This window comes from Castor canadensis, chromosome 2 (assembly GCF_047511655.1).
Source record: "Castor canadensis chromosome 2, mCasCan1.hap1v2, whole genome shotgun sequence".
Lineage (NCBI taxonomy): Eukaryota > Metazoa > Chordata > Mammalia > Rodentia > Castoridae > Castor > Castor canadensis.
The window spans coordinates 140,713,763-140,857,941 of record NC_133387.1 but is presented as its reverse complement, the minus strand read 5'-3'; the positions used below and the strand labels follow the sequence as shown (position 1 = coordinate 140,857,941).

Sequence of the window (144,179 nt, the reverse complement as noted above, 5' to 3'; positions counted from 1 at the left end):
TTTTTATTTTGTTCTCAAAAAATAGAAGATAAAACTGAATCAAACTCTGTGACATCCTGGACCCCTAACCCATGGAAAGCATCCTTATGCCACACTTCACTAAAGAAAGCAGCATGCTATTTCTCCCTGCTGGCTGGCTCCAAAGATGCTTGCATGAATCTGTAGAATGAACAGGTGAGCAGCACAAACCACATGCAACTTCCCTACCCATCCCCTGGGAACATAATCCAGCACAGCCCCAGGACAGACTGAATCTTCCCCAACAACAACACTGAAAATCACAAACAGCAAATTCTAATCTAACACCAACAGTGGAGGTGGGTTGAACACTGACCCTCCCCAGAATAATGGAGGTGGGTCAAGGAGCTGACTCTCAGTGCCAAACTCTCAGTGAATGAACATGGAAAAAGCAACAAAAGCTGAGAGCAGGGGTGGGGTGATATGCCAACCTCCCAGAGTAGCAGAACTAGCAACAAGAAGAGGTTGGGTGAATCACAAAGGCTGAGATCGGGGTGGAGCAACAAGCCAACCTCCCAAAGTGGGGCAGGTGGTGGATCCTGGACCTGGTCTTGTGGGACAGAGGGCAGTATTCAAAACTGAACTGCTCCACCTTGCTAGGCAAACAGAGTTGTAGCTATAGGGCAATGCAGCTGCTGCCTAGTGAAAACAAAGACAGCTCTGACCACCTTGCATGAGCTGGCAGTGAGTCACCTCAGCTACCAATTGCAATTTGCCCTGTGGATGGAAGGAATCAAACACTACTTACAAGCCAGTCACCTAATGAGACCACATCAGAGCTTCTGCTTGCATGCCAATACCAGGATTGGATGCCAAAGGAATAATTCCAGAACTTTTACCAAACAGACTGAACTTTTAGTTGTTATGGTACCTGGTTTTTTTCTGTGTTATTAATTTTACCATCAGTATTTTTCTATCCCTATTCTTACCCCCTTCACTTTCCCTCTTTTTCTTGTGCTACAATCCATTGTTCTCCCTCCCAACTACTCTTTCTGCCCCTTCTCATCCACTCTTTCCCCATCTTCACCTCTCCCTCCTATACTTCCCCAACTTGTTACCACACTACCCCTCCCTTCTATACATTCACCACCCACTGACTAGACTACTATACCAACTATACATACCCCCAGTCCTTAGTAATCCCTGACATAAGCACCTTACACTACAACAACAGAAATACACCCAAGCACACAAAAGGGCCACAAAACCCAGCAGCACCCATACCTCTTTCCCCACCAACCTCCCCTTTTCCACCCCTGCCCTTTTAGTGCCAATCTTACCAATTACCTAACTTTCTTTATCTACGCTAATAAAAATTACCCCCCCAACTCTCACTGTTTATAGATATTATCACCAAGGGGTTTTCTATGTAATTTGTAAACAACTGGTCTGACACTGAAACTGTGAATTTGTTATTGCTAAATTACACCTCCAGGCCAGGAACAAAAAGAGCACATCAACTTACCTAACAACCAAGTCAGTCACAACATAAAAATTAAATCAATGGAAAGAAAACAGGCAATTAAAACCACCAACTAGCCTATCAAGAACATAGTTGCACAGCACCAAGTGGAGCAGTGGGAAGAAAAAGAAGAGATGGAAACTATACTCCTCAAAAAAATAATTCAATAAGGATTCAAAAGGAAATGAAGAAAATAGATACCCAGCTCTGACCCCAACAAAACAATGATAAATGTCACTAAGGAGCCCAGTGAGGCCAACAAAAAAATCCCTCAAAGAGGAAATCTTGGAAGAAATCACAGAGACACTCATGGATAAGATTATATTAGATATGGTTAACCAGAATGTACAAGATACACTTAAGAAATTTCAAGACACCAAAAATAAAGACCGTGATAAGACACAGAAAAAAATAAAAGAACTCAGAGAGGATTTCAACAAACACCAAAGTGAAACAAAGGCTACAATTTTAAAAAGACATATATGAATTAAATAAGGCAACACAAAATATAAGAGGAGTTGAACAGAGATATGGAAAACCTCAGGAAAAAAGAACCAAACAGAAATCCTGGAAATAAAAAGTTCGTTTAGTCAAACAAAAAATGCAGTAGGAGACCACTATAGCAGACTAGATCAAGTGGAAGATAGAATCTCAGAGTTTGAAGATAAAATAGAAATTACAAGAAAAAAAACCAGAAGAATTCTTAGCCAAACAACTCAAGAGTTGTGAAATGAATATGCAAAACTCAGGGACTCTATCAAAAGACCAAACCTGAGAATCATGGGCATTGAAGAAGGACAAGAGGTACAAGCCAAAGGAATATGTAGATCCACGATGGTAACCAGAGGAAGGAAACAGACAGCATGAGACCCATAAATCAAAAATCTTGCTGAGATCCTGGAGCCACACTTGGCAGGAAAGAAAAAAAAACACCAAGAATAAGCAAAACTCCAATACCCCAAACCCCTAGCCTGCAGAAGCTTCTCCATGCCACGTTACACTGAAAAACCAGGAGGGCTCCCACACCACCAGATGCTGGCTCCAAATCTGCTTGGGAGACACAGACCAACAGGTGAGCAATAAAGTGGCACACAGTACTCCCACAGCCACCTCCGGGATAAACCAGCATAGCCCCGTGGAGAGACTGACCCCTGCAATGCAAAAAAAAAAATACTGAAACAATAAACAAGTAACTGAAAAGTACATGCAACAGAGGGGGCGGGGTGCTATGAGTGCACCGAAGAAGGAGGGAGGATCAAGAAGCTGCTCTCCAGTGTGATCTTTTAGTAAACGAAGTCTGCAAAAGTAGCCAGCAGGCAGTAGGCAGCAGATTAACCACTTCCTGAAATAGGGCAGATAGTGGTTCACAAAGCTGTCTCCTGATCCAACCACCTGGCAAGACAACAACAGAGCTACTGCTTAAATACCAACACTAGGACCAGAACTACCAAGACTGAAACTTCATTGTTCCTGAGCCTGGGATTTTTTTTCTTTTTTTTTTCTTTTTTCTCTTTCTCTCCAAGTGCTTCTTTACCTCACTGTTTGTTAGTACACCATCTCTCCCTGTGGATTTCTTTGGTTCTCCATTTTCTTCTTTTCTTTCTTTTTCTTCTTACTCTTTCTTTCTTGATCTCACTATTTTTACTATTGTAAGTTAGCTAATAATAAATTACACACAGAACAGGGAGAGAAACAGTACCAAGTGAAATGATGGGAACATGGAAAAGGGATGGAAACCATTCTCCCCCACCCCCCAAAATAAATTGGTACAGGACTCAGAGGGAAATGAAGAAAATGGATACCCAGTTCCAGACCCCAACTAAACAAACAAACTATCCCAAGGAACACAATGAAGCCCACAAGAACATCCTCAAAGAAGAAATCACTGAGAATTTCATGGAAATGTTACTAGGCAAGGTCAACCAAAACGTTCAGGAGGCACTCAAGGAATTCTAAAACAATAAAAATAAAGAATATGACAAGACACAAAAACAAATAATTGAACTCATAGGAGTCCTAAATAAATACCAAAGGGAAAAAGAGAACACCATAAATAGAGAAATAAGTGAATTCAGGATGAAAATTGACAACATTAAAGAGTAAGTGGCCCATGATATGGAAAACCTCAGAAAAAAATGAAACAGAAATACAAAACACAAGGGAAGGCCTTTCCAGAAGGCTAGAACAAGCAGAAGACAGAATCTCAGAACTTGAAAATAAAATGGAAATTAAAGGAAAAACTGAAGAACTATTACTCAAATGATTCAAAACCTGTGAAAGGAATATGTAAGAACTCACTGACTCCATCAAAAGACCAAACCAGAGAATCATTAGCATTGAAGTAGAAGAGGTGCAAGCAAAAGGAATTCGTAATATATTCAACAAAATAATGACAGAAAATTTCCCAAATCTGGAGAAAACTATGTCCATTCAGGTATAGGAAGCTTCCAGGACACCAAACAGACTTGACCAAAACAGAACTACCCCACAACATATTATCATTAAAACAAGCACAGAGAATAGAGAAAGAGTATTGAAGGCTGTAAGAGAGAAAAAACAAATAGCATAAACAGGTAAACCCATCAAAATCACAGCAAATTTCTCAACGAAAACATTAAAAGCAAGAAGAGCATGGAGTGAGGTATTCTGGGCACTGAATGAAAATAACTTCAACCCTAGAATGCTCTACCCAGCAAAACTATCATTCAAAATACATGGAGCAATAAAAACCTTCCATTATAAGCAGAAACTAAAACAATATATAACGACCAAGCCACTACTACAACAGATTCTTCAAAGAATCCTGCATGCTGAAAATGAAAGCATACAAAACCATGAAAGGACAGGCAGTACCAAACCACAGGAGAAGAAAAGGCAAGAGAGTAGAGAGTAACATTGATTTAGCTGCACATAATCAAACCCTTAAACAACAAAAACAACTAAATGACAGGAATCACCACATATCTATCAATACTAACACTGAATGTTAATGGACATAATTCTCCCATCAAAATACACCATTTCACAAGCTGGATTAAAAAGGAAGATCCAACAATCTGTTGCTTGCAGGAGACCCATCACACTGACAGAAATAAGCATAGGCTTAGGGTGAAAAGCTGGAAGAATATTTACCAAGCCAGTCCCCCCACCAAAACAAGCAGGAGTGGCATACTTATCTTGGACAAAGTAGACTTCAAACCTACATTGATCAAATGAGATAGAGGAGGACATTCCATAAAATGCAATAATAAAAGGGGAAATAGACCAAAAGGAAATATTGATTATCAACCTATATGCACCCAACGTCAATGCACCCAATTTCATCAAACATACTCTGAAAGACCTGAAAACATATATAGACTCCAACAAAATTGTAGTGGGAGACTTTAATACCCCCTATCACCAATCGATAGGTCATCCAAACAAAAAAATCAATAAAGAAATCCTAGATCTAAATCACAATATAGATCAAATGGGCCCAGCTAATTTCTACAGAATATTTCATCCAACTTCTGCACAATATATATTCTTCTCAGAAGCCCATGGAACCTTCTCTATAATTGATCATATCTTAGGGAACAAAGCAAACTTCAGCAAATATAAAAATATAGAAATAATCCCATGCATTCTATCTGATCACAATGCAACTTAACTACAAAAACAACAGTAAAAAACATGCAAAAAATTGGAAGCTGAACACCACATTGCTCAATGATCAATGGGTCATTGATGAAAAAAAAGAGGAAATTAAAAGGTTCATGGAAGTTAATGAAAAATGAAAACACAACCTACCAGAAACTATGGGATACACCAAAGGCAGTCCTGAGAGGAAAATTGATAGCCAAGAGTGCATATATTAAAAGGACAGAAAGATCTCAAATCAATCACCTAATGCTACATCTCAAACTCCTAGAAAAACAAGAACAAGCAAATCCCAAAACAAACAGAAGGAGAAAAATAATAAAAATAAAAGCTGAAATCAATGAAATAGAAAAAAAACATACAAAGAATCAATGAAACAAAAAGATGGTCCTTTAAAAAATTAACAAGATTGACAGACCCTTGGATAACCTGACTAAAATGAGGAAAGAAAAAAACCAAATCAGTTAAACCGAAATGAAAAGGGGAGATAACAACAAACACCATGGAAATCCAGGAAATCATCAGAGACTACTTTGAGAATCTATATTCTAATAAATTTGAAAATCTTGAAGAAAAGGACAGATGTCTAGATACTTATAACCATCCAAAATTGAAACAAGAGGACATTAATCACCTGAATAGATCTATAACACAAAATGAAACCAAAGCAGCAATAGTCTCCCAAAAAAGAATGTCCAGGATTTGATGGATTCTGTGCTGAATTCTATCAGACCTTTAAAGAAGAACTAATACCAAACTACCTTAAACTATTCCACAAAATGTAAAGGGAAGGAAAACTCTCTAACTAATTTCATAAAGCCATTATGACAATCATCCCAAAACGAGTCAAAGACACTTCCAAAAAGGAGAACTATAGGCCAATCTCCTTAATGAAAATCGATGCAAAAATCCTCAATAAAATAATGGCAATCCGAATCCAACAACATACCAAAAAGATCATTCACAATGACCAATTGGCTTCATCCCAGCAATGCAGTGGTGGTTCAACATACATAAATCTATAAATGTAATACAGCACGTTAAGAGAAGCAAAGACAAAAACCACTTGATCATCTCAACAGATGCAGAAAAAGTCTTTGATAAGATCCAACACCACTTCATGATAAAAGCTCTAAGAAAACTAGGAATAGAAGGAAAGTACCTCAACAGTATAAAAGCTATATATGACAAACCTACAGCCAAAATCATACTTAATGGTGAAAACCTGAAACCATTTCCCCTAAAATCAGGAATGAGACAAGAGTGCCCATTATCCCCACTCCAATTCAACATAGTCCTGGAATTCCTAGCCATAGCAATAGGCAAGAAGAAGAAATAAAAGGAATACAAATAGGTAAAGAAACTGTCAAAATATTCCTATTTGCAGATGACATGATCCTGTATCTCAAAGAGCCAAAAAACTCTAGCCAAAAACTCCTAATACCATAAACAGGTACAGCAAGGTGGCAGGATACAAAATCAACTTACAAAAATCATTAACTTTTATATACATCAACAATGAACATATTGAGAAAGAATATATGCAAACAATTCCATTTACAATACTCACAAAAAAAACCAAATACCTAGGAGTAAACTTAACAAAGGATGTGAATGACCTCTACAAGGAGAACTAGAAATGACTGAAGAAAGAGATAAAGGAAGACTACAGAAGGTGGAGAGTTCCATGCTCATGGATTGGTAGAATCAACATAGTAAAAATGGTTATACTACCAAAAGCAATCTACATGTTTAATGAAATTCCCATCAAAATCCCAATGACTTTCATCACAGAAATTGAAAAATCTTCCCTAAAATTCATTTGGAAACAAAACAGACTGTGAATAGCCAAGACAACACTCAACAAAAACAGCAATGCTGGAGGTATCACAATACCCAACTTCAGACTATATTACAAAGCAATAGCAATAAAAACAGTATGGTACTGGCACAAAAACAGACATGAAGAGCAGTGGAACAGAATAGAGGATCCGGATATGAAGCCACACTACTACCCCACCTTATTTTTGACAAATGTGCTAAAAATATATGATGGAGAAAAGACAGCCTCTTCAACAATGTTGTTGGGAAAAGAGGTTATCCATCTGCAAAAAACTGAAACTAGATCCATGTCTATCATCCTGTACTAGTGACAACTCAAAATGGATCAAGGACCTTAATATCAGACCCCAAATTCTAAAATTGGTACAGGAAAGAGCAGGAAACACTCTGGAAGTAATAGGTATTTACAAGGGCTTCCTCAATAGAACCCTAGCAGCTCAGCAACTAAAAGAAAGTATAGACAAATGGGACTTCATAAAACTAAAAAGCCTCTTCACAACAAAAGAAATGGTCTCTAACTGAAAAGAACACCCACAGAGTGGGAAAAATATTTGCCAGCTATACATCAGACAAAGGACTGATAACCAGAATATACAGGGAACTTAAAAAACTAAACTCTCCCAAAATCAATGAACCAATAAAGAAATAGACAACTGAACTAAACAGAACTTTCTCAAAAGAAGAAATTCAAATGGCCAAAAACACATGAAAAGATGCTCACCATCTCTAGCCATAAAGAAAATGCAAATCAAAACCACACTAAGATTCCACCTCACTGCTGTTAGACTAGCCATCATTAAAAACACCACTAACAACAGGTGTTGGCAAGGATGTGGGGAAAAAGGAATGCTTTTTTGCATTTTGAGGGAATGCAAACTGGTGCAACCACTCTGGAAAAAAATATGGAGGTTTCTTAAAAATCTAAACATAGATCTGCCATGTGATCCAACAATCCCACTCCTGGGAATATACCCAAAGGAATGTGACTAGGTTACTCCAGAGGTATTCCACACCCATGTTTATTGCAGTGCTATTCACAATAGCCAAGTTATGGAAACAGCCAAGATGCTCCACTACTGACAAATGGATTAAGAAAACACAATGGAATTCTACTCAGCCATGAAGAAAAATGGATGAAAATGGAGAACATCATTCTCAGCAAGGTTAGCCAGACTCAGAAGACCAAAAGTCATATGTTCTCCCTTGTACACAGACTTTAGATCTAGGGCAAATACAGCAATGTGGTTGGACTTGGATCACATGGTAAGGAGAGAGCAACACACAGTAGATATGGGGATAGGTAAGAGACCCAAAACATGAGAGTATTTGATGTCCTCAATACAGAGGAACTAATTCAGAAACTAATTCAGAGGTCAATATGAGAAGGGGATCAGGAACTAGTGAAAAGGTCAGTTAGACGTGAATTAACTTGGGATATAACACATTTGTACATGGAAGCAATGCTAGGAGTCTGTCTGTATAACTATCCTTATCTCAACTAGAAAAAATGCTTTGTCTTTCTTATTATTACTTATGTCTTCTCTTCAACAAAATTATATATAAGGTGAGAACAGATTCTGCCTGGAAGCAAGGAGTCTGTCTGTATAACTATCCTTATCTCAACTAGAAAAAATGCTTTGTCTTTCTTATTATTACTTATGTCTTCTCTTCAACAAAATTATATATAAGGTCAGAACAGATTCTGCCTGGAAGAGAGGGAGGGGGTAGGGGGTAGGGAGTAGAAATGGCCCAATGTATGCACATATGAATAAACGAATTAAAAAGTAAATAAAGGAATATGTAATATATTCAATAAAATAATAACAGAAAATTCCCCAAATCTCAAGAAAGTTTTCCTCATAAAGGTATAGGAAACCTCCAGGACACCAAACAGACATGACCAAAATAGAACCTCTTCACAACATATTGTCATTAAAACAACAAGCACAAAGAAAAGAGAAAGAATACTGAAGGCTGTAAGAAAGAAAAAACAACATAGAAAGGTAAACCCATCAAAATAACAGCAGATTTCTCAACATAAGCCTTAAAAGCAAGAAGGGCATGGAGTGAGGTATTTTGGGCACTGAATGAAAATAATCTCAGCCCCAGGACACTCTACCCAGCAAAACTATCATTGAAAATTGATGGTGCAATAAAAATCTTCCATGATAAACAGAAACTAAAACAATATATGACCATCAAGTAACCACTACAGAAAATTCTACAATGAATTCTACAATGAAAGCAAACAAAACCATGAGAGGACAGGAAGCATTAAACTGAAGAAGAAGGAAAGACAAGTAATCAGAGAGTAACATTGATTTGGCTGGACACAATCAAATGCTTAAACAACAAAAACAACTAAATGGCAGTAATTACCACATATCTATTATAATTAACACTGAATGTCAATGGGGACGACTCCCTCATCAAAAGACACCATTTGGCAAACTTGATTAAAAGGGAATATCTGACAATCTGTTGTTTACAAGAGATTCACCTTATGAACAGAAATAAACACTGGTTTAGGGTGAAAGGCTGGAAGAATATTTATCAATCTAATGCCCCCCCAAAAAAAAACAGGCAGGGGTACCAATACTTGTATCAGACAAAGTAGACTTCAAACTTTCATTATTGAAATAAGACAAAGAAGGACAACTCATACTAATAAAAGGTGCAATGCATCAAAAGGAAATAACAATTATCAACCTATATGCACCCAATGTCAGTGCACCCAATTTCATGAAACATACACGAAGGGACTTAAAAGCACATACAGACTCTAAAACAGTAGTGCTGGGAGACTTTAATACCCATCTATCACTAATAGACAGGTCATCCAAACAAAAAATCAATAAAGAAATCCTAGAATGAAATGACATCATAAACCAAATGGACGTAACTGATGTCTACAGAATATTTCATCCAACAACAAGCACAATATATGTTCTATTCAGCAGCCCATGGAACTTTCTCCAAAATAGATCATATCTTAGGGCACAAAGCAAGAATAAGCAAATACAAGAAAACAGAAATAACCCACTGCATTCTATCTGATCACAATGCAATAAAACTAGAACTCAACAACAAAAGCAAAAGGAAAAAATACACAAATAATTGGAGACTGAATAACAAATTACGCAGTGATCAATGGGACATAGAAGAAATAAGGGGGGTGGGTTCCAAGATGGTGGCTAGAGGGAGGAAGCAGAAAGTGTGCATCCACTGAGAAGAGGCAAAACATTGACCCCTCCACACATCCAACCGGCGCAGAGTGTAAATGGAGAAACCATTTAACATGAAATCCAGGCCGCCAGTTGCCTGTGCCCAAATGGCTTAGGAAGATGTGGACAAGATGAGCTTAGCAGTACCGAGATATTTCCACAGACAACCCTGGGCCAGATCAGCATAGCCCCCTGGACAGACTGACCCCGACCCTGGGAAAAAAGAGAAACTGAGTAATAAGCAATAAGGACAATAAAGACATGTTGCAAAGAGGGTAGGGTGCACTGAGCACCAAAGAAGGGGGAAGAGAATCCTTCCTGTAACTGTAAATAAACAAGCCGGGCCTGGCCGGAGAGGCTCCGGTGGGAGTGGGGGCATGCGCCCAGCAACCAGGAGCAGGAAAGCTTGTGAGAGTGGTGGAGGGAGGAAAACTCCACAGGAGAGGGGGGAAGACCCACCTCCCATGTGAACTGTAAACAAACATGGCATCTGGCAGGAGCAGCAGCACCGCCCAGTAATCAGGAGCAGAAAAACTTGTAAAAGTGGCAGTGGGAGGAAAACTCCACAGGAGAGGGGGGAAGACCCACTTCCCACATGAACTGTAAATAAACATGCAGGTCAGAGAAAGAGGGTGCAGTGTCACCTCCCCCAGTGTGCTTGGAAAGGGGAAAGCTGTGGTAGAGGCTCACACACAGAAGAACTATGAATAAATAAAGCCTGTGGGGCCAGGTGAGATCTGCATAAATAACACCTCCAGCAACAGCAGGCCAACAGCAGCGGACAGGCAAGCCACAGCCACAGATACCACTCACAGAACTGTCTCCAGACTCTTTTTTTTTCTCTCTCCCTACCTTTGATGAGAAAACAACCAAACTACACCTGCATGCTGAAAAACCTACTGAAACTGTATTGCATTTTAACTTGGGACACGTTGTAAGTTCTTTTGTTTGTTTGTTTGTTTGTTTTGTGCAGTTTTGTTCTACTTTATGCATACCATTTGATGACACAACTACAGAACAACATCTGAGGCACCACATCCAGGATTGGAGATGGAGACAGACACCAAAATTATTAAGACTGAAACGTCATTGCATTTGAACTTGGAGATTTTTGATTATTTTTTTAATTTTCTACTTTTCATTTTGTTTTATTTTATTTATATATATATATATATCTTTCATTTACTTATTTTTTATTTTTTTTCTTATCTTTATTCTTTTTATTTTTGATTTTAAATACTCTCTCTGTCTCGCTAATGCCTGTTCACCTTACTGTCGATTAGTACACCAATGCTCCCTGCTTATACCTCTAAAACTCTTTTCTTTGATTCCTTATTTTCTTTTTTCCTACTTGTCTATTTATTTGTTTTTCCCTTTTTCTTTAACTTCTTGCTTTCCATCTCCTCTCACCCTTCCATTCTAAATATTACCATTGTTATTATTACAAGCTAGAAAATACTTAATTGCACACAGTACAGGGACAGGAACAACAATGAGAACAATCATGGGAAGACAGAAAAAACAGGGAAACCAGTTTCCCCACAGCAAAAAATTAGTACAGGAACCAGAGGGAAATGAAGAAAACAAATACTCAGATCCAGACTCCAAAAAAATGAAGATAAACTATGCCAAAGAACCCAATGAAGCCCACAAGAATAACTTAAAAGAAGACATACTACAAGTATTCAATGAGAATGTTATAGAGATGATACTGGATATGGTCAACCAAAATGTACAGGAGACACTCAAGAAATTCCAAGGCAACAAAAATAGAGAATTTAAAAAAGCAAAAGAAGAAATAAAGGAAACCATAGAAGCACTGTATAAACACCAAAGTGAAACAGAGAACATGATTAATAAACAGATAAATAAACTCAGGACAAAAATAGACAACATTAAAGAGGAAACCACCCAGGATATGGAAAACCTCAGAAAAAAGAATGAAACAGAACTGCAAAACAAAATGGAAGGCCAATCCAGCAGAATAGAACAAACAGAAGACAGAATCTCAGAACTTAAAGATGAAATGGTAATTAAAGGAAAAACCAAAGAACTATTAAATAAACAACTCAAGACCTGTGAAAAGAACATGCAAGAACTCACTGACTCCATCAAAAGACCAAACTTGGGAATCATGGGCATCAAAGAAAGAGAACAGGTGCAAGCAAAGCGAATGCGTAATATATTCAACAATAATTATAACAGAAAATTTCCCAAATCTAGAGAAAGATATTCCCATACAGATGCAAGAGGCCTCCAGGACACCAAACAGACCAGAACAAAATAGAACTACCCCACGACATATCATCATTAAAACAACAAGTTCAAAAACTAGGGAAAGAATATTAAAGGCTGTAAGAGAGAAAAAACAAGTAACATACAAAGGTAAACCCATCAAAGTCACAGCAGACTTCTCAACAGAAACATTAAAAGCAAGAAGAGCTTTGGAGGAGATCTTCCAGGCACTGAATGAAAATAACTTCAACCCCAGGATACTCTACCCAGCAAAACTATCATTCAAAATAGATGGAGCAATAAAAGTCTTCCGTGATAAGCAGAAACTAAAACAATATGTGACAACAAAGCCACCACTACAAAAGATTCTGCAAGGGATCCTGCACACAGAAAGTGACACCCAACTTAACCATGAAAAGGCAGGCAGCACCAAACCACAGGAAAAGAAAAAGCAAGACAGTAGAGAGTAAACTCAACTTAGGTACACACAATCAAACGTTCAAACAACTAAGACAACTAAATGACAGGAATCACCACATACATATCAGTACTAATGCTTAATGTTAATGGAATTAATTCACCCATCAAAGGCACCGCTTGATGAAATGGATTAAAAAGGAAGATCCAACAATTTGTTGCTTACAGGGGACACATCTCACTGACAGAAATAAACATAGGCTTAGGATGAAAGGCTGGAATATTTACCAAGTCAATGGCCACTGAAAACAAGCAGGAGTAGCAATACTTATCTCTGACAAAGTAGACTTCAAACCTACATTGATCAAATGAGATAAAGAAGGACATTCCATACTAATAAAAAGGGAAATAGACCAAAAGGAAATAAAAATCATCAATCTGTATGCACCCAATGTCAACGCACCCAATTTCATTAAACATACCCTGAAAGACCTAAAAGTATATATAAACAACAACACAGTGCTTGTAGGAGACTTTAACACCCCGTTATCATCAATAGATAGGTCATCCAAACAAAAAATCAATAAAGACATCCAAGATCTAAAATATGCAATAGATCAAATGGACCTAGTTGATGTCTACAGAACATTTCATCCAAACTCTACACAACATACACTCTTCTCAGCAGCCCATGGAACCTTCTCCAAAATAGATCATATCCTAGGGCACAAAAAGTCTCAACAAATATAAGAAAATAGAAATTATACCATGCATACTATCTGATCACAATGCACTATAAGTAGAGCTCAACAACAAAAGTAAAGACAAAAAACATGCAAACAGCTGGAAATTAAATAACTCATTACTTAATGAAGAATGGATCATCGATGAAATAGAAGAGGAAATTAAAAAATTCCTGGAAGTGAATGAAAATGAAAACACAACATACCAGAACCTATGGGACACAGCTAAGGCAGTCCTGAGAGGAAAGTTTATAGCCATGAGTGCATATATTAAAAAGACTGAAAGATCCCAAATCAATGACCTAATGATACATCTCAAACTCCTAGAAAAACAAGAACAAGCAAATCCCAAAACAAATAGAAGGAGACAAATAATAAAAATAAGAGCTGAAATCAATGAAATAGAAACCAAAAAAACAATACAAAGAATTAATGAAACAAAAAGTTGGTTCTTTGAAAAAATAAACAAGATCGATAGACCTCTGGCAAACCTGACTAAAATGAGGAGAGAAAAAACCCAAATTAGTAGAATCAGGAATGCAAAAGGGGAGATAACAACAAACACCATGGAAGTCCAGGAAATCATCAGAGACTACTTTGAGAACCTATATTTAAATAAATTTGAAAATCTAAAGGAAATGGACAGATTTCTAGATACATATGATCATCCAAAACTGAACCAAAAGGAAATTATTCACCTGAATAGACCTATAACACAAAATGAAATTGAAGCAGCAATCAAGAGTCTCCTCAAAAAGAAAAGTCCAGGACGTCATGGATTCTCTGCTGAATTCTATCAGACCTTTAAAGAAGAACTGATACCAACCCTCCTTAAACTGTTCCACGAAATAGAAAGGGAAGGAAAACTGCCAAACACATTTTATGAAGCCGGTATTACACTTATCACAAAACCAGGCAAAGATACCTTCAAAAAGGAGAACTATAGGCCAATCTCCTTAATGCAAATTGATGCAAAAATCCTCAACAAAATAATGGCAAACCAAGTTCAACAACACATCAAAAAGACTATTCACCACGACCAAGTAGGCTTCATCCCAGGGATGCAGGGGTGGTTCAACATATGAAAATCAATAAATGTAATAAACCACATTAACAGAAGCAAACACAAAAACCACATGATTAACTCAAGAGATGCAGAAAAAACCTTTGATAAATCTAACACCATTTCATGATAAAAGCTCTAAGAAAACTAGGAATAGAAGGAAAGTACCTCAACATTATAAAAGCTATATATGACAAACCTACAGCCAGCATTATACTTAATGCACAAAAACTGAAACCATTCTCTCTAAAATCAGGAATGAGACAAGGATGCCCACTCTCTCCACTCCTATTCAACATAGTACTGGAATTCCTAGCCAGAGCAATTAGGCAAGAAGAAGGAATAAAAGGAATACAAATAGGTAAAGAAACTGTCAAAATATCCCTATTTGCAGATGACATGATCCTATAACTTAAAGACCCAAAAAACTCTACTCAGAAGCTCCTAGACACCATCAATAGCTACAGCAAGATAGCAGGATATAAAATCAACATAGAAAAATCATTAGCATTTCTATACACTAACAATGAGCAAGTTGAAAAAGAATGTATGAAAACAATTCCATTTACAATAGCCTCAAAAAAAATCAAATACCTAGGTGTAAACCTAACAAAAGATGTGAAAGACCTCTACAAGGAAAACTATACACTTCTGAAGAAAGAGATTGAGGAAGACTATAGAAAGTGGAGAGAGCTCCCATGCTCATGGATTGGAATAATCAACATAGTAAAAATGTCTATACTCCCAAAAGTAATCTACATGTTTAAAGCAATTCCCATCAAAATTCCAATGACATTCATTAAAGAGATTGAAAAATCTCCTGTTAAATTTATATGGAAACACAAGAGGCCATGAATAGCCATGGCAATGCTCAGTCAAAAGAACAATGCTGGAGGTATCACCTTACTTGACTTCAAACTATATTACAAAGCATAACAATAAAAGCAGCATGGTACTGCCACAAAAACAGACATGAAGACCAGTGGAAGAGAATGGAGGACCCAGATATGAAGCCACACAACTATAACCAACTTGTCTTTGACAAAGGAGCTAAAAATATACAACGGAGAAATAGCAGCCTCTTCAACAAAAACTGCTGGGAAAACTGCTTAGCAGTCTGCAAAAAACTGAAATTACATCCATGTATATCACCCTATACCATTATTAACTCAAAATGGATCAAGGATCTTAATATCAGACCACAAACTCTAAAGTTGATACAAGAAAGAGTAGGAAATACTCTGGAGTTAGTAGGTATAGGTAAGAACTTTCTCAACGAAACCCCAGCAGCACAGCAACTAAGAGATAGCATAGATAAATGGGACCTCATAAAGCTAAAAAGCTTCTGTTCATCAAAAGAAATGGTCTCTAAAATGAAAAGAACACCCACAGAGTGGGAGAAAATATTTGCCAACTATACATCAGACCAAGGAATGATAACTGGAATATTATAGGGAACCTAAAAAACTAAATTCTCCCAAAACTAATGAACCAATAAAGAAATGGGCAAGTGAACTAAACAGAACTTTCTCAAAAGAAGAAATTCAAATGGCCAAAAAACACATGAAAAAATGCTCACCATCTCTAGCAATAAAGGAAATGCAAATTAAAACCACACTAAGATTCCACCTCACCCCTGTTAGAATAGCCATCATTAGCAACACCACAAACAACAGGTGTTGGCGAGGATGTGGGGAAAAAAGAACCCTCTTACACTGTTGGTGGGAATGTAAACTAGTACAACCATTCTGGAAAAAAAATTTGGAGGCTAGTTAAAAAGCTAAACATTGATCTACCATTTGATCCAGCAATACCACTCTTGGGGATATACCCAAAAGACTGTGACACAGGTTACTCCAGAGGCACTTGACACCCATGTTTACTGTGGCACTATTCACAACAGCCAAGTTATGGAAACAGCCAAGATGCCCCACCACTGACGAATGGATTAAAAAATGTGGTATCTATACACAATGGAATTTTATGCACCCATGAAGAAGAACGAAATGTTATCATTCGCTGGTAAATGGATGGAATTGGAGAACATCATTCTGAGTGAGGTTAGCCTGGCCCAAAAGACCAAAAATTGTATGTTCTCCCTCATATGTGGACATTAGATCAAGGGCAAACACAACAATGGGTTTGGACTTTGAGCACATGATAAAAGCTTTAGAACACAAGGGAGGGGTGCGGATAGGTAGGACACCTAAAAAATTAGTTAGCATTTTTTGCCCTTAACGCAGAGAAACTAAAGCAGATACCTTAAAAGCAATTGAGGCCAATAGGAAAAGGGGACCAGGAACCAGAGAAAAGGTGAGATCAAAAAGAATTAACCTAGAAGGTAACACACACACACAGGAAATTAATGAGAGTCAACTCACTGTATAGCTGTCCATATCTCAACCAGCAAAAATCCTTGTTCCTTCCTATTATTGCTTATACACTCTTTATCACAAAATTAGAAATAAGGGCAAAATAGCTTCTGCTTGATATTGAGGGGGTGGGGGGGAAGAGGGAGGGGGCGGAGTGGGTGGTAAGGGAGGGGGTGGGGGCAGAGGGGAGAATTGACCCAAGCCTTGTATGCACATATGAATAATAAAAGAAAAAGAATGAGATAAAGAAGGACATTCCTTACTAATAAAAGGGGAAATAGACCAAAAGGAAATAATAATCATCAACCTGTATGCACCCAATGTCAACGCACCCAATTTCATCAAACATACCCTAAAGACCTAAAAGCATATATTAATGCCAACACAGTGGTTGTGGGAGACTTTAACACCTCATTATCATCAATAGATAGGTCATGCAAACAAAAAAATCAATAAAGAAATCCAAGATCTAAAATATACAATAGATCAAATGGACTTACTTGATGTCTACAGAACATTTCATCCAACTTCTACACAATATACATTCTTCTCAGCAGCTCATGGAGCCTTCTCCAAAATAGATCATACCCTAGGGCACAAAGCCAGCCTCAGCAAATATAAAAAATAGAAATTATACCATGCATACTATCTGATCACAATACAGTAAAAGTAGAACTCAACAACAAAAGTAAAGACAAAAAACATGCAAACAGCTGGAAACTAAATAACTAATTACTTAATGAACAATGGATCATTAATGAAATAAAACAGGAAATTAAAAAGTTCCTAGAACTCAATGAAAATGAAAACGCAACCTACCAGAACCTATGGACACAGTTAAGGCAGTCCTGAGAGGAAAGTTTATAGACATGAGTGCATATAATAAAAAGACTGAAAGATCCCAAATCAATGACCTACTGATACATCTCAAACTCCTAGAAAAACAAGAACAAGCAAATCCCAAAACAAATAGAAGGAGACAAATAATAAAAATAAGAGCTGAAATCAAAAAAATAGAAACCAAAAAACCCATACAAAGAATTAATGAAACAAAAAGTTGGTTCTTTGAAAAAATAAACAAGATCGATAGACCCCTGGCAAACCTGACTAAAATGAGGAGAGAAAAAACCCAATTTAGAAGAATCAGGAATGCAAAAGGGGAGATAACAACAAACACCATGGAGGTCTAGGAAATCATCAGAGACTACTTTGAGAACCTATATTCAAATAAACTTGAAAATCTTAAAGAAATGGACAGATTTCTAGATACATATGATCATCCAAAACTGAACCAAGAGGAAATTAATCACCTGAATAGATCTATAACAGAAAATGAAAGTGAAGCAGCAACCAAGAGTCTCCCCCAAAGAAAAGTCCAGGACCTGATGGATTCTCTGCTGAATTCTATCAGACCTTTAAAGAAGATCTGATACCAACCCTCCTTAAACTGTTCCATGAAATAGAAAGGGAAGGAAAACTGCCAAACACATTTTATGAAGCCAGTATTACACTGATCCCAAAACCAGGCAAAGACACCTACAAAAAGGAGAACTATAGGACAATCTCCTTAATGAACATTGATGCGAAAATCCTCAACAAAATAATGGCAAACCGAATTCAACAACACATCAAAAAGATTATTCACCATGACCAAGAAGGCTTCATCCCAGGGATGCAGGGGTGGTTCAACATATGAAAATCAATAAATGTAGTAAACCACATTAACAGAAGCAAACACAAAAACCACTTGATCATCTCAATAGATGCAGAAAAAGCCTTTGATAAGATCCAACATCATTTCATGATAAAAGCTCTAAGAAAACTAGGAATAGAAGGAAAGTACCTCAACATTATAAAAGCTATATATGACAAACCTACAGCCAGCATTATACTTAATGGAGAAAAACTGAAACCATTCCCTCTAAAATCAGGAACCAGACAAGGATGCCCACTATCTCCAAACCTATTCAACATAGTACTGGAATTCTTAGCCAGAGCAATCAGGCAAGAAGAAGGAATAAAAGGGATACAAATAGGTAAAGAAACTGTCAAAATATCCCTATTTGCAGATGACATGCAAACCTTAAAGACCCAAAAAGCTCTACTCAGAAGCTTCTAGACATCATCAATAGCTACAGCAAGGTAGCAGGATATAAAATCAACATAGAAAAATCATTAGCATTTCTATACACTAACAATGAGCAAATTGAAAAAGAATGTATGAAAACAAATTCCATTTACAATAGCCTCAAAAAAAATCAAATACCTAGGTGTAAACCTAACAAAAGATGTGAAAGACCTCTACAAGGAAAACTATAAACTTCTGAAGAAAGACATTGAGGAAGATTATAGAATGTGGAGAGATCTCCCATGTTCTTGGATTGGAATAATCAACATAGTAAAAATGTCAATACTCCCAAAAGTAATCTACATGTTTAATGCAATTCCCATCAAAATTCCAATGACATTCATTAAAGAGATTGAAAAGTCTACCGGGAAATTTATGTGGAAACCCAAGAGGCCACGAATAACCAAGGCAATACTCAGTCAAAAGAACAATGCTGGAGGTATCACGATACCTGACTTCAAACTATATTACAAAGCAATAACAATAAAAGCAGCATGGTACTTCCACAAAAACAGACATGAAGACCAGTGGAACAGAATAGAGGATCCAGATATGAAGCCACACAACTATAACCAACTTGTCTTTGACAAAGGAGCTAAAAACATACAATGGAGAAATAGCAGCCACTTCAACAAAAACTGCTGGGAAAACTGCTTAGCAGTCCGCAAAAAACTGAAACTACATCCATGTATATCACCTTATACCAACATTAACTCAAAATGGATCAAGGATCTTAATATCAGGCCACAAACTCTAAAGTTGATACAGGAAAGAGTAGGAAATACTCTGGAGTTAGTAGGTATAGGTAAGAACTTTCTCAACGAAACCCCAGCAGCACAACAACTAAGAGATAGCATAGATAAATGGGACTTCATAAAACTAAACAGCTTCTGTTCATCAAAAGAAATGGTCCCTAAACTGAAGAGAACACCCACAGAGTGGGAGAAAATATTTGCCAGGTACACATCAGACAAAGGACTGATAACCAGAATATACAGGGAACTTAAAAAACTAAATTCTCCCAAAACTAATGAACCAATAAAGAAATGGGCAAGTGAACTAAACAGAACTTTCTCAAAAGAAGAAATTCAAATGGCCAAAAAACGCATGAGAAAATGATCGCCATCCCTAACAATGAAAGAAATGCAAATTAAAACCACACTAAGATTCCACCTCACCCCTGTTAGAATAGCCATCATTAGCAACACCACCAACAACAGGTGTTGGCGAGGATGCGGGGAAAAAGGAACCCTCTTACACTGTTGGTGGGAATGTAAACTAGTACAACCATTCTGGAAAAAAAAATTTGGAAGCTACTTAAAAACCTAAACATTGATCTACCATATGATCCTGCAGTACCACTCTTGGAGATATATCCAAAAGAATGTGACTCAGGTTACTCCAGAGGCACGTGCACACCCATGTTATTGCAGCACTATTCACAACAGCCAAGTTATGGAAACAGCCAAGATGCCCCAGCACTGACGAATGGATTAAGAAAATGTGGTATCTATACACAGTGGAATTTTATGCAGCCATGAAGAAGAACAAAATGTTATCATTTGCTGGTTAATGGATAGAATTGGAGAACATCATTCTGAGTGAGGTTAGCCTGGCCCAAAAGACCAAAAATCGTATGTTCTCCCTCATATGTGGACATTAGATCAAGGGCAAACACAACAAGGGGATTGGACTATGAGCACATGATAAAAGCTTTAGCACACAGGGAGGGGTGAGGATAGGTAATACACCTAAAAAACTAGCTAGCATTTGTTGCCCTTAATGCAGAGAAACTAAAGCAGATACCTTAAAGCAACTGAGGCCAATAGGAAAAGGGGACCAGGAACTAGAGAAAAGGTTAGATCAAAAAGAATTAACCTAGAAGGTAACACCCACACACAGGAAATCAATGTGAGTCAATGCCCTGTATAGCTATCCTTATCTCAACCAGCAAAAACCCTTGTTCCTTCCTATTATTGCTTATAATCTCTCTACAACAAAATTAGAGATAAGGGCAAAATAGTTTCTGCGGGGTATTGAGGGGGGGAGCGGGAGGGGGTGGAGTGGGTGGTAAGGGAGGGGGTGGGGGCAAGGGGGAGAAATGAACCAAGCCTTGTATGCACATATGAATAATAAAAGAAAAATGAAAAAAAAAAAAAACCACACTAGGATTCCACCTCATATCTGTTAGAATTGCTCCCATCAAGAACACCAATAACAACAAATGTTGTTTATAAGGATGCAGGGAAAAAAGAACCCTCATACACTGCTGGTGGGAATGTAAGCTTGTACAATCACTTTGGAAAACAATATGGAGGCTTCTTAAAAAACTAAACATAGATCTGCCATATGATCCAGCAATGCCACTCCTAGGAATATACCCAAAGGAATGCAACTCAGGTTATTCCAAAGACATCTGCACACCCATGTTTATTGCAGCACTATTCACAATATCCTAGCTATGGAAACAGTCAAGATGTCTCACTATCAATGAATGGTTTAAGAAAATGTAGTATTTATTCACAATGGAATTTTATTCAGCCACAAAGAAGAATGAAATTTTGCAATTCGCAAGTAGATGGATGGAACTGGAGCACATCATTTTAAGTGAAGTTAGTCAAGCTCAGAAGACAAAAAATCTCATGTTCTCCCTCAGGTGCAGGTTATAGACCTAAAACAAATAAAGTAATATTATTGGACATGGGTCACACACTAAGGGGAAGAATGTGCACAGGAGGAATAGGGAATGGGAAGGAAATCTAAAACTTGAATGTGATTGAGGTACTTCACTATATAGGAGTGAATATAATAATCTTAAACTGGCAGAGGCTACTATGGGATGTAGTGAAAAGGTCTGGTAGAGATAAACCAGTGTGGATTATAATACACACGTGCATGGAAGCAATGCTAGGACTCTCTCTGTATAGCTATCTTTATCTCAAACTACCAAAAACATGCTAGGTTTTTCTTATTATTTCTATGTTTTCTCTTCAACAAAATCAGAGAAGAAGAGGGAGGAAAGGTTCTATCCAGAAGTGGGGTGAGGGGGGTGGCCCAAATAAAGTATACACATGTAAGTAAATGTAAAAACAATAAAATAATTTTTTAAGTTCATTTGGAAGCACAAAAGACCAAGAATAGCCAATGCAATACTGAGCAAAAAGGGGAACGCTGAAGATAGCAAAATACTCAACTTCAAACTATGCTACAGAGTCATAGCAACACAACAGCATATTTCTGGCACAAAAACAGACATGAAGACCAATGGATTAGAATATAAGACCCAGACATAAACCAATGCAGCTACATCTACCTGATTTTTGACAAAGGCACCAAAAAAATGTGATGAAGAAAAGACAGCCTCTTCGACAAATATTGCTGGGGAAACTGGATATCTGCCTGTGGAAAACTGAAACTAGATCCATGTCTTACATCCTGTATAAGTATCAAATCTGAACCTTTGAAGCTAGTGTAGGAAAGAACAGGGACTATATTGGAATTAATAGGCATAGGCAATGACTTCCTAAATAGAATTCAAGTGGCTCAGCAACTAAGAGAAAGCAATGACAAATGAGACTACATGAAACTAAAAAGCTTCTGTACAACAAAAGAAATGGTCACTAGATTGAAGAGGCTGCCCACAGAATGGGAGAAAATCTTTGCCAGCTATACCTCTGAGAAGGAGTTAATAACAAGAATATATGGGGAGTTCAAAAAAACTAAACTCCCAAAAAATCAAGATCCAATGAAGAAATGGATAAATGAATGAAACAGAGCTTTTTCAAAGGAAGAACTCCAAACAGCTAAAAAAAACATGAAGAAATGCTCAACATCCCTAGCCATAAAGGAAATACAAATCAAAACCACATTAAGATTCCACTTCACTCCTGATAGAATGGCTATCATCAAGAACACAAACAACAAAAGATGTTGGTGAGGATGTGGGGAAATAGGAACCCTCATACACTGCTAGTGGGATGTAAATTTGTAGAACCAGTATGGAAAACAATTTTTTGAGGCTCCTCAAAAAATTAAAAACAGAACTGCCATATGATCCAGCAATACCACTCCTAGTGATATACCCAAATGAATGTAAGTCAGGTTACAATAAAGACACATGCACACCCATGCTTATTGCAGCACTACTCCTAATAACTAAGTTCTGGAAACAGCCAACATGCACCACCACTAATGAATGGATTAAGAAAATGTGGTATTTATATACAATGGAATTTTACTCAGTTACAAAGAAGAATGAAATTTTGTCATTTTCAGGTAAATGGATGAAACTGGAGAAAATCATTTTAGGTGAATTTAGCCAGGTTCAGTAGGCCAAAAGTCACATATTTTCTCTCATACATGGAATATAGACTCAATACAAATACATCAATATTAGGAAAAACATGTCACACTAAGGGGAGGTCACATACAAAAGGTTTAAAGAGGGTAAAAGAAGGTTAAAAGGTGAATATGATTGAGGTACTCTCCACAAGAATGAACAAGGAATTGTTACACCTGCTGAAATCACCATAAGAAGGGGACTAAGGTAGAAAGAAGAAAAATAGAGGAGATGAACAAATTTGGGTTATAATACAGATAAATGGACATGTCACAAGGAAACACCCTGGGTAGCTATCTTAAAGAAACAAAAATGTCATTTTTCTCTTTTACAAAATTCAAAAATAGGAGGGCAGAACAGGTCCTTCCTGGGGTGGGATGGTACTAGTGGGATAGGAGAGGAGGTAGGAAAAGGGCATGGGAAGGTGAATATAGTACAAATACTGTGTACACATGTATATAAATGACAAAAATGACACCTGTTGAAACTGTACCAAGAATGGGGAGAGGAGGAGATAAGGAGAAGGGCAGAGGAGATGAATTCAACTATGATATATTTGATATATTATAAGAAATTTTATTCTACTCTGTAGTATAGTACAGTCATAGTATAATATAAAAGCATATATAGAAGCATAATATATAATATAGTAGTATATTATAGAAGTCAGGAATTGTCATACCTCCAGCATTGGACTTTTTGCTCAGAATTACTTTGGCTATTCTACGTGTTTTGTGTTTCCATACGAATTTTACGGTTCATTTTTCTATCTCTGTGAAGAATGTCATTGGGATATTTTCATAAATTTTGGGTTATATATTCATTATATTCATTATACAGGGCAGATTCATAGTGACAATTCCCATTAGACTTATATTCTACATTATGTACATTGCCTCCATCATCTCTCCCCCCACCCTGCCTCCTCCCCACCCCACTTAAAGCAATTGCAAGAGGTTATTTAATTCTATTTCATATAGGTATTTGAAGTCCATCAACTGCATTCTGTCACCTTAATCTCCTTCCTTCACCCTCCTACTAATACCCCCACCACACACACACACACACACACAGTGCCTATTTTTCAGTCCTGATTTCCGTTAATATTTATGTTGACATTCAAAGGGGTGTCTCAATGTATGCCCTCTGTGGGTGTGACTTACTTTGGTCTGTTCAATCCCTTCAATTGCTCTCCCTTACTTCTTTACCTCCCTCTCCCTGTTTTTCAACATCTTTCAATACACATCCTTATATCCTCTACCTTTACATCTTCTGGTATGCGATATTACTAATGCCCTGTCATTCTCTTTTCCTTTCCCTCTTTCCCCAAGTTCCATGGAGTAGTTCCACTCTTACAAACATGTTCTACATCTGTGTTTGTATATGATCATGCTTGTTTTGGTACATATATTTATCTTTGGATCTATCTTCCTCATATGAGGGAAATCATGTGTCTTTTGTGTTTCTGATCCTGGCTCACTTCACTTAGCATGATGTTCTCCAATTGCATCCATTTACCTTCAAATACCATGTCATTATTCCTTGAAGCTGAGTAATACTCCATTGTGTATATGTATCATAATTTCATGATCCATTCACCAGTTGCAGGGTTTCTGGGTGGTTTCCAGAGCTTGACTATTGTGGATAGTGTTGCAAAGAACATCAGTGTTCAGGTGTCTCTACTGTATCCTGTCTTAGGTTCTTTTGGGTAGATGCTCAGGAATGGTATCAATGGGCCATATGGCAGTTCTAGCTCTAGCTTTTTGAGGAATCTCCATACTGCTTTCCATATGGGTTGTAGTAACTTGCATTCCTCCCAGCAGTGTATGGGTTCCTGTTTTGACACATCCTCAACAGCATTTGTTGTTGTTGTTGCCTTTGATTGTGGCATTCTAACTGCAGTGAGATAAAATCTAAGTGCTGTTTTGATTTTCATCTCTTTTATAACCAGCAAGGTTGAATACTTCTTCCTGTATTTACTGGCCATTTGTACCTCTTCCTTTGAGAATTCTCTGTTTAACTCATGTGCACGTTTCTTGATTGAGTTGTTCATTCTTTGAAGGCTGAGTTTTTTGAGTTCCCTGTAGATTCTGGATATTAGTCTCTTATCAGGTGGGTAGCTGGCAAAATTTTTCTCCCATTCTGTGGGCTATCTCTTGAGTCTAGTGACTGTTTCCTTTGCTGTGCAGAAGCTCTTTAGTTTGATGCAGTCCCATTTGTTTATTCTTTCTCTCACATGCTGAGCCTTTTGAGTTCTGTTGAGAAAGTTGTGCCCTAAACCTATCTGTTCCAGTGTATTTTTTACGGCTTTTTGGAGTTGTTTCTGGGTTTCAGGCCTTATATCAAGGTCCTTGATACACTTTGAGTTGATTTTGTTACAGGGTGAAAGACAGGGATCTAGTTTCAATCTTCTACATGTGAATATCCAGTTTTCCCAGCAGCATTTGTTGAAGAGGCTGTCTTTTCTCCATTATGTAATCGGGCTCCTCTGTCAAAGATCAGTTAGCTGTAGGTATGTGGGTTTATGTCTGTGTCTTCTATTCTGATCCATTGGTCTTTATCTGTTTATGTGCCAATACCATGCTGTTTTTATTATTATGGTTCTGTAGTATAGTTTGAAGTCGGGTATTGTGATGCTTCCAGCATTGGACTTTTTGCTCAGAATTGTTTTGGCTGTTTGAGGTCTTTTGTGTTTCCATATGCATTTCAAGATTGACATTTCTATTTCTGTGCAGAATGTCATTGGAATTTTGATAGGGATTTCACTAAATGTGTAGATTACTTTTGGTAGTATGGCCATTTTCATAATGTTGATTCTACCAATCCAAGAGCATGGAAGGTCTTTCAATCTTCTGATGCCTTCTTTGATTTCTCTCTTCAGTGGTTTATAGTTCTCATTAAAAAGGTCTTTGATTTCTTTCATTAAATTTATTCCAAGGTACTTTATTGTATTATTGTAAATTGGGTTTTTTCCCCAGATTCTATTCTCAGTTTGTTTGTTGTTGGTACATAGGAAGGCTACTGACTTCTGTATGTTAATTTTGTATCCTGCTACTTTACCAAAAAAAATATGATTTCTAGTAGTTTTTTGGTAGTGTTTATAGGGTCTCTTAGGTATAGGATCATGTCATCTGCAAACAGGGATAGTTTGACTTCTTCCTTCCCTATTTGAATTCTTTTTATTTTTTGTTCATGTCATATTGCTATGACTAGTAATTCCAAAATATATGGAATAGGAGTGGGGAAAGCAGACAGCCCTGTCTCATAACTGACTTTAATGGGAATGATTTCAGTTGTTCTCCATTTAGTATGATGCTAGCTCTAAGTTTGTCATATAGCCTTTACTATGTTAAGGAACATTCCTTCTTTTCCTAGTTTCTTCAGAGAAAGACGTTGAATTTTTTCAAAAGTAAAAATTAGTAATTTTTACACCTGGTTACAACCTGAAAAATGTCTGGAACTGATGAAATTTGGGTTTGGAGGATGAGGACTTTTGCCTGCTTTTTCATCCCCCAGCAAGGATGAAGCAAGGGCCTTTGCCTTCCCTGTCACCTATTTCTCTTGGCAAACAGGTGAAGCCAGCATCAGGATTCAGGTATCTACCTGCAACCCAGGATCCAGAACAGTGGTTCTCATGCTGGCTGCATATTAGAATCACCTAAAAGCCCAAGTCTGGGCATTGAGATCAGAGCCTGTGCATGGGACAGAGACTTTATTGGTTGTTTAAGCTGCCAGGAGATTCCTATGGGCAGCAGAGCTTGGAGACCTCAGGCCTAGGGAGAAGAGAGGAAGAAGAAGGTTCTAGAGCAAGAGGGCCTTTACCCAAGGTTAAGGGAAACAGCTAAGCAGGGTTGGAGTGGATTTGTCTGACTGCATTGTCCTTGAGCCTAGTCAAGTTTTGTGGTATATGACTAAAGTTGTAAAGTATGATGATGGATTTAAAGAAGGAATATCAGGCAGAAATCCCTCCTGGACTGGAAATACTTAGACATGATATACTCAGGTGACCAGATAGATTGCCTGAAGTGGGATCATTGTCACAGTCAGGGTGGCGTCTGACCACTCTGCCTGTCTTCATTAGGACCTAAGACAACCTCAGCCATTGATTCACACAAAGGCATGGACACAACCTGCCCACAATCCCTCAGCTCTCCCAGTTCTTTGCTTATCCTGTCCTCTCAGCCTTTCACTTGGTGGAGTTTTGTGTTCTCCTTAATTGCCTCAGAGCTGCTCCATTTTGTTGTTAAAGGCTGAGCTTCCCTTACAAACAGGACATGTTTGTCCCCATCTCCCTTCCTTGCCTGCTCTTCAAGTCCCTTCCAGCACTACCTGTACCTCTTGAAAAGGCTTCATTGGACCTCAGAGAGCTTTTTATTTTGATTTGAATAGTTTGACAGATTTCTTTGGAAAAGTTCAAGATCTGTAGTCATTATAAGTGTGTAGAGATTAAAGTCCAACTTTTGGAACAACTCAGTCCCACAGTGGTAGGGACTGCAGAAGTTGAGGGGAGGAAATCAGGCAGGAGTGCAGCTGGCCACCACCTGGACAACATGGAGATACCATTGTCCCTCTGGTCATCTGAATATAAGGAATGCACACTCTCCCAGGCAGCTAACCTCTAGCTGAGGCTTCAACTATACTGTGCTTAGCACTGTGTGTCCACTATATGTGTACACATACATGTTTGTAAGAAGAAAGAAGAAGAAAAAAAGAAGAGGAGGAGAAAGGGGGAGGGAAGAAAGGAAGAGAGAGGAGAGGAGGGAGAAGGAGGAGAGGAGGGAGAGGGAGGAGGAGTAGGGGAGGGGTAAAAGGAGAGAAAAAAGGAGAGGAGAGGGAGGAGAGAGGAGAGGGAGGAGGAGAGGAGAGGGAGGAGGAGAGAAGGGAGGAAGGGGAATTCCTTAAAAGGGAATTAGCAAGCCAGGAGCCCATGGCTCACTCCTTTAATCCTAGTTACTTGGGAGGCTGAGATAGGGAGTATCATGGTTTGAGGTCAGTCCATAACAACAGTTAGCAAGATCTCATTTCAATCAATAGAATGACATGGTGGCATATGCCAATCATCCCAGCAATAAGTGTACAATCGAAAGAGCACAGTTCAGGCTGGCCAAAGAAAAAAGTGAGAAACTGCCTCCAAATTAACCAAAGCACAAAGTGCTGGAGGTGTGGCTCAAGCAGTAGAACACCTGCCTTGCAAGCATGAAGCCCTGAGTTCTAACCCAGTACCACCAAAATTTATAAACAAAGGTAATTAGCAACTCACATGATAATAAGAGTTAAATATGCAAGTCTATTAGCAATTAATATACACATTAGTGTTATATTTATGTAATAAGTATATAATATACTCATTGTTATATTTATATTTAATTATGTAAATTTATAAGTGAATTATTCAATTATTCTTTCAACAAATTTAAAAATTTTTTATATACTAACAAAGACATGATCCTAAGTTTTAGTAATCATAATAATGGCTCTCCATTCATTCATTAAATGTTTACTGAGAACTTACCATGAACCCCAGGTACAGTTCTAGACTCAGAACACAGTGGTATTGTATTTTGAAATACAATCAGCCAAAGACCCTGACCTTCATGGCGCAAGATATTGTTAGGATACTGACAATGAAGAAGTAGAATATATAGTACAGTCATAAACCACTTACCAATGGGGATATGTTCTAAGAAATGCATTGCTAGGTGATTCTGTCATCTTGCAAACATCAATTTTGTGTGTACTCAGACTGAGATGGTTATGATGTCACTAGGTGATAGCATTTTATGTGACCACAGTCATATATATAGGCAGTCATTGACTGAAACATTATACAGTATACTTTTCCGAAGGATGACCAATTTCCTGTTTGTCTGAGACTGGGGGGGGGGGTTCAAAGATATGGGGTTTTCAGTGCTAAAACTGGGACAAGCCTGAGCAAACAAGTACTGTCAGGTAGATATGTTTTCTAATAGTAGGGAAGGAAATGAGAGGAGACACTGGACTTGCCTAGTGGACATCTGGGTGGGATGGTGGGTAGCGGGAACTGAGCCTTGAGCTCTTCCACTGTCAAGTGGTCAGAAACTACTAGCAAAGGAGACTGAGAAGGGACACATTTACGTATCAACAAGAGTTTTTAAATATTTGTCGTCAACTCTTTCATTAAGTGCCTCCACCACATTCTCGCTCTTTTGGATGTCAAATCTGACCACAGCTGTGTGAGTCATTTAAACTCCAAACTCAGGCATTTCCTCTTTACATCCTAAGAGCTTAGTTCTTGGTTATGTTTCATTTTGAACAGACAATAGGATTGCTTATCCTCTTTGGAGACGTCTTGACTTTAGTCATGTTCAAGAAAGAATGACCCCAGTGACCAGACACTTTGCACTGCCCACTGTCCCTTCTGAATGTGGGGACTCAGTTGGTGCCTCCTCCAAGCTGAGAAATTCTATTTCCTCCATAGCAGGACATTTCTCTCAGCCAGCTTGGCTGTAGGGCCCACTTGGTCTGTCTCACAGCCAAAAGCAGTGTGAGCTGGAAGCCTGTAGCTCTTCCCCAACATTCTCTTCTTCACTTTCCCAATTTACTCTGCTTAGATAAATCCAGTGTTACTTTGATAAGTGGTCTTCTTTACAATTACTCTTCTGTGGCAACACTTTCCTACCTCATCATTTTTGTCATTTGCCTTGTCTGAATCTCAGCCTGAAAATAACTGACTTGTTGGCTCCCCCTAGAGGACACATGGACATTTAAGTTAATTATCATTTAAGTAGGTTTTTGGTTTTTGTTGTTGTTGTTTTTTTTTAAGTTTGGAGTTTCTTCCTCTCTTTACAAATTGATTAGCATCTTCTGGGAACAGATCAGTAGACTAATGCAGAGTACAACAGCTGTAGGAGACAATGCAGAGACATAGTGTTCTGCTTATCCTCTGAGTATTTAAAAATTTCAGATCAACTTTGTGAACAAAGAATACAAAAATTACTTTCTTCTTTCATTGTAGAATGACATATGAGAAGGTAAGAAAGGCTAAGGTTTTCAAATATTTTGATTAGTAAGAATTTCAGGACCATATTTGAACTGTCAGATTAATTTTCTGGAATACAAATTTTAAAATTTGGACTTTTGGTTTAGTTTTTGTTGCAAGGCAGTGGAAAACCTGCCCAAAGATAGAGTTATTTGAAGACTATCTGGAGTCAAGTTAAGAGGGTATTTGATTTGATAATGTTTTGATTTTTTTTAATTTTTATCGTATTCATATGTTCATACATGGTTTGGGTCATTTCTCCCCCCTTGCTCCCACCCCCCTCTCTTACCCCCCCTCACTCCCTCCCTTACCCTCCCTTGCCCATCACTACCAGGCAGAAACTACTCTGCCCTTATCTCTAATTTTGTTGAAGAGAGAGTATAAGCAACAATAGGAAGGACCAAGGGTTTTTGCTGGTTGAGATAAGGATAGCTATACAGGGCATTGACTCACATTGATTTCCTGTGCGTGGGTGTTACCTTCTAGGTTAATTCTTCTTGAACTAACCTTTTCTCTAGTTCCTGGTCCCCTTTTCCTATTGGCCTCAGTTGCTTTTAAGGTATCTGCTTTAGTTTCTCTGCATTGAGGGCAACAAATGCTATCTAGTTTTTTGCGTATCTTGCCTATCTCCATACATTCCTTGTGTGTTCTCGCTTTATCATGTGATCAAAGTCCAATTTCCTTGTTGTGTTACCCTTGATCTAATGTCCGCATATGAGGGAGAACATATGATATTTGGTCTTTTGGGCCAGGCTAACCTCACTCAGAATGATGTTCTCCAATTCCATCCATTTACCTGTGAATGATAACAATTCATTCTTCTTCATGACTGCATAAAATTCCATTTGTATAAACATCATATTTTCTTAATCCATTCATCAGTAGTGGAGCATCTTGGTTGATTCCATAACTTGGCTATTGTCAATAGTGCTGCAATAAACATGGGTGTGCAGGTGCCTCTGGAGTAACCTGAGTCACATTCTTTTGGATATATCTCCAAGAGTGGTACTGCAGGATCATATGGTAGATCAATGTTTAGATTTTTAAGTAGCTTCCAAATTTTTTTTCAGAGTGGTTGTACTAGTTTACATTCTCACCAGCAGTGTAAGAGGGTTCCTTTTTCCCTGCATCCTCGCCAACACCTGTTGCTAGTGGTGTTGCTAATGATGGCTATTCTAACAGGGGTGAGGTGGAACCTTAGTGTGGTTTTAATTTGCATTTCCTTTATTACTACAGATGGTGAGCATTTTTTCATGTGTTTTATGGCCACTTGAATTTCTTATTTTGAGAAGTTCTGTTTAGTTCATAGCCCATTTCCTTATTGGTTCATTAATTTTGGGAGAATTTAGTTTTTTGAGTTCCCTATATATTCTGGTTATCAGTCCTTTGTCTGATGTGTAGCTGGCAAATATTTTCTTCCACTCTGTGGGTGTTCTCTTCAGTTTAGAGACCATTTCTTTTGTTGAGCAGAAGTTTTTAGTTTTATTAAGTCCCATTTATCTATGCTGTCTCTTAGTTGCTGTGCTGTTGGGGTTCCATTGAGAAAGTTCTTGCCTATATCTATTAACTCCTGACTACTTCCTACTCTTTCCTGTACCAACTTTAGAGTTTGGGGTCTGATATTAAGGTCCTTGAGCCATTTTGAGTTAATACTGCTATAGGGTGATAAACATGGACCGAGTTTCAGTTTTTTGCAGACTGCTAACCAGTTTTCCCAGCAGTTTCTGTTGAAGATGCTGTCTTTTCTCCATCATATATTTTTAGCGCTTTTGTCAAAGACAAGTTGGTTATAGTTGTATGACTTCAAATCTGAGTCCTCTATTCTGTTCCACTGGTCTTCATGTCTGTTTTATTCTGCCAGTACCATGCTGTTTTTATTGATATTGCTTTGTAATATAGTTTGAAGTCGGGTATCGTGATACCTCCAGCGTTGTTCTTTTTACTGAGTAGTACCTTAGCTATTCGTGGCCTCTTGTGTTTCCATATTAATTTAATGGTAGATTTTTCAATCTCTTTAATGAATGTCATTGGGAATTGCATGAAACATATAGATTACTTTTGGGAGTATAGACATTTTTACTATGTTGATTCTACCAATCCATGAGCATGGGAGATCTCTCCACTTTCTTTAGTCTTCCTCAATCTCTTTCTTCAGAAGTTTATACTTTTCCTTGTAGAGGTCATTCACATCCTTTGTTAAGTTTACACCTAGGTATTTGATTTTTCTTTGAGGATATTGTAAATGGAATTGTTTTCATATATTCTTTTTCAGTTTGTTCATTATTAGTGTATAGAAATGCTAATGATTTGATTTTTCTGTGTTGATTTTATATCCTGGTACCTTGCTATAGCTATGGATGGTGTCTAGCAGCTTTTGAGTAGAGTTTTTTGGGTCAAGGTATAGCACCATATCATCTGCAAATAGGGATATTTTGACAGTTTCTTTACCTATTTGTATTCCTTTTATTCCTTCTTCTTGCCTAATTGCTCTGGCTAGGAATTCCAATACCATGTTGAATAGGAGTAGAGATAGTGGGCATCCTTGTCTGGTTCCTGATTTTAGAGGGAATGGTTTCAGTTTTTTGCCATTAAGTATAATGCTGGCTGTAGGTCTGTCATGTATAGCTTTTATGATGTGTAGGTACTTTCCTTCTATTCCTAGTTTTCTTAGAGCTTTTATCATGAAATGGTGTTGGATCTTATCAAAGGCCTTTTCTGCATCTATTGAGATGGTCAAGTGGTTTTTGTCTTTGCTTCTGTTGACGTGGTTTATTACATTTATTGATTTTCATATGATAAACCACCCCTGCATTCCTGGGATGAAACCTACTTGGGCATGGTGAATGATCTTTTTGATGTGTTGTTGAATTTGGTTTGCCATTATTTCATTGAGGATTTTTGCATCAATGTTCATTAAGGAGATTGGCCTACAGTTCTTTTTGGAAGTGTCTTTGCCTGGTTTTGAATTAAGTGTAATACTGGCTTCATAAAATGTGTTAGGCAGTTTTCCTTCCCTTTCTATTCCATGGAACAGTTTAAGGAGGGTTGGTATCAGTTCTTCATTAAACATCTGATAGAATTCAGCAGAGAATCCAACGGGTCCTGGACTTTTCCTGGGGAGGCTCTTGATTGCTGCTTCAATTTCATTTTGTGTTATAGGTCTATTGAGGTGATTAATTTCCTCTTGGTTCAGTTTTGGATGATCATATGTATCTAGAAATCTGCCATTTCTTTAAAATTTTTGAATTTATTTGAATATAGGTACTCAAAGTAGTCTCTGATGATTTCCTGGACTTCCATGGTGTTTGTTGTTATCTCCCCTTTTGCATTCCTGATTCTATTGATTTGAGTTTTTTCTCTCCTCATTTTAGTCAGGTTTGCCAGGGGTCTGTCAATCTTGTTTATTTTTTCAAAGAACCAACTTTTTGTTTCATTAATTCTTTGTATTTTTTTTTTGGTTTCTATTTCATTGATTTCAGCTCTTATTTTTATATTTCTCTCCTTCTATTTGTTTTGGGATTTGCTTGTTCTTGTTTTCTAGGAGTTTGAGATGTAGCATTAGGTCATTGATTTGAGATCTTTCAGTCTTTTTAATATATGCAGTCATGGCTATAAACTTTCCTCTCAGGACTGCCTTTGCTGTGTCCCATAGGTTCCTGTAGGTTGTGTTTTCATTTTCATTGACTTTCAGGAACTTTTAAATTTCCTTTTCTATTTCATCAATGACCCATTGTTCATTAAGCAATGAGTTATTCAGTTTCCAGCTGTTTGCATGTTTTTTGTCTTTATTTTTGTCATTAAGTTCTAGTTTTATTGCATTGTGATCAGATAGAATGCATGGTATAATTTCTATTTTCTTATATTTGCTGAGGCTTGCTTTGTGCCCTAGAATATGATCTATTTTCGAGAAGGTTCCATGAGCTGCTGAGAAGAATGTATGTTGTGCAGAAGTTGGATGAGATATTCTGTAGACATCAAGTAGGTCCATTTGACCTATGCTATAGTTTACATCTAGGATTTCTTTATTGATTTTTTGTTTGGATGACCTATCTATTGATGATAATGAGGTATTAAAGTCTCCCACAACCACTGTGTTGGAGTTAATATATGCTTTTAGGTCTTCAGGGTACATTTTATGAAATTGGGTGCATTGACATTGGGTGTATATAGGTTGATAATTGTTCTTTCCTTTTGGTCTATTTCCCCTTTTATTAGTATGGAATGTCCTTCTTTATCTCATTTGATCAATGTAGGTTTGAAGTCTACTTTGTCAGAGATAAGTATTGTTACTCCTGCCTGTTTTCGGGGGCCATGGGCTTGGTAAATATTCTTCCAGCCTTTCATCCTAAGCCTATGCTTATTAGGTAAGTGAGATGGGTCTCTGTAAGCAACAAATTGTTGGATCTTCCTTTTTAATCCAGTTTGTCAAACTGTGCCTTTTGATGGGGGAATTAAGTCCATTAACATTGTGTTAGTACTGATAGGTATGTGGTGATTCCTGTCATTTAGTTGTCTTAGTTGTTTGAAGGTTTGATTGTGTGTACCTCAGTTGAGGTTACTCTCTACTTTCTTGCTTTTTCTTTTCCTGTAGTTTGGTGCTGCCTGTCCTTTCATGGTTATGTTGGGTTTCACTTTCTGTGTGCAGAATCCCTTGAAGAATCTTTTGTAGTGGTGGCTTTGCAGTCACATATTGTTTTAGTTTCTGCTTATCATGGAAGACTTTTTTTTGCTCCATCTATTTTGAATGATAGTTTTGCTTGGTAGAGTATCCTAGGGTTGAAGTTATTTTCATTCAGTTCCCGGAAGATCTCACCCCAAGCTCTTCTTGCTTTTAATGCTTTGTTGAGAAGTCTGCTGTGACTTTGATGGGTTTACCTTTGTATGTTATTTGTTTTTTCTCTCTTACAGCCTTCAATATTCTTTCTCGAGTCTCTGTATTTGTTGTTTTAATAAGATGCTGTGGGGTAGTTCTATTTTGATCTGGTCTGTTTGGTGTTCTGGCAGCCTCTTGAATCTGTATGGGTATAGATTTCTCTAGATTTGGGAAATTTTCTGTAATTATTTTGTTGAATATATTACGCATTCCCTTTGCTTGCACCTCTTCTCCTTCTTCAATGCCCATAATTCTCAGGTTTGGTCTTTTTATGGAGTCAGTCAGTTCTTGCATTTTCTTTTCACAGATCTTGAGTTGTTTAATTAATAGTTCTTCAGTTTTTCCTTTAATTACCATTTCATCTTCAAGTTCTGATGTTCTGTCTTCTGCTTGTTCTATTCTGCTGGATTGGCCTTCCATTTTGTTTTGCATTTCTGTTTCGTTCTTTTTTCTGAGGTTTTCCATATCCTGAGTTTCTTCCTCTTTAATGTTGTCTATTTTTGTCCTGAGTTCATTTATCTCTTTATTAATTGTGCTCTTTGTTTCACTTTGTTGTTTATACATTGCTTCTATGGTTTCTTTTATTTCTTCTTGTACTTTCTCAAATTCTCTATTTTTGTTGTCTTGGAATTTCTTGAGTGTCTCCTATAGATTTTGGTTGACCATATCCAGTATCATCTCTATAAAATTCTCATTGATTACTTGGAGGATTTCACCTTTCAGATTATTCTTGTGGCCTCATTGGGTTCTTTGGCATAGTTTATCATCATTTTCTTGGAGTCTGGATCTGAGTATCTGTTTTCTTCATTTCCCTCTGGTTCCTGTACTAATTTTTTGTTGTGGGGAAACTGGTTTTCCTGTTTTTTCTGTCTTCTCATCATTGCCCTTGGTGTTACTGTCCCTGTATTGTGTGCAATTAACTATTTTCTAGCTTGTAATAAGAACAATGGTGATTTTTAGAATGGAAGGGTGTAAGGAGAGGGAAAGCAAAGAAGGTAAAGAAAAAGGAAAAGACAAGTTAACAAAAGTTTTAAAAAAACAAAAGAAACAAAAAAAACCATGTCAAAGATATATACAGGGAAAGATAGTGTACTAATCAACAGTAAGCTAAACAGGCATTATACAGACAGAAAGAGTAAAAAATAAATAAAATAAAAATTTTTAAAAATTTGCAAGTTCAAATGCAATAAAGTTTCAGTCTTAATAATTTTGGTGTTAGTCCCTCAGCCTCCAATTCTGGAGATGGTGTCTTAGAAGTAGTTCTGTCATTGTCTCATCAAAAGGGAAAAAACCAAACAAGCAAAAAAACCAAAACACAACAAAGTGTCCCAAGTTCAGATGCAATACAGTTTCAGTAAGTTTTTCAGCATGCAGGTGTAGTTAGGTTGTTGTCTCATCAAAGGATTAGGAAAAAAAAAAGAGTCTGGAGACGACTTTGTGAATGTTTATCTGAGGCTGCAGCTCACTTGCCCACTACTGTCAGCCAGCTGTTGCTGCAGGCTTTATTGATTGCACATCTCAGGAGTGAGCTTAACACTCACCTAGCACTACAGGCTTTGTTTACTTAGAGTTCTCCTGGGTGTTACCGCCACTGTTACAAGCTTTCCCCTTTCCAAGCAAACTGGGGGAGGTGGCGCTACACCCGCATTCTCTGACCAGTGTGTTTATTTACAGTTCACATGGGAAGTGACACTTCCCCCTCTCCTGTGGAGTTTTCCTCCCACCACCACTTTTACAGGCTTTCCCACTCCTGGCTGCTGGTTGGGTGCCGCTGCTCTACCTTCTCTGGCCAGCTTGTTTATTTACAGTTTGGTGAGGGATTGCCACCCCCCCCCCCCGCTTCTTTGGCACTCAGGGCACCCCACCCTCTTTGCTACATGTCTTTTTTATTGTTATTGTTTATTGTTCAGTTTGGTTTTTTCTTTTTTCCCTGGGTGGGGGTCGGTCTGTCCAGGGGTCTATGCTGAGCTGGCCCAGGGTTGTCTGTGGGAGTACTGCATGCCACGTAGCTCATCTGGTGGTCTGCTTTTCCCAAGCTGGTTAGGTGCTGGTGTCTGGCGGCCTGAGAGCCCTTCTGGTTTCTCCATTTAACATGGAGTGGAGATGCTATGCGTGGACTGGGGATGTGGTGGTGTTGGAGTTTTACCTCTTCTTGGTGGTTTTTCCTGCAAGGTGCTCTCCAGCGTCTCTCCAAGGTTTTACTTTAGGAACATGCTTTCTGCTTCCTCCCGCTAGTTGCCATCTTGCAGAAGTCAAACCTGGCTGGATCTAGACACTACAGGGAGTGCTAGTGACTCATTTTCTTCATTGCATGTGGGGCCTGCTTGTGTCTTGTTCTCATGGTGTCTGTATTCCCCCGCCCTCAGTTGCCCTGCTTCAGGTGTACTGATGTTTGATGTTATAGGTGTTCTGATATTTTGTTAATGCTGACATTTCCGTTCCATTTTTTTCAGTACTGTAGGCTGAGATAGGCACAGCTCCCACCATGAAACAGGGAAAGGCAGAACAGCTGTGTCTCCTCGAGTTCTGATTTTTTAAATAGGGGTTTTCTGAAATAACTGTCAAGTAAGTAATTTATATACTAATAACCTACCTGTTTTCCTTTCCTAGCACTGTTCCTCCTTCATGGGCTTTCTTTCAAAGGTTAAATAGGACTCTGCATCACATCACAATGTGAGAGCTTATCTTTCGTGGAGCCCACAGTCTAATCTACTCATCTAGAGCTGAACGCTTTGACCCCAGTGTCTTATGGGACCGTATTTTGATGGGCGTTAACAGAACAACCTCAATAAGGCAAAGCCATCCTCTTAAGAGCCAAGTGTCAACTTTGACAGCAAGGAGCAGGTGTTGAGACAGCCTCTCCAACCCAGCTTGAGAATCAGTTGTATGCAGTACAGTAACCAGCCACTCCCAACATTGAGGGTTATGTGTTTGGAAAGCCTCTATGTTAGGAGAATTTGCCCTTGAGAAACAAAATTTCAGTGGAGAAATGGGGAGGGATAAACAAATTGGCAGTGGATACACCAAAATTTGTACAAATACTAAGTTGACCAAAATTAAAAAGTCACATCAACAACTAAAATAAAGATAATAAATGCCAATACCATTTTACACATCTTGAATTTGCACTATTGAGCATGGTACAAATTGCACTGTCTAATGACTCTCCACATAATGCATCACAGGAGAACTCCATGACCCTGGAGACCTTACAAGTCATGATAGATGCAGAGACCAGAAATAACTTCTTATACCACCACAATGGGCCTTCCAGGCCAGCCCATGTGGACTCTGACCAAGCTCAGAGCTAAAAATGCCCAAGAAGATGTATCAATGACACTCCACTGGAGACCTGAGGATGGGTGGTACTAGGTAGAAAATGCTGGTTCTAAACTAACAAAGCAAGACTTCAGTAAGTTCAGTAGCTCCCAATTCTATGGTCACTTTGTTTTCCCTTTTTTCAGTGGGACTACAATTTGAACTCAGAGATTTACACTTTCAAATCAGGCACTCTGCTGCTTGAGCCACACCTACAATTCATTTTGGTCTAGTTATTTTTGGAGATACAAGTCTCATGAACTATTTGGTCAGGATGGCCTCAAACTATGATCCTCCCAGTCTCAGTTTTCCAAGTGGCTAGCATTACAGGTGTGAGCCTCTGAAGCCCAGCATCTGGCTCATTATTGCAGGGAGTGGCACTGTTGGGAAGGGATGAATGGCACCTGGGATGCTGAGGGCTCTCATGACTGGTGGTGTGGAGGATTCTACTTCATGATAACTTTGCACCTCTGACTCCAAAGGTAGGTAAAATGTTGGTGGCTGGGCTTAGTGAAGAAAGAGAAATAGGAATGATGTGTGTTTTCTACCTTTGTGATGCTGAAACAATGATTAAGTAGGTAGAAATGATTCAGTTGTAAAGGATGTTCTCCTGGTAACAGATGTGCTTATTCAACCTGAATAACAGAAATCATGCATTTTGATCAACATCATTTGCTGAGAGCCATCTCACACTCAAAATGCATCACTGTGACTTTCTCAATGGTGGATCAACACTAAGGTGTGCTTTCTTTTCAGGTCAAGTATGCTCCACGTAATGAAGCACACAAGTACATCTCCCAATTCAGCAGCAAACTTGGCTTGCAGTGTATTGGTATGCATGAGAAAGGCATCACATTTAACAATAATCCAGACTTCTGGAAAGAAGTTTGGACTTTCTTTATGAAAGGTAAGCAGGAACATAGCTACATTCTTCTCTTTGGTCTATGGAAACCAAATTTTAAGTTGTGCTGATTTACAATTGAAACAATGATGAAGACTAACATTTTTATACCTTTCAATATATCAGACATTGTTCTAAGCACTTGATATTTTAACTCCACAGCAACTTCATGTGGTGAATACACTTATCACCTGCATTTTACAGTGAGAAAATGAAGATGTAAAAAGGTCAAGTAACATGCCCCAGGTTCCAACATTAGTAAGTGGTAGCCTTAGGATACAAACCCAGAGCCTACATTTGTAGCTGTCACACATCTTTTTCCTACTGTTGATTCATGAAGCAATGTCATGAACATGAGAAGAAGATGCACCTGTATACTCAGGGTCATCTCAACTATGAATTTCATGTGTCAGGGATATGTTTGATTTAAACATGACCAAACAATACACTTGCTGAATCACCACATGCTTTAAGAGAAAACAATTTATGAATGAAATTAGAGAATTTTAGGATACTGAGGGATCATATATTTATCTCTTCCAGGTTCTGAGTTTTAGAGTTGAGGAAATCAGTCCTAGAGAGGTTATGATTTTCACCCAAATGGCACAGCAAGTAATGGTTGAGCAGAGACCCAATTCTGGGTGTCCGTATCCAGTGGGTCCCCACTGTGCTATGTCATGCAAAAGCAAAGCTATTGAGGAATACACATAAAGAAAGATAATTGTGCCTGGGCAGTGATGGTGTCTGGAGCTAGGTGAGCTTTCGGTCTAACCCTGTACAACCTCTGTAGCCAACCCAGGCAGGCGCTCTACCACAGAAGTCACTGCACCAGCCCCGCAGCCAACATAGATGCCCTCCTGTGTGGCTGCTCAGACGGGGAGAAGCCAGACCTCTGCCTGTGCCTACCCAGGATTGAGCCCACCCTGCCAACAGAGCTTCCTACAACAAAGACCCAGCAGCAATTGGTTGTAGGCTCCAGTGTATTCCTTCCCTATGGCTGCTGTAACATTGTCACAAACTAAGCAATTAAAATGGCACATTTATTATCTTACAGTTCTGGAGGTCAAAAGTCTGACACAGGTCCTAATGCACCACCATGCAGGTGTTGACGAAGCTGCCTCTGGAGGCTCTAGGGGAGAACATTTGTCCTTGCCTTTCCAGGTTCTAGGGCCACCATTATTCCTTGGCTGGTGGCAGGAGTCCAGGCCTTTTCACCTAACATCCTCTGACACACCTTTTGTCATCATGTCTTTCCCTGACTTTGAATGCAGCTGGGAAATTTTTTCACTTTAAGGGACTCGTGTTGTTGCAGGAATCTCAAGCTGAAATATGGGACACTGAGACATTTAAACTGGAAGCAACATTTTATTGTACTGACACAGACTCAGTGGACTCATGTCCAAAGGCTGAGCCCTGAGAACAAAGGGGTCTCACCTTACATACCCTTGCAAGCAGGTAATGATATGTGACTTTCTACCTCTAGTGCTACATGACCTTTTACATGTTTAGAATTTTTAAGTTTTATCTGCTATACAATTCCTTCCTCTCTACTACTTTATCAGAACACAGGCCTGTCTGTTTCTTCTCTGGTCCTCCTCCTCCCTGCTATATCATTCCCCCTTTGTTGCTTGGACCCACCTAAGGTCAAAGAGCATCATCTTGATCTAAGGGTTTGTATTTCCATAGCATTATTACATGTGTGGCCATTTTCCTTTCTATAATGGCCTCCATAACTATCCTGATAGACCACAATACAAGGACAATCAAGCAGGGTAATAGTAAACATGCTCCCAGGACAAGACCTATCACTCCTATAAGGGTTTTGAAACCACCCAAGGCAAATAACCATCCTCCAAACAGGTCACTGGGAGTCCAGCCTCTCCAAGTCTGGACGGGACATGGGCAAGCTTTCTCATTCAGTCTGTGATTTTTTTTTCTATGACTTTTCCTTCATCATCAATCTGTAAGCAGCAGTTGCTTGGGTAAAACATTCCACAAACTCCTCCTTCAGCAAGCAAATAGTCTAAGGCCAAGCAGTTTTGATAGAGGCACTGTGCATCTTAGTGCTCTGTTTTGCCAGCCAATCAAGGGCCCTTGTGGTTTTATTAGTTATAATTTCAACAACAGCCTGGAGCCTTATGATGCAGTTGAGCATATATATTAAGATGCAATGCCACAGGACCCGTCTTCTGCCCAAGTGGCAGGACCATATACTGGATGATTCACTCAGGAGGCCAGTCATCATCTTTCCAATTGCCAATTTGTAAGGTGCCCTGTTTTTGTTTACTTAATCTTTCTTTACATATGGGGACTCCCATTTTTTCACCTTGCCTAAGGGGAAGCAAGAAAAAGATGGTCTGATTGAGCCTAGCATGCAAGACCCAAACCAGCTATTAGGTTGCACCGTATAAGCTTGCTTCCCACAGATCCAATATAGCTCCCTGGGTGCCCATCAATCTATGCTGGCAGTAAGATTGTTCCAAGTTTTCTGGAGATTAGAGAAGTTAGCCAGAGGGTGGGGGTGAGGTTCGGTATGGCTTGGGGCTCCCCACCATTGAGTCCCTTGGGCAGTGTCATTGTAAAACTTTTGCCCTAAACCTAAACCGGGGTGGAGAATTGGCCTTCTGGGCAGGAGATACAGTAATTCCTAATGATGGAAGTCTTTAGGAGCCAGACACCTTTTCTGTGTTTTGGGAAAGCGGTCTCATTAAAAGGCTCCTGTGGGTCCAGCTCCCTTGCTTCCCAAGGCCAATGTTCTCCCTCCACAAGCATAGCACAAAGTGACACTTATTGTCTGGACTATAGACTCAGCTAATGAGAGAAACAAGTTTTTGGCTTTGGCAGAGATGGGAAATTCATTCCTCATTTCCTCATAAAAGGAATGAAAAATGTGGTATGAGAAACTCTCATGGGTAATTGTGATGAGCCTGAAGTGTAGCAAAGTACCGGGATCCTCACCCTTTCCATTAATTAAAATGCCAGTTAACCTTCCAGTCTCCCAGCTGGGTTCACTGACATTGAAAATCATAAAATTTGCAGGGTTACAAAGTGCAGTCAGGTGTTTCCCCTCTCTGCAGAATGGCAGTGGTCCCCTTCTTTTGCCATGTTGCCCATAACACCCAGCCCCAATAAGGGCAGTAGAGCCCTTCAAAGGCTCACAACAACTGACGTGTGGGTTATTTTTTGAACACACATACTTTTCTTTCAGCCTACAGGCCCTCTCCCAGGCTAAGCCTCCACAGTAGCCCCAAATAGCAGCATTTTTTTATTTTGCAGCATACACATCAAAATATATGGACACAGGTTTGTTAAGGTTGCCAACCCTAATCCAGTTGATGAGGCTTTCAGCACTGTGAAAGCTTCAGACTTCTAGCCATTGCTATCAAGGGCAGTAAGTATGGTTGAAGCAAATATGCTGACTACCATGGGAACACACTGAATAGGAGGTATGGTTATGGGTGCATGACCCGATGACAGAGCTTGCACAGGAATAGTAAATATGGAAAAGGAAAGCTCTAGTGACAACACTTCCTGCCCAAGTAGTATGCATACATAGTCACAGGATGAGGGCTCCAGGGCCATGAAGGGAACCAGATCAGTAACAATAAATAGTAGTTATACATCCTGCCCAAAAGATACAGAAGACAGCTAATAAAAACTTTTCACCATGAGTCCAATCAGCAGGGGCAGTAGTTTCTGCCAAACCTATGGCAAAGACTAGGGTGAGAACTACAGCAACAGATACAGACAAGGGGTGACAATGCATTACAGTGAAATAACTGGTAAGGAAAACAGTCCCTTGGTCCCACTGGAGAGTCAACTCCTCAAGTTTCTTCTGTGCATAGACTACTCAGCTTCTACAGTGACTAGAACAGGGCTGCCATCCTGTCATTCGTGGTCTCCCAAGAAGTGTAGTTCTGTCAAGGAAGTGCACTGACATTCTAGAGAGTGATCTTACATGGTGAAGCTGGATCAGGGATGCACTCTCACTCGAGAAAAGCTGGCTTGACTCGGCTGTGATGGATCCAAAGTGCAGTCTCTGCTACTTGGACTGCAGTAGGAGTAGACAAAATAACAACAAAAGGGTGTCTCCAATGAGGCTTTAGTGGTTGGACATTCCATTCCTTTACCCAGACAGCATCACTTGGCCTGTAAGGGTGCATGGGAGTTGCCAGGCTGACAGGGAGTCTCTCCTGGATCCAGTCATTGATTTTTTGACAGAGTCAACCTGAGGGCCTGCATCTGCTGCCTCAAGATGAGGTCACCTATTTCCTTAAGGTCCCCCCTTATGCCTTTGATTAAGAAGAATGTGCATCCATAAAAGACTTCAAAGGGTGAGATGAGAGCCCTGTATGCTTTGTAGGGATAGACCTAACCCTTAGTAATACTATGGGTAATAATTGATTCCACTGCAGATGGCTCTCTTGACACAGTTTTCCTAACTGTTCATCTGCTTCACCTTTCCTGAACTCTGGGGTTGGTAGGCTGTATGCAACTTCCAGGTGATCCCTAAACCCTTACCCATAAGCTGTACCACCTCTACCACAAAGGCTGGCCCATTGTCCGACCCAATAGATACAGGTATTCCAAACTGAGGGATGCTTTCCTTTAATAGACATCTGGCCACCTCTTGGGCCTTTTCAATCGTGTGGGATCCACCCATCCTGAGAAGGTACAAACAAACACCAACAGATATTTGCATCCTTGAGCTAGTGACATTTCAGTGAAGTCCACAATCAAGTTTTCAAAAGGTTTTCCACCAACACTATGGGCACAAGGGGCACACTCTTGACCCTTGTCTGGGACTATATTTAGCACAGAAAGCACATCTCTCACGTGCTATCTTACTAATGCTGGGGAGCCTGGGAACATAAAAATGCTGGGCCAGGGTGGTCTCAAGGGCTGTTTGTCCTGAATGAGTTCCTTTGTGGAACTGCTTGACAAACATAGGAGCCAGCAACTCGGGTATGGCAATATGGCCATCAGCAAATTTCCACCACCTGTTTGGGAGAAAATTTCCCTCCTCAGACTTAAACCAGGCCTGTTTTTGTGTCATGAACCATGAGTCCTATTCAGCTAAGGGGCATGGGAACATGGCAGCTGGCAGAACAGTTGGGGCTGGCCCCCTTGTGAGGGCCACTTGTTTGGCCTCTTTGTCAGCTTTTCAGTTTCCCCAGGTGATTCTTGCATCCCCCTTCTGGTGCCCATGACAGTGTATAACCACCTCCTGTTTAGGGGCCCACACAGTGTCTAGCAGTTGGGGATTTCCTGCCCATACTTGGTATTTTTTCCTCCCAAGTTAACGAGTCCCCTCTCTTTATATAAGGCCCCATGGACATGAATGGTTTTGAAGGCATATTTAGAGTTAGTATAAATGTCTACTCATACTCTTGGAGCAAGCTGGAGTGCCCATGTGAGGGCGACAAGTTAAGCCTTTTGTGCAGAAATCCCAACTGGCAGCGGGTGAGCCTCAATAACTGCATCCAAAGTCATTACCACATAACTGGCAAAATGTGCGCTGTCCTGGACAAAGCTGCTGCCATCTGTGAAATATTCAACGTCCAGATTGCCAGTCAGCTGATTGGTTAGATAGGGCTGGCTCAAGAAAATCTCATCCATAACCTCTAAGTCATGCTCTTAGGGGCTGGAATCAGTTGGCAATAGAGTGGCCAGGTTGAGTGTCTTAACAACCTGCAGCTGGATGTGTGGATTTTCATGTAGCATACTCTGGTATTTGAACACCCAAGAAGTAGTCAGCAGATAATTTCCCTTATATTCCATAAGTGTCAGGATGGAGTGGGGAACCTGGACAGTGAGTTCTTGCCCTAGGGTGAGCTTGTCTGCTTCTGTCACCAGAAGCACGCAGACATGGTGACCACCCTCAGGAAATGGCATCAGGTTGTTTTGACAAGTAAGCCACCAGATGATGCTAGGAGCCCAGTATTTGAGTCAGGACCCCAATAACTGTTCCCTTTCACTCATGGACATACAAGATAAAGGGCTTCATCACATTCGGCAGACCTAGAGCAGGGACATTGGTGAATGCCTTCTTGATTTCTTTAAAGGCTTTCTCTTGTTCTCTCCCCCATACTAAAGGCTCTCATTCTCCCCACTTTGTGGATTCATAGAGGGTTTGGCCAAGAGGGAGTAGTTAGAGATCCAGATTCAACATAAACCTGCAGCTTCCAAAAACTCTAATTTGCCAGAAGGTTTTAGGGGCTGGGATGGAACATACAGCCTGTTTCCTTTCAGGGACAAGCCTGCATTGATCCTGGGACAGGTGAAAGCTGAGGTATTTGACAGAGTTTTGACAAATCTGGACCTTTTTCCTAAAGACTTTGCATCCTGCCTCCCATAAAAGAAAAAGGAGAAGGTGTGTCCCTTCCATACAGTCCTCCCGAGTTGGTCCAGCCAGCAGGAGGTCATCTATATAGTAGAGGCATGTGCAGCTGTGCTGGTCGGCTAAGGCTTTCAGGTTGGATGCTAAGGAAGTTCCAAAAATAGTGGGCGATTTTTTGAAACCTTGTGGCAACCAAGTCCAGGTTAGCTGTCTCTTCTCCCCATTGTTGGGATTTTCCCATTGGAAGGCAAAAATGGGCTGACTCTGTGGGGCCAGGCAGATGCAGAAGAATGCATCTTTAAGATCTAGGCAGGTTGGCTTGTGGAATGGCTCAAGTGGTGGAAGATCTAGGCAGGTAAAAAACTTTGCCTCAGCTGGGACAAGGCCTAAAAGCATGTATGGATTTGGGATTATGAAGTACAAAGTGACAGTTGCTGAATTTACTGCCCATTGATCCTGAACTGGCCTGAAATCCTCAGCCCCTGGTTTCTGGACTGGTAATAAGGGGGTGTTCCAAGATGACTGAAAAGGCCAGAGGATCCCATATTTTAAGAGTCTGTCAAAGTGTTTTTGAATTCTGATCTGGACCTTGCAAGGCATGAAGTACACTTTCTGGTTTATGGGGATGACTCCAGCTTTAATTCCACCATTACTGGGGACACATTTTGGGCCAGACCTGGGGGATATATCTTCAGCCTATACACTAGGAATCTTGAAGGGAAGTTTAGGAATTTCAGTAGGCCTCCTCTCAGGGGCATAGAGCCTCCATTCCTCTTCTTGTGCAACTGTGAGATTAGAGTCCTTGCCTCAGGTCCTCTCAACTTTAATACTGCTGTGTCATCCAAATCAAAAGTTATCTGCTGTGCCTTCAGTTTGCATAACAAGTCCCTGCCATCAGGCCCACAGGACAATCAGGGAAACAGAGGAATTCATGCCTTACTTCCTGATTCCCAAGATTTCATTGTCTAGCAATTAAGAAGGGGTGGCAGACTTGGACCCCTGTAACCTCTATAATAGTTGTATGCTTATTGGAAAGAGGGCCCATTGATTGGGTCACAACTGAGTGTTTAGCACGTGCATCCACCTTGAAATCAATGGGATGGCCCCCTATTTTCATTCGGACCATAGGCTCCTGGGAGCCTAGCAGAATGGAGCCCAGTCTGTCTTAATCCTCCTCATAGCCTTCCAGGCCTGCCAGATCGACAATTTTCCCCCCAGAGGCTGGCTCCCCTGCAGGCAGACTGATATTTTCCTTCAAAAATTTGGCCTCTGCCTCTGATCTGGGGGGCCTTTTGGGAGTCCCTGACCTGTTGGGGACATTTATTCTTCCAGTGCCCTTCCTGACAACAGTAGGCATATTGATTTTGCCCCAGTTCCTCCCTAGTGCAGAGGTGCCTTGGAGGCATCTGCTGCTGTCCTCGAGGATTGCCTCTGCCTCTGCCTGGATTGTCTCGCTGAGGCCCATAAGACTGTCCAGCAAGGGCTACTGCAAGAAGGTCCACTTTCCTTTTCATTTTCCCGTCAGCCTCCTGCCTAGCTTCCCGATCTTGTGTAACAAAAACCTTTGTTGCCACCTCCAGAAGCTAGCTTGTGTTCATTCCAGTGAATCCATCCAATTTCTGCAATTTTCACCCTATGTCCCCCTGAGCCTGACCAACAAAAGCGGCATGAATCATCTGCTGGTTTTCAGTGGCTTCTGGGTCAAATGGGGTGTACAAACGGAAAGCCTCACATAAGCACTCATAGAACTGGCTGGGATTCTCATCTGGCCCTTGGAAGGTTTCTGATTATTTTTTTTTATTCATATGTGCATACAAGGCTTGGTTCATTTCTTCCCCCTGCCCCCACCCCCTCCCTTACCACCCACTCCGCCCCCTCCCTCTCCCCCCACTCAATACCCAGCAGAAACTATTTTGCCCTTATTTCTAATTTTGTTGTAGAGAGAGTATAAGCAATAATAGGAAGGAACAAGGGGTTTTGCTGGTTGAGATAAGGATAGCTATACAGGGCATTGACTCACATTGATTTCCTGTGCGTGGGTGTTACCTTCTAGATTAATTCTTTTTGATCTAACCTTTTCTCTAGTACCTGTTCCCCTTTTCCTATTGGCCTCAGTTGCTTTTAAGGTATCTGCTTTAGTTTCTCTGCGTTAAGGGCAACAAATGCTAGCTAGTTTTTTAGGTGTCTTACCTATCCTCACTCCTCCCTGTGTGCTCTTGCTTTTATCATGTGCTCAAAGTCCAAACCCATTGTTGTGTTTGCCCTTGATCTAATGTCCACATATGAGGGAGAACATACGATTTTTGGTCTTTTGGACCAGGCTAACCTCACTCAGAATGATGTTCTCCAATTCCATCCATTTACCAGCGAATGATAACATTTCATTCTTCTTCATGGCTGCATAAAATTCCATTGTGTATAGATACCACATTTTCTTAATCCATTCGTCAGTGCTGGGGCATCTTGGCTGTTTCCATAACTTGGCTATTGTGAATAGTGCCGCAATAAACATGGGTGTGCACGTGCCTCTGGAGTAACAGTCCTTTGGGTATATCCCCAAGAGTGGTATTGCTGGATCAAATGGTAGATTGATGTCCAGCTTTTTAAGTAGCCTCCAAATTTTTTTCCAGAGTGGTTGTACTAGTCTACATTCCCACCAACAGTGTAAGAGGGTTCCTTTTTCCCCCCCGCATCCTCGCCAACACCTGTTGTTGGTGGTGTTGCTGATGATGGCTATTCTAACAGGGGTGAGGTGGAATCTTAGCGTGGTTTTAATTTGCATTTCCTTTATTGCTAGAGATGGTGAGCATTTTTTCATGTGTTTTCTGGCCATTTGAATTTCTTCTTTTGAGAAAGTTCTGTTTAGTTCACTTGCCCATTTCTTTATTGGTTCATTAGTTTTGGGAGAATTTAGTTTTTTAAGTTCCCTGTATATTCTGGTTATCAGTCCTTTGTCTGATGTATAGTTGGCAAATATTTTCTCCCACTCTGTGGGTGTTCTCTTCAGTTTAGAGACCATTTCTTTTGATGAACAGAAGCTTTTTAGTTTTATGAGATCCCATTTATCTATGCTATCTCTTAGTTGCTGTGCTGCTGGGGTTTCATTGAGAAAGTTCTTACCTATACCTACTAACTCCAGAGTATTTCCTACTCTTTCTTGTATCAGCTTAAGAGTTTGGGGTCTGATATTAAGATCCTTGATCCATTTTGAGTTAATCTTGGTATAGGGTGATATACATGGATCAAGTTTCAGTTTTTTGCAGACTGCTAACCAGTTTTCCCAGCAGTTTTTGTTGAAGAGGCTGCTATTTCTCCATCGTATATTTTTAGCTCCTTTGTCAAAGATAAGTTGTGTGGCTTCATATCTGGGTCCTCTATTCTGTTCCACTGGTCTTCATGTCTGTTTTTGTGCCAGTACCATGCTGTTTTTATTGTTATTGCTTTGTAATATAGTTTGAAGTCAGGTATTGTGATACCTCCTGCGTTGTTCTTTTGACTGAGTATTGCCTTGGCTATTCGTGGCCTCTTGTGTTTCCACATAAATTTAACAGTAGATTTTTCAATCTCTTTAATGAATGTCATTGGAATTTTGATGGGAATTAAGCAAAGAGAAAAACCACTTGATCATCTCAATAGATGCAGAAAAAGCCTTTGATAAGATCCAACATCATTTCATGATAAAAGCTCTAAGAAAACTAGGAATAGAAGGAAAGTTCCTCAACATTATAAAAGCTATATATGACAAACCTACAGCCAGCATTATACTTAATGGAGAAAAACTAAAACCATTCCCTCTAAAATCAGGAACCAGACAAGGATGCCCGCTATCTCCACTCCTATTCAACATAGTACTGGAAGTCCTAGCCAGAGCAATTAGGCAAGAAGAAGGAATAAAAGGAATACAAATAGGTAAAGAAACTGTCAAAATATCCCTATTTGCAGACGACATGATCCTATACCTTAAAGACCCAAAAAACTCTACTCAGAAGCTTCTAGACATCATCAATACCTATAGCAAGGTAGCAGGATATAAAATCAACATAGAAAAATCATTAGCATTTCTATACACTAACAATGAGCAAACTGAAAAAGAATGTATGAAAACAATTCCGTTTACAATAGCCTCAAAAAAAATCAAATACCTAGGTGTAAACCTAACAAAAGATGTGAAAGACCTCTACAAGGAAAACTATACACTTCTGAAGAAAGAGATTGAGGAAGACTATAGAAAGTGGAGAGATCGCTCATGCTCATGGATTGGTAGAATCAACATAGTAAAAATGTCGATACTCCCAAAAGGCTTCTGATTTTTTGCTCATATTCATGGCTTTTTTTTCCCTCCTTCCTTCATGCTTCCCAATAATGCCTTCTGATACCGTTCAAGTCTTTGGTAATCTTAGCTATTATCGGGGTCCCAATGGGGGTCTTCTTCAGGGAACTGGGCCTGACCATATATTTGAGCATTTGGAGTGCCCTCAGGGGCATGATGTTCTAACCACTTTTGAGCTGCCATCGTTACACAGCTTCACTCTTCAGTATTGAATAGAGTCAGGAGAAGCAGTTCACAGTCTGTCCAGGTGGGTTTGTGAGTCTGGATGATAGACTGCATCAAATCAATCAGAGCCTGAGGCCTTTCCATGAAGGAGGGGGTATGGGTTTTCCAGTTGAGGAGGTTTGTGGTGGTAAAGGGCTGATAGACAAGTACCCATCCTCATCCTCATAGGCCTTCTGGGTCATAATACAGAGGGTTCTCGGCTTTCCTCAGAGGCATCTGCAGGGCAAGTGGGAATCCGAGGAGAGGAGGGGCCCTGGTGGAGACTGGTCAGATGTTCCCAATTGAGTGAGGGATGTGGGGTGAGCACTGGTGGACTTGGAGTGGGTATAGAGTCCACAGAACTCAGGGAAGTCAGGGGAGTTGAGGCCCCAGTGCCTCCAAACCAGATTTTACAGGTGTGACTGTCCTGTCCCTTGAGTTTCCACATCCAGTGTCAGAGGTGGGGGTGCAGAACTGGGCACTGGTGACAGAGGCGGATAGAGTGGCACATAGGGTGGTGGTATGTCCTCAGGCTCCTCAGCTAGTATAGGCTCCTTTGCTTTTTCTCTACACTTGGAAGCTGCGGCCACCCTAGCTACCATAATTCCACAGACCTCTTCCAGACAAGGCCTTAGCCATGTGGGCCAGCTAAAGACAGCATCCTGCCAGCAATCAGGATGTCCAGGCCTCCCTACAATTACTCTATAAACTTCATTAACCACAGTTTTACCTAGTGACCCTTCCAGGGGCCACCCTACACCAAAAGCAAGCCAATCCACTTCACAAAGGGCCTTAAACTTGTTAGGAGTTAACTTAACTCGATAGTCCCCATTAAATCCCTTTTTAAAGTTTTTAAACATACACTCCAAGGAGGTGTTTTTACTCTGATTTTCATCCATTTCCTCCTATTACCAGATGGCAACAGACACAGAGGAGTAAGGATCTTGAAAGAGCACTTACTTCATAAGTCTCCAGCCACTCCCCTCACAGGGATTTAGGCATCCATATAAACCCCAGACCAGAGGCCCTGTCAGGGCTCACCCTTGACCATATAAATTCACCACAGACCTACAGATCAGGACTTCTCACTCACTCTGCAGCTGAGTTGCATCTCAGGCTCACACTTTCATACACTTTCACACAGCATAGTACATCCATGCCACTCCCTGAACCTGAGAGACATGGTTTCACCCCAAAAGGTGGTTACTAGTGGTCTCTGGGAGATGACCAGTCTCCCCTTCTGCCTCCTGCACAGGCCTGAATTAGAACCCAGGTTTTTACCAGTCTGACAGGTGGTGCTCCCCCTACCCCACTGGTTCCTGTGCCTCACCCAGTTTTGTTGTGCATCCGAGGCCTTCACTTGCAGGGAGGAAGATTCCCTTCTCCAGATCAAGCTGTCTATTGGCACCTGGTAGGATCTTCCCCCAGCAGTCCGGGGGATTCACCCTGGTGACAAGGAAGGTGACAAATCACCCTCTCCGCAATCCCAGCAAATGAGCCCCCAAGAAATGTTGCAGGAATCTCAACCTCAGATACAGGACACTGAGGCAGTTTAACAGGAAGCAATGTTTTACTGTGCCAGCACAAACTCAGAAGACTCATGTCCAAAGGCTGAGCCCCAAGAACGAAGGGTTCTCACCTTACATACCCTTGCAAGCAGGTTACAGAAGCAAAAAGCAAGGTCTAACCCATATATGGTTACATGCAATTCTACAGGGTATTTCACCCGATTGATATGCGACCTCTAGTGCTACATGACTTTCTACATGTTTAGAATTTTTAAGTTTTATCTCTCTGCTATGCCATCCATCCCTCTATACTACCTTATCAGAACACAGGCCTGTCTTTCTTCTCTGGTCCTTGTCCTCCCTGCTACAATGTGATTATTTTGGATCCACCACAATAATCCACAATGATCTCTCCAGGTTCTTCACTTGAACCACATCTGCCAACTCCTTTTTTTGCCATGTAACATATTAATGAATTCTGGGGTGTAGGACATAGACAATTTTGGAGAGTGACTTTTATGCCTACCATTCATATTGGGGCAGATCAACCTCCTTGTGCTTTATAAAACTGCAGAATGGATTAATGAACAAAGTACAGAACTTGGAATACAGGTTGGAAGTTTAAAATCCCAGTGTTGCCATAACTAGCTATAGGACCTTTTGCAAGTCACTTAGCCTCTATGCAATTCATTCTCTTATCCACAGAACTTGATAATATTATAGAACTTGTACTCCAAGGCTATTGAGAAGAACAAATGAAATAATGGTGTAAGATCCCATAGAAATATAAATTGCATTTTACTTTGGCATTTGACCAAGGTTTGTTAGGAATATGTTCACTGGCATTTTGGTATGTAGGAATAATTAACTTTCACATACCAATATCTTCTACCCTAGGCTAGGGATATAGTTTAGTGGTAGATAACTTACCTAGCATGCACAAGGCCCTGGCTTCAGTCTCCTGCACCAAAAAACAAACAAAATGATGGGAAGACCCACTCTTTCAATATCCTCTACTATGACATGCACAAGTAATAAAATCTCTAAACAATTTGTGAACAAGCTACTGTCTTCATCATTGAACTAGGTGTCAAGCCTACAATGTCAAATAGGCATGGTCCCTGCCCTTGAGAATCAGGTGATGCAGTGACTGAGCAAGGTGGGAAGTGGCAGGCCAGCACCTCACCAAATACTGCCTAGGTGACAATGGTAATGGGAGAGGAATGCATAGAGCTGTGGAGCACAGACACATCAGCCATGTCAAGTCACCAAGGGGTCAGAGAGACTTTTCAGAGTAGTGGATGCTTATTATGAGTTTTGAAAGAAGTTTAAAAAAAACCCAATGAAGAAAGTGTGATAAACACAGACTCCATGGGAGTAAAGATTAGGATATTCAAGCAGAGCAGATAGATCAACATGTCATATTCAGGGACCAGTTAGTTGTCCCTGGTGCCCAGCATGGACACATGAAGGGATGAGGTGGAGGGGAGGGTGACATCACCAAAGACCCTTCTGTTAACTCAAAGAGTTGATCTTATCTCAATCACTAAAGATTTTGAGCAAAATGACTTGAACATATTTATGTCTTCAAAAAAACCCTCTTGTAGCAGAATCAATGGCTAAGTGGAAGGAAATATAACTATGAGCAATAAAAACAGGGGCCACTGCAGTGACACAGGTGGATGGAGGGGAGGACACAGATCCACAGAATGTTAAAAGAGAAGTTACAGTACTTGGAAATTAGTGAAGATATCTTTGTGAATCCTTAAATTATCCCTTGATATTCAACGTCAAATTTTCTATTGAAAATGCTACAGAAATGGAGCCAATTAAATGCCAAAAATATTTTGCTTATTGAAAAGTTCACTGTGGTACCTGACATGTTGATAACCAATGAGAATCCTAAGCCTTTCTTGATGAACCTCCTATTAGATTAGATTTCTTGTTGATTTTCATGCTATAGTAGAAAGTTTGGGGCAGATTTTGTTATCTAATCAGCAGTATGAATGAAAGTATTAAATTTCTAGGTTTCTGTAGAGAAACAGTTAAACACCACTTAGGAAATGGCTCTTCCTGGGAGATGGTTTGAGGTGCGTAAATAATACTTGTTTCCTGCAACTGCCAAAACAGTTGTCTATGTAGATGGAATCTGATTATGTACTCAATTTGCTTTTGACTTACTGTACTTTTTTAATTTTAAAAATTAAATCATCATTCCAAGATGGCGGCTAGAGGTAGGAAGCAGAAAGCGACCCTCCTATAGTGAAATCTTGGAGAGACGCTGGAGACACACTTTGCAGGCATAATCACCGAGAAAAGGCATAACTTTGACTCCTCCACATCTCCAGCCGGCGCAGAGAATCTCCACTTCACGTTAAACGGAGAAGCGAGGAGGCCCCCGGGCCGCCAGTGGCCGGCGCCCATACGGCTTGGGAAGACTCGGACCAGGTGAGCTTCGCGGTACCGCGGTTCCCCCACAGACAAGCCTGGGCCAGAGCAGCATAGCCCCCTGGACAGACTGACCTCCACCCGGGAAAAAAAGAGAAACTGAGTACTAAGCAATAAGAACAGTTAAGACACGCAGGAAGGAGGGTGGGGCGCCCTGAGCGCTGAAGATTGGGGGAAGGGAATCCTTCCCGGGACTGGAAATAAATGAGCCGGGCGGGCCGGAGAGGCTCTGGCGGGAGCGGGGCGCGCCAGCAACCAGGAGCAGGGACGCTTGTGAGAGGAGGGAAGACCCACTTCCCACGTGAACTGTAAATAAACACGCAGGCCTGACAACGCGGGGCAGTGTCGCCTTTCCCAGTGCTTGGAAAGGGAAAAGCCTGTAGCAGAGGCCCCCCTCCCCCGCACAGGAGAACTCTGAGCAAACAAAGCCTGTGGGACCAGGTGAGTGCTAGCTCACCCCAGAGATCTGCATAAATAACGCCGCCAGCTACAGGCTGAGAGCAGCAGGCAGGCAAGCCACAGTTGCAGACACCACTCTCAGAACTGCCTCCAGATGCCTTTTTTTTCTTTTTCTCCCTACCTTTGATGAGAGAACCGAATTACACCTGCAAGCCGAAAAACTTACTGAAACTGTATTGCATTTGAACTGGGGACACTTGGTGGGGCTTTTTTTTTTATTCTTCTGTGTGTGTGTGAGTGTAGTTTTGTTCTACTTTATGCATCCCCTTTGATGAGACAACTACAGAACAACATCTGAGGCACCAACTCCAGGACTGGAGATTGAGACGGACATCCAAATTATTAAGACTGAAATTGCATTGCATATAAACTTGGAAGTTTTTTGGTTTTTTGGTTTTTTTTGTTTTTTTTAATTTTCTATTTTCCATTTTACTTTAATTCATTTTTATAAATAGATATTACTCTCATATACTTATTTTTTATTTTTTTTATCTTTGATTTTCAATCCTCTCTCTGTCACTCTATTGTCTGTTCAGCTTACTGTCGATTAGTACACTAACACTCCCTGTTTATACCTTTGAAACTCTCTTGTCTGATACCTTGTTCTGCTTTCTCCCTCTTGTCTGTATATTTGTTTTCCCCTTTTCTTTAACTTCTTGCTTTCCATCTCAGCTCACTCTTCCATTCTCAATATTACCATTGTTATTATTACAAGCTAGAAAATACTTAATTACACACAGTACAGGGACAGTAACAACACCAAGGACAATGACAGGAAGACAGAAAAAACAAGGAAACCAGTTTCCCCACAGCAAAAAATTAGTACAGGAACCAGAGGGGAATGAAGAGAACAGAAACTCAGAGCCAGACTCCAACAAAATGAAGATAAACTATGCCAAAGGACCCAATGAAGCCTACAAGAATAATTTAAAAGAAGACATACTACAAGTACTCAATGAGAATTTTATAGAGATGATACTGGATAGGGTCAACCAAAATGTACAGGAGACACTCAAGAAATTCCAAGACAATAAAAATAGAGAATTTGAAAAAGCAAAAGAAGAAATAAAGGAAACCATAGAAGCACTGTATAAACAACAAAATGAAAGAGAGAACACAATGAATAAATGGATAAATGAACTCAGGACAAAAATAGACAACAATAAAGAAGAAAACAGCCAGGATATGGAAAACCTCAGAAAAAAGAACAAAACAGAACTGCATAACAAAACGGAAGGCCAATCCAGCAGAATAGAACAAACAGAAGACAGAATCTCAGAACTTGAAGATGAAATGGTAATTAAAGGAAAAACTGAAGAACTACTAATTAAACAACTCAAGACCTGTGAAAAGAAAATGCAAGAAATCACCGACTCCATCAAAAGACCAAACTTGAGAATCATGGGCATCGAAGAAGGAGAAGAGGTGCAAGCGAAGGGAATGCGTAATATATTCAACAAAATAATAACGGAAAATTTCCCAAATCTAGAGAAAGATATTCCCATACAAATGCAAGAGGCCTCCAGGACACCAAACAGACCAGATCAAAATAGAACTACTCCACGACATATCATCATTAAAACAACAAGTTCAGAAACTAAGGAAAGAATATTGAAGGCTGCAAGAGAGAAAAAACAAGTAACATACAAAGGTAAACCCATCAAAATCACAGCAGACTTCTCAACAGAAACATTAAAAGCAAGAAGAGCGTGGGGTGAGATCTTCCGGGCACTGAATGAAAATAACTTCAACCCCAGGATACTCTACCCAGCAAAGCTATCATTCAAAATAGATGGAGCAATAAAAGTCTTCCACGATAAGCATAAACTAAAACAATATGTGACCACAAAGCCACCATTACAAAAGATTCTGCAAGGGATCCTGCACACAGAAAGTGACACCCAACTTAACCATGAAAAGGCAGGCAGCACCAAACCACAGGATAAGAAAAAGCAAGACAGTAGAGAGTAACATCAAGTTAGGTACACACAATCAAACCTTCAAACAACTAAGATAACTAAATGGCAGGAATCACCACATACCTATCAGTACTAACACTTAATGTTAATGGACTTAATTCACCCATCAAAAGACACCGTTTGACAAAATGGATTAAAAAAGAAGATCCAACAATTTGTTGCTTACAGGAGACTCATCTCACCGACAGAAATAAGCATATGCTTAGGATGAAAGGCTGGAAGAAGATTTACCAAGCCAATGGCCCCCGAAAACAAGCAGGAGTAGCAATACTTATCTCTGACAAAGTAGACTTCAAACCTACATTGATCAAACGAGATAAAGAAGGACATTCCATACTAATAAAAGGGGAAATAGACCAAAAGGAAATAATAATCATCAATCTGTACGCACCCAATGTCAACGCACCCAATTTCATCAAACATACCCTGAAAGACCTAAAAGCATATATAAACGCCAACACAGTGGTTGTGGGAGACTTTAACACTCCATTATCATCAATAGATAGGTCATCCAAACAAAAACTCAATAAAGAAATCCAAGATCTAAAATATGCAATAGATCAAGTGGACCTACTAGATGTCTACAGAACATTTCATCCAACCTCTACACAATATACATTCTTCTCAGCAGCCCATGGAACCTTCTCCAAAATAGATCATATCCTAGGGCACAAAGCAAGCCTCAGCAAATATAAGAAAATAGAAATAATACCGTGCATACTATCTGACCACAATGCAGTAAAAGTAGAACTCAACAACAAAAGTAAAGACAAAAAACATGCAAACAGCTGGAAACTAAATAACTCATTACTTAATGAAGAATGGATCATCGATTCAATAAAAGAAGAAATTAAAAAGTTCCTAGAAGTCAATGAAAATGAAAACACAACCTACCAGAACCTATGGGACACAGCTAAGGCAGTCTTGAGAGGAAAGTTTATAGCCATGAGTGCATATATTAAAAAGATTGAAAGATCCCAAATCAATGACCTAATGATACATCTCAAACTCCTAGAAAAACAAGAACAAGCAAATCCCAAAACAAATAGAAGGAGAGAAATAATAAAAATAAGAGCTGAAATCAACGAAATAGAAACCAAAAAAACCATACAAAGAATTAATGAAACAAAAAGTTGGTTCTTTGAAAAAATAAACAAGATTGATAGACCCCTGGCAAACCTGACTAAAATGAGGAGAGAAAAAACCCAAATTAGTAGAATCAGGAATGCAAAAGGGGAGATAACAACAAACACCATGGAAGTCCAGGAAATCATCAGAGACTACTTTGAGAACCTATATTCAAATAAATTTGAAAATCTAAAAGAAATGGACAGATTTCTAGATACATATGATCATCCAAAACTGAACCAAGAGGAAATTAATCACCTGAATAGACCTATAACACAAAATGAAATTGAAGCAGCAAACAAGAGTCTCCCCAAAAAGAAAAGTCCAGGACCTGATGGATTCTCTGCTGAATTCTATCAGACCTTTAAAGAAGAACTGATACCAACCCTCCTTAAACTGTTCCATGAAATAGAAAGGGAAGGAAAACTGCCAAACACATTTTATGAAGCCACTATTACACTTATCCCAAAACCAGGCAAAGACACCTCCAAAAAGGAGAACTATAGGCCAATCTCCTTAATGAACATTGATGCAAAAATCCTCATAAAAATAATGGCAAATCGAATTCAGCAACACATCAAAAAGATTATTCACCACGACCAGGTAGGCTTCATCCCAGGGATGCAGGGGTGGTTCAACATACGAAAATCAATAAACGTAATAAACCACATTAACAGAAGCAAAGACAAAAACCACTTGATCATCTCAATAGATGCAGAAAAAGCCTTTCATAAGATCCAACATCATTTCATGATAAAAGCTCTAAGAAAACTAGGAATAGAAGGAAAGTTCCTCAACATTATAAAAGCTATATATGACAAACCTACAGCCAGCATTATACTTAACGGAGAAAAATTAAAACCATTCCCTCTAAAATCAGGAACCAGACAAGGATGCCCACTATCTCCACTCCTATTCAACATAGTACTGGAAGTCCTAGCCAGAGCAATTAGGCAAGAAGAAGGAATAAAAGGAATACAAATAGGTAAAGAAACTGTCAAAATATCCCTATTTGCAGACGACATGATCCTATACCTTAAAGACCCAAAAAACTCTACTCAGAAGCTTCTAGACATCATCAATAGCTATAGCAAGGTAGCAGGATATAAAATCAACATAGAAAAATCATTAGCATTTCTATACACTAACAATGAGCAAATGGAAAAAGAATGTATGAAAACAATTCCATTTACAATAGCCTCAAAAAAAATCAAATACCTAGGTGTAAACCTAACAAAAGATGTGAAAGACCTCTACAAGGAAAACTATACACTTCTGAAGAAAGAGATTGAGGAAGACTATAGAAAGTGGAGAGATCTCCCATGCTCATGGATTGGTAGAATCAACATAGTAAAAATGTCTATACTCCCAAAAGTAATCTACATGTTTAATGCAATTCCCATCAAAATTCCAATGACATTCATCAAAGAGATTGAAAAATCTACTGTTAAATTTATATGGAAACACAAGAGGCCACGAATAGCCAAGGCAATACTCAGTCAAAAGAACAATGCAGGAGGTATCACAATACCTGACTTCAAACTATATTACAAAGCAATAATAATAAAAACAACATGGTACTGGCACAAAAACAGACATGAAGACCAGTGGAACAGAATAGAGGATCCAGATATGAAGCCACACAACTATAAGCAACTTATCTTTGACAAAGGAGCTAAAAATATACGATGGAGAAATAGCAGCCTCTTCAACAAAAACTGCTGGGAAAACTGGTTAGCAGTCTGCAAAAAACTGAAACTAGATCCATGTATATCACCCTATACCAAGATTAACTCAAAATGGATCAAGGATCTGAATATCAGACCCCAAACTCTTAAGTTGATACAAGAAAGAGTAGGAAATACTCTGGAGTTAGTAGGTATAGGTAAGAACTTTCTCAATGAAACCCCAGCAGCACAGCAACTAAGAGATAGCATAGATGAATGGGACCTCATAAAACTAAAAAGCTTCTGTTCATCAAAAGAAATGGTCTCTAAACTGAAGAGAACACCCACAGAGTGGGAGAAAATATTTGCCAACTATACATCAGACAAAGGACTGATAACCAGAATATACAGGGAACTTAAAAAACTAAATTCTCCCAAAACTAATGAACCAATAAAGAAATGGGCAGGTGAACTAAACAGAACTTTCTCAAAAGAAGAAATTCAAATGGCCAGAAAACACATGAAAAAATGCTCACCATCTCTAGCAATAAAGGAAATGCAAATTAAAACCACACTAAGATTCCACCTCACCCCTGTTAGAATAGCCATCATCAGCAACACCACCAACAACAGGTGTTGGCGAGGATGCGGGGAAAAAGGAACCCTCTTACACTGTTGGTGGGAATGTAGACTAGTACAACCACTCTGGAAAAAAATTTGGAGGCTACTTAAAAAGCTGGACATCAATCTACCATTTGATCCAGCAATACCACTCTTGGGGATATACCCAAAAGACTGTTACTCCAGAGGCACCTGCACATCCATGTTTATTGCGGCACTATTCACAATAGCCAAGTTATGGAAACAGCCAAGATGCCCCAGCACTGACGAATGGATTAAGAAAATGTGGTATCTATACACAATGGAATTTTATGCAGCCATGAAGAAGAACGAAATGTTATCATTCGCTGGTAAATGGATGGAATTGGAGAACATCATTCTGAGTGAGGTTAGCCTGGCTCAAAAGACCAAAAATCGTATGTTCTCCCTCATATGTGGACATTAGATCAAGGGCAAACACAACAAGGGGATTGGACTATGAGCACATGATAAAAGCGAGAGCACACAAGGGAGGGGTGAGGATAGGTAAGACACCTAAAAAACTAGCTAGCATTTGTTGCCCTTAATGCAGAGAAACTAAAGCAGATACCTTAAAGCAACTGAGGCCAATAGGAAAAGGAGACCAGGAACTAGAGAAAAGGTTAGATTAAAAAGAATTAACCTAGAAGGTAACACCCACGCACAGGAAATCAATGTGAGTCAATGCCCTGTATAGCTGTCCTTATCTCAACCAGCAAAACCCCTTGTTCCTTCCTATTATTGCTTATACTCTCTCTACAACAAAATTAGAGATAAGGGCAAAATAGTTTCTGCTGGGTATTGAGGGGGGGAGCGGGAGGGGGTGGAGTGGGTGGTAAGGGAGGGGGTGGGGGCAGGGGGCAGAAACAATAAAAACAAAACAAAAAAAAAAATTAAATCATGTCTGTGTCAAGTATAATGAATAATATTACACTTTTCTAAAAGTAGGAAATGTGGCTTCAAGCTTTTGGTTACAGAGGCAAGTCATAGGGTGGAAATTTTCATATTCCTCTTCACACTTTTCTGTTTTCTACAAGCAGGCACTTACCTTCATGGTTGAAAATGAATGAATATTATTTTAAACTATTGAAATGTAAACTTTCCTTCATGCTCTGGCAAATCATTTGTGACACTGCAAGTGAAACATTTAGTATTTGTGGTCATAGTTACAAATCAGCGATTTTTCATGTGTACTGTCTGCTTTTTACTTTAAAGATGGTTTGGATTTGGCCATAGTTACATTTATTGTGTGTTTCAGCAGGTGGCAGGATATTGTTAGAGATAGTGAAATTCATCCTTATCTATTGACATAAGGGAGTTTTCTGTTTACCTGTAGGTCATACACAATACTGACAAACCTAATTCAACAACATATCAAAAAGATCATACACTATGACCAAGTAAGCTTCATTCCAGGGATTCAAGGATGGTTCAACATATGTACATCCATAAATGTGATACAGCATATAAACAGAAGCAAGGACAAAAATCACATGATCATCTCAAAGACTTTGACAAAATTCAACACCCTTTCGAGATAAAAAAAAAAACTATGGAAACTAGGAATAGAAGAAATGTTCCTCAACATAATAAATGCTATATATGACAAACCTATAGCCAATATTATACTAAGGGGAGAACAACTGAAACTATTTCCACTAAAGTCAGGAAAAAGACAAATGTCTACTCTCCCCACTCTTATTCAATACAGTTTTGGAATTCCTAGCCAGAGCAATAATACGGGAGCAAGAAATAAAAGGGATTCAAACAAGGAAGGAAGGAAGGAAGAAGTCAAACTATTCCTATTTGCAGATGATATAAAATGACCTTATACCTAAAAGACCCTAAAAACTCCAAAAGATTCTTAGAAATCATAAACACTTTTGGCAAAGGGGCAGGATACAAAATTAATTTATTGAATTGGTACATTTTCTATGTAGCAACAATGAACAGACAGAGGAAGAAACCAGGGAAACAATTCCAATAGCCTCAAAAATTAAAATACCTTGGAATAAATTTAATGAAAGAAACCAAAGACCTTTCCAATGAAAACTATAAACCACTGAAGAGAGAAATCAAAGAGGACATCAAAAGATGAAAAGCTCTCCCATGCTAATGAATTGGTAGAATCAACATTGCAAAAGTGGCCATACTACCAAAAGTAATCTACATGTTCAACACAATCCCTATTAAAATGCCAATGACATTCTGCACAAAGAAATAGAAAAAAAATCCTAAAATTCATATAGAAACACAAAAGATGTCGAATAGCCAAAGTAATTCTGAGCAAAAGTCCAATGCTGGAGGTTTCATAATATGCAACTTCAAACTATACTACAGAGCCATAATTATAAAAAAAAAAGAAAGGATGATATTGGCACAAAGACAGACAGGAAGACCAGTAGATTAGAATAGAAGACCCAGACATAAATCCACACAGCTACAGCCAAGTGATTTTTGACAGAGGAATCCAAAACACATGATGGAGAAAAGACAGCCTCTTCAACAAATGTTGCTGGAAAAACTGGATATCCACAAATAGAAGACTGAAACTACATCCCTGTCTCTCACCCTGTACCAATATCAACTCAGAGAAGATCAAACACCTTAATAAATGGCCTGAAACTTTGAAACAACTACAGTAAGTAGTAGGAAATTCACTGGAACATATAGGCCTAGGGAATGACTTCCTAAATAGAATTCCAAAAGTTCAGCAATTAAGAGAAAGGATGAACAAATGGGGCAGCATCAAACTGAAAAGCTTGTGCATAGCAAAAGCTTAAGAGATTTCATGCAGAATGGGAGAAAATCTTTGCCAGCTATTCATCTGCTAAGGGACTAATATCCAGAATCTACAGGGAGCTCAAAAAACTCAACCCCCAAAGAATCAACAACCAATGAAGAAATGGGCACATGAATAGGAAATTTTCAAAGGAAGAGGTACAAATGGCCAATACATACAAGAAGTGTTCAACTTCCCTGGACATAAAATACATGCAAATCAAAACTATGCTAAGACTTCATCTCACCCAAGTTACAATAGCTGTCTTCAAGAACAAAAACAACAACAAATATTGGTGAGGATGTTGGCAAACAGGAATCCCACCTGTTGGTGGGAATGTAAATTTGTACAACCATTGTATAAAGCAGTATGAAGATTCCTTAAAATAAAAAAACTAAAACTATAACTGGTTACCATCCATTTATACCATTTCTGGGCATTTACCCAAAGGAAAGTAAGTGAGAATATAATAGAGACAGCTGCACACCAATGTTTATTGCAGTACTGTTCACAATATCTAAGCTATGGAAAAAACCCAGAGTCCCTACAGCTGATGAATGAATTAAGAAAATAGGATACACACACACACACACACACACACACACAATGAAGTTTTATTCAGTCATAAGGAAGAATGAAATTATGTTGCTTGCAGGTGAATGTATGAAAATGGGGGACATAATGTTAAGTGAAGTAAGCCAGCTTCAGAAAGACTAAGACTATGTATTTTCTCTCATATGTGGAAGATAGATCCAAAATATAAATGTATTATACACAAAAACAAACATGATCATACACACATTTATATGTAGAATATTTTTAAAAGCAGAACTACTCTATGGAACTTAGGGGAGTAGGGAAAAGAAAAGAGAATGCTAGTCCACAGTATCAAAATACATTACATCTGTGCAGGTAGATGATATAATACTATGTACTGAAAGCTGGGGAATAATAAGGGGTAAGGGGGGAAAGGCAAAGGAAAGTAACAGAGAGTGATGAACTGACAAAAGTATGGTATATTCACAGCTGGGATACATTAAGAAACCCCTTCAAATATTGACTTTGGAATTAAAAATGAAAAACAGAACTATAAAATAGGTACAGTGTGTGAAGAGGGGTAATTGTGGGAAGGTGAATGGAGGAGATGAAGGTGACCAAATGTGGCTGATAGGCTTTGTATACGTACATGAAATAGAACAATGAAACCTCTTGCAATTGCTTTAAGCAGAGCAGGGAGGAGGTTGAGGGTGAGATATAGTGGGGGTATCTAACCACTGTAAGGTTATTTAGAACTGTCACAACAAATCCTCCTATATAATGAATATAAATGAATATATGCTAATAAAAATTTTAAAATACAACTCTGGAAAAAATACTAAATATGAATTAAATACAAAAAACAAATTGAACACTATTTTTTTTTTTTGCTTTATAGATGATTGGTTGAGTTAGCCAGAGTTGCCACTTTCAAGTTTCTGTTTGAGACACAGCCTAAAGCCTCTCATATTCCTTTTTGCCTGATCCCCCAACTCTCTCCTGGACAAAGGGAACCAGTAGTTATGGCTGTTCAGGCCTTGACTCCCACACCTGGGAGAGCAAAAAGCCTAGCTTTCTGGGGAGCTGACCATCATGTTTTACCCATACTTGGTATTTAGTGAGTATAGCCATTAAGTGGACATCCTACTTGGCTTACACACCCAATTAATAGCTCTTCATTATATTCTCACTTCATAGTGTTCTGCTCATTTTCTCATAGGACTCATCACATAGCCTTCATACTTTTTAAATATTTGATCCAGAGTGTAGAATTCATTTTAGTTTCTTCAATATCTGAGCCTTAAGCATAATATCCTTATTTAAATCTTTATTTAAAGAATGTTCTTTATTTAAATTGAATACGAGAGAAAAGAAAACCCTGGCTGTTTTCCAACTACATTGAATCAGTACAAAAATAGGAAGGAAATAAGCATCTATTTTTCAACTGCCAAATACCAACCACCATGCTAGGTGCTTTACAAAGGAGATTTCCTAATCATTACCATCTAGACAGGAGAATGGTAATGTCATCATTTTTGCAGATAAAGAAACTACAATTCATAGAAATCTAAGACACCTAACACCACACAGTCAATGTGGCAAGCAGGTCCTTAATCTGGAGTCCAGTTCCATCTGATCTCAGGGCAATGTTCCTCCTCAGTGTTGCATTGAGTCTCCTAGGCAAGCTGTGTATCCAGTATAAAGGGAAATAAACAATCCCGATTGGGTTATCAAGTTATGTGACATCACATTCTGGATCTGTAGATTAAGAGAGAATGACAATTCCCTTGACATGATCCTTCCTAACAGTCCAGGATTAGTGGGGAACCAAGGACCAGGGGCTGGGTAAGCATGTGCCTGCCTATCTTCAGCAGAAATGTATACAGAAAGGCTGGAAGGGGGCCAGGCTACAGGTGTGACTAAAACTTCTCAAAGTGAATGGTTACATTCTCCAAATGTAATCAGATGACAGTTCTATAGCTCTTGCAAGGACCTGTTAGGGTAGAGGAGATGAGGCAATGGGAGCTGGGGAGGAGAAAGAGAGGGCTTATAAATTGTCTAGTGGTCCAAATGTGGAAATCAGACAACATGTACTACAGCCCAGATTGTTTGGGCAGGTGTTAAAATGTATGCATATTCCTCCTCCTGGATTGTTCTGCCTTCAGATCCATGTGTGGCCATGGCCTCACTTCATTCAGGCCCAAAAGGACCTCAATGTGCTCTCCACAGAGGCTTCTCCTGCCCACCTACTCCATAGAGGCTGTGCCCACTCCCGCCACCTCTCCCTTTCTGTCCCCTTGCCCTGCTTTGGTTTTACATTTAAAACACTTATTATTGCCTAATGTACTACCTGATATTTACTTGTCTTTCTGTCTGTAATCCCCACTGCAATGTAAGCTCCCTGAAGGTAAAAACTTCTCCTGTCATTTTTGTTTCCCAGACAGTGCCATTGTGAATAAAATCCAAGGTTATTTTGATGCATGGCAAGCTCTCCTTCTCAAACCCAACATCTTCTTTAAGATTTCTTGGCTATACAAAAAGTATGAAAAGTCTGTGTAAGTAGCACACGTTTGGAAGATTTGTGAGTGCAATCACACTGTTGTTTCAGCCTCTTTGCCTTTTTTGGCCTCTTTGATAAGTTTTATCCTCCCCAGACCCCCAGGGATCTACTGATTAAGTTGCTAATTAAACATTTACAGTAGTTTGGCTATTTCTGGCCAGACCAAAGAATAAAAGGAGCCTATGGCTAAGCAGCTTCCCAGCAAGGGGCTGAGTGTGTGGTCTGAGAGCCCATTCTCTGTAACAAGGACACTCCATAATTCTGAACTCTCTTTGCATGTCTAGAAAATTGGAAACAGAATCAAGTTATAGTTGTGCTTCTTCTCAGTGAATTTAACATCATTCAAATCAAAGAACAGTAGTCCCAAAAGAATCTTTTCATAATAACTATAATAAAACATGTGATGTTTTTGCAGTTGTGTATTTTATGTTTTGGGGGTCCTGCAAGTGTCATTAAATGGCTTTGTTTTTATCTTAGACTAATCCAATAGAAAACTGGACAAATGTCCAAATCAATGGGCTTTTAGAGTTCAAGTACCATGCACTAAACACTGCCTTTTGTAAGCACAATGAAAAGCCCTTGGGATTCAGAGGCAGAAATTCCTGGTTTTTATCCTGTCTCTACTACTTAGAACTAAAGGACCTTGGAAAGTAATTCAAAGTAAAATATAATCTATCTTCCAGAAGGGGGATATAGGTTAATAAGCATTATTACAGCTAAAGAGCAGTTGCCCATTGCATGGTACATAGTGGATTCCTAAATATGTTAATTTCCCCTTTCCCTATGTTCATATCTTCCTCAAACCATCTTAAATTCTCTGTCTCTAAAAGATCCCAGACTTCTCTGAAAACCCAACTTTATCCATTTTATCCACATTAAAATTCAGTAATATTAGTTGTCAGGAAGGAGCACAACTTGATGTTGCTTTTCATAATCTTATATGGTTGGGGATTAGCACACTTCATTTTTTCTTTTTTAAAAATTTTTTGAGACAGTGTCTCACTATCCAGCCAGGCTGGTCTCATCTTGTAATCCTCCTGCCTCAGCTTCCCAAGCGCTAGGATTGCAGGTGTGCATCACCACACCTGGCCCACACTTGGTTCTGTAAACATTTCATTTTATTTCCTCAGAGCTTTTTGTGTCTTGAATCAGTGAGACAAAGGATTCTTTGATGTCATCAGATTTAGCGTAATAGTGGTGTCAAGAAGTCTCACTGTGTACTTCTGGTCATTAGTTTAACCTTGGTCTTGGCCAATGGGCTCATAGAAACTTACTGCATGAGATTTACGGCGTTTCTATCTGGAATCTGTAAAAATTAGCTTAGCAACAGTGCCTCTCTATATTACATTTGCAATGGTTAGTGTACTACTTTATACCTCCTGTGTCCTAGAATAACAAAGAAAAATCCTTTAGTTTCTTCCCCCCATACCCTCAAACTAATGTCTATACTTTTTAAAAAATACATTTATGAGAAGAATGTTTGGACACCTATCCCCACCTTGTTCGATTTTATATTTTTGCCTCTTTTAATTCCAAATATCACAATAGTACTGTTTTCTACTTTTTATGTTGGCTTTTTATTAAGGCATTACAGCCATATAACTAATACCTATATAGGTTTTGTAGGCTGGGCTAGTGGCCTGGATGGCACTATTTTAGTGAGAAATGTATTTAGGATTACAACAACAGACTCACAGATACAGTCTTATAAAACATGCTTAGAAGTCAGAGACTTTCTGTTCCCTGAAAACTGTCACTGAACTGAATTTTTCCAGTTTTGAAGAGTGCATACATTTATGTCAGGCCAACTTGTAACTTGAATAGGAGGACGTCCCAGTGAGCATTCACAGGCCACTATCTACAACCTTGGATTCTGGCTTGGAACAGAAGTATGTGCTCAGTAGTGGCTGCAGTCCCATGAAAGAACTCTATGAATCCAGAGTCTATGGGCATCCCAATATATCTCAGGCCATTTTAGGGCCAGGTTACAAGCAGAAATGCTATCAGCATTCTGGAGCTATTAGGAAAGAAGCACCCTAGCCCAACAGCTAAGTGATTATCAGTTCTTTGTATGTAGGAGACTCTGAACCAGTAATTTCTGAATAGATTGGAGAATGAATGAAGGAATGTGAGTACATCTTTGGGTGACATCTGCAGGGGTTGTGAGTATGGGTGTGTGTGTGTGTGTTTGTGTATAGGAATGCTCACAAATAGACATAATACATGCACCCTCATTTAGAGTCACATAGTTACTGTACTGCCCTGAAAATATCTCTCAAAAAGTTTAAATATCTTTCATATGATGTCTAAAAGAACCTTTTAAAAAATGAGGGGAGGAGGAGAGGGAGAATTGCTTAAAGATTCTTCTCTTTACTTTTCCTGATGATTTGGAAGGAAATAAAGGCTATTTATGTCACTAACACCAATAGAATATTTAATTGTGAGGGTGACCATGTCAATAAGAATTGGAAAGAAAGATTTATTGTACACTTAATGTAACACAAAATTTTGTCTGCTGGGCTAAGGGAGCAGCACACTAACATGTGAACACATACACAATAAACATGGGTGTGCAGGTGCCTCTGAAGTAACCTGTGTCACAGTCTTTTGGTTATATCTCCAAGAGAGGTATTGCTGGATCATATGGTAGATCAATGTTTAGCTTTTTAAGTAACCTCCAAATTTTTTTCCAAAGTGGTTGTACTAGTTTACATTCCCATCACCAGTGTAAGAGGGTTCCTTTTTCCCGCATCCTCGCCAACACCTGTTGTTGGGGGTGTTGCAAATGATGGCTATTCTAACAGGGGTGAGGTGGAATCTTAGTGTGGTTTTAATTTGCATTTCCTCTATAGCTAGAGATGTTGAGCATTTTTTCATGTGTTTTTTGGCCATTTGAATTTCTTCTTTTGAAAAAGTTCTGTTTAGTTCACTTGCCCATTTCTTTATTGGTTCATTAGTTTTGGGAGAATTTAGTTTTTTAAGTTCCCTATATGTTCTGGTTATCAGTCCTTTGTCTGATGTGTAGCTGGCAAATATTTTCTCCCACTCTGTGGGTGTTCTCTTCAGTTTAGAGACCATTTCTTTTGTTGAGCAGAAGCTTTTTAGTTTTATTAAGTCCCACTTATCTATGCTATCTCTTAGTTGCTGTGCTGCTGGGGTTCCATTCAGAAACTTCTTACCTATACCTACTAATTCAGAGTATTTCCTACTCTTTCCTGTATCAACTTTAGAGTTTGTGGTCTGATATTAAGATCCTTGATCCATTTTGAGTTAATCTTGGTATAGGGTGATATACATGGATCTAGTTTCAGTTTTTTTGCAGACTGCTAACCAGTTTTCCCAGCAGTTTTTGTTGAAGAGGCTGTCTTTTCTCCATCGTATATTTTTAGCGCCTTTGTCAAAGACAAGTTGGTTATAGTTGTGTGGCTTCATATCTGGGTCCTCTATTCTGTTCCACTGGTCTTCATGTCTGCTTTTGTGCCAGTACCATGCTATTTTATTGTTATTGCTTTGTAATATAATTTGAAGTCAGGTATCGTGATACCTCCAGCATTGTTCTTTTGACTGAGATTGCCTTGGCTATTGGTGGCCTCTTGTGTTTCCATATAAATTTCACGGTAGATTTTTCAACCTCTTTATTGAATGTCATTGGAATTTTTATGGGAATTGCATTAAACATGTAGATTGCTTTTGGGAGTATCGACATTTTTACTATGTTGATTCTACCAATCCATGAGCATGGGAGATCTCTCCACTTTCTATAGTCTTCCTCAATCTCTTTCTTCAGAAGTTTATAGTTTTCCTTGTAGAGGTCTTTCACATCCTTTGTTAGGTTTACACCTATGTATTTGATTTTTTTTGAGGCTATTGTAAATAGAATAGTTTTCATATATTCTTTTTCAGTTTGTTCATTATTAGTGTATAGAAATGTTAATGATTTTTCTATGTTGATTTTATATCCTGCTACCTTGCTATAGCTATTGATGGTGTCTAGGAGCTTCTCAGTAGAGTTTTTTGGATCTTTAATGTATAGGATCATGTCGTCTGCAAATAGGGATATTTTGACAGTTTCTTTACCTATTTGTATTCCTTTTATTCCTTCTTGCCTAATTGCTCTGGCTAGGAATTCCAGTACTATGTTGAATAGGAGTGGAGATAGTGGGCATCCTTGTATGGTTCCTGATTTTGGAGGCAATGGTTTCAGTTTTTGTGCATTAAGTATAATGCTGGCTGTAGGTTTGTCATATATAGCTTTTATAATGTTGAGGTACTTTCCTTCTATTCCTAGTTTTCTTAGAGCTTTTATCATGAAATGGTGTTGGATCTTATCAAAGGCTTTTTCTGCATGTATTGAGATGATCAAGTGGTTTTTGTCTTTGCTTCTGTGACTGGTTTATTATGTTTATTGATTTTTGTATGTTGAACCACCCCTGCATTCCTGGGTTGAAGCCTATTGCTCGTGGTGAATAATCTTTTTGATGTGTTGTTGAAATTCAGTTTGCCGTTATTTTGTTGAGGATTTTTGCATCAATGTTCATTAAGGAGATTGGCCTATAGTTCTCCTTTTTTGGAGGTGTGTTTGCCTGGTTTTGGGATAAGTGTAATACTGGCTTCATAAAATGTGTTAGGCAGTTTTCCTTCCCTTTCTATTTCGTGGAACAGTTTAAGGAGGGTTGGTATCAGTTCGTTTTTAAAGGTCTGATAGAATTCAGCAGAGAATCCATCAGGTACTGGACTTTTCTTTTTGGGGAGACTCTTGATTGCTGCTTCAATTTCATTTTGTGTTATACATCTATTCAGGTGATTAATATCCTCTTGGTTCAGTTTTTGATGATCATTTGTATCTAGAAATCTGTCCATTTCTTTAGATTTTCAAATTTATTTGAATATAGGTACTCAAAGTAGTCTCTGATGATTTCCTAGATTTCCATGGTGTTTGTTTTGTCTCCCCTTTTGCATTCCTGATTCTACTAATTTGGGTTTTTTCTCTCCTCATTTTAGTCAGGTTTGCCAGGGGTCTATCGATCTTGTTTATTTTTCAAAGAACCAGATTTTGTTTCATTAATTCTTTGTATGTTTTTTTTTTTGTTTCTATTTCATTGATTTCATCTCTTATTTTTATTATTTCTCTCCTTCTATTTGTTTTGGGATTTACTTGTTCTTGTTTTCTAGGAGTTTGGGATGTATCATTAGGTCATTGATTTGGGATCTTTCAGTCTTTTTTTTTTTTTTTTTGGTGGTACTGGGGTTTGAACTCAGGGCTTCACGCTTGCTAGGCAGGTGCTCTACCACTTGAGCCACTCCACCAGCCCTCTTTCAGTCTTTTTAATATATGCACTCATGGCTATAAACTTTCCTCTCAGGACTGTCTTTGCTGTGCCCCATAGGTTCCGGTAGGTTGTGTTTTCATTTTCATTGACTTCCAGAAACTTTTTAATTTCCTCTTTTATTTCATCAATGACCCATTATGCATTAAGTAATGAGTTATTCAGTTTCCAGCTGTTTGCATGTTTTTTGTCTTTACTTTTGTTGATGAGTTCTAGTTTTATTGCATTGTGATCAGAGAGTATGCATGGTATAATTTCTATTTTCTTATATTTGCTGAGGCTTGCTTTGTGCTTAGGATATGATCTATTTTGGAGAAGGTTCCATGGGCTGCTGAGAAGAATGTATATTGTGTAGAAGTTGGATGAAATGTTCTGTAGGCATTGACTAGGTCAATTTGATCTATTGTATATTTTAGATCCTGAATTTCTTTATTGATTTTTGTTTGGATTACCTATCTATTGATGATAATGGGGTGTTAAAGTCTCCCACTACCACTCTGTTGGAGTTAATACATGCTTTTAGGTTTTCAGGGTATGTTTGATGAAATTGGGGGCATATAGGTTGATAATTGTTATTTCCTATTGGTCTATTTCCCCTTTTATTAGTATGGAATGTCCTTCTTTATCTCATTTGATCAATGTAGTTTTGAAGTCTACTTTGTCAGAGATAAGTATTGTTACTCCTGCCTATTTTCGGGGGCCATTGGCTTGGTAAATCTTCTTCCAGCCTTTCATCCTAAGCCTATGCTTATTTCTGTCGGTGAGATGGGTCTCCTGTAAGCAACAAATTGTTGGATCTTCCTTTTTAATCCATTTCATCAAATGGTGCCTTTTGATGGGGGAATTAAGTCTGTTAACATTAAGTGTTAGTACTGACAGGTATGTGGTGATTCCTGTCATTTAGTTGTCTTAGTTGTTTGAAGGTTTGATTGTGTGTACCTAAGTTGAGATTACTCTCTACTTTCTTGCTTTTTCTTTTGCTGTAGTTTGGTGCTGCCTGTCCTTCATGGTTATGTTGGGTTTCACTTTCTGTGTGCAGAATCTCTTGCAGAATCTTTTGTAGTAGTGGCTTTGTGGTCACATATTCTTTTAGTTTCTGCTTATCATGGAAGACTTTTTTTGCTCCATCTATTTTGAATGATAGTTTTGCTTAGTAGAGTATTCTGAGGTTGAGGTTATTTCATTCAGTGCCCAGAAGATCTCTCCCCAAGCTCTTCTTGCTTTTAATGTTTCTGTTGAGAAGTCTGCTGTGATTTTGATGGGTTTGCCTTTGGATGTTATTTGTTTTTTCTCTCTTACAGCCTTCAATATTCTTTCCCTAGTTTCTGAACTTGTTTTAATGACAATATGTCCTGGGATAGCTCTATTTTGATCTGGTCTGTTTGGTGTTCTGGAGTCCTCTTGCATCTGTATGGGAATAGCTTTCACTAGATTGGGAAATTTTCTGTTATTATTTTGTTGAATAAATTTCACATTCCCTTTGCTTGCACCTCTTCTCCTTCTTCAATGCCCATGATTCTCAGGTTTGGTCTTTTTATAGAGTCGGTGAGCTCTTGCATTTTCTGTTCACAGGTCTTGAATTGTTTAACTAATAGTTCTTCAGCTTTTCCTTAATTACCATTTCATCTTCTAGTTCTGAGATTCTGTCTTCTGTTTGTTCTATTCTGCTGGATTGGCCTTCCGTTTTGTTTTGCAGTTCTGTTTTGTTCTTTTTTCTGTGGTTTTCCATATCCTGGGGGGTTTCCTCTTTAATGTTGTCTATTTTTGTCCTGAGTTTATTTATCTGTTTATTCATCATGTTCTCTGTTTCACTTTTGTGTTTATACAGTGCTTCTATGGTTTCCTTTATTTCTTCTTTTGCTTTTTCAAATTCTCTATTTTTGTTGTCTTGGAATTTCTTGAGTGTCTCCTATACATTTTGGTTGACCATATCCAGTATCATCTTTATAAAATTCTCATTGATTACCTGTAGTATTTCTTCTTTTAGATTATCCTTGTGGGCTTCATTGGGTTCTTTGGCATAGTTTATCTTCATTTTGTTGGAGTCTGGATCTGAGTATCTGTTTTCTTCATTCCCCTCTGGTTCCTGTACTAATTTTTTGCTGTGGGGAAAACTGGTTTCCCTGTTTTTCTGTCTTCCCATCATTGCCCTTGGTGTTGCTATTGTCCCTGTACTGTGTGCAATTAAGTATTTTCTGGCTTGTAATAATAGCACTAGTGATATTTAGAATGGAAGGGTGAGAGGAGATGGAAAGCAAAGAAGTTAAAGGAAAAAGGAAAAACAAATAAACAAGTAGAAATAAACAATACATGTTTCAAAGATATAAACAGGGCGAGTCAGTGTACTAATCAACCGTAAGCTGAAAAGATATTAGAGAGACAGAGAGAGGATTGAAAATAAAAAATTTAAAAATAGATAAAAATAAAAATAAAAAATAAAAAATTGAAAAAAAAAATATATATATATATATAAATTTCCAAGTTCAAATGCAATAAAGTTTCAGTCTTAATAATTTTGGTATTCATCCCTCAGCCTCCAATCCTGGAGATGGTGCCTCAGTTGTTGTTCTGTAGTTGTCTCATCAAAGGGGAAAAATAAAATAAAACAAAACTGCACAAAACAAAAAAAACTCCACAAAGTGTCCCAAGTTCAAATGCAATACGGTTTCAGTAAGTTTTTCAGCATGCATTTGTAGTTTGGTTTTCTCATCAAAGGTTGGGAGAGAGAAAAAAAAGTCTGGAGACGGTTCTGTGAATGGCTATCTGCGGCTGTGGCTTGCCTGCCTGCTGCTGTCAGCCTGCTGTAGCTGGAGACTTTATTTATGCAGATCTCAGGAGTGAGCTTAGCACTCACCTGGCCCCACAGGCTTTGTTTACTCAGAGTTCTCCTGTGCACGAGCTGCTGCTACAAGCTTTCCCCTTTCCAAGCACACTCCATCTCCTGTGGAGTTTTCCTCCCTCTGCCACTTTTACAAGCTTCTCCACTCCTGGTTGCTGGGTGTGTGCTGCTGCTCCTGCCTTCTCTGGCCCAGCTTGTTTATTTACAGTTCTGTGAGGGAATTCCCTCCCCCCATCTTCAGCACTCAGGGCACCCCACCCTCTTTTCTACATGTCTTTTTTGTTCTTATTGCTTATTACTCAGTTTCTCTTTTTTCCCTGGGTGAGGGTCAGTCTGTCCAGGGGGCTATGCTGATCTGGCCCAGGATTGTCTGTGGGAGTACCGTGTACCACTTAGCTCACTTTGTGGTCTGCGTCTTCCCAAGCTGTCTGGGCACGGGCGACTGGTGGTGCCTAGTTTCTCCGTTTAACGTGAAGTGGAGATGCTCTGTGCAGGCTGGAGGTGTGGAGGGGTCAAAGTTTTGCCTCTTCTCAGTGGTTTTGCCTGTAAGGTTTGTCTCCAGCGTCTCTCCAAGATTTTACTTTAGGAGGCATGCTTTCTGCTTCCTTCCTCTAGCTGCCATCTTGGAATCTTCAAGTCATTTTATTTAAACAAACAGCAAATGAATGCTTTGCTAGATGTGTAAATTGAGTACAAGTAGATTGTATTTTGACTGTTTTTACAGCAAGGATTTGAGGGATGCCATAGATGTTTTGATAGAAGAAAAAAGACACCAGTTTCCACAGCAGAGAAACTGGAAGACTGTATGGACTTTGCCACTGACGATTTTTTCTGAGGTACTGACCTAGACTAACCATAATTCCACACTCAACATATGTTATGACTGTGTGTAGGTGGCTAAGGACCCTTTATTATAACTGCTGCATATTTCTTCCTTTAAGTATTTTTTTCTAGGAGTTGTGTAACAGGCAATTCAGAGAGTCTCACATTAGACATTCTAGTATGACTGACCTTTAAGATTGAATGTGTTCTGTATCATAGTACAAAATGTGAGAAAGGAAGTGTTGTGACCAAAGACACTACATAAAGTCATCCCTCCATATCCATCTGGGTTTGGTTCCAGAACTACTCCCCCCCCCCCCCCGCACCCCAGATACCAAAATGCAAGATGCTGAAATCCCTTATGTAAAATGACAGTATTTACACATAACCCATGTATATCCTTTAAATCATCCTGAGATTATTCATAACATCTAACATAATGTAGATTCTGTAGAAATAGTTGTTGTACTGTACTGTGTAGGGAATAATGACAAGGGAAATAGTCTATATGTGTTCAGTACAAACACAATTACATATATACATACATACATACATATATCTCCAGTTAATTGACTCCATGGATGTGGAACCTGAGGACATGAAGGGCCAACTGTGCATAGATGATTGACTAAATTATTCATCTTTCAGCTGAAAACTATCATGTAAAATGTTCATAGTAAATAACAGACTTGTGATTCGTTTTGTTGAGGCTGCTGATCCTGGAGTATCATCTGCCCTTATTTTTATTTGAAACTCTTTTCCTTTTTCCATGCCTTTCAATTGTTCAGAAATGTGGAGAACTAACAGAAGAGAACATGAGCCAATGTGTATTAGAAATGCTGATAGCGGAATCTGACACCGTGTCTGTCATGGTGTACTTCATGCTCTTTCTCACTAAAAGGCATCCTGATGTTGAGGAAGAAATCAGGAAGGAAATTCAGACTGCTGTTGGTAAGAATTTATCAAATAAACTATAGAACTTAAATAAATAATTCCTTCTAAATGCTAGCTTCTCATGTCCTGAGAATCTGATGTCAAACACAGAATCTTTTATACTCCACTTGAAGAAAAATGAAGCAAGTAGTTCAGGCACTTTGATTATGCCACATGGATTGAAAAGATAGCTCTTTCTGAGTTGCTTAAATTATAAAAATAATACTTGCTCACTGGAAAATTCAACAGAGAGATGTAGAAAGCAGAAAATGATTCCCAATCCTCCCTCTCCATTCTCCTCTCCAGCCCAAAGGGGTAACTACTGTTAATTGTTTGCTGTGTATTCTTCAAGATCCTTTTCTACGTGCACATGAACACATGCATATGGCTGCTGTGCCTGTCTTACAAGAGCATGGGTAAATGTGCAATGTTCTGCTACCTCCTCAGTTACATAACCAGGAAAATGGCTGTCATGTAGTCAGTGTGTCTGGGTTTCCAGAAGCCCAATCACAAATGAACTTCCAGTTGGTGGCAAGAGAAGGAGAGGGCAACGGAGAAGATAAGACAGTGATGAGTTCCTGTCTCCACTCCAATCCAGCGAGGCTCGTCCTTTTCTCCCTATCCTCTCCTTCTCCTCTGAAGAGAGCCACCAGATCCTCACTCAGCTCTTTCCCACCTCCCTTTTCACAGCTCTGCCTCTGTGTCAGCATCATCCTGCCCACCTCTTCCACAGAAACACTGTCCCATTCATAAGAAATCAGAATTGGTTTCTGGGAGAACACAGAAGTCCATATTTGGAATTTCCTTCACACTGGAAACCTTTTTAGAAACAAATTTCTTACATCACATGATGTAGATAGACTTTTTTCTCTTGACTTTACACAGTACTTGTGAAACAAGTTATTTGGTTGTGGAAGCGTACCATCTTTTGAAAACCATTTGAGTGCAACCTGCAATAGTTAACTCTTAGGAGAATTTCAGCAAAGAGTTAAATATGTGAAGGTAGGGATCTCAGATGCATCCCACAGGTGGGAAGCTGCTTGGAAAGGCAGAGAGCAAGGAACCGGAGTAACAGAGGCCCCAAATTCCACAAGGTTTTCTCAAACACCTCCTATCAGGTTACCATGTTCTTTGCCAAGTGCATAAGTATGGCAAAGAACCAGCCAGTACCATCTGTGTACCCGCAGGACTTATAGGCTGTGAAAGAAAGAAACCCACCAATCTCAACAGAGTGAAGAGAGAGGGCACTGTGGAAGGATGGAGTTCAGGGCAGGGGAGAAATTGCTTTTGTGATCACAGCTTTTAAAACAAGTTTGATTGAAATTCCTCAAGAGGTGAAAAGTGTTTGTGGGATCTCTGAAAAGATGGGGAATCAGCTAAGCCTTTTGCACATGTGTCTGTGCTCCTTCCTGTGCTCTGTACACAGACAAGGTCATTACTTCCCAGTGAATGCCTTTGGTAGTCTTCTCCATGATATTTTTTTCACCTTCTCCATGATCTTTCCTTCACCCTCCTCACCTCAGTTATATATACCTCATAAGATCCTTGGGGGCAAAGAGCAGAACATGAGGGACAGAGATCTTACTCTTGGTTAGAGTTCTCAATCCTTCCTAGATATCTTATTGAGGAGACAGAGCTGCCTCAGCACCCTGGGCTGGTTTTGCTTCTGCAAAAGTGGTGGCTGATTTAAAGATACTCTGAAGATTTGCCACATCTGGCATATAGTCAAGTCTCTTTGACTAAGAGCAGACTGAGACAGTGGGGGTGCCCATCAATCCCCAGCCCATCAAGGGCTGATAGGTGGCACCTATTTTGTTGCGGTGAGGATAAGGGAGTTCTTGCCTTTCCAATGCAACAAGTTGTTCTCAGTGGGGCATGAGGAACCATCAGTGACATGTGGACAGGCAACAGCGCAGATAAACGGAGGAGCAAATGTTGAAATGGACAAAATCCACTGTTTTGTTTGACTGAGCAGCAGCCTGTGCATCCTGCACTGGAGTGGTGGTGGTGGAGTTTGTTCACAAACTGAGAGATAATTGAATGTTCTCTAGAAGTTAAAGTAGGGAGGAAGCAAGCAAAGTCTTCTGAGCCATGCAGATAAGATTAATGTGTGAGACAAACTGAGCATGGTCTACATGAAACTGTAGAGGCTCCGCCCCCTCTAAAAGGGTAATGGGTTCATCACCTTCAGCCCACTGTTGCCATGTGGGAATGCAGAGCCAATGTTATCAAGTTTTCTGAATTTCCAGGAAACCTCAACTTTTCCACAAATTTTCCAAGGTTTTAAGATAATTGTCTTCATTTCTTAACTTTTATAAAACCCTCCATGAACCAAACATGTTATATTTGGTGAGTGGTATGCATTAGAATTAAAAACATAATTTTTCAACCAAGGGCAAATTGTTCTGGAGAGAAAAATAGAAGCTTTAATGTCCACCACTTACTAAACTAACATTACTTTCCTTGACTTTCTTATCTGTTCCCACAGGTGAAAGAGACATACAGATGGATGATATACAAAAATTGAAAGTAGTGGAAAACTTCATCTATGAGAGCCTGCAGTACCACCCTGATGTGGATTTAGTCATGTGCAGAGCCTTGGAAGACGATGTGATTGATGGCTACCCAATGAAAAAAGGAACTAACATTCTGAATATTGGAAGAAATGCACAAAGTTGAGAATTTCTTTAAGCCCAATGAATTTATTCTTGAAACCTTTAAGAATGTAAGAGTCCTTCCTTAAAACAGAATGTGCTCTCGACAATGTCAACTGTCAAATCTGCTCTGTTTCTGTGTGTTTGTACCACATGCATTTCATTCTTTTTACTGCTTTCCCCTCTTCCACCTGACCAGGAGCCCATGTATCCCGTAGGTTGGAACACGGCTACCATATTCATTCTCAAAAGCCAGAGATGCTGAGTCTACAGTTCTGAGGACTATCTAAATGGTTTCCATATCATAGGTCAAAATGGAAAAACACCAGCCCTTTCATTTGGCTAAATCTTTTTTAACCCAGCGAATCTACCCAGTCATTTAAACTCATCACTTTGTCATCATCTAGATTCAGCTGCAGCACCTGCCTAGCAAAGGCAATCCATTTCTGCCTTAGACAGAAATCAAATGAAATCAAAGATAACATTTTTACAGATGGCCGTTGGTTCATCAAATGACCCCATTAGCAGTAGGTCTTCCTCTAAACAGAACTTGCTTGCTAAAAGAGATTGAGCTTTTGATTTTCCTAATGTTGATGTGTGCTGGAGATTCTGTCCTCTAATGTGTCACATTTTGGGCAACACTGATTTCAAGCTTGGATTATCCATGTAGTTCCTTCATGGCTCTCATTTTCCACTTTCATATAGTGTCAAAATATGATGCTAACCCAATACTTTTAATTTATCCTCTTTCTACACAGGCTACCCAGAGAATGCCAGGTAATCAGTCAAATGGTCAATGATAATTTATCAAACATCTCCCATATTCAGGGGCCACATAAATACAGAAATGGACCAAACAGACAGCTGTAATCCTAATTTTCTGCATCACTAAAAATAATAAATGTTTCTGGGTATGGTGGTGCATGACTGTTATCTCAGGACTCAGGATGCTGAGGCAAGAGGATTGTGAGTTCAAAGGTCAGCCTGCACTGCATAGCAAGACCCTATCTCAAAATCCAAAAGTTAGATGCTTGGCACTGATAGACCAGAAACCCACATCTTTTACCTGCTTTTGTCCCTTTTTATCAGGTTACATGACATCACACAAAAAAATCTGCCTTGGTGACTCATTTGTGGCTATTCTACAGAGCTAGTTGGAATATCCTAATTGCCTCTAATAAGGTGATTCGCATTGCTTTACCCCAGCTCATTTACATGAAAGGCAAAACTGGGGACTGCCTAAGGTTGGTCTGTATCACAAGAGGTGAATCACACTGAGTGAGAAACAGGCTTGTTTAATCAACAATCATGGTCTCAGTGAAGCAGAAATTATGGTCATGTTCTGACTGACCTCGTATTTAGAGTGAATCAAAGAGACTGCATTGCTTCACTCCACCTATGACACTATGGATAACTGTGTGATTGTTTCCATAGGTTCCTTACAGGTACTTTCAGCCATTTAGCTTTGGGCCCCATAGTTGTACACTGCCATGGTGATGATAAAAGTTGTCTTGGTTACATTTCTGAGATGATTCCATATGAAGACATTGTGAGGACAGTAAATTGAAGATATACAAAAAGTATATGATTTGTCTGTGCACCCAGATGAGATGAGCAACCTGCTGGAAATGATTTTTATCCCAAGAAATTCAGTCAAGTGCCTCAAACAATAGAGAAGATTCATCAGTACCTACTCTGGAGCATTTCTCATCAGTAGCTCACATGGAAACCACCCTCCCTTATCAAGTAGTGTCAACCTAAGGTAGTAAACATTTGGTGGCCTGAGGTATTTTTTTATTCATTTATTCATATGTGCATACATTGTTTGGGTCATTTCTCCCCCCTGCCCACTGCTCCCACCACACCACCCACCTCCCCTCACTCACTTCCAGGCAGAACCTGTTCTGCTCTTTTCTCCAATTTTGTTGAAGAGAAGACATAAGCAATAATAGAAAGACAAGTGTTTCTGCTATTTGAGATAAGGACAGCTATACAGAGAGATTTCTAGCATTGCTTCCATGCACAAGTGTGTTACAATCAAAATTAATTAATCTCTACCTGACCTTTTCACTAGTTCCTGATCACCTTCCCATATTGACCTCTGTTGCTTTAAGGTTTCTGTATTAGCACCTCTGCAGTTGGGACATCAAATACTTTCATGTTTTGGGTTTCCTACCTAACCCCATACTTCCTTTATGTGATCTTCCCTTAGCATGTGACCCAAGTCCAACAACATTGCTGTATTTGCCCTAGATCTAAAGTCCAGTAATGAGGGGGAACATATGATTTTTGGTCCTCTGAGCCTGGCTAACCTCGCTCAGAATGATGTTCTCCAGTTCCATCCATTTACTTGAGAATAAGTTCATTCTTCTTCACAGCTGAGTAAAACACCATTGTGTATAAGTACCACATTTTCTTAATCCATTTGTCTGTAGTGGGGCATTGTGACTGTTTCCATAACTTGGCTATTGTGAATAGCGCTACAATAAACATGGGTGTGCAGGTGCCTCTGGAGTAACCTGTGTCAAATTCCTTTCAGTATATCCCCAAGAGCGAGATTGCTGGAACATATGGCAGATCTATGTTTAGATTTTTAAGACTTCATATTTTTTTCCAGAGTGGTTGCACTAGCTTGCATCCCCACCAGCAGTATACAAGGGTTCCTTTTTCCCCACATCCTTGCCAACACCTGTTGGTGGTGGTGTTTTTTATGATAGCTATTTTAACAGAGGTGAGGTGAAATCTTAGTGTGATTTTTATTTGCATTTCCTTTATGGCTAGAGATGGTGAGTATTTTTTCATGTGTTTTTTGGCCATTTGAATTTCTTCTTTTGAGAAAGTTCTGTTTAGTTCAGTTGCCCATTTCTTTATTGGTTCATTGATTTTGGGAGAGTTTAGTTTTTTAACTTCCCTGTAAATTCTGGTTATCAGTCCTTTGTCTGATGTATAGGTGGGAAATATTTTTTCTCACTCTGTGGGTGGTCTCTTCAGTTGAGACACCATTTCTTTAGTTGTGCAGAAGATTTTTAATTTTATGAAGACCCATTTGTCCATTCTTTCTCTTAGTTGCTGAGCTGCTGGGGTTCTACTGAGGAAGTCCTTGCCTATACTTATTACTTCCAGAGTATTCCCTGCACTTCCCTGTACTAACTTCAGAGTTTCAGGTCTGATCCAATTTGACTTGTCACTAGTACAGGGTGATAAACATGGATCTAGTTTCAGTTTTTTGCAGATGGATAACCACTTTTCCCAGCAACATTTGTTGAAGAGGCTGTCTATTTTCCATAGTATGTTTTTTGTGCCTTTGTCAAAAATAAGGTGGACATAGTTGTGTGGATTCATATCCAGGTCCTCTATTCTTTTCCACTGGTCTTCATGTCTATTTTTGTGCCAGTACCATGCTTTTATTGCTATTGCTTTGTAATATAGTTTGAAATCAGATATTGGGATACTTCCAGCATTGCTCCTTTTGCTGAGTATTGCCTTGGCTATTCACGGTCTCTTGTATTTCCAAATGAATTTTAGGGAAGATTTTTCAATCTCTGTGATGAATGTCATTGGGATTTGATGGAAATTGTGAAGAACATGTAGATTGCTCTTGGTAGTATAGCCATTTTTACTATGTTGATTCTACCAATCCATGAGCATGGGAGATCTCTCCACCTTCTATAGTCTTCCACGATCTCTTTCTTCAGAGGTTTGTAGTTTTCCTTGTAGAGGTCGTTCACATCCTTTGTTAAGTTTACTCCTAGGTATTTGATTTTTTTTGAGGCTATTGTGAATGGAATTGTTTCCATATATTCTTTCTCAATTTGTTCATTTTTGGTATATAGAAAACCTAATGATTTTTGTAAGTTGATTTTGTATCCTGCCACCTTGCTGTAGCTGTTTATGGTATCTAAGAGTTTTGGGGTAGAGTTTTTTGGGTCTTTAAGGTATAGGATCATGTCGTCTGCAAATAGGGATATTTTGATAGTTTCTTTACCTATTTGTATTCCTTTTATTCCTTCTTCTTGCCTAATTGCTCTGGCTAGAAATTCCAGTACTATGTTGAATAAGAGTGGGGATAGTGGGCATCCTTGTCTCGTTCCTAATTTTAGAGGAAATGGTCTCAGTTTTTCACCATTAAGCATGATTTTGGCTGTAGGTTTGTCATATATAGCCTTTAATGTTGAGGTACATTCCTTCTATTCATAGTTTTCTTAGCGCTTTTATCATGAAGTGGTGTTGGATCTTGTCAAAGACTATAGTTGACTATATTATATTCAACAATATGTTGATTGTTGATAATATGTTGATTATATTGACTATATTACAAATTCCATTTGCTTACACCTCTTCTTCAATGCCCATGATTCTCAGGTTTGGTCTTTTGATGGAGTTGGTGAGTTCTTGCATATTTCTTTCACAGATTTTGAGTTGTTTGACTAATAGCTTTTCAGTTTTTCCTTTAATTTCTATTTCATCTTCAAGTTCTGATATTCTATCTTCTGCTTGTTCTAGTCTGCTACAGTGGCTTTCCATTGTGTTTTGTATTTCTGTTTCATTCTTTTTTCTGAGGTTTTCCATATTATGGGTCACTTTCTCTTTAATATTGTCAATTTTCATCTTTAATTCATTTATCTCTCTATTTATAGTGTTCTCTGTTTCACTTTGGTGTTTATTTAGGGCTCCTAGTAGATAATTTATTCATTTTTGTTGTCTTCTCATATTCTTTATTGTTGTTGTCTTGGAATTTCTTGAGTGCCTCTTGTATGTTTTGGTTAACCAGGCCTAGTAACATCTCCACGAAATTCTCAATGATTACTTGCATGATTTCTTCTTTCAGAATGTTCTTGTTGGCTTCCTTGGCATAATTTATCTTTGTTTGTTGGAGTCTGAAACTGGGTATCCATTTTCTTCATTTCCCTCTGAATCCTGTATTAAATTATCTTGGGGGGCAGGGAATGGTTTCTATCCCTTTTTCATCTTCCCATCACTCCACTTGCTACTGTGTAACTATGTTCTTGATGGGCTATTGGTGGTTTCAGTCACCTGTTTTCTTTCCCTTGGTTTAATTTTGTTTTGTGGGTGTGTTGTGTTTTAGGTTAGTGTATGTGTGCTGTTTCTGTCCCTGGTCTGTTTGTAATGTAGTGTTAGCTAACTCACAATAGTAAAACTAACAAAACAAAGAAAGAAAGAAAAAAAGAGAGAGAAAACCAAAAAAATCCACAGGGAGAGGTGTTGGACAAATAAACAGGGAAGAAAACAAACAAACAAACAAAAAAACACATTAAAAAATTCCAGGTTCAGGAACAACAGAATTTCAGTCTTAGTATTTCTGGTGTTACTCCTTCTGTATCTGGTCCTGGTGTTGGTACTTAAGCAGAAGTTCTGTCTTAGTCTCTCCAGGTGAGAGGGGAGCCTCACCAGTTTTTTTGCCTGTCTTTCAGTGGCAGATGCTTAGTCAGCTCCTCCCTCAGTGAGGTGTGGCTTCTCCTCAGGTTCCAGAGATCAGCTCTGTGGCTCACCAGCCATCCTACTTTAGAGTTGGGCTTTTGCTTTGTTGGTTTATTGGGAGCTTGTTTCTTTGCCTTGCCTGCTTTCTCTGGGGCAAGGTCAGAGATCTGTCAGCCGCTCCCTGCTGTCAGTGTGTTATGATGATTTGCTGATTGTTTTCAACTTTGCAGTGTCCTTTGACTTTGGATGTTGTTCACTGGCTCAGGAGATGAGCTTTGTGGACCACTACATGCCCTATTTCAGGCAGAGGCTTATCACCCACTAGCTGTTGGTCCAGCTGTTGGTCAGCTTGGACCCATGGATATCAGCTCCTTGCTCCTCCCCCCTTCCCCAGCATACTTACAGCACCCTGCACCCTCTGCTGTGCATTCCTTTTCAGTTCCTTGTTTATTATTCAGGTTTCTTTTTTTTGCAAGGCAGGGGGTCAGTCTGTCCATGGGGCTATGCTGGTTTATCCCAGGGGTGGCTGTGGGAATGCCACATGATGCTTATTTGCTCACCTGTTGGTCTGCTGGATGTCTCCCAAGCTGGTTTGGAGCCAGTGTCTGGCAGCATGGGAGCCCTCCTGTTTTCTTAGTGTAATGTGGCATGGAGAAGCTTTGTACAGGCTAGGGGCTCAGGGTAATGAAGTTTTGATTCTTCTTGGTGCTTTTTTTCTGCCAAGTGTGGTTCCCGCATCTCAGCAAGAATTTGGATTTATGGAGTTCACACTGTGTGCTTCTGCACTCTAGTCACCATCTTGGATCCCTCTGGCTTAAGGCATTAAATAAGCATACCACCTATTGGTTGTCAACAAGATGGAAACTACCAGACCTTGCACAAGCCAGAGAACCAGAATGCAAGAGACAAGATTTGTGTGTGTGTGTGTGTGTGTTGGGGGGTGGGAAGTGATCATTGAAGATACCACAGCCCTTAAGTACCAATTCTATGAAATGAGCTTCAGAAAGAACTGGCTATCTGTGTCTGGTTTCCCCACCACCAACTTCTCCACTGCCCTGCCCCTGGGCATTTTAATGTCTGGAGGAGAACCACTCAAGTTGATTACAATGGCCAGGTCAATAGCTCAGTACCTGGGGACAAACACACCTGCTAATATGGATAAAAGAGCTTTCATTTGTGCTTTTGGTGGAGTTGGGTCAGCCACCTTCATACTTTTAAAAGAAATATTACAAATCCAGCAGTTGACTTTTCCTATGAATTATACTCAGTTGCCTCTAATGTATCCTCATGTGATCTGTCTGTGGGAAAAGGTAAACCAAAGGGGACCCTTCCCAGTCTCCTATACCATGCCTCAGACACATACCTCTGCTAGACTAGGTATAGATTTCAGCTAATACAAATGTACTTCATAATGGCTTGTGTAAAATATAACTAGGATGCTATTTCTGGTGATGGGGAAGATCACATAGTGATCTTCAAATCTGAATAAAAATCCTTTTTGCATGTTTACATTATTTCATAGCTTCATTTACATAACTGACTGAAAGATGACTTACTGATATGACTCTTACCTGCCTTCTCCTTGAGCTGGATTGGGCTTAGGACTTAAGGTGTCCAACATAAATCCCTTTCACATTCAAATATCCAACATTGTATTTGCACCTTCTACCCATATGTCTGTTTCCTTGATGTAGGAGCTGAAACACAAGGAGGCTGAGTGTTTCATCCACCTCCACACAGCAAGTGCCCAATCCAGGTCTCTTCCCAGTCATCCATATCCAGGAGCTGACATCACCCAGCCTAACTTCTCTACATAGCTGTACTTATTCTGGTTTTTATTTTGATGCTGTTTCACCAATCTTCACCTCAGTAGAGCCATCTGTACACATGGATTACCCCAAAGGAACTCTGCAGTCATTTTCCAATTCTTTCCTTAAGTTATAATTTTGCTTCATAAACATAACACTATTTTTCTCCTTGAATCTAAGCCCTCATTAAAAAATTTCCCTTTCATGCCCAACATGAAATTTGGTCACTGAGAGTATAATTTGTGCATCCACTGGCAGACTGCAGGCCCCCAAACACTAATAGGTCTGCATGTAGCCCTAACTTACCACTATAACAATAAGCAATAATAAAGATGTTTGTAGAACAAATCTCAATCTATTCCAAATCTGAACTTTTGAGCAAACCAGTGTTTTTGCAAATAATCTTTTTCCAAGCTGAATTCTAAAAGCTCAACAGTACCTCACTTCACTGTTGAAATTAGCACTTTTTCAGGGAAACAACAACCTGTCTCCCACACTTATCACCTTCCCCAAATGCAGCTGCTGTTTTCACTACTCATGTATCTCTAGAATTGACCAGAAACAGGTGAGAAATGACTGTCTCTTTGGAGAAATTTCTGTCCTTGATAATGCAGGAATGACTGGCACATCTTGTAGTCCTTGAGTCAAGCATGAAGAGGAAAGAATCCTTAAGGCCATAGGCCAAGTTATTTTATTTAAGCTTCACAGCAATCATGCAAAGTACATTTTATGCATCATATTGCAGGTGATAAAACTGGTTCCCAAACAGAAACTTGCCCACACTCACTCAGCTAGAAATTTGAATTTCCTTGGTTCATCCCAAGGTCAGTGATCTTTCCTATGTGTGACACTAAAATTAGGATTTGGTTCTTTGTGAAATCAAATATAGTAAAAAATTCCTGCAAGGTCTAGTTGACCAATAAATTAGGTATTAAAATTGGATGGGGCGACAAGGTATTGAGAGTTCTGGTGAGTTCGAGCTAGCACCTTAGCTCGGATCAGCCACTGTACCAGGGGAATGAGTCCAAAAACAGAGTTTGGCTTGTGTCTCCAACCACCAACAAGGGCAGTTCAAACTAGTCATGTTGATTTGGCTGTATTTAGCAGGCAAAGTAAATTGTTCAATATGTTGTCTCTAGTCATACTTATTTTATTCATCTCAGTGGCACACAGCATGTCCTCAATATATTTCTGGTAAATGAATTAGAGAATGAATCTTTGTCCCAATAAAAGAAACCATCTATTAGATTCATCAGAATAGCAGGTGACACATATATGCATTCTAAAATGTGGCCTTTGCCTATTGCCACTGTACCAGTCTGAGACAAACATTGAGTGATCTGGCTGCACACGAGGAAAACATGACCAAGCAGAGGAAATTGAGCTCAACTCAGTCATAGCTATTGATGAAGATACTCTGCTCAGTGAACAGTTAGACAAGATAAACTTTAAGACTTCTGCAGCATAATATGCCACAAGGCTATGAATTAGGACACTACAACCAACTGGTAAGGATTCCAACATTTTCTAGAGGTGTCAGAAATCTGGTCCTATGAAAGACAGTCTCAAAGAGGCTATCTTCCAGAAGAAACACTCTTATTAGTTAATAATCAGTCCATATTCATAAAAATACAAATATATTGATGACCACTCATTACCAGGATAGGTAACACTGAACACCAGTACAACAGGCCATACAAAGTCATTCTCAATTCCACCAAAACCCCAGGGCTCTTCGTAAACATTTTCATATCAGCCAAGAACAAACTCATCAAATTGTTAGGGTCTTTTTTTTTTTTTGGTGGTGGTGGTACTGGGGTTTGAACTCAGGGCCTCATACTTGGTAGGCAAGCACTCTACCACTGAGCCACTCCACCAGCTCATCAAATTGTTAAATCATGTTCAAGTTGTGCTCCTCGTTTGCCTGTGCCCTCTGAGGGAGTTAACTGTCATGGTCTTCATCCTGTAACATTATGGAGTATGGATGTTACTCACATTCCATCTTTTGGATGATAGCGTTATGTCCATGTTCTCATTGATACTTACTCTGGTTTTGTTTTTGCCTCTCCAAGATCAGGGAAAGCAACACGCCATGTCATAGATCACTGTTTGGCCACCTTTGAGGTGATGGCCAAGCCATGCCACATTAAAACTGATAATGGCCCAGGCTATACATCTACTACCTTCAAGGCTTTTTGTTCCTCCTACCAAATTCTTTATTCCACAGACCTATCCTACAATCCACAAGGCCAATGAGCTCACCAAACTTTAAAACCTCAATTACAAAGAGAAGAAGGGGGAGAGAGCTCCCCAGCCACTCAAATTAATAAAGCTCTTTTTACTTTAAATTTTTTAAATTGCTCTGAATCTGGCTTTACTCCAGCTGAAAAACATTGGGAACATTGTAATAAACAACACTTGCCACAGGTATTTTGGAAAGATGTAATGACCAGGGCCTGGCAAGGCCCTAGCCTGGTCTTGTTATGGGGCCGAGGCCATTCTTGTGTTTTTCTTGAAGATGCAGAAAGCCCAATTTGGGTACCCTCATGGTTTGTGAAGACCCATGGAACCCATCAGCCATCAGATGCAGAAGCTCTACCTGACAGAGGAGGAGAGGAGCCCAAGCCCACTGAGAACCAACCCTACAGAGATCCTGCCACCTTACCAGTCCTATAAGAGGCAACATCATCATATCGACAAATGCAGTAAAACAACCCAGGGATCTACTCCCCTATCTTGCAGTCAAATAAAGTGCTTGGTGGACATGGCCAAGAATGCTGTTAAGGGGTGGGGACAGGAAGAAACGCCTGCTGTTCTTCTGTTAGCTATGATTACCATCATTAGTCAACAGGTAAATGCTGCAGAAGCCCAGAACTTAGTACATTGGGCTTTTGTGCCTCATCCACCTCTGCTTCATGCAGTTACCTGGAAAAGTCCTTCTATATCAGTTTTTACTAATGACTGAGCTAGTAGGAGGTCACTCCAATGGACACCTGGTTCCTACTGTCACTAATTATAGTTTTACAGGACAAGCTGTTGCTTTACCCATATGTCTGGGAAATTTGCCTTATTGTCTCCCACTCATGCCTATTTGGAAAAGTGCTCTGTTATGGAATGGTACCCAGTTTCTTGAAAAAAATCTAGAATTTTTAGGCTTTAATGCCACTGAGCCATATAATGCTACACATTGGCCTCACATTCCCCACTGTCATGACAAATGCAATCCCTGGCGCCTTTGAAAAGAAGCCTATAGGAACAATGTAGATTTGCTTCTCCAATGGCTGTTAATGTTGCAGGCTGCAAGCTTGTGTACTGGTCCTATACTGGCACTTCTGAAACTGTATTATGGGGTATTGGACCACCCCTGGTGGGACCAGACAGAGGAACCATTCAATCAGATATGTGGAAGCTCGGAGCTGTTAGTGCCACTATCAATCTAACTAGCCATTCAGGCAGCTTGTTATTAAAGGCTTGCAAGCTTGTGTTCAACATCCTTTTGCTTTATTGGCTGGATCAATTAACATTTCTAGAAATGGAACTATTTTTGATATCTCTTGTTTTAATTGCTATTTAACTTCTTGTGTGCACAATTACATAAATGACAGCCTACTTATAGTAAAACAAAGCCTCTATATATTGGTACCTACAAATTTCATGGAACCATGGTATCATGATAGAGGACTATAGGTTGTTGAAGAAATAAAATCATTATTAGTAAGAGAAAAAAGATCTGTAGGGCTCTTGATAGCAGGCATTATGGCAGCCATCACTGCTATTGCCACCATGACTACTGCTGTAGTAGCCCTCTCCCAAAGAATTAAAAAATGCTCATTACTTTAATACCTTAACACACAATGTCAGTAATGCCTTTTAACAACAAGGTTGCTATAAATGAAAAAAACGATATCCACTTCAATTCTCTAGAAGCTGCTTTGCTGGGTATGGGAGATGAAGTTTAAACACTGAAATTCTACCAAGATTTACTGTGCCGTGCAGGCTTCCAACATATTTGTGTTACTTCAGCAGCCTACAATGCCACAGACTTCCCAGGAAACTCGCTAAAGCACATGTCATGGGAACTTGGGAAAATAATGATTCCCTTAACCTACAAGCCTTAAGACAGCAAATTTTAGCTATGCAGCAAGTACATGATCAGGTAGTCGCTCCTGAAGATATAGCAAAGACTATGTTAGAGGAATTACAAGGATTTAACCCTTTAAATACTCTGAGCCATTCCTTCTGGTATTTCATTGGCATTATATTATTAATGACTTGTTGTTTTACTTACTTTCAGTTGGAGCTCAAAGGATCAAATAATGACTGCTCGAATTGGGTGTAAAAATGTATTGGGAGCATTTAAGAAATAAAGTAGGGGGAGATGTTGGGGACTGGGCACAGACCTTGGACTGGGAAGTATTGAAGATTGCAAAGCCTCTCCAAGTAGGACCTTGCTAAACTCTTCTGCTCTCATTCTTCCTGGCACCTGGTGTCGTGACCTGCATTCCTGCAACTCCTTTGAAGAAAACAACTTGCTGTGTTTACATACCAGCCCCCTGATGCAGAACTAAATAAATTACCAGAATTGTTTGGAAACTCCTTGACGCCAGATTAATCAATAGCTATAGATAAGATATCCTGCGTGCTTTGACAATTTCCAGACCAGATGTTTTGTAGTTAAGCTTCAATAAGCCTGAGGAAAATTAGCCCACAGACCCTGTTCCTTTTACCTTAGATCAAAAGAATTGCTGACGTATGTAAGCTTGATTTCACCTGATTCACTCCCTTGCACTGACCTATAAAATAAACACTTTGGCTTAGGTAGGCATTCATGTATCCCACCAGGAACATGCAGTCCTCCCAATCCCAGCTTTGTGTCTTTATGTCTGTGTGTCTTTGTTTCTCATTCCTCATTGCTCCCAGTCAGGTTCAGCAGCTTAGCCACATAGGCGGTGGCACCCAGTTCCACAAATAAATAAATAAATAATACATAGACTCTGTCTCAGTAGGCTTGGGTGGGGCCTGAGATTCTGCACCTCTACAAAGTTCCCAGGTCACGCTGATGCTGACACAAGTGTCCACATATCAAGTTGAGTAGCATGGAGAGCTCAATGTGGAGTGCTGTGGTCCCCAGAGCAGCAGCAGTCCCACCATCCAGAAGCTGGTTAGGATGGACAGCCCAGGCACCTTCAAGATCTGATGACTAACAATGGTGCCAGGTACTTTGGCTGCATGTTTAAGTTCAAGAAGCATTGATCTAGCCTAGAGGGTTTTCATCCTCACATTTCACACCCAAGACCTCTCCTGTTCACCCTGGCTCATGGAGTCTTTAGGCACACAGCACAGGTCTTCAGCTGTAGCTCCCTTGTACCCCTAAAGTTGGAGCCCCTGGAAGGAGAACACCCATCCTCCCATTCACTCTGTTCTATTACACAAACATCACCCTAAACCTTAAACCAGCCAACCATCATGAATAAGCCAAGACTGTTCACACACACGGTATCATTCCAACAAGTCGCAGCAGTTTTGATGCACACAGAAACTACCAGAAAAAAGCTTGTCCTGCTCAGGGGAAATTGGTACAAAATTCTCCCAGGAATGCTGGTCTTTCTTGCAGCTACAGTAATCAGTGAAATGTGCTTTCTCCACTTTATAGAAATTCACATCAAACTTGCAAGAATGCAAACTATGCAAATGTGTCTCATTCATCCCAATGAATTAAGAATGGAGATTCCCACAATGAACACCTCCTATTAGGCATGAATCCTCACTTAGGTGGTTTCCTTGGAGAATTTCTCTGAAACACACCATCCTGGCAGCCTGCTCCCTTTACAGGAGATGCAGTTAAGCAAAGCTTGATCTTGGCCAGCCTTGAATTAAATCCTGGCTTTATTTTACTAGAAGTTCGCTGTGGTGCAAGTTTTTCAACAATTTAGAACCTTTTGCAAGTGGGTACAACACAACAAGGGTCCTTCAACAAGCTTGGTCCTGAGTATAAGAAATGAGCATAGAAGAGGCCAAGAATATCTACTTGCTTTCCTCTCTCTTCCTTTGTCCTCTCCTCCAGAGGCCGTCAGAACAATGAACAGACCAATTACATCTTTTTTCTTTCTCCTCCTCTTGACTCAGAAGTCTTCCAAATAATTCATTTTACAGAAAGGACTGTCCCTGATCTTGTCTTAGGAGATCTATATATGCTTTTCTTCACAGCAAATTAAAACTGTGAACTTAAAAGAAATCACTGAAATCAAGTTTATAAATACCCAGAATTGTTTGGCATTTTTCCTAATGTTTAAATCACCTCCATCCTGCAACAGAAATAATCTGTTCTTGTCCTATTAATCATTTTATTTCTTCAACAAACATCTATTGACCACATACTATGTGGCAGGCCCTGTCCTAAGAACCTATTCCCCTTGCACCTTATATGTCAAAACAAAATAAATAAGCAATGTGATAATGCACGGGCTCATTTCAGAAAGCAGTGGGCTAAGGAAATAAACTGCATGCTGAGGTAAGAATGTGGGAGGGGCTCCACTTCAGAATCAGACATCTAAGTAAGGCCTCTTTGAGGCACTGAAGTTAAGGCCATCCCAGTGGCTACAGCCTGACATGCCACACAGCCCCTCAGTCTCCCACGGCTACCTATCCCATGCATGGCACAGGGCCTTGCCTCACCATGCTAGCAGCACAGCACAGCAAGCTGGACTTCATGCTCAGCACCAAAGCTGATGGTGAGAGCATTCTGAACAGCCTGCAGGCCATTTTCCAGGAACAAAGTGATGGCAGGACCACAGCTATTTAGCAACCTACACAAACAAAAATGGCAGCCTTGCTTATTTGAGAATTTATTCATATGGATTGTGTTGGTGGACCTTCAGAGTTATGACTGTGATGCACAGGGTAAAGAAGAAATTGACAGTCTTTTGAACAAAATAGAAGACAAAGTAAAAGAATTGAGTCAAGACAGTACTGGGCAGGTAAACATATTACCACCCACAGTTTGAGGAGGGGCCATTCACAGATATTAACCCACTGCTGACAGGTCCCTGCTTGAGTATGACATAGCTGAAGTGGTATACAATGAAGATTCACCTTATCAGAACATTAAAATTCTACACTCGAAGCAGTTTGGAAATATTCTCATCCTTAGTAGGGATGTTAATTTGGCAGAGCGATTTGGCTTATACTCAGGCCTTCATGGCAGTGGCAAAATTACACTGGCCAAGATGTACTGATGCTGGGAGGCAGACATGGGGGCTTATTATGTGAGATAGTCAAACTGAAACCAAAGATGGTCACTATGGTAGAGATTGACGAAATGGTGATTGACAGATATAAGAAATATATGTGAAAAACACGTGGTGATGTCTTAGACAATCCTGACGGAGAGTGCTACCAGGTTCTCATAGAAGACTTCATTTCAGTACTGAAGAGGTACACCAAAGAAGGGAGAGAGAGTTTGATTACGTGATTAATGATATGACAGCTGTTCCAATCTCCACATCCAGAAGAAGACTCCAAATGGGAGTTTCTCAGACTGATTCTTGACCTCTCAATGAAAGTATTCAATCAGGATGGGAAATATTTTTACGCAGAGAAACTGTCTCAGTTTGACAGAAGCTCTGTCACTCTGTGAAGAACAGTTCAGGCTCCTGTATCATCCCATGGAGTTCTCGAAGGAGATTGTCATATCCCTTCATACTTGGAATTATGGGTATTTTACAGTTTGGAAGGAAGCTAAACCTTGAAGATGAATGTCCCTAATCACGTGTGCTGTAAATAGCCTTCCTGACCTCCACATGCTGTATATGACATTAAAATGTGTCAGGCAATTGATTGTGAATTCCTTCAAGTGTTCTACTTTTTTTAATAGTTATTTATAATTTTTAAAAACAATGAAAATGTACGTTTTGATGAGCTAGGGTCTTAATTTTTTGAAATACAGCTGAAGGAAAATTAGACAGCACAGCAAAGACTAAGAAATATACTGACCTCCCCCCCCAGAATATGATTTTTGTTACCTTTTATTTCTATATGGCTTTATCTTTTGTTCTTTAGTTTTTGTTTGGTTTTCAATTTGGAGGAATGAACACCATTGTTTTATTCTGGAGGAAAGTTCTTGATGGTGTTTCTTTTCCACAAAATTGACTTCCATATTCAAATTCTGTGCTTATAAGAAAATTAAAAAGTGAATAACAATGCTTCAGTTAAAACTACAGAAGAGACATTTCATGTGTTCTGTTGTCTTATTTCATCCCAGTCCCTCTTTCTCACCTCTGATGTCCTAAAACAAAAGTATATCACCTATTTTTAATTCTGTTACAGCACTTGGTGCTATTTGTCTCTTTAAAATAGGATGGCCTTGGGACCTTAGTAATGACTTCATTTACCAGTGTGATAAATGATGCACAGCCTATTACATTCACCACTTCTGCATTATAAGGCTGACATGAAGATAGCGAAAGATTTTGCCTGACTACAAGGGTAAAAGCCAAAATCTTACTTCTGCTCCCACTCTTACTGGTGTATTAGATATGGAAATAAAGATCTTTTTGGATAGCTGCTATGAAACTTTGAGAAGACTGTAGGAGGTGCAGATAGACTTTGTGGAGAGGCCAGGGGCAAAAAGAACAACTTGAGAACTCTTCTAAGAACGTGCGTGTATTAACTTGGTATTGTATTGTGGGTAACAGTCCACATCAAAGATGAGTTTATGTTGACTTTGACTGTTAGATATTCCTGGATTATCCTGTTGTTTTTATAGAAGGTTTATACTTTTAAAAATAGAAGAAAATCAAGTTGGCAAAAAAATAACCAGTCAAAATCTGGAGAGGAAAACTCCAGCAAGTGAGAAGGCCCCTATGTGAGATCAAGGTTAGAGTATGAAAGGACTACACAGTAGGGCTACAGTGTCACAATCAGAGGGGAACATGAAGCAAGATAGAGCTGGCAAGCAAGCAGACCTCTCTGCCCTTGAGGACCATAGAAGAAAGCTAGTTTTTGGTAGGAAGGAATATTCTGTGTCTGGGTCATTTAGCTCACAAGAGCCACTTAATTTTCAGGAGTTTGTGAACTGGCAAATGTCAAGTAGACATTTGTAGAGGTATTTACACCATGGACATTGGCAATTACTACAAATCCATGCTCTCCTCCCTTCTCCTAGATCCCTCTCTATAGGGGTCAGTTGTCAAACATTTACAGCACACCACTGATGCATGTGCAAGTGCAACCAAAAGTCACTAGAGCATTTAAGCAGGAGGATAACATGACCTAACGTATATTCTGAAATAGTCACTCTGGCTGATGCATGCAGCACTACTCCTGTGGAATGAAAGTAGAAGCCAGAAGGCTCAATAAGAGAGGCTTAAGCCCAGACATTCTGACCCCAAATTCAGTGTTTGTTTTACTGCCACACAGGACACATACAACTGATGCTTGCACTTAGAATTCTCTTCCTGGAGCTATAGAAACTCTGCCTCTTTAACATTTTGATCCATAACCAGCTCTCGTCCTCACTCACAATTACCATCAGCATCAGGAAATGAGTCAGAGCCTCAAAATCCCTCAGAGCTGGAAGGGTCTTAATACTACATAGGCCCGCCCAGGCTCCACCTCTGCTCTGCTCAAGGGGAGACTGCAGACTGGGAAAGCCCCGCCCCCAGCTTCCCATGGACCTCCACACACACGGTTAGGGCACGTGTGGAGGGACACCAGCAACATGGCCAGTGTTGCTTCCACTACATAGGCTGAGCAATAACGAGACTTGTCATCATTCTTGCTTCACTTGAGACCAATAGCAAACGACAGCAGCAGGGAAACTTTTACAAACTTCAGATTACTAAATAATTGTAACTTGGGTTTGTAATTATTTATATCTTTCCTGGAGTCCTTTAGATTGAACTTCTGCCCATTTGTACAAATCAGCTCCTCTTGGTGTTGGCTGAATTATCCTGTCCATTCACTAATACTAGCTCTATGTAGACAGGGAGGGGACATCTCTAAGGGAGTTAGTGGATCCAGGTACCAAAGATCATCTTAAATTTTAAAAGTCTAATGCTGCCTCAGCTTATAAATTCCTTTCTTGACAACCTGTTGGAGAATTTTTGACTTTCCAGGTTGAAATTTATGTTTTCAGATGACACAAATCCTGCATGGCATCCTCTGCAGCCTCTCTGAACATATATTAAACTCTTACTAACTTTATGAGCATGTCCCTCTTGGGTTAGGAGACTTTACTGACAGTAGACCAAAATGCTGCTTATGGAACAACGTGCTTTTGACTCGATCTAATGAAGATGCACGCCCAATGCACACACATCCCCCTCTTGCAGTACTGGGGAGTGAACTCAGGGAATGCTAGCAAGTGTTCTACCACTTGAGCCATAACCCTAGCCCAAAGCTGGTATAAATGTAGAGAATTTAAAAGTGATCATAAGGGCAATCAAAGAAACTTTCCTCTTTTTTGTCACAAGAAAATAAAAGTAAGAAAAGAAGTTAATCGACCCATTCTCTTCAAAAGATCTTCCAATTACAGATCATGAAAATAAAACGGATTTAAGTTCATTAGTATGAAACAGTGCCATCTTTTTTGTTAGAAATTAGTCATTTCTTGGGGTTTGGGGGAAAACTCTGTATATGACCTTTACTGTTCTGTAGATTTAAGGAAGTTAGCATTAGAGTAGACACAGTCTACCACCTACAAACCCTGAACAATTTGAGGCTTAGAACTTTCTGCCAACTATTCACAATAGCCAAGTTACGGAAACAGCCAAGATGCCCCACCACTGACGAATGGATTAGGAAAATGTGGTATCTATACACAATGGAATTTTATGCAGCCATGAAGAAGAACGAAATGTTATCATTCGCTGGTAAATGGATGGAATTGGAGAACATCATTCTGAGTGAGGTTAGCCTGACCCAAAAGACCAAAAATCGTATGTTCTCCCTCATATGTGGACATTAGATCAAGGGCAAACACAACAATGGGCTTAGACTATGAGCACATGATAAAAGCGAGAGCACACAAGGGAGGGGTGAGGATAGGTAAGACACCTAAAAAACTAGCTAGCATTTGTTGCCCTTAATGCAGAGAAACTAAAGCAGATACCTTAAAGCAACTGAGGCCAATAGGAAAAGGGGACCAGGAACTAGAGAAAAGGTGAGATCAAAAAGAATTAACCTAGAAGGCAACACACACATACAGGAAATTAATGTGAGTCAACTCCCTGTATAGCTATCCCTATCTCAACCAGGAACACTTGGTCCTTCCTATTATTGCTTATACTCTCTCTTCAACAAAATTAGAGATAAGGGCAAAATAGTTTCTGCCGGGTATTGAGGGGGTGGGGGGGAGAGGGAGGGGTGGAGTGGGTGGTAAGGGAGGGGGTGGAGGCAGGGGGGAGAAATGACCCAAGCCTTGTATGCACATATGAATAATAAAACAATTAAAAAAAAAAGAAAAGACAGAGGGCAGAGGACATTAGGGAAAAAGTCCATCCAAAAATGATGGACTATAAAATCTGTGCTGGAGAAGGGTTAGGAAAAAAAAAAAAAAAAAGAACTTTCTGCCAAGTGCAAGTGTAATGCCTCCTGCTTGTGGTCCCAGCTACTCAGGAGGCAAAGATCTGGAGAATCACAGTTCCAGCCCAGCAGGCAAGAAGTTAGCAAGACCCCATCTAAACTGGTAACCTGACCATGAAGGTGCATGCCTGTCATTCCAGCTACACAGGAGCATAGGTAGGAGGATCGAGGTCTGTGACCAGCCCTGGGCAAAAGCACCAGACCCTATCTGAAAAATAACTAAAGCAAGGTTGTGGCTCAAGTGCCTGCCTAGCAAGTACTAGGTTCAAACACTAGTACTTCCAAAACAAAACAAACAAAAACAGAACAAAAAACTTTTTGCCAAAGGCAAGGAGCACTTGGGCAGCAATACCAAGACTGGTGGCTTAATCTCTTCTCAGTCTCTCATGTGCCTACTAAACTCTAACTCCCCCTAAAGAAAACCCAGGTTATATCTTGCCAGCATGTTGGGTGTTTGCATCTGCAAACAGCCCAGGAAATTTCACTTTGACCCTAGACCCTGCCTCCCAACTCAGTGGCTCACTTGCACCCACCTGCCCTCCCTTCCTGAACCAGAGGCAAGAGTGGAACCAGAGGAAGAAATGGCAAAAGACATTGCAGCTGGTTGCCTCAGCACCTCCCCTGCGGTCTGGACATGGGCCAGCCTCGGTCCTCTGACCCACATTCAAGTTAGGTTTCTTCTCCTGATGAATCATGGTTCTATTAATTAGCGGGAAACTGGAGGAAATGGATTGGTACAGAAGTTTTTAAGTCAGCCTTGGCTTCTAAGAGCCAGGCATCAAGCTCGTGGTGATGACACAGTTGTGAGATGGGCAGATAGGGAGACATGAACCAAAAACTCATTTTTTCCTTTAAAAATGTCTAATTGTGATAAAAACACACATAATGTCAAATTTACAGTGTTATTTATGTTGTTCTCATAACCTCAACCGTCAACAGAGTGGCAAGGTGCCACTTTTGGAGGTTTGTAGGCTTTACTCTCCTCACCCCCATCCACTGTGCTTCTGGGCAACCTTGTGAAGTATGAAACCCCTAAGCGTGCAAACAGGAGCGAATGCAGAAGTATAGGGTGGGATGAGGGGAGCCAGAGCGGTACTTCATAACCCTCACCATCAGAACTCTTGTCATCTTACACAACTGAGACTCTAAAACCCCAACTCCCTGTTTCTTCTACCTCCCCAGCCCCTGCCAACTACCATGCTGCATTCTGTCTCTGTGAATGTGACTATTCTAGATTCCTCACACAAGTGGAATCATGCCATATTTGTCCTTTTTGACTTGTTTTGCTTAGCACAATGCCCTCAAGCCTCATCCATGTTGCATCATGTGGCAGGATTTCCCTTCCTTGTAAGGCTGAATGATGTCCTATTATAAGTACATACCATATTTTGTTTATCAGTCATCTCTTAGTGGTCACTCGGGTTGCTCTCACCTTTTGGCTATTGTGAATAATATCACCATGAACAGAGGTATACAAATATTTCTTCAAGTCCCTGCTTTCAATTCTTGTAGTTATATTCCCAGAAGCAGAAATGCATAAGGTAATGCCCTTTTTAGTTTTTTCAGAAAAATCTGTTCTCTTTTCCATAATGGCTGTACCAATCTACATTGTACACAGGGTTGCAATTATTTCCACAGTCTCTCCAACACTCCTTCTTTTCTTTTTTCCTCTTCCTCTCTCCCTTCCTTTTTCCCACCCTCCCCCCTTCCTCCCTCCCTTCCTCGCTTTGACTGCAGCCATCCTAACATGTGTGAGGTGGTTGAAAACCAACTTTTATCCTATATTCTCCAACTGGATGCACCCCCACCCCCACCACCTCTGCTTTAGACTTGTTCTTCTATGGAAAGAAGTCAGACGGGGAATTTCTCAGTTTATTTCTGGTCTACAGAGTTCAAGTGAAACAAACAAAAACATCTGCTTTTTTTCTTAACAGCACAGGGTTTACCTGTCTGACTTAAACATCTCCTCAATCAGCATGGGCATTAAATCTGAGCATTCAGGGGACCCATGAGTCAAGTGGGTGTTGCTCTGCTTTCCCCACATCTCCAGATTCTTGCTTTCCACTTTCCCTCAGGAATACCCAGATGCACAGAGGAGTGGGAGGTGAGAGGAGAGCAACTCTCACACACATTCTCCAAATGTGGCATCTTTCTGGGGCATAGAAAAGATATTACAGATAGCAATGAGAAGAATAAAAAGGAGAATGAAATGTCAGTCTATGCAGTAAGAGCAAAAGGAAGTCAGAAGACAGTGTGGTATCTTATTTGACAAGTAGCTTCCTTATTGTCTGCTCCAGACTCCCTCTCATGAAGAGCCATTGTCTTCCTTAGTCCTTCTCCTTCCTTATTCCTATGCATCCCCCTGCCATGAGAACTCAGATTCCCACAGGGTAACAGAGGCAACTGGCTCCAGCAGCCAACTGGTAATATCCTGTTACACATCAGTAGTGGGGCATCTTGGCTGTTTCCACAGCTTAGCTATTGTGAATAATGCTGCAATAAATATGGGTGTGCAGGTGCCTTTGTTTTATGCTGACTCACATTCCTTCAGGTATATCCCTAGGAGTGGTATTGCTGGATCACATTGCTGGATCATATGGCAGATCTATTTTCAGTTTTTTAAGGAATCTCCATATTGTTTTCCATAGTAGTTGTACTAGCTTACATTCCTACCAGCATTGCATAAGGATTCCTTTTTCCCCACATCCTTGCCAACATTTGTTGGTGGTGGTATTCTTGGTGGTAGCTATTCTAACAGGAGTGAGGTAGAATCTTAGTGTGGTTTTGATTTTCATTTCCTTTATGGCCAGGGATGGTGAGCATTTTTTCATGTGCTTTTTAGCCGTTTGAACTTCTTCCTTTTAAAAAACTCGGTTAAGTTCATTTGCCCATTTCTTCATTGGGTCATTGATTTTTAGCTGGACTTTTCACCCTGACTACACAGCCTGTCTTCCATCTCTTATCCAAACAACTGATTCTGTAGGCTCAACGTGGGCTTGAAAGTCCACCTCCCACAGTCACTGTCAGGCTCCACCGTTTACTAACTACCCTTCACATACTGAAGGTTAGCTGTGGCTCTAGGAAGGTGTAGCAGGGAGGAGGACCAGAAGAGAAATAGGCAGGCTGTGTTCTGATAATGAGGCAAGGGGAAGGGATGGCATAGCAGAGAAATAAAACTTAAAGAACTGAATCATGAAGAAGGTCACATAGCACTGAGGGACTGAAATAGCCAATGAAGTCACATGCAGCCATATGTGGGTTGAGCTTTGCTTTTTACTTCTGTAACCTGCTTGCAAGGGTATATAAGGGGAGACCCCTTTGTTCTCAGGGTCCAGCCTTTGAACACAAGTCCGCTGAGTCTGTGTGCACAATAAAACGTTGCTTCCTGCTAAATTGCTTCAGTGTCCTATATCTCAGCTTGAGATTCCCACAACAAAGGTTGTATTTTTGCCCCAGAAGCCAAGTTTATTTACATTTACTTTGAGTAAATTATTTTTGAATAGTGAACATGTATTGCATGGTTTTCTTGCAAAACACAACACATCTTGAAAGTAACTATGCCACCCGTAAGGCTAAAACCCTTCATTTATTGGCCTTAAATAATTCCCAATACTGTTTGAGTTTGTAACACTGAGGTATCATCTATATAGGCCAAGGGGAGTGGACAGTTGAGGGTGACCTGCTGTGACTGAGGGATAGGTTAGGAAAATTTCCCTGAACTTGTTTATACCCAGGAGGTATAAACATACAGACTCTGGCTAGCACAGCACAGAGCAACAGGTAGACTATAAAGTGAGAGGAGGACCTGCTCCAAACGACCAACTTAGATTCCATATCTCTGGCACCTCTTTCCACTGGGTCACCCTGTCTGCCACCAGCTCCCAGATCTGTGATCTGAGCCTCAAATCTATCTCTGGGTCCCACCCTTCTCACAAGTTTCTGGGACCCCTGAAGCATTGTGCTCAGGGGATGAGATCTGGCTTCCCCAGCAGCAGCAGTGAGCCAGCCTGGAAGTGCAGGGATAAGACAGGAATCACAAAGAAACTGGCAGGTAAATTCTACTACCTTTCCCTTCCCTCAAGTTCTAATACTTGGTGGTTCTGCATGTTGTAAAAAGCTTTCCCCACACATCTTATTTCTATTGTTCACCACCCCAGTGTGGTAGGTATTACCATCTCCATCTTATAGCTAAGAAAACTGAAGTTTGGGAAGCTAAGATTTACCCAAAGCCTAATTCCAAATAACCCCTCCAAAAGTACAGGCCAATGCAGGACAAGCTAGGCTCAATTTGGACTAGGATCCGAACCAGGAGGGCTTCACAGGGGATATCTAGTCATCCATAATAAATCCAAGAGCAAAATTGTTCTGGAAGGAAAGGAAGGTAACATCCAGGCACTCTTATTAGGAAAAAGAGGTGAAGTCATCTTTGCTGAGACTGCCTTCCTCTGGACCTGCAGTGCTTGGAACTCTTCAGACATCAGGAATTTCAGATGTGGCAAGCTCTGTGCATCAGGTATCCACCTGGCCTTAGGTTCCACCCAGCCATATGTTGACTATGTGACCGTGGGCTTTAGCTCTTAGGCTCAGTTCCCTCATACAAATATAGCAGATGAAAATGCTTTCCTTAAAGAGTTTGTCTAAGATTCACAGAATATTTTAAATTATCACACTATGCAAAGGTTAGCTATTACCTTAGGCTCCAACTTCAGTGCCCAACGAAATCCCAATCAGCCATTGGCTTCTGTTCCTTCTCTCTCTCTACATCCTGCGGTTGGTCTTGCCAGTGGGATGGTGGGAATCTGGACCCAATGCCAAGAAGTGCAGCCCAGTTCACTGTCTTAACACTAAGAGTCCCATTTTCAGCTAACGTGAGCCTAAGAGCCTCACACAAAAAGTGGCTCAGATCTGAGAGGAATAGGCAGTACCCAGGACCACCAAGTTTTCTGTACACCCCCCCAGGAGGGGAGATGAGATATAGGCCAGCAAGGTCATGTGCTGGGAATGGGGGGGAGATAAGAGAAACCTTAGGGTGAGAAGGGGAGATCTGAGGAGACCTGGCTGGGAAAAATAGTTAATGGATCTGCAGGGAAGATTTATTACTGATTGAGGACTATGTACTATCTCACAGCCCTTCATTGCATTTGCTGTTTTGCAAATAAGAAAACAGGTTCAGAGAGGGCAACTACCATAATAGGTGACCCTGTTGGGAAAGGAACCCAAGTCTCCTGAACCTTGTTCCAATGCCTTAAAACAACCACAAAAAAAAAAAAAAAAAAAAAAAAACACTCTTTAGCTCCCTCACACTCTGTCTCCACCCTACTGAGTGCTTACACACTCAACAACCAATTTTACACAGCCTATTCTAAAACATTCCTACACACACAAATTGGCCCCAGCTTGGGGTATGGACAATACACCACTCTCCTGAAATGACAGAAGGGTCAGACAGTAGCCCTAGCCTCACACTCTTCCAACAAGCTAGGAGCAAGCCCTCAATGCTCATATTGTCCAGCAGAGGGCAGACGTGGAAAAGGCTTATGAACTTTAAAGTCTGGCAGCTCTCAGCAGAGGGGGTTAACACCTGCCTTAGTTTCCAGCAGAGTCTCTCACTAAATGGGCTTGCCAGCCAAGAGCTAGCAGTAAGAAGCCAGTCTCCTTGATATCACCATCTGGGAAAATGAAAAAACCCTTAAATGTCTGTTTGCTGTATCATTTCAGATTCCTTGGCTGGCTCCAATGAGGGCACTTGAGTTTCATAACCTGGCATTGAAGGGCTGTAAACTTAAGACAGTTACCGTCTATCCTTCAATTTCCACATTTGAAAATGAGGAGAACCACAGTATCCAGCCGTTAGAGTTGTCAGTGAAACAAACTGGAAATTACCTGCCACACAGTAATTACTCCATACATCTTAGCCAGGAATAATAGTGATCTTACTTTATTAACTTAGCCTTTAAGTAAATATTTATTAAGCACCTACTATGCTTAAGACCCTAAGGCCAGTGTCTAGGAGACAGACCAAGGAATAAAACACTCTTAAAAAGTTACAATTACTATTTTTTTTAATCTTTTAACTGTTATATCTTATCTGCTGTGCTAGTAATGGCAATGCTATCTAATCTGTTATCTCTTTCATTGTCCTTGTTACAGCAAAGCTCAGCACCTAATCTAAAGGCTGATTTTTGCTGCTGTTTTGATTCTTCTGGCCAGCATGTTTGCCTTCTTGTTTGTAGTTGGTCATCATATTTGATTTATGCTCATAGTTTATTACATCACTACATAAATCTTTCACCCAATCTGCTCCATCTGGACTTGTTGCTTTGCCAATAGGAAGTTAGAGTGAAGTACTCTGGGGAAAGGAGGTCTGCCAACTCCCCCCACAAAAAATAGGCAAGGAAGTGACTAACAGGGCCTGAGGAAAAGGAGAGGAAGCAGGAACAGCAACAATGGAAGCACCTCTGAGAAAGACAGGATGGAAAAGTTGAATGTGAAAAGCCAGCCTCCCGGTGGGCAAAGAAAAGGAATGAGGGGTGGTGGAGGTGAGAACTGAGAAGCACAAGTTAGGAGAGAAGTTGCTTTTATCCATTTCAGAAGCAGACCACAGGGAAGGGAGGCCAACTAACAAGAGGTTTTCCATGGGGGAATATGTGGAGTGGAAAAACACAATGTGAGTATCTGAAGGGAGACAAAGTTACCTGTCCATCCAGGCAAACAGCTGAGTTCCCAGGTTCCTCTGCAATCGTTACCAGGCTCAGGAAGCCCATGGTTATGTTCCTTCATCCACGAACCAGGCTGGGGCTAGGGTGTGTACATAAGGAGTCAGTCACTTGCACATGTTAGAAATACAACAGGGCAGCTATTGGCATTGCTCAGCTCACATCAGAGGCCTGCAGATGGCAGGACACACTTGACCCAAAGGAAGGAAAATTGCTGATTGTGGCAAGGAGGAAAGCAGGCTGAGCAATCTGTTAGCTTACATCAAGAAAATGTCTTAGCCAAACAACTCAACTTTTTAAAAATGAGAAGCAGATCACACAAAAATATGGGCTAAAGGTATGTGCTAGATTCACAAATTGGAAACTTCCAAAGTGTCTGTCAATTCTACAATGGATAAATGAATTGTGTATTCACAGAGCAATGAGAAAGATCCAACAGCAACTACATTCAACAATGAGGATGAATAAAACCTTGAATAAAAGAAGTCACATGTACACACACACACATACACACCCATCAGACACACCACACAAACATACACAGCCACATCACAACACACGCATTAGAACATGCACACAACACACACACACACCAAACACACAAATATACAGTAACACATAGACACACCACACATACACCTACCACACAAACATATACACACATACCACACATACACACTATACACGCACACCAGACACACCACACAAACATACACATACACATCACAACACACATACCACAACATACACACAACACAAACATACCATACATACACACACACACGCACACACACACACACACACACACCACTAAAGACTGTGTGGCCGACTTCACATAAACATCCCTGCTGTGAGAGGCCAGGGTAGATTTGTGTCTGTTGGGGTACTGATGGGAAGGGGACAGGAGTTAGTCTCAGTGGTGCTGGTCAGTTTCTTGAGCTGAGTACTACTTGCATGTGTATATATTCACTTTATGAAAATTCACTGAGCGGCATGTTTTTCTGTACCTATATTGTATTTCAACGAAAAAGTGAAAACAAATGGACAATAAGAACACAAAAGGAACAGACCCTGGGGCCTTGATACAGGGGAGCCCAATGAGAGCAAATTGCCAGTGCCAAATGGATAGAATGACCAAGCAGTAAGAGTGACCTCCAATCCCATAGCTGGCTATGTGGAGTGGTCAGCCAACTCACAATAGAAGCCTTGGTTGAACGGAAGAAACTGAGTAGGATGACCAGCTATCATGTTTGAGTGCTGGCTCACTGTGAAAGCACAGCCACCAGGCTGAAGTCTAGCCTGACAGCATGGCCCTGGTTCAGTGCCTTAACCACTCTGTGCCTCAGTTTCCACATATGTAAAATAGACATTATATGTGGAAGGGTGCGTTGCACAGAGTAAATTGTAAGGGTTTTGTTCTGTTACTACTGTGTGCCAGGCACTTTATTCCTCACAACCCCAGAAAGACACAGACCCAGGCATCAAGTCATTTCCATGAGGCTGCACACTAATAAGTGCCGAGCAGAGTTTAAACTCCAGGCCTGTCTAATTCAAAGTTCAAAAACCTAAGGCTTCCCAAGAAAGAAGGGATCTTGGTGGTGGGAACTGGGAAATAGCAGAGACAATCGAGGGAAATCAGTCATAAGCGAGGAAAAGTGTAAGACTTTGGAACTAGCAAAGGAGATTACAGACAGCCTCTTTTTTTCCTTGAGATACTTAGGGTTTAGACTCGGGGACTCTACTGCTTAAGCCACCTCTGGTCCTTTTTGGTTTATTTCAGGTAGGTACCATGCTTTTTGCCCAGGTTGGCCTCAAACTGTGATCCTCTTACCTCCACCTCCCAAATTGGTGGGATTACAGGTGTGAACCATCACACCCTGTTTGTTCTTTGTGATAAGTATTTTTGCCCAGGCTGGCCTCAAACCACAATCTTCCTACATATGCCTCCAAAGTAGCTGGGATTACAGGCATGAGCCACTGTGTCTGGCACTAGATAGCCTTTTAATGGGATGCTGGGACCCTCTCAAATTATATAATTCTGTGGGAACTGTGTGTCTTTCATTGCCTTTGAGTTATTTTGTAATTCTATAAATTATGAATAACTGATAGCAATGCAAATAATTCATGTCGATAGACATGCAAATAAATTCTGCACAACCCCAAGTTCAAACATAAAGTTATTTCAACATCACCTTACTCCATATAAATCTGAAGTTCTTTTGACTTCTCTTTTGCTAATCCCCTCAATTAGTGATTAAAAAATATCTTTGATATGTGCTCATTTTATATTTGTATGAGAACCATAATTTTACTTTTTAAAAAATTCTCTAACACATGGGAAGAGGTCAGACTTAGATCTGTCGCCCCTGGGTTTCCCAAGGAAGGTTAACTCTTCTCTGTACTGAAATCTGCTGGCAGGAGTCCGAGTGGGTCTCACAGGGATAGCATGAAACCAGGGCCCCAGGTTTGGCCTTGTGCTCTGCTTCCTGGACAGTGTTGGCAAGGACAGCAGAAGGCTGCTGGACTTGCCAGGAGCTCTGGCCAGCCCGAGGGTAAGTAACAGTGAGTATTTAGGCAGAGCCAGAGCTGCAAGTACCATCTCAGGTTGCCTGGTAGCTCAGGACCAGACTGGATCACTGGAATTTGGTAGCACAAAAAGAAAATGATAACTCTAATTATGGAACCATAAATACTGGATTCTGAAGGAGTGAGGCCTAAGTACTTTCTCTGCTCATTACCTAGTCTGTGGTCTTGGCAAATTATTTAAATTCCCTGCTATAGGGAAGTTTGTTTTGAGAGGGAAGAAGGCAATACTTGTTTGAACACAAGGTCTTACACTTCCTAGGCAGGCACTTTTCCATATGAGTCAAGCCCCACACCCTATAGGATGGATCTTAAGTGTCCCCTAAAGGACCATGAGTTAAAGGCTTGGTCCCAGCATGGCACTAGTGGGAGGAAGTGGAACCTTTAGGAAATGGAGCCTAATGGGAAGTCTTCAGGCCAGTGGGAACATACCCTTGAAGGGATCATGGGACTCCAGTCCCTTTTTCTCTACTTCACTTCCTGGCTGTGTTATTCATCTGTGATAAAATACCTGACATAAACAACTTAAGGAGAGAAAAGACATACTTAGGCTCATGGTTTCAGTCCATCATAGTAAGGAGGGTGTGGCAGAGTGGAGCAGCTCACACCATGGTAAACAGGAAGCAGAGAGAGAGAGAGACTGTTTTCTGACTTTCCCTTTTTTCCACCCAGGTCCCCAGACTGTGGGACGGTGCTGCCCACATTCTGGGCATGTCTTCCCCAACCTTAGTCAATCCTGCCTGGAAATGCACTCACAAACACTCCCAGAGGTGTGCTATGCTAATCTCCTAGGCTCTTCTCAATCCATTCTCGTTGACGATCAAGATGAGCCTTCATGCTGGCCATGAGGTAAGCAGTTTTGCTCCACCCTGTGCTCCTGTCCTGTTGTACTTCTTTGCCACAAGCCCAAAAGTAATGAGGACAATTAATCATGCATTGGAACCTCTGAAATCAGGAGCCAAAATGAACTTTGCCTCTTCACAAATTATCTCAGGTATTTGTTACAGTAATGGGAATATTACTAACACATTCATTTCTTCCTCTTTAAAACGTTTTGATACCACAGGCTCTACCTCTATGGCAGAGAGGGAATTGTGAAGAAAAAGTAATATGTATGTGTAAAGCTCTTAGCACCATCTCTACCCCTGAGCACTGATAAATTTTCATTGTTATTGTCATCAGGAGATTGTAGCTTCTGGTGGAAGATGCAGTGAGTAAATGCTCACAACTCTTGAGTTTTTTGGTCAATGGGACACTAGTTATTACGATTACTTTCCTTGACATAGCAGAGGCATTATAGATTGAAATGTAACTCAATCTAAAGTTAAGTCAAGTTCTCATTAATTTATCAAAGCAGGAAGTAAATACATCTTGATTCTTAGCCACATAAAACGAAGTGAACAAAGGGCATTTTTAAAGAGCCAGACTAGCTATGGATGGCAAAAGTAATGGCTGGCACTTGCTGAGCATCTTCTCTCTGCCAATCCAATCCAAGGGCTCAGCATGCCCTGCCCTGCTAAAGGCAACAGTATGGGGTGGGGAATTGAAATGGAGCTGGGATTTCAACCCAGGCTAAGCCAATCAAGCCCACCTCATCAGACTGACCCTAGATCCTGGGGCGTGAGGGTAGTCTAAGGTGCTAGCAGGGCCTCCCGGTGACACTATCCAGCCAGAAGTTGAAATGCAGGGCCAATGCTAAGGATAATTCAAATATTTTATTTAGTCAACAAACATTTATGGAAGGCCTATTATATTCTAGGCTGAATCAAACAGGAAAAAGTTCCTTCTGTCATAGAGTTGACATTCCAGTGGGACAGGTAGACACTAAACACAGTACGTGAAATACATAGTGTGCTAGATAGGAGTAAATTTTATGGAGAAAATTAGAGAAAAGAAAAATGCAGAGAGCCAGGGGTGGGGTAGAAGATGAAAATGGACTTGGGTCAGGGAAGGCCTCGCACAAGGGCACTGTGGAAAACCTCACAGAGGTGTGGTGACAATAAGCCATGAAGCTACCTGGGGGAAGAATAATCTGGATAGTAGAAATAGTGGGGTGAAGACCCTGTGGTGAGAGGGCATTTGGCATGTTTGAGGAACAATGGGAGACCACTGTGACTGGACTAGAGTGGACAAAGACACAGCATGTTGAAGACATAGCTGGAGAGCAACAGGAGGTACAGACAAGGAGTGAGATCAAGAAGGTTCTAAGCAGACCAGTCACAGTCTGACTTATGCAAAAGATCCATGCTGGCTTTCTCATTCACAGAGAAATGCAGTGGAGTGTCAGGGACATCACTTAGTGACCAACTGCAGTAATCTGGACAAGAGATGAGGGTAGGTTGGAACAGGGTGGTAACTGAACACATTTTGACATTAAAGCCAATGGGATTTGGGAGTCTTCAGAAACCACTGAGGCAGTCCTTTAACGAATACTCCAATGTGAGCTCCCATCCCGATAATCTTTCTTTGTTGGTGCCTCCAGGATAATAAAGTGCAGTACCAATGTAAAGAAGACTTCTTGGCCTATACCGAGTGTCAGGGTTCTGTGCCAGATTTCCCTCTGGGGTGCATTTCTGAGTTGTGGACAGCAACAGGTATTCAGTATCATAAATGCTTCTAATTCCTCTGAAATTTTTCTCAGAATTGAGATAAATGCCACCAGAAGCAATATTCCAGTTTCTATTGATGTGTTAAAAAAAAAAAAAAACCCAAAACCCAGTGACATAAAGCAATATTTTATTGTGCACTCAGATTCTGTGGGTCAGTCACTCAAACAGGGCCCCAAGGGAAGGGCTTATCTCTGCTCCATCTTGTTCATAGGTCTGGGAGGAGCAGGCCCAAACCAGGGCAGTAATCACAGGGCAGTGGCTAAGGAACATGGGGAAAGAAGCCAACCGGGAAATCAATTGACAGGGAAATCTCTGAGGGATGAAGCAACAATCTAGCCACAAGTCCCTCTTCTTATAAGTTCTAGAAACCACGAATCCAGGGCTTTTGTAAACTACCAACTGGGAGATGAGCCTAAGTTTTCAAGGTCCACCGGTTGCTGACAAGTGCCCAGTTGCTGGGGCCTTCTGCACATACAGCGTCAGACACCAATCCCTGGGATAGCATTTCACATGACAATCTGCTCATCCACTCAGCCTGTCTCCCTGCAGCTGAGGAAGCTCTCAGCAGTGATCAGCATGGAGAATGGGTCCTCTTTTGTCCTTGTCCATTCAATGTGTTTATTTTCAAGATTGCGTTTGCGGAAAGCATTTAAACAGCGCTGCTTAGAAGAAAATAAAAGTCACCAGAGGGAAAAATAGAGTAAGAAACACACACACAAACTCCCCAAGCAATCCAGGCAGGGTGGCAGAATTATTGTTGTCCTGCTGATGGGGACAATGCAGCCGTATTGGAAAAGTGATCTGCTTTGACAGCCTAGAATTTTCAAGACAGAACTGACCCCAGCTCAACAAGTGCTGCAATGCACTTCTGGAGAAAGTTTCACAAACCTGTCCCTGGTAAGGACAGAAGGTAATTACTAGCACTGCTGTATATAAGTGTGGGCAAATGTTTTCTTCGAATAATGCCTTCAGTTTGGCCCCAATCTTACTTGGACAGGACTCAAGAGCCTAAAGTAACAGTCTTAGCCACTGGCTGGCAGCAAAGCCAGGCTGATATAAAACCTAGAAATATGGGAGCTTTCTGAGACTAAGACAAACATCACCTCCTGCCCCTTCCTAAATCAGGAGAACCAAACTGCTTAACCTCTCCCCAGTCCTCTAGCAAACACACCATTATTAAAAAAAAAAATCAGGAACATGCCAAGAAAAGTAAGGCAGAAAGGGCAACTTTCATTCACAAGTAAGTCCTGACCATTGCTTCTTTTCTGATGTTCATTGTCTCACCAGTCAACACAGGGAGAGAAAAGGACTGTGAAAAAGGTGCTCGAGTCAGAACTGGAGTAGGTGTCCTGTGAGGAGAATTCCTTTTAATTTCCTCTGGACTGATCTTAACTGGAACCCCAGGCTCCATGCACAGCCCTCCTGGATGTAATATGCCCAGAGAGGAAAACGGGGCACAGGCAGCAGCCCCAGCAGTCATAGGGAAATACTGAGCCCTGTACTCAGACAACCCCTTCCGTCGCTTATCAACTCTGTGGCACTCAGGAATTTATTTAACCTCTATGACATTTGGTCTCCCTAACTATAAATAGTAGTTCATCTTGGGGATTAAAAGAACATAAAATGCAAGTGCCTGGCATAGCATCAGCTCTCTATAAATGGCAGCTCTTATTACCACTGTGGGAATATGGCTGTGGTTTATAATACCATAGTGAGGATGGGCTATGACAGCTGTTTCCATGGCTGTCAGTTTTAGGGGCTATTAAACATGATTGTAACTGTGGCTCTCAGAACAATGATGGCTATTAGAGACCCCAACTGGGATTCTGCATTAAAGAACTAATCACATTAAGGAAAATAGCAGTGTGGAGGGCTCTGGGTGGATGGTTAGGACAGCAGGAGAGCATGGGGAAAGTTACCAGCAGGTCCAGCTACCATCAAGAGGGCCTCCCAGGGGAGCAGCCTGTTCATCCTGACAAAGATGCAAGATCCAGAGAAAAAAAGCAGGCTCCGATAGACAAGACTCTTGTGCTGTGGAGCAGGACCGGCACACACAGCTTTTATTAACCACAAAGTCATGAGAAGGAGATTTTCCGCAGGCTGAGGCTATCTGAGGAGAAAGGAGGCTAAACCCCACAGGCAATGCTGTCTCTGTTTCATGCTGAGTGTTCTTGCCAGGCCAACCTCCTCTGAGCTCAGCCAGGAGGCAGGGCAGTGGGACAAGCCCTCACCCAATGGACCAACACCCAGGGCCAAAGCACAGAGGTTAAGGAAGCACCTAAAAGTACAAAGTGCCCTGGAAACCAGCCAAGGCCATCCTCCAGCAGAATCCAGGTTTCTACAGCACTAAGCTGAATCTCACTCAGTAATACCAAGCTCTGTCCTCTCTGTCCTTTCAGACAACAGGATGGCCTCCTCCAAGCTAGGACCTTTTCCAATCCACGCATCAACTGATTAAAAATAAAAACTTTAGACTCTGGGGGTGTAGCTCAGTGGTAGAATGCTTGCTTAGAGACCCTGGGTTCAATTCCCAGCACTGCCAAAAAAAACTTAAAATATTTATTTATTCCAAAAATACCATCTCACTTCTCTCCCACCCTGAACTGTTTCCTCCACCCACTGCCAGGCATACAAGACTTGGATGATGCAGTACTGGCCCCTGCCAAGAAGCCATTGCTCCAGTAAGAATAAGGACCCTCTGGATCCATTAACCACACCAATCATGACCGTGCCCTCTTGGTCAGTTTTCAGTCCATCTTCTGAGTCTCTGCTTTGTTCTATGAGCCTGTGGCACAACAAGGTCTGAGCAACAGACTTTCCTTAAAGAAACAGCTAGAAAAAATCTCTCTTGCAACAGCCCAGCATAAGTTTATTATATGCTGGAAAAACAGAGTATTGTAAGTCTTTTACTCCACTCCAGCCAAACAAACCACACCCTTTAAAATCAGACTGGTATTATTTCATAATTATTGCTTTTACCTCACCTGCTATGGAAAGAGTATTTACTGTAGACCAAACATTACCAGGTTCCAGCCCTGGCTCACACTTCCCCGGCTATGGGTCTCTTTCCTTCCTTGGAGAATACATGCAATGATATCCACCTCATGTGCATGTCGTGTGGATTGAATGAGGGTCTTCTAGCCTCTGTGTTCTATAGTTTAGCACTAACCCAAAAAATATGCCAGAAGCTGACATCCTTGCCAAGGCACAATGAAAGCAGAGTCAATTGAATGAACTTAGGAAGCTGAGTAAGCATCACGGGGCTCCAAGTCCCTAGCAGGAAACTTAATGGTGAGGAGGATGGCAGCAGGAGGTCCATGATGTCCTAAGACATAGACAAGGAGTAGAAGTGGTATGGCAGAATAATGGGAGTCTCCTCAAATCCAGTCTCCTCTTCATTCTTACTAGCAAACCCCCAATTTTGTAGAAGTATCAATGGGCCCAGATGAAATCTACATTTTTCAGCCTGCACATAAGGACGGCACAAAACTAAATTCTGGCCAATGGTATATAGGCATAAGTTATTGAATAAGACATCTGAGAAAACTTCATAAAGAAGGAGCTGATTCAATTCAAAAGGAGATCCTTTTGCATTTCCTCCTTCCTTCTTGCTAACTGGAACTCAGACATGATGACAAGAGCTGCCAAAGGCCATCTTTAGACCATCCTTAGGCAACTCTATGGATGAGAGAGAAGAAAGATAAAAGGTGCCTGGGATGACAATGTCCACATCTAGACTTATTTTATATAGAAGAAAAATAAATTCCTATGACTTCAGACCTCTGATATAAGCCAGAGTGTGACAACCAGCCTCCAAGATGGTTTCCAATGGTCATCAACTCCTAGGATTCATGCTATTTTATGTCATTCCACAAGTTGGATGAAACTGACCTGTGTGATCAGTAGAATATTAAGAAAAATAATGGTGTGTGACTTCTGAGACATGATGAGTTCTGCTGAGCTTCCTTTTGAACTACTCATGGTAGAGAAGCCAATTAGCATGCAACCAGACACTCAAACAGTCCTATGAAAAAAACTCACATGGCAAAGAACTGAGGCCTCCTGCCACCAACCAGCATCAACTTGCCAGCCATGTGAATGAACTCTGAGAAACAGAGCTTCTAGCTCATCAAGACTCCAGGTGGTGGAAATCCGAGTGGACATTTCAACTGCAATCTCAATGGAGACCTCAAGTCAGAACCACCAAGTAAGCCCCTCCCCAAAAGCTGTGTGAAATAAATGTTTATTGTTGTGTTTAGACATAAAGAGAATTACACAGTGATAAATTCTTAATACATAGACATACTCCATTTCTAACTTATGGGGAACCTAAAAGGTCAAAAAGGCATGATTACTTCTGACACATTAATGATGCATACTCTGCAATCTGCTAAATGTCCATTCTCAGAGGCACAGATCCCCTCCTCCCCCTTCTGAACATGTGTGAAACACATCCTCCTGTTGGCTGAAGGGCAGACACTATTTCTGGCTGTAATCAGAGGTGGGTGTGCTGCACTCCACTGGGGCAGCTCTCCCTTCCACACTACCTCCCCCCACCAGGAATTCTCAGCCCACCTGTGGGTCTGCAGTGTTCTGGGCCATTGAAAGTGGGCTGCCCTTGTGAGCTGGGCCAAGTTTGAGGAGACAAAGGGGACAAAGGGGAGTCCCTGCAACCAAACTGCTCTGGTGAGCTGTCTCCTGGGCCTCACTCAGTAGATAGCTAAACCTGAGCAATACAGTTGGTCTCCTCGGGGTCCTAGAACCAGAGAAACTAAGTTGGAAATGACAAAACTCCTCACCCCTCTTCCTGGGCTGTGTCCTCCATTGTACAATCTCCCCAAAGCCATGGATATTATGTCTAGTCTGAGGGGGTCAGAAAACGTGCTCACTGATGTTTGGAAACTCTTCTTACACTGAGAGCTTGGAGGGTGAGAACCAGAGACAAGATGCTGCTTCTTTTCTGATTCTATATTGGACCCTCTTCCCTCAAAGGAGAGACTTTTCTAATTGCCATTTGGGTAAGGAAGGAAGGTCCTCAAAACAGCAATAAAGTGAAGTGATAAGCACAGGTTAGGGGGAGGGAAGAACACTGATTAACATTCTGAACAGAGATTATCTTAGTCCAGATTTTCGAAAGGCACAAAACCAATAAGAGATAGATAGATAGATAGATAGATAGATAGACAGACAGACAAACAGACATATGGTAGACAGACCTTAAACCGAGATGTATTATAAGGAATTGGCTCACATGATTATGAGGTCTGAGAAGTCCCTAGGTCTGCCATCTGAAAGCTAGAGATCCAGGAAAGCCAGTGGTTAAATTTTAGTCCTGAGAACCGCAGCAGTGATGGTGCAAATTCCCCCAGTCCAAGGACAAATGAAGATGAGTGTCTCGGCACAACAGTCAGGCAGAGATGATAATCCAGCCTTCCACCAACCTTCTGTTCCATTTAACAGGTGGGATGGTGCCCAACCACAATAAGGAGAGTGATCTTTATTCAGTCCACCAATTCTAACATCAATCTCATCTGGAAACACTCACAGATACACCCAGAAATAATGTTCAGTGTTACCTGGACTTCCCATGGACCAATCAAGCTGATACATAAAATTAACCAGCACATGAATAAAAGCTTGTTTGTGGAACACATGCTCTCCCTGCCTCACACGTTATGCCCCAGGGACAAGAACCTCTATGTACAAATCACGCTGTTTTCCCTTCCTTCCTTTTTGCTATCCAGACTGTTCTGACCAGAATGATCTTCTCTCATCTTCATGTCTGGTGAAGTCCCATTCATATACTAAGGCTCAGTTTAAACAGCTGCTCAGAATATGTTAGGAACCACTCCTGGATGCTTCCATAATCCCCATGCTGTACCCACTCTTGTTGCTCCCACACCACTCTATGCACCAATCATCATCTCTCATATGTCACTGACTCCATGTCTCTACTCCCCCCGACCCCAGTACTCTGAGTGCCTCTTGAGGACAGGAGCTTTGCCTAAGTCACTTCTGTGTTCCCAACCCCATCCTTGAGATTCTGTAACAGTACCTAGCCAAGAGCGAATGCTCCATAAATATGTGTCTGGCTAGATGAATGAATGAATGAACGAATGAATGAATGAATATGTAATATGCATTGCACAGTGAGACACTATTTTACTCACTGTATTTTATTTTCTTAAGCTATAAAAATCACCCTCAAATATATTTGGGGGCTGCTTCCCTACCCTGTAATTTCCTTTGCTTAAATCTGGTCCTTAAGCCACACAGTCAGGAGAAAGAATTTTATATCCCTTCATTTTTTTCAAGCTCAACTAAATCTAGCTTTGACGACTCTCTGGAGCTGTGAGAAATTCAATCTCTGTCACATTTGGGGGTGTCAAATCATAATTTTGAAAATGCTAAAAATATAATTTTCATATAAATATATAAGGAGTATGTGTCAAAAGATTTACATAATTCATTAATGAGGGAAGGCTGGCTCAAATGATGACACAAGAATATGATATATAGAGAGAATTAGTGATAAAAAGAGAACAGGGGAATGGTTGCTGTCTGAGATACAAAACCAATCAATGTCAATGTCATACACAGCCTCAAAACCATCACTCAGGCAGTTACCTTTCCTACCAAACAGAAACACTTAGATTTCAACTGGGCAAAAATCATTCACCCACTTTCATTTCTCTAAACTAATAACTAATTCCATAAATCTTGGGCCTCCATGACCATAGCTAAAAAGAGTTACCTTCCCTAGAGAAGACAAGTGAATTCTGTCTTTGAAACAGTACTACCAATAAAGAAATTAAAATGAGAAAGTTAGATAAAGCGTGGGAACTCACAAGTTTTAAGATAAATGTAAAAATTAGACTCCATTAGATTTAGGCACAATGTATGTGTGCAGCAGGGAGATTAGTACAGGGCAATGTGACCTGGAAATAGATAACAGAAAGAGAGCTTGTAACAGTGATGTGACAGCCAATGTGGAGGCAAAAGAGAAGGAAAAGAGCTGGTGTTTTCAGATGTGATCTGGTGAAAAGACGGACAAGTTATACTGGTCAAATACCTAAAATATGCCTTGATAAAAATACTAACCAAAGGGTCTGCTGGGAGTTTAAATGAGTGCCTAGGTCCTTCCTCTGGGGTTCTCTGCAAAGACAACAGTCTACATAAGAGAGACTCTAAATGTGAAATAAAATAAGTTTTCTCTCCTGCCTCTTCTCATGGCTTCCTCAAACTTGAAAGATAGAGGCTGCAGCACAAACTCAAGTTCCCCTGACTGTCTTGTTTGTGTGGCAAAGGAGCCAACAGGGAGTTCAGAGGCCGCCAAGCCCTTGAAGCAGGCCATATAGAAGTGGGAGATGGGAGTGCTTTGAACACTAAAAACTTGGTGACAAAGCTTGATCTGAACTGATGGAAAGGGTTTATGAATCTCATTGATGTTATGTTACAATTTAAATGTGTCCCCCAAAGTTCTGTGCTGGAAACCTAATCCCCAGTGCAATAGTGTTCTGCCCTCATGGATGAATTCCTACTGCTACTGCCCCAGCTACCTAGGAAGTGTAAGCAGGAGAATCACTGTTCAAGGCTGACCCAGGCAAAAGTGTAAGACCCTATCTGAAAAATAACTAAATCAAAAAGGGTTGGGAACATGGAACAGTGCTGCCTAGCAAGCATAAAGCCCTGAGTTCAAACTCCACTACCACCAGAAAACAAAAAAAGAATTCAAGTCGTACAGAAATACATATACCCTTGCTGCCAACTTTCAATCCATTTACCAAAGGGAGGGAGAGAGAGGAAGTTAGCCATGTTCCTGTTCCACTTGTTTTCCTTTACTCTCTCCTAGAGCTGCTTCCTCTACTGACACTGTCCAATCCTGTGCCTTCATAGGCCAGGTGAAGAACTGACTTTTGCTCTACAGTAGTCCCCCATATCCATGGATTTACTTTCTGCCATTTCAATTACCCACAGTCAACCACAGTCCAAAAATATTAAGTAGAATCTTCCAGAAACAAATAATTTATATAAGTTTTAACTAACTTTTCTTATAGCATATTGCTACCATTATATTCTATTATTGTTAATTCTTACTGTGTCTAATTTATAAATTAAATTTTACCACATGTATATATTGAAAAAACATTAGAGAGAGAGAGAGAGAGAAAGGGAGAGAGAGTAAGTTTGGTACCACCTATGCTTTCAGGCACCCATCAGGGGGTCTTGGAAGGCATCCTCTAGACAAGGGGGTACTACTGTATAGATGTATTCCACTTCTCTGAGCTATTTGATTTCAGGACTTTACTAGCCTTCATTACTATAAAGACTGGTAAAAATTCCCTTTTCCTACTACCTATTTTCCTATTCTAGCAGGATTTGACATCCTCTCAGTATTAGTTTCTTAACCCAGCTAAGACATTAGAGAAAAGGAAGATGAAAATCTCTAAATCCTACTAGATCTCTGACCACTGATGTGATCTGCTAGATCTTACCCAAACCAAACAGCTAAGGGCATATTCGAAAGACACCTCCTGCAAGGAAAGCATCCTCTGGCTCTAACAAAGTCTTTGCTTCTTAAAGTCCTAACCTAGGAAAGGTTGGCTGTTTCCATTCTAGACCAGATTCCCTAGGGCTGGAGTTTAGGGAAGAGACAGGCTCTTCCCTGTTCCGACATCACTACCTGGTTGGGGTTAAAGTGTTCTGAAAAGGCCAGAGCTGCCTACCATGACAGTTGTTGGCTCTGTCCAACTGGGTCCTCAGCTTCTTGGGCACTTCTTTGGCACTCCTGAATGCCAAAGGGTATCATGGAGAGGAAGAAAAGCAAACAACTCCATGTGGATTCATGGTGACCTGCTTGGTAGGTCAGATCCATTTATTTGGGATGATGTGTTTCCTGACATCCATTGTTTGGTCACAAAGATGACACTGCCCAGGAGAGGACAAACCCTGTTATGGGGTTGCCTTTAAAGCTCTTTCTCTTTTAATTACAGTTGCTACTGACCAAAAAAAAAAAAAAAAACACGCTGCATGTCAACAAGCAGTGTCTATGTGAACTCCACTGTAACCTGTAGATCTTGTAGGGAACACCCGCCAAGCTGTGCACACCTCCCTAAGATGTTAAAACAACCAGTTCCTGAGGAAAAAGTAAATATGGATTGGACTGGATGAGTCCCCTTGGGCACACCCTCTGCTCCCTGTTCTAGCTCACCCTCCTGGCTTCCTTCTCTTGCCCCCAAGCCCCAGGATCCTCACGCAGAGCTAGGGGCCCTGCTGTACCGTTGCACCAGGCCTATCTGCCCTGAGATAGCCAATTACAACAGCTCTGGTCCTTCTGCTCCCCATAAAACCTCTAGGCCTGGCACTCTGCCCTACCATGTCCTTTTAGATTCTCAGAACATCACTCTTGGCCCTCATTTCTATCTGATCTCTAAGGCCAGCAATCCTCACTGCCTGAGACTCCCTTTCTCCTTTACCCATGAGGATCATGTAAGACCCCAGTCCCCAATGCTTTCAGACTACTAACACATGAAATAAAGGCACCAAATCATACTTTGATTTCCCATGTTTCATAGACTTCCTGTGTCTACTAATATATTTTCAAGTAATATGTTTTTCAGGGATATCTTTCACACAGCTGGAATTTGGCTATACTAAGACTTTATTACTAACATAACAATTTTTAAAGCATTTTAATTTTTTACCAAATTCTTATTTCACAACAATCTCTCATGTTCCTTAGCATAACTGCTCTTTGGCATCAATGTCTACACGTTCAGACTAATCAATGACAGATACCCAAGTAACTTATCCTTAGATTTATCCATAAATGTTTCTATTTTATGAGCCTGTAATTTTTTAAAATGATGTAACATTCAGCTTATAGCCACCTGTCTTTGCAATACTGTATAGATTTTTTTCCTTACAAATTATTTTATATCTTGTGCTATGATTCCAAGGTCTATAACGGGCAGTTTATTATTAGACATAAATATGATTATTTGGAGCATCTTTCCTTTGGGCACACTATTTGCAACTTTCAGCTGGAGGATGCTACATGTGCAGCATGCCCCTCTTAACTAGGAGCAAGGAATGAGAAAGCTAGCTGAGTAAGGATGCTACTACCAGGATATGGATGTAGGAGAATGGCCTAGAAATGTGGGCTAAGACTGCCTTGAAATGATCTGAGCAGAAACCCAGGTAGGAGAAGGTCAAGACATTGTTAATTTTGCATCCAGGACAAAGGATGGGCTTGACCCACCTGGGCACACCATCCTCACAGTGACTCCTGAAGCACAGGAATAAAAACAGTCCTCTTCTACTCCCAGCCCTGCAACTGTTTCTGCAAGGAGGCAAGACATGCCCCATTCATGTTCTTGTTCTCCACAGATGCTCCACAGAAGAGGAAGCCCCCTCTGTGGGCAACCAGCAGAGATATCTACCCTTTCCAGAAAGTTCTGGGGTCCACCACCCCAACTGAATATACACATCCCTCGTCCTTGGCTGGATCTGGACCCCTGGGCTGCTTCATGGTGCTATTTAAATGAAGCAAGCAAACTGGATGATTTCACAGGGCCAGAGAACACATTGAGCCCAGGAGGAGGCCCAGACAACTCCTAATAAAATCAGCATGGACCCTGATACAGACTCACTTATTTTAATTCCTGATTTGCTATCAACTGCAAGACCTTAGGCAAATCGCCTAACCTCTCTGAGGCTGCCATTGCTCCATCTGTAAAGGGCAGATGATACCATATGGGATGCAGGGAGCATACTGAATGAATGCACAAAAGAAAAGTAGTAGGAAGACGCCAAGTACAATTATCAGTCTGGCAATATGTTGATGCTAGCCTTGAACAGTTTGTATTATTTTCTAAAAATAAAAAAGGCTGCTAAGAAAATTTTATGAAAATTCATCTTTCTACTCATATAATTTTCAGAAAAGCGCTGGAAGTGTTAACATGTAAACAATGCCAGATACTCGTTTTCTTTATAAATATCCATAATTGAAATCAGCTTTACAAAACAGAACAAACCCAAGAAAATGATATGCATGTGATTAATTACAAAATTTTTGTCTCATTAACAAAAGCTTATGTAAATCTGAATTAGGAATGGAAAGAGCATTCTTGAACTTTTTGATCTATTTCTTCTAGCTTAATTTCAAAAATCTTAAGAACCACACAATGACTACCACTCCCTGAACTATATCCAACTGAAGCAAGAATGCGCCAAACTCAAGCCTTGGGGATGCCCATGCTTTTTTTTTTTTTTAATTTTATTTGATTATTATTATTGGACTAGGGGCACATTGTGATATTTACAAAAGTGCTTACAACATATCTTAGTTAAATTCACCCCCTCTGCCCAGGCTTTAAAAAGTTACAAAGAGTGCTCAAAGTTATTGGTCATCAAAGAAATAAAAATAAAAGCCACTGCAATGGGTAAGTTAAAAAGACCTGAAAACATGGAAAGTTGGTAGTGATTAAGCAACAAGAACTTTCACATACTGCTGGTGAGAGTATAAAATTATACAATTTTGGAAATGTTAGTTCTTTTCTACAGTTGAGTATGTACATGTACCTGAAGACCCAGCACTTGTCCCAAGAGTTATGAGAATATGTACAAACAAAAAGACTTGTATGGAAATATTTATAGAAACTTTATTCAAAATACTCAAACACTGGAAGCACCTCAAATCCAGGGAATAAACCAACTGTGGTACATTTATACCATGGAATACTACACACCAATGAATAGGAAAAATCTACTAATATGTAATGGATGAATCTCAGACATATGTGAGCAAAAGAAGCCAACTAGAAAGAGCACATATTATATGATTCTAACTATAGGTAGTTCTACAAAACGCAAAACTATCTGTAGTGAAAAAAAATCAGAAACTTGGTTGGTTCTGGGAGGGGCTTGATTTAAGAAGGGTACTTTCCACAAGGAATGGTGGCTCACGCCTGTAATCCTAGCTACTCAGAAGGCAGAGATCAGGAGGACTGCAGTTCAAGGCCAGCCTAGGCACAAAGTTCGCAAGACCCCCTTTTCAACCAATAAAAAGCTGGCCATGGTAGCATGTGTCTTTCATCCCAGCTACACAGGAAGTAGAAATGGGAGGACGGCAGTCCAGGCTGGCCTGGGCATAAATTTGAGACCCTATTTGAAAAATAACTGAAGCAAAAAGGGCTAGAGTGTGCCTCAAGCAGTTGAGTGTCTATCTAGGAAGTGCAAGGTCCTGAGCTCAAACCCTAGTACTGCCAAAAAAAGAAAGAGTACTTTTGGGATGATGGAAATGCTTTATGCCTTAATAAAGTGTATGTTTTTTGATCCAAACATATCAAATTAAATACTTGTGATTTTTGCCTTTCAATATATATAAACGTATGTGAAAAATAACTGAAAAAAAAACTATGAACTTGGGTTAGTACGCTTCTTCTCTTAACAGCATGGGTTAGCAATTCTGAAACTAATGTCTGTGGATCGTAGGTTTGGCTGAGGGAAACAGAACCCAGGTTTCTTACTGTCAGAGAAGCTTGTTATGAACTGGAAGTGAAAGTGTAAGTATGAACTCAAAGTTTTAAATACATAAATAGATGGATAAATATATTTCCTAGTTCTGTCCACTGAGAGAACCTAGAAGCAATGACACACCATGTAGCAGTGAGCACATGTAGCACATGGATCTTGGTTTCTAAACACCAATTCCCACTAACGTGAACCAGGTCTCCTTGGAGAAAACTCTTGGATTCTGGAACTGGGGCATGGAATGTGTAAGATGAGCTTGGAACCCCTTCTTGCACCAGAAACTAAGGAGATGCTCTTGAAATGGAGAAAACAGAGGACTCAGAATCAGAGGCAATTTGAGTATGGATGATAATAATGCATTATATTTTATTGAAAAGGGAAAGGAAAGGAAAATTCAACTGTGGATGCTAAAACTAGAATACAAGCAAGGGGGTGGTGGAAAAGGAGAGTAAGGGAGAGGAATGGGCTTCACTGTCACTGCACTGCCCTTACAAAAAGAAAAGATGACTGTATAGTTCCCACAAGTTTTCTTTTTGTGTGTGTGAGTGTGGTAATGGGGTTTGAACTCAGGGCCTACACCGTGAGCCACTCTACCAGCCCTTTTTGTGATTTTTTTTTAAATAGGGTCTCATGAACCATTTGCCCTGGCTGGCTTTGAACCACAATCCTCCTGATCTCTGCCTCCTGAGTAGCTGGGACAGGCACCCAGTCCCACAACTTTTCATAGTCTGGTTGAGAGGTTGCAAACTCTGGAGCCAGGCAGATGGAATGATGGGCGAAGCCAAGCTGGGGTTATAGCATAGGGAAAGGAAAGGTGGGGACTGGGGGAAAACTGGGTACTTCATGTTTCTCAGTACTAGTCACTTGCTTCCATGTGGCAATTAAAATTCATGTCACAGAATTTAAGAGAAGCCACAAATCCAAATATAATATATGGAAGTTCCTGTTTTAAATAGGGCTCAAATATTAGACAAAAAAACACTGTGTAGATGAGATGTATCCCAAGCTCTCAGGTCCACCAGCATGAGAACCTCTCTGCTCTGACCCTTCCTCCCAGGCACCTCCATACTCACAGCAGAGCCCAATAGCCTACAGCACTGGGAAGTGGGACATATTCTACCCGTGCTGTGGGAGCACCCAGTGCAGCCATGTAGACTCCGGCTCAGGACAAAAATGGGCTCTAGCTTGAGCATTCTGCCCCAGTGTGCTTCACCCCACAGACAGGAATGGAGATTTAACTAATGGATTTAACATTCTGTAATTCTGGACATGACTGGCTGTAGGAGACCTCTGATTTCATAATAGACTCCTTCCAGTGAAGCCACAGTTTCCTAGGCAGACTGCACCTGGGCACTGAGTTGACCTCCTTACAGAATGGCTGTGGAGGTCCGCTTCCTAGACCCTGTAGGAGAATTGGAGTCCTCCCCTCCAACTCCAGTGCACATACTTGGATTCTTCCACTGTCCTGTTTATTGAAAGAATACCCCATATCCAGAGCACTTTTTAAAATTAACGTTCTCCTCAAGAGCAGCATCTTTGCAAAAGACATCTATTGACTTTCAACACTCGTACAGCAATTTGTCACTTTCAGAATGTCCCTTGTACTTTCCTTATCCCATCTTAAAACATCTGCATATGGGAGGCGTATGTGAATCCTTACTTTACAAATGAAAAAAGCTCAGACCAGGACATTCCATGGCTGGCCCCAGGTCCCAAAGGAGGCAGAAAAAACTGTGGTTTCAGGGAGTCACTCAAGGTAGAATGGGATGCAGCCCTTGGAGTGGCTTTTGAACAGGGTGACTGTGGGTATCCAGACGACACTGAGAGAAAGGAAAATAAAATCCTGTTCCCCTGCATGTGACTTAAAAAGTCTTATCTGTCCATCTTCAAATGGTTGATAAAGTAACAGCAGAACAAGGCCCTGCCCCTGTTTTGTGCAAAAACCCACATAAGTGGAAAGAGATGCAGCTTCCTTCAAACCTCAGGAAAAGGCAGAAATAAGTTTCATAAAATTATAGATAAATTCTCAAAGGGCTCCTTCTAGAACTCCTTGAGTTATGATGTCTTAAAGGAAAAGTCAGTGTATGGTTAGAGAAAAAAAAAAGGCAATTACATCATTTCTATATTCTGAATTGTTTCTCCACTCATTAGAAATAGCTTTGATAATATTTCCACTGATTTGTGTGGTTAGGTTTTTTATTTTGGTTGTTTTTTATAGAGAAGAATCTATTTGTATAGAGTTGAAATATCATGAGCTTAATAGTGCATGTCAAAAAGAGCAGGCTGTCCACAGGGGGAGGCAAGTGAAACCTTGTCACCACCTAGTGGACATTGCTAAATAGGACCCAACAGGGAAGGTTAGAGGTGGGTGCTTGGAGCCCCCAAACACACTAGACCAATGACAGACATGTGACAACTACTGACAGGTCAAAGAATTCTTGGTAGATTCACCCACAACCAAGTGTCACTTCTGATCAGAAGCTCATCACATGGAAATGGTCTTTAAGACTCGACCAGCGTTTGTGCCTGCTGTGAAGCATTGCAAACAGCACGTGCTCTTTTCTGGTCTGTGATCCTGTTTCTCAACTGCTCTCCAACATTAGTTTCATATTTTTCTCTTAACCATTGTGCTACTTTGTTGGCTCCAATTTTATATCCATCATATGAACCATGTGAGCAGACCATATTCCAGGTCCAAACCTGAAACGCTTCATCCTTCTGACCCTTCAAGCCATGCCTATGACATGTTACCATACTTCAGACCTGTCATTGCTGCTTTAAAAATAATTTCTAACCCTTTCCTCCTACTGATACATCCACTTCTTGGCCTTTATCCCCTGAATTCTGAGTTCATTCAATTACTCAACATTGACTGGTCACTGACCGCAGTTCTCTTGAACAGAATGAACTCTTTCTGATTCAGTCCACTGTGCCTCCTTTTCTCCCAACTCCTCTATTTCATTCCTTGACTCAAAGTTCCCTCCTCACTCATTCATCTCATCCACAGGTGTGTACTGCAGTGTGATCAGAGACACAGACACATATGGGATGCCATTCCTGGCCTTGAGTTCAGCATGATGAAGACAGACTAGGAGACCCATGGGTGTAGAGAGAGCTGCCCAAGACTGGGAAAACCCATCCTCTGGGGGATGTTGTGACAAGCTCTGCAGGGCAGCAGGGGTTGGGAGTGACCAGGGGAACATTCTAACAGGTGATATTCACACTAGACCCTGAAAGATGAGAGGTTCACCAGCAAGAGGGGGAAGTAAAGCAGAGCACATACTGAGGAGAGGGAATTACAAAGCAGAAAGGCAAAGAGAATGGACGAGTTAAGAGTCAGGCATGGATGCCCTTCTGCACAGCCAGAGAGGAGGAGCATGGCTAGTGAGGTAATGATCCAGATCCTGACCACAACTCTGGCTCTCATATCCCTGCCACGTGGATTTATCATCTCGGAGGTCTCCCGAGGCAATCAGAAGTAAGGTTTAAAATGAGTGACATCTTCTTCAGCCACTCTGACACTCATTTCACCTGCCACTATTTGGATATAGCTGGGGTTTCCTGGGGCCCAGCAGTCACTGTCATCTCTGGCTCTGTGAGCAAGGCTCATATCCACAATGTAGACTGAATGGTGTAAGTTCTAGGATCCAGGCTGATTCTCCCAGCTTGAGGAGTTGGCAGCTAATGGCTTAAATGAATTTTCATCTTGTTCTTTTTCAACTTGCTCTCAGTTGAAAAGAGCTGCCTCATCCAAAGCCATGACCACTTCCCATAGATAACACACACCCAATGACTGGTAGGTGCAGGGGACAAAGCCTGGGATCCTTACCTTCACACAGAACAACTCTGAGACCACCTCATCTCCAGGGCCCCTGATGGCTGAGACCTTTGTCACATGTGTATCACAGTATTCTGCTAAGCTGCTTTCACTGGTACAGTATTCAGTCACATATTTAGTCAACCACTTAGCCAACAAAGCTCATCCCATAGGCAAACCCAGGGCTGGGCTCCTGAAGAGGAACTTGGGAAAGTCTTGGTACTGGGGGTCGTGGGGGTGGAAATAGCAGGCACACCCAAGAGGACATGTTGGCAAGCCCTGGAGAGGCTCCCAGGGTCTGCAGGAGGCCTTAGCTCTGAGAGATGGCAGAAGAGGACACAGACAGACAGACAACAGGCCAGGGACCAACATCATTACATTACAGGTTAGCTGGGGCAGGCCAGGCACTTACTCAGCCTCCAGTCCCTAAACACAGAGCACCAGGACTAGCTACATAATCTGCAGGGTCCAGTGAAAAACTAAGACATGAGGCCTTTGTGCCAAAAATATATATTTTTAAAGAGTGGTAGCAGAGCATTAAAACAAGCATGGGGTCATTTAAATACAGATCCTACATGACTGCCTAGATCACACAGCCAGAAAGCTGGTCCAGCTGGCCAGCCCCAGTCTCATATGTCAGTCTCACCTGTGGCAACTAATGCCACCAATCTGGGTCATACCCTGAGCCTAGAGCCCACCAAGACCTGCAAAATACTGGAGTAGGATTGAAGCCCACACTGCTATGGGCTGCCTATTGATGAGGTGGACTCGTGGCCCAACACCACTGCAATCAGTCCAACCTGTGGGTGGTGCTGGCTGGAACAGACATCCAAAACACTGGGGTTGCATACCTTTCCCTGACACTGGAGCTATTCCAGAGGCAGACCTGGGATTGGTGGCCATTAGGATCTACCCAGTGTTGGGTTTCACCACCCTCCACTAAGTTCCAAGGCAAACTCTTTTTTTTTTTTTTTTTTACATTTGTTGCCAACTCTATAACATTCTTTTTTTTTTTCATTTTTCTTTTATTATTCATATGTGCATACAAGGCTTGGTTCATTTCTCCCCCCTGCCCCCACCCCCTCCCTTACCACCCACTCCACCCCTCCCTCTCCCCCCCCCAATACCCAGCAGAAACTATTTTGCCCTTATTTCTAATTTTGTTGAAGAGAGAGTATAAGCAATAATAGGAAGGAACAAGGGTTTTTGCTGGTTGAGATAAGGATAGCTATACAGGGCATTGACTCACATTGATTTCCTGTGCGTGTGTGTTACCTTCTAGGTTAATTCTTTTGGATCTCACCTTTTCTCTAGTTCCTGGTCCCCTTTTCCTATTGGCCTCAGTTGCTTTTAAGGTATCTGCTTTAGTTTCTCTGCGTTAAGGGCAACAAATGCTAGCTAGTTTTTTAGGTGTCTTACCTATCCTCACCCCTCCCTTGTGTGCTCTCGCTTTTATCATGTGCTCAAAGTCCAATCCCCTTGTTGTGTTTGCCCTTGATCTAATGTCCACAAATGAGGGAGAACATATGATTTTTGGTCTTTTGGGCCAGGCTAACCTCACTCAGAATGATGTTCTCCAATTCCATCCATTTACCAGCGAATGATCACATTTCGTTCTTCTTCATGGCTGCATGAAATTCCATTGTGTATAGATACCACATTTTCCAAGGCAAACTCTTATGCTTACTACCCTGTCTTACTCCCAGCAAAAGGACTCTTGCTCCACACAATGCCCTGACATTAGGGAACTGGTGGCGTGGGCAGTACCTTGGTCTCCTAAACTAACCGTAAGCTGAGTCTCAGGGCCACAAGAACCTGCACAGTCTCAGGAGGATGCCCAAGGGCCACGCCCCAGCTAGTGGTGATGCAGGCCCTGCCATGAACCCATCCTGCTGGGACGCAGGCCTCTGTCTGGTGCTGGGCAGTTCTAGAGTCCTGTCTGTGCCAGTTCCTGGACATAGCTATACTGCCCAAGGTTGGAGATGGGTGGTGAGACAGTCCCTTGGCTACCAATGCTGATGCTAAGCTGGGTCCCACACGAGCCTTGCAGCCACCAGCATCTGTGCAGTCTCAGGAGGAGAGTAGATGTGCCCCCAAGCCCATCCCAAGGCTAGAAATGAAGCAGGCCCAAACTTTGGTCTGTTCCATGAGCACGTAAGTCCCTCTCTGATGCTAGAGCTAGTGTCAAGCTGTGGCTGTGCATGAGCCTTCATTTTCTACTGGTTGCTGGGTCTCGTGGCAGTGGGCCTAGCTCTGGGCTCCGTGACAAAGCCCTGTAGTAGCTTTCGTGCCCTGCTTCCCAGTGGGTGAAGTCTGGCTCCCCTCGCCCCACCACCACCACCACCCGAGGTTGGAGGAAGAGTGGTGAGGCCTGGCCTAAGGTAGTTCCAACAGCTCAACTTGTGGATATTGTCCTGGCTGTAGGGATCATGAAACTCTGCCCAGCACTGTTTTCACCTTATGGGCCTGGAACTGGGTTTAAGTCTAAGGCCTGAACTTAATTCCCTCTCCCTCAAGGGGTCATGGCACCACTTGACACTGTATACTAAAAGCAGGCACTGTGGTCTCTTAGCTGACGTCCTTGGCTCTTGTACAGATACTTGGTGTGTCACTGAAGGGACTATCACTTAAGAATCTTACTCAGCTGCCATCTTCCTCCAACCTCTCAAAGAGACCCCTAAAAATAGGGGATGCAAAGATATTCTGGTTCAAATAATAGATACGTCCTCTCCTCTTTCAGTGCCTGTCCTTTGCGAAGCTCTTCCCACTCTACCTGAGGAAACCTAGCACACCTCTGTTGTCCTTCCAGATTAGCCTAGACCTTTCTACCATGCAGGGCTCATGGCACATGCCTACCTCTGAGACAGTGGTCATTTTGTTCTGGTCATCTCTATATCCACCCCAGTGCTTGATATGGCATTGGATGAATATTGTTGGATCAATGAAAGGGACTAATTAAGGAACTGTCTAATCATGCAACACATTTGAGAATCTCCACCCTCTACATTTCAGACTCAGCACTATGGACCGGAGAGCAGGAAGCTCCAGCAGTGCACACCCCAGCACTGAGACCAGCACTTTGGAGTAGCCAGCAGTCCTTTGTCTCCCCGGCCCCCAACTCCTGAGCCAGCCACTCCACCAGCATATGCACATTGCAAAGCCCTCACTGGTTAGTTTCTAAGACAGATCAATCCCAATAACCATTTCGCTCTTTGCAGTTTTCCTGATGATTCATGGGGTCACAGGGAGAGAGCACAGCACACATTCACACATTTCCCTGGGAAAATCCACCCTGGCAACTACTAAACTGCAGCTCTCCCACAGCTTCTGCCTGTTTGCTTCCTCTCATTTCCCATGCATTTGGTGCTTCCCAGAAGCTCCTGGCTCTGAACTTGTATACCCAAACTATCACTCTCCCTGCACTGCAAAGGACTCCCCAGTTAAAAAAACACCCATCTGAGATCCCAGAGAAGGATACTGAGGATGTTTAAATACATGCGCAGTGAGGTCAAGCAGGGAGTTGTGGGGAGCAGTCACTTCTAGGGAGAGAAGGCCATGGTGGGGCTCTGTCGTCTTCATATTGTTTGACTTCTTTAAAGCGAAAAGCAGGAAAGGGATTCTCAAGCCAATGCAACAAGTGAGAAGGGAGTACAGGCTTGGCTGTAAGTGGGTGGGTTCCAACAATATTTTTAAACAAAAGCACTAGGGGGCATATGCACAACACTCCTTAGAATCATTCTGGCCTCAGCCTGCTCCCCCAAGCAGCCCTCTGGGGGAGAGAGAAGGGTCTCTAGTCAGCTCTTCCCTGGGCCCTTTCCTGGGCTTCTGCTCCCTCCAGTCTACAGTTCTTTCACTCCTTGCTCCTGGGGCCCAACACCCCCCTTCCAAGACCAGCCTGGCCCCAAGCAGCCCCCAGCATCTTCCCCAGTACTTACACCCTTGTGTTTTTCACAGGGGTCCTCTGTCTTCTTAGTGCCATCGGGCCCCAGAGCCATGGTAAAATAACCAACAAAGGGATGCCTACAGCAGCTACAAACCTTCCTTCAAATCTAGCAGGAAGAACCACCTGAAGGCTCCCTGGCACACGACAGGGCCCCACCCTTCTCTGCACGGCAATTTCATCTGACCTTCTGGTTTCTGCTTTACTGATCTATTAATTCCTGGGCTGGTGCACTTGGATTTCAGTCCTCCCTGGAAAAGTGGGACCAGGCGACAAGGAGGAAGGTGAGGAGCTGGAACTGGGAGGAACTTCCAGTTCCAGGAAGGCCAGTCAGATTCATGTCTCAAGGGATCCATAGACCTTGCTATTAACCTGCATCTGTGGGAAGCCCCTCCTCAGAGCAATTCCCAAACCAAAGGTAGGTTTTGGGTTTCTGCTCTCTCCTTCATGCCCTGGCTCTTCATAGTTCTCCCTGTCCTGGACTCAGCTCTGTTCTCTTTTTGTGAGTTGAGGTGATAGGCCTGCCTCATTTTGCTGGCACCAAAAAGAGCTGTGGCTACATAATAGAAGGAAGGATTTTTTTTTTATAATAATATTCCTTAAAGCTTGTAATGAACTGACACAGATAAAAGTATATGCCACTGAATGATGTTTCTATCAAAGACAGACTACATATGTGATAGTGGTTCCATAAGATCATAAGGGAGTTGAAAAATTCCCATCACCTGGTGATGTATCAGGGCAGCCCATTCTCATATCTGTGATACTTCTGGTGTATATAAACCTACTGCACTGCCTGCTATATAGAAGTACAGCACATACAATTGTATGCAGTACATAATACTTGACAACAATGACAGCGCTTTGTGTGTAACTATGCTACACTTTTTATTGTTATTATAGAGGGTTCTCCTTTTACTTGCTAAAAATAAGTTTACACTGGGGATGGTGGTACATACCTGTAATCTCAGTGATGGCAAGAAGCATAAGGATCACAGACCAGGCTAGCCTGGGCAAAAAGCGAGACCCTATCTCCAAAATAATCACAGCAAAAAGGGCTGGTGGAGTGGCTCAAGCAGTGCAGTACCTGCCTAGCAAGTATGAAGTCCTGAGTTCAAACCCCAGTATCACCATAAAGAACAAAAATAAAAGCAGCTTTTTTTTTTTTACTGTGAAGCAGAATGACATATTACACCAGCAGCAGCCTCACACATCTTGTGTTTACTGCAGTCCTTGACTGCATTGCAAGACCACGCTGAGCATGGATCTATACCATCGAGGATTGTGTAAAAACACCCTATGCTATTTGCACAAAGATGAAATCAGTTAAGGATGCATTTCTAGAATATATTCCTGTTGTTCCCCAATGCATGATCATATATCACACGTGTTCAACTCACTGAATCTTCACAAAGTGAACACACACATGAAATAAGCTCCCATGTCACAAGCTAGAGCATGAGTAGCTTCCAGAAGTCCTGCCTGGGCCTTTCGCAAGGTGAGTCCTATCCTGACTTCTAACAGCATGGGTTAGGCATGCCTGTATTTACACGGTACTTATGTGAAGTGTGCGTGTGAATTCTTTCATGGCTGGCTTCTTCTGCTTGACATCAGGCTTGAAAGTTTTACCTATACTGTTCTGGAGACTATCACTATTGTACAGCATTCCATTAACTTATCTTAGGGTAACTTTTAGTTGTCCACCCTCCTGATGATAGGCATTGGAGTAGTTTCAGTTTGGGCTATTTTGTATAGTGCCCAATATAGATTCCTTTAGAAAAGGGGGCTCCAAGGTTGGGTCAGTACTGATCTGATTGGGAGGAAGAGAGCTAGAACTGGGACCAAGAGGACAGCCAGCCTCTGGGCAGCAAAGGACAGGCTTTGGAGGCCCCTGATAAGAGTGGAATGAAGGAGAGCCAGCAGGAGGTTGTCATAGACCTGGATTTATGTAGTTACCTGTTTCCAAAACTCTTATCCACAGAGCGTCACCAGTAAGATCTGGTGCCATATGCACTCCCATTGACACCAATTTTCTAAAAATAAATAAATTTTAAAAGGAAACTTTTAACTTTTTATCTCTACTCCAACTCCCTACCAGACTCATTTGCCATAAATAGAATGTAACTGTAGAACATAAATACAATGAACACAATATTGCTAAATTCTAACTAGATGTCTGCCAAAGAATACCAGGCTGAGAACTCTTTTCTCTCAGTTAGAGAGATTCACATGAGTTAGGGAGGTGTGGCAAATATTTCCACCACAATAAACGGGCTCCTTGATACAATTAGAAAATTTAGATAACAATTAAGAAGGGAATAATTCTCTCACCCTGTGTTACTTTATGTTGAGTTGATACACCACCTACAATGGCCTCCATACCACCGATGGAACTTGTCCTTAGGTCAAGAAATTGTCCTGTAGAGCATCGGGTTTGGTCTTCTTTTTTGTGAAAAGAACCCATAGCTCCACCCCAGGGAAGCCATGAGGAATATGACAGTGGCTGAGAAGCAAATGTGTAGTCTTTCTTAGGAAGAAATAGCGAGGAGAGCCCTTAGGGGTGGGCAGGGAGTAGAGCCAGAGAAACTGGGAACTTCTCCCATCTCACCAATTAGCTTCCTGGGAGCTTCAGGGAAAGCAAGAGCCATCCCAAGGTTAGACACAAGGGAGCTCCAACAAGTTCTGATAACAGATTTTGGCTTTGGTTCCCTCTTCACATCTTCATCCTTCCCACTTTATTCTCCCCCATCCCTGGCTATAGCCTACCTACTAATGTGCATGCAGTATTTTAATAGGAAACACTGGAGCTAAATAGGAAAATGGTTGATGTTGTGAAAAAACAGAACCTGGAAGCCAGAGATAGACTTAAAATTTAACACCCGAAAAATAAAAAAGCTTCTTTTTACAGCAAAAGAACCCCACAACTGAACAACATATGGGGGAAAAAAAGCAGTTGGAAATTTATAATATAGGTAACAGTTGGAATTTATAATATAGGTAACAACCCAGAGGTTAGTATCCTTACTATGTAAAAAGAGCTCCTGCAAATCCATGAAAACCAACAAACAGCTCACTAGAAAAATGTGCAAAAGATATGGACAAGAAATAGAAATAAAAACACAGATGGTTAATATGTAGATGAAAAGATGATCAGCCTCTCTAGTTAACAGAGAAATTAAGTTAAAATAAGACACGATGTCTGATCTATCATGTTGGGAATATGTAATGGCTGATAATATCCAGTGTGAATGGGTTTAAAGAACAGAGCACTTTTGTGCTTCGTTTGAATGTCTTTGGGAAACAGTATCATCAAACACCTACATCCTTTGACCTACAGCTTCACTTCTAGGAATCTAGCCAGTGGGACACACATTCGAGATATTTGTTGCAACATTGTTGATAACAGCATATGGTTGGAGGCTTCCTTGGTGCCTACCAGTGGAGCAAAGGTCAGGCACAGTATAGAGCATTCCTACTACAGGATGCCATGCATTCTGTGAAGTCACAAGATAAGACTGTTTGGACTGTGGATATCGTGCAGTGAAACAAGTTGAAAACATTATGCATAAGTTCACATTTGGAGTATATCTCCAAAATGAGATTAAAGCATTTAGACAATAAGTAAACTAAATGCATTTTATTTAATAGTCATTAATTACATGGTTAATATTCTTCCATGTATTTAACTTTGAGTGTTTGCACTGTTCCAGCCCTCGTAGGACCTGCTGAAACATTTTTTGAGTATCTTTTTCAAACTTGCCTGCAAATGGCCAGTTACACTGAATTTGATTAGTTTGATAGCTTCTGATCTCCTTTCATGGTTGGTTTCAATTTGGAAAATAGCCAGAAGCTCACAGTGACAATATGATCATAACTATGCTTTGTGATATTTTTATCTCCAAAAATTGCCAAGCGGTAAGTGATATGCTAAGTTGCATCCAGCTCCAAAGGCAGACTTCTCAAAGAACATCAACAACATAGACCAATACCAATGATGTTGACAGTGCCCTGGAGTGTGGTAGTCATGGATACACTCCTGCCAGGCTCTCTAATAAGTCTGGCCTCCAGACACCGCCATCCCACGCATCTGCCAGTGGAAGCCCCACTGGACAATCTTTCCAAAATGCCATTGGGGTCACACTTCAGGATTGAGCACAGGAGGAAGAATCTAGCTAGAGGCTTTATTTCATGCATAAATTTTTATGTCGTTTACAATGACGTCCCAACTCAATTAAAGACAATTTCATAGACTGAACAACCACCACCATCCCCCCAAAAAAAGACTGAACAAGCCTACGATAACTACGTTACTGCCTAATGGGAGATCTTTTTTCTGCTTAGACTCAATGTGGAGGTTACTCTCTCTGCCAAAGAAACCAAGTACGAAGGCCCCAATACCACCGCATTGTGGTATAATACAGAGTGTTCAAATTACAGAGGTGGAGAAGCAAAACTGCAGTGACACAAATAAAGAAAGAGAAGACACTGGGGAGTAATGAGTGGCAAGCAGTTAGCAAAAAGCATTTTGAAAGGTGCAGTCTCTTTTAAATACCAATGATGGAGGCTGCTTTTAAGAAGAGCTTCAAGCAAGTAAAAGCAAATTGTTTCTAAATTTCTTTTAAATGTCTAAGTGTCTTTTAAACACTCCCTATTTGGTTTTATATGGTATTTATCACAATCTGAAATTGTTCTAATTATTTGTCCACTTACTTTTTCTTTTGTCTGTTTCTCCCACAGAATATAAGCCCGTAGTAGGAACTAAATCTGGCAATCACATTCTCTGGCATGCCCTGTGCTCAATTAATTTGTTGGGTGAATGTGCAGGTGAATTAAATAATAATAAAGACTTTTATATGAGGAAATAACCTCAGAGCAACCTATTAAGGGACCAAAATAGAGCAGAAAAGCAGGAACCAGAATCCTGCAGGTTATAAGAAATTTGCACCAAACAGTACAGAGAATATGCTAATGGTTGTAACAGTTCCTCAGGAGAAAAAATTACAAATTAGTATCTTAATTATTCTGATTAAATCAATTCCTAAAACTTATAAATTGTTACAAGCATCTAAATACCTATGCTCAAGTTAGTTGTAGTATGAAGCTTACAGATTTCCTAGTTTGTACTGTGGGTTCAGTGTTTAGAAAGAGCATAGAAAGAGCATAGAGTTGGGGCAAGACCGATCTGGATGTTAATCCCAGCCCCACCTCTTCAGAGGACCATGCGTAGACCTGAGTCAGATGAACTTTTAGGGAAGCATTTATGAGACATTTGGGGATCTGTGTGCTGATACAAAGTGGATGAAGTAAGGAAGTTGTGCATTTGGATGAATAATAGTAACAGTATTGTAGTTAAATTTTTAAAAAGTCCCCATCTATGGAACACATGCATTGTGGATAAAATGGCATAGCATCTGGGGTTTGTATTAGAATAATCAGGGTGGGAGTGGGCTAGGAGAACAGACAAAAAGCAACTGACCATGACTTGATGGTTGTTGAAGCTGGGTTTTGGTTACACAGGACCTCACTAATCTTCTTTTCTCTGTTTTTGTATAAATTAGAAATTTTTTCATTATCAAAAGTTTAAAGCAAGCCTGTATGTATGTATAGGTTAGAATGAAACTATGTGAATGATTAGGTAAGTTTCAAATGTTCTCTGGACTTCAGTTTCATCATCTGTAAAACTGGGAAAATAATCACTACCTTACAAATTGCTATGAGGCTTAAATGATGAAATGCAGGTATAAAACTTAGAATAGTAACAGCCATATAGTAAGAGCTCATAAATATCATCAGAAAAGGGAGGGAATGAATCTAATTAAGAAATATTATAAGCACATATGTAAATGTCACAGTGTATCCCTCCGGTACACTACATACACATATATACGTAATACAATGCAATATAGTATAATACAATCAGAGAGGGAGAAAGCACAGATGAAGTCTATCCAGGTCTTTACCAAAAACATTTACATAGATGGGAGAATTATACATGATTTTAATCTTCTTTCTTTTGTTTGCATTTTCTGATGTTTTTAAGTGTGTGAATAGCACTACTTGTATAATAAAAATCAAGCTAGAATACTGCCTTAAATACTTTTGTGAGGTTAATTATTATTATATTAATTATTATGAAGTTAATTATTAAGGGAAGGCCAGCAAGTGTCAAGGGAAAAACAAATCACAGGAAGGTTGGTGTGGCCAGGGCAAGGGGAAGGATAAGGGTGGGAAGTGGTCCACACTTTATAAGGGACAGGGACGTCAAATAGCCCTCTGGGGACCCAATACTCAAGTCCTGGCTGCCTACTGGTTCTTTCTTTCCATTGCAAAGGTTCAGCCTCACCTGGCCTCTTTACTTACAAAATACTTCACTTAGAAGAAAGTACACTCTCCAACAACCCCAATGGTCACAGTTCAAGAACAGTCCCAAACCCCAATTTCTCATCCCCACTTCTGCCCAGGCTATCACCAGCTGCCTACACAGCAATTTCAATTTGGTAGCTGATTTTCACCTTAAATCTCTTCAAGGATTTAATTACATAGTTTTAACCAATAGCAGTCAAAAAATAATAATAAATCTTAAAAATCAGAAGGCATTTTAAAAACAAAACATTTTCATTCCCACATGCATGTCGAAGCTCAGTGAGTGTGGAGAAGCTCTGTCAGGCCCTCGTCATCATCAGTTGTGTTTAAATCGTTCTGTGATCTGCTGAGTGTTTCCCAGCACTTCATTTTGTGAAAATCTGCCTCCCAAAAAAAAAGCAAATGATGCCCAAAAAGCAAGGTAAAAGTGAGTGTTCATAATTGGAGTGGTAAATAAAAACTTCAGATTTGTTGAAAGGTGCATGTCTTTTAGGGAAGTTGAGCACCATTTGGGAAAAAATGAATCCAGTATCTGAGTACAGCACTGAGCACTCTGCATCCTGAACAGGCACGGCTTTTCTCGAGAGGTCTCCGTGGAGCGACCCACAGATACCGAGGGTCCTCTACAAATGCATCCTCCTCTCCCTGCCCTTACTGTGGTACTTACTGCTACCCTTCTAGTTCTTCTTGGCCCTTAGTCTCCATCTTTCTGCCCTCACAGTAGATTCTGTTCAACAACATCTATAGTAGTCGATACAGGCCAGTCACTGAGGTTCGAGAAATGAAAACGTGGCTCTGCACTCGGAAGTCAAATGTTCCTTCCAGTCTTTCTGCCTGGAGTGCTCTTTGATCATTTTCTCCTCAATGAACTCCTCTTCATCCTCCAATGCCCAATCAGATGTTGCTTCTTTTTTTTAAGTGTTTTTCATTTTTATGAGCATACATTAATTGTACAATTTAACAGGTTTCATTATTCCATTTTCCTACATGTATATGTACTTCAATCGTATTTAACCTTCTTTCACCCTTTCTTTTCACCCTCACTCTTCCTGCTGGTTCCCACTCCCAAAATGTTCCTCTGTTTTACACTCAAGTCATTCATTTTGTTTTTTAAGTCTAGGTTCCACACTTGAGAAAGAACATGCAATATTTTTATTTTTGTAAGAATACAATTATGTAAGTCTCACTTGTTTCATTTAACATGATGATTTCCATCCATTTTCCTGAAAACAACAAAATTTTATTTTCTTTTTTTTTTTTTTATGGCTGAAAAAAAACACCATTGTGTCTATGTACCACATTTTCTTTACCCTTACATCAGATGGGCACCTAGGCTGATTCCATATTTTGGCTATTGTGGACAGTGTTGCTATAAACATGGGGGTGCAGGTATTGATATGCTGACTTACTTTCCTTTGGATATATGACCAAGCATGGTATCATTGGATCATATGGCAGTTCTATTTTTAGTATCTTGAGGAACCTCCATACTGTTTTCCATAGTGGCGGCACTAATTTACACCCCCAGCAACAGTCTTTAAGAGTTCTTTTTTCTCCTGCGTCCTCCCCAACATCAAATGTTACTTCTTTTGTGATGTTTTTATCTAGCTTCCTCTGAGGCCTCAACTGCTGCCTTTCATCGTGTTTCCTTACTTTGGAAGAGACTGCTAATTGTCCCTCTGTATTTATTATCCTTTTTCTCTCACAATAGAATCCCTAAATTTTAGCTCAAGAAGTGACCTCCCAGAAAAAATGCTATATTTTCCAGCCTGCCTTGCAGTCAGTTGCCATGTGACCAAATTCCACTCATGGAATATGAAAGAAAGTGAGATATACAATGCCTAGGGAAAACTCTGCAGGGAGTGGCTATGTCTTCCCACTTTCTCCATCCTGATTGGAGAAGAGCTGTAACAGTAAGACATGTTGGTTCAAGCAACACCCAGTGGAGAAGACCACCATCTCAAATCTTGGATACCCACCTCCAGCCTGTTAAAAGTAAAAGTGAAGAGGATTCCAAGATGGCGGCTAGAGGTAGAAAGCAGAAAGCGACCCTCCTATAGTGAAATCTTGGAGAGACGCTGGAGACACACTTTGCAGGCATAATCACTGAGAAAAGGCATAACTATGACCCCTCCACATCTCCAGCCGGTGCAGAGAATCTCCACTTCACATTAAACAGAGAAACGAGGAGGGCCCCCGGGGCCGCCAGTGGCCGGCGCCCATATGGCTTGGGAAGACGCGAACCAGGTGAGCTTCGCGGTACCGCGGTAGCCCCACAGACAAGCCTGGGCCAGAGCAGCATAGTCCCCTGGACAGACTGACGTCCACCCGGGGAAAAAAGAGAAACTGAGTAATAAGCAGTAAGAACAGATAAGACACGCTGGAAAGAGGGTGGGGTGCCCTGAGCACTGAAGATTGGGGGAAGGGAATCCTTCCCAGGACTGTAAATAAGCAAGCCGGGCGGCAGGAGAGGCTCTGGCAGGAGCAGGGCGCGCGCCCAGCAACCAGGAGTGGGGAAGCTTGTGAGAGTGGCTGAGGGAGGAAAACTCCACAGGAGAGGAGGGAAGACCCACTTCCCATGTGAACTGTAAACAAACATGGCGGCTGGCAGGAGCAGCAGCACCGCCCAGTAAGCAGGAGCAGGAAAGCTTCTGAAAGTGGCAGTGGGAGGAAAACTTCAGAGGAGAGGGGGGAAGACCCACCTCCCACATGAACTGTAAATAAACAAGCAGGCCTGACAACACGGGGGCAGTGTCACCTTTCCCAGTGCTTGGAAAGGGGAAAGCCTGTAGCAGAGGCTCCCGCACAGGAGAACTCTGAGCAAACAAAGCCTGTGGGACCAGGTGAGTGCTAAGTTCACCTCAGAGATCTACATAAATAACGCCGCCAGCTACAGGCTGAGAGCAGCAGGCAGGCAAGCCACAGTTGCAGATACCACTCTCAGAACTGCCTCCAGACGCTTTTTTTTTTTTCTCCCTACCTTTGATGAGAGAACAACCGAATTACACCTGCAAGCTGAAAAACTTACTGAAACTGTATTGCATTTGAACTGGGGACACTTGGTGGGGCTTTTGTGTGTGTGTGTGTGTGTGTGTGTGTGTGTGTGTGTAGTTTTGTTCTACTTTATGCATCCCCTTTGATGAGACAACTACAGAACATCTGAGGCACCAACTCCAGGACTGGAGACTGAGACGGACACCCAAATTATTAAGACTGAAACTGCATTGCATATAAACTTGGAAGTTTTTTCGGTTTTTTTTTTAATTTTCTATTTTCCATTTTATTTTAATTCATTTTTATATATACATATTACTTTCATTTACTTATTTTTTATTTTTTTTATCTTTGATTTTCAATCCTCTCTCTGTCTAATGTCTGTTCAGCTGTCGATTAGTACACTAACACTCCATGTTTATACCTTTGAAACTCTCTTGTCTGTTACTTTGTTCTGCTTTTTCCCTCTTGTCTGTATATTTGTTTTCCCCTTTTCTGTAACTTCTTGCTTTCCATCTCAGCTCACTCTTCCATTCTAAATATTATCATTGTTATTATTACAAGCTAGAAAATACTTAATTGCACACAGTACAGGGACAGTAACAACACCAAGGACAATGACGGGAAGACAGAAAAAACAGGGAAACCAGTTTCCCCACAGCAAAAAATTAGTACAGGAACCAGAGGGGAATGAAGAGAACAGAAACTCAGATCCAGACTCCAACGAAATGAAGATAAACTATGCCAAAGGACCCAATGAAGCCCACAAGAATAATTTAAAAGAAGACATACTACAAGTACTCAATGAGAATTTTATAGAGATGATACTGGATAGGGTCAACCAAAATGTACAGGAGACACTCAAGAAATTCCAAGACAATAAAAATAGAGAATTTGAAAAAGCAAAAGAAGAAATAAAGGAAACCATAGAAGCACTGTATAAACACCAAAGTGAAACAGAGAACACCATGAATAAACGGATAAATGAACTCAGGACAAAAATAGACAACATTAAAGAAGAAAACTGCCAGGATATGGAAAACCTCAGAAAAAAGAACAAAACAGAACTGCAAAACAAAACAGAAGGCCACTCCAGCAGAATAGAACAAACAGAAGACAGAATCTCAGAACTTGAAGATGAAATGGTAATTAAAGGAAAAACCGAAGAACTATTAATTAAACAACTCAAGACCTGTGAAAAGAAAATGCAAGAACTCACTGACTCCATCAAAAGACCAAACTTGAGAATCATGGGCATCGAAGAAGGAGAAGAGGTGCAAGTGAAGGGAATGCATAATATATTCAACAAAATAATAACAGAAAATTTCCCAAATCTAGAGAAAGATATTCCCATACAAATGCAAGAGGCCTCCAGGACACCAAACAGACCAGATCAAAATAGAACTACTCCACGACATATCATCATTAAAACAATAAGTTCAGAAACTAAGGAAAGAATATTGAAGGCTGTAAGAGAGAAAAAACAAGTAACATACAAAGGTAAACCCATCAAAATCACAGCAGACTTCTCAACAGAAACATTAAAAGCAAGAAGAGCGTGGGGTGAGATCTTCTGGGCACTGAATGAAAATAACTTCAACCCCAGGATACTCTACCCAGCAAAGCTATCATTCAAAATAGATGGAGCAATAAAAGTCTTCCATGATAAGCATAAACTAAAACAATATGTGACCACAAAGCCACCATTACAAAAGATTCTGCAAGGGATCCTGCACACAGAAAGTGACACCCAACTTAACCATGAAAAGGCAGGCAGCACCAAACCACAGGATAAGAAAAAGCAAGACAGTAGAGAGTAACATCAAGTTAGGTACACAATATCAAATCTTTAAACAACTAAGACAACTAAATGACAGGAATCACCACATACCTATCAGTACTAACGCTTAATGTTAATGGACTCAATTCACCCATCAAAAGACACCGTTTGACAAAATGGATTAAAAAAGAAGATCCAACAATTTGTTGCTTACAGGAGACTCATCTCACCGACAGAAATAAGCATATACTTAGGATGAAAGGCTGGAGGAAGATTTACCAAGCCAATGGCCCCTGAAAACAGGCAGGAGTAGCAATACTTATCTCTGACAAAGTAGACTTCAAAACTACATTGATCAAACGAGATAAAGAAGGACATTCCATATTAATAAAAGGGGAAATAGACCAAAAGGAAATAATAATCATCAATCTGTACGCACCCAATGTCAATGCACCCAATTTCATCAAACATACCCTGAAAGACCTAAAAGCATATATAAGTGCCAACACAGTGGTTGTGGGAGACTTTAACACTCCATTATCATCAATAGATAGGTCACCCAAACAAAAACTCAATAAAGAAATCCAAGATCTAAAATATGCAATAGATCAAATGGACCTAGTAGATGTCTACAGAACATTTCATCCAACCTCTACACAATATACATTCTTCTCAGCAGCCCATGGAACCTTCTCCAAAATAGATCATATCCTAGGGCACAAAGCAAGCCTCAGCAAATATAAGTAAATAGAAATAATACCGTGCATACTATCTGACCACAATGCAGTAAAAGTAGAACTCAACAACAAAAGTAAAGACAAAAAACATGGAAACAGCTGGAAACTAAATAACTCATTACTTAATGAAGAATGGATCATCATTAGATTTTCAAATAAATTTGAAAATCTAAAAGAAATGGACAGATTTCTAGATACATATGATCATCCAAAACTGAACCAAGAGAAAATTAATCACCTGAATAGACCTATAACACAAAATGAAATTGAAGCAGCAATCAAGAGTCTCCCCAAAAAGAAAAGTCCAGTACCTGATGGATTCTCTGCTGAATTCTATCAGACCTTTAAAGAAGAACTGATACCAACCCTCCTTAAACTGTTCCATGAAATAGAAAGGGAAGGAAAACTGCCAAACACATTTTATGAAGCCACTATTACACTTATCCCAAAACCAGGCAAAGACACCTCCAAAAAGGAGAACTATAGGCCAATCTCCTTAATGAACATTGATGCAAAAATCCTCATAATGGCAAACCGAATTCAGCAACACATCAAAAAGATTATTCACCACAACCAAGTAGGCTTCATCCCAGGGATGCAGGGGTGGTTCAACATATGAAAATCAATAAACGTAATAAACCACATTAACAGAAGCAAAGACAAAAACCACTTGATCATCTCAATAGATGCAGAAAAAGCCTTTGATAAGATCCAACATCATTTCATGATAAAAGCTCTAAGAAAACTAGGAATAGAAGGACAGTTCCTCAACATTATAAAAGCTATATATGACAAACCTACAGCCAGCATTATACTTAACGGAGAAAAACTAAAACCATTCCCTCTAAAATCAGGAACCAGACAAGGATGCCCACTATCTCCACTCCTATTCAACATAGTACTGGAATTCCTAGCCAGAGCAATTAGGCAAGAAGAAGGAATAAAAGGAATACAAATAGGTAAAGAAACTGTCAAAATATCCCTATTTGCAGACGACATGATCCTATACCTTAAAGACCCAAAAAACTCTACTCAGAAGCTTCTAGACATCATCAATAGCTATAGCAAGGTAGCAGGATATAAAATCAACATAGAAAAATCATTAGCATTTCTATACACTAACAATGAGCAAACGGAAAAAGAATGTATGAAAACAATTCCATTTACAATAGCCTCAAAAAAAATCAAATACCTAGGTGTAAACCTAATGAAAGATGTGAAAGACCTCTACAAGGAAAACTATACACTTCTGAAGAAAGAGATTGAGGAAGACTATAGAAAGTGGAGAGATCTCCCATGCTCATGGAATGGTAGAATCAACATAGTAAAAATGTCGATATTCCCAAAAGTAATATACATGTTTAATGCAATTCCCATCAAAATTCCAATGGCATTCATTAAAGAGATTGAAAAATCTACTGTTAAATTTATATGGAAACACAAGAGGCCACGAATAGCCAAGGCAATACTCAGTCAAAAGAACAATGCAGGAGGTATCACAATACCTGACTTCAAACTATATTACAAAGCAATAACAATAAAAACAGCATGGTACTGCCACAAAAACAGACATGAAGACCAGTGGAACAGAATAGAGGACCCAGATATGAAGCCACACAACTATAAGCAACTTATCTTTGACAAAGGAGCTAAAAATATACGATGGAGAAATAGCAGCCTCATCAACGAAAACTGCTGGGAAAACTGGTTAGCAGTCTGCAAAAAACTGAAACTAGATCCATGTATATCACCCTATACCAAGATTAACTCAAAATGGATCAAGGATCTTAATATCAGACCCCAAACTCTTAAGTTGATACAAGAAAGAGTAGGAAATACTCTGGAGTTAGTAGGTATAGGTAAGAACTTTCTCAATGAAACCCCAGCAGCACAGCAACTAAGAGATAGCATAGATAAATGGGACCTCATAAAACTAAAAAGCTTCTGTTCATCAAAAGAAATGGTCTCTAAACTGAAGAGAACACCCACAGAGTGGGAGAAAATATTTGCCAACTATACATCAGACAAAGGACTGATAACCAGAATATACAGGGAACTTAAAAAACTAAATTCTCCCAAAACTAATGAACCAATAAAGAAATGGGCAAGTGAACTAAACAGAACTTTCTCAAAAGAAGAAATTCAAATGGCCAGAAAACACATGAAAAAATGCTCACCATCTCTAGCAATAAAGGAAATGCAAATTAAAACCACGCTAAGATTCCACCTCACCCCTGTTAGAATAGCCATCATCAGCAACACCACCAACAACAGGTGTTGGCGAGGATGCGGGGAAAAAGGAACCCTCTTACACTGTTGGTGGGAATGTAGACTAGTACAACCACTCTGGAAAAAAATTGGGAGGCTACTCAAAAAGCTGGACATCGATCTACCATTTGATCCAGCAATACCACTCTTGGGGATATACCCAAAAGACTGTTACTCCAGAGGCACCTGCACACCCATGTTTATTGCGGCACTATTCACAATAGCCAAGTTATGGAAACAGCCAAGATGTCCCAGCA

At 40.6% G+C, this 144,179-nt stretch overlaps 1 non-coding gene and 2 pseudogenes across 1 annotated transcript; 2 read left to right on the top strand and 1 right to left on the bottom strand.

Moving 5' to 3' along the window:
- The first annotated feature begins 38,637 nt into the window (after window positions 1–38,637).
- On the top strand, window positions 38,638–80,480 carry LOC109702847 (aromatase-like; annotated as a pseudogene).
- A 7,323-nt stretch (window positions 80,481–87,803) lies between these two features.
- On the bottom strand, window positions 87,804–87,875 carry Trnag-acc (transfer RNA glycine (anticodon ACC)). The gene has a single exon. It is a non-coding gene; the product is annotated as a tRNA-Gly (tRNA).
- Window positions 87,876–92,674: 4,799 nt separating this feature from the next.
- LOC109702848 (spermine synthase pseudogene) lies at window positions 92,675–93,746 on the top strand (annotated as a pseudogene).
- Window positions 93,747–144,179: the final 50,433 nt, after the last annotated feature.